Source organism: Silurus aristotelis (assembly GCF_946808225.1).
Source record: "Silurus aristotelis genome assembly, chromosome: 8".
Taxonomy (NCBI): Eukaryota; Metazoa; Chordata; class Actinopteri; order Siluriformes; family Siluridae; genus Silurus; species Silurus aristotelis.
In genome coordinates, this window is record NC_139581.1 from 4,601,090 (window position 1) to 4,745,268 (window position 144,179).

Consider the following 144,179-nt stretch of genomic DNA (forward strand, 5'->3'; position numbering starts at 1 on the left):
AGTCACTAGCTGCAACGACTGAAACTGCCAATAATCTCACTAATCATGTTCCTGCAGTGCTAATCTATAACTGCTGCAGAAAGCTGGATGCTGATTGGCTGACTGTGTTCTAAAAACTTGATAAAATAAGGTGGCTGCTGATTGGCTGATGGGTTGTAGCTACCTGGTAGAAGGACCACTCTTTCAGCCAGTGTCTCCACTGCAGAGCCACAGAAGGAGAATTCGGTGCAGATCGGGTTAGGAGAGATGTCCGCTCTCCATTATCTTCTTCTTCCTCCTCATTCTGATTACCTTTGGCCTTCGACTCCTGGGTGCCCAGGTGGAAGAGCAAAGAGAACAAGATTCCGATCGCCCACACGATCAGACTCAGGTTCTTTATTTAAAAAATAAATAAATAGAAAAAAAGAAAAAGATGAAAGATTTAAGATGAAGGAACGTGTTGCATTTTGCAATTCAAAAGCAGCTTAAAATATTAGAATATATTTAAGAGAAAATTTTTAAAAAAGTACATCATGATAGTAAATATTATAATACAACGTGTGTGTATATATATATATATATATAATTAAATAAAGAGACCATATTAACAAGCATTAAGATATATTTTTGTTTTGATAAAAAAAATAAAAATCCGTGGAAAAGCCTGAAGATTTTTTTTTAAGAATATACAAAAAAAAAAAAAAAAGAAAGAAAAAAAAAAAGAAAAAAAAAATCTAATAAATTGAAATTAAATTGTAATATAAATATTATTAATTATTTAATTTGGAAACACTTTACAATTATTAAAACATTCATATACAAATTTTTTTAATTTTTTTTATTAATTAATTTAATGTATTCCAGAAACTATTGTCTGGTGAGAGTTTATTACTGCAAATTCTGCATTATAAATGATTATTTTGATCTGTATCAGAAAAATAAAAGTAAGCTTAAAAATCCCACAAAGAAAAGCGAAGTAAAAATGTGAACAGAAAAAGAAAGATACGCCTCGACTCAACCCGAAACAAAGAACCGACTCTGGCAGGTCACGTTCTTGCAGGGTTTTGGTTTAACGGCGTGTGTGCGTTTTCTCACTCTGAAAACCGGGACGTCGACGGGCCCGAGGTTATCGATGCTGGATGGATCTTCGTTAGACTGGAAATGAAAAAGAATCCATGCCACGGCATACACTGTGATGTTGGCGATCACGGTAAAAGCATATCTGCGCAAGCACAGGGAAAAAGAGATATACAGAGAGAGCGAGACAAACAATAAGATATACAGAGAGAAACAGAGCAAGAGACAGCAGGAGAGATAGACAAATAGTCAAAAAGAGTGATGGACAGACAGACAAACAGAAAAACTGAGAATATATAAATAATGTTCAAGTTTGTAGCTGTGATTGCTTTTTCTCCCAGTTTAATTCTGGTGCATAACAGATCTCCACCACAGATCTCAGCACCTTCAACATCTTTAATTCCCTCTATCTTTAAATCCCTCAATCAGAATTCCTCATTTTATTTACTCAGCATTTCCGCTCAGGTTCATCAGCACATTGCACCGAGAGAAGGATAAATAGTCACCTAACACTTTGACTGGTTTCTCCTGACATACACTGATCAGGCATAACATTAACACATTATGAGCTGTAAAACGAAGAACACTGATTATCTCTTCATCATGGCACCTGTTAGTGGGTGGAAAATATTACGCAGCAAGTAACCATTTTGTCCTACAATTTTAAGCAGAAAAAATGGGCGAGCGTAAGGATTTGAGCGAGTTTGACTAATTGTGACGTCTAGACGCTGGGTCAGAACGTCTCCAAAACTGCAGCTCTTGTGGCTGTTCCTGGTCTGCAGTGTTCAGTATCTATTAAAAGTGGTCAAGACAATATTATGCAGCGGGTCATAATGTTATGCTTGATTGATTTACAGTTCAAACCAAAGAGAAACATCTGATGAGAGAGACAAAAACATGCAGGTAAAGACAGGCAAAGAAACAGACAGACTAACAAAGAAACTGAAACATGCAGAGAGAGAGAGAGAGAGAGAGAGAGAGAGAGAGAGAGAGAGAGAGAGAGAGAGAGAGAGAGAGAGAGAGAGAGAGAGAGAGAGAGAGAGAGAGAGAGACAGAGACAGACGAAAACATCACACAAAGACAAAGTGAGAAACACACATCCAGAGTAATAGATAGAAAGACATACAGATGAACAGAAAGACAGAGAAAAACAGACAGACTAAAAGAGAAACTGAAACATTCACACAAGACAGAGAGAGCCAGAAAAACAGAGCCAGACAGACTGGAAAAACAAACAAACATGTACACAAAGACAAACTGAGAAACAGACATACAGAGTAACAGAGAGACAGACAAACACACAAACAGTCAGATAGACAGAGAGACACTAAAAGAGAAACTGAATGCACACAGACAAACAAAGAGACAGACGAACAAAACAAAACAAAAATGCACACAGGCTGAGAAAGAGACATGCAGACAGCTAAAAAGACAAATAGTTAAAGATTGAGAAACACAGACACAAATATAATGAACTGCAGTAATATACTGCATTGCAGAGACAGACAGGAGGAGACAAAGACACACACACACATCACTATTGAATCATGTGTAGGTGTAAAAGCACCGAATACAGGAAGCAGATAACAAAAATACCCTAAGAGCACACAGAAGCCTAGAAACGAGCACAACATTTGCAGGGCGAAGAAAAAAAAAAAGAATTTCCTTCCTTCTTTCATTTCTGCATGAGCCACTAAATTCAGACCCGGTGTGTGAGCCAGGGTTTCACTTCACCAATCAGCTCGCTGCCAACGCTGCAAGGTATTAAAAGGTGTGTACTGTATACAAGGATGTAGACGCGAGCGATCTGGTATCACCAGTGTGAGCTCTTTAATATCTCGGCGTACCTGTAGGCTGTGAGCTCCACTTTGGCTGACTCGGAAGTGACCAGCTCGGGGATGAGGGACAGGTGGGAGATTTGGGTCGCAGCCCAGCCGAACTGGAAGATGATGATGAAGGGGATGAAGTAGATGAGCCTGGCCCATTGTGGAGTGTATTCGCTACAGCCTATACACTGATTAAAGATGAAGGGGAAAGATATCACCACACTGATCGTCCCTGGAGTACAGAAAGAAGAGGGGAAAAAATAAATAAAAAAAGAGAAATTAGACATTTAGGATTCTGATTGGCCGGAGGCATCATGGATTGTTTTCCAATCAGAAAGATGGAGAGGCTTTTCACGAATACATTACAGCACAGTGAATTTTTTTTTTCCTTTCCATATCGAAGAGATGTTAGGAATCTGGGGGTCAGCCATGATACAGTGCCCCTAAAGCACAAAGGGTTAAGGGCCTTTCTCAAGCGTCCAACAGAGGGATCTTGGTGAAACTGAGGCTTTACCCCCACCCCCAAATTTCTGATCAGTAACCCTGAGCTCTAACCACTGAGCAACTACAAGTAATTTTTCATATTTTATTAAACAATATACTGTATATAATGACATGATGTCTACACGTACTGAGAACAAGATCTGACACCAATGAGGACACCAAGGAGTCACCAATCATTCCTCAATATGAGCTCATGGGGGACTTATTTGTGAATCGAATGGGTCGGGTATTACTGGGTTTCTGAGCTGATCGAGCTCTTTTGTTGATGAGCTGAACCATTTGGATTTTTGCAAAAAAGTCTAATGTTAACAGCGAAATGAAATGGCTAAACAATTAGATACTCTTAACGGTGACAAGCTAAATGCATGTTAAAAAAAGGAGACTCTTGCTGAGAGTAAAAAAAAAAAAAAATTCTCATTGTTCAGTGAAGCTGATCGATTGGCAATCATGTTTTCAGTTGTTTTAGTTTTAGCTGATCAGTGGAATTGGCAAAATAAAAAAAAAGAGCTCATTTATTGATCTGCAAATGGGTTGACTCTTACTATTCAAGTAAACTGATCAATTGCCAAAAGAGTCGACATACTGATCGACGGAGCCGATTGTCGAAAGAGTCCACTCATTGATTAGTTGAGCTGATTGATCTGCAAAAGAGTTGACTAATTGATCAGCAAAATAGTAGACTCTTTTTTATCAGTTGAGTTGATCGATGGGCAAGAGTCAACTCTTATTGGTGACATTAGTCGAATGGGCGTTGGAAAAGTTAGCTCTTGGTCGAAAGAGTCGACTCGTTCGAGGAGTCTAAAAAGCCAACTCTTCTTGATAACATGAATCGAATGCGCATTGGAAAAATAAACTCTTGCTGAGGAGTCATACTGGGAAGCAAATTGTGTTCAAAGAGTCGACTCGTATCAGAAGTCGAAAGATGACAATACAATCGACTCACACTGGCGAGGTGAGTCGGTTCATCCGACTCGTAATCTCCATCCCCAGGAGACTCCTGCAGGAAAGAAACGTCACCCAGACATTTAATTCTCCTTCATGAAGATACTCACTTACCGACCATATGCCAGGTTTTCCTCTTGCCATAATTGCGGCATCCTGCGGTCCGGTCCGATTCGTATCCGATCAGAGGCGTGCACACTCCGTCCGCTATCTGCCCCACGAGCAATAATACACCTGCATAAGAGTTCTGAAAGCCCAGAACCGAGTGATAATACACCAGCAGGTAGGTGAACCACATGGAGGCGCACAGATCGTTTAAGAAATGTCCGACTGCATAACTGAACCGCTGGGGCAGCCGCAGAGAGTCCGCCATGACCGACACAGCAGTAGGGAAGGATTAACTCACGGGACAGGGATTTATTACACTCGCTATACTCCTTAACATCTTCTTCAGCCACCCTGTGACTTTATCTGCAGCAAATGAAATCCCGAGTCTTTCCGCCCGGCTTCTTATGAAGTCACATGAGTCACAAGTCAGCTGACTCGCACTGCAGTGACGAAACCACAACAGACTTAAAAAAACCTTTTTTCTATTAATAATTAATAATATATATTTCCATATTTAAAAAATCATTTCAGCGCTTTTATACGTTCACAATTTGTAATCTTGTGATTTATTTAATCTCCACTTCCGGGTTTCCTTGTTTATATATATGATTTCGGAGTTCGCGTCACAAATAGAGCATTTATCTAGTGCACTACACTCCACTTAAAAAAAACGGTTGTTTTGCGCCCTGCGTAGTGCACGATTCTAGGGAGCGGTGTGTAATTTGGGCGCGACGTAGGCAGACTGGAGCAGGGCTTTTCTGTTTTATTTATGTTTATTTACTGTCAGCGTGTAATGACGTATTAAATTATTATTAAAAATAAAATAATAAAACAAACAAACAAACAAAAAAAAAAAAATATATATATATATATATATATATATATATATATATATATATATATATATATAAAATATAAAAAAAAATGTGAACAAAATAACGTAATATTTTAATTTAAAAAAAAGTTTAAAAGACAGAATAAAACCAGACAGACAGACAGACAGACAGACAGACAGACAGACAGACAGACAGAAAGATAGATAGATAGATAGAAAGATAGATAGATAGAAGGATAGATAGATAGATAGATAGATAGATAGATTGATAGATAGATAGATAGATAGATAGATAGATAGATAGATAGATAGATAGATAGATAGATAGATAGATAGATAGATAGATAGATAGAACTTTATTAATCCCAAAAGAGAAATTGTGATGTTAAAGCAACCAGTTCACAGACATACAACAAAATATAAGCAACAACATATAGAAGAATATTCAGGCTCGGTTAAATTAAAAGATACAATGAGAAAGAAAGAAAATGATTATTTAAAATAAAAGAATAAACTATAATACATTGTTTACAGTAGTGCAGTCAGGCAGAAATCTGAGAACAGCACTTACAAGTGCATTAAAGAAGTAAAACCTGATATAAGATAATATACTGTTTCTATGTACATGATGTTTGTATATACAGGTGGGAATTTAAGGAAAGGTGCAGCAGCAAATTGTTATATTATTAAAAAAGATAGAATGAAAGTACATGATCAGATCAGTGGCATCAGGTGGACACCCTGAGAGACTGTAGATAAATAATGCATTGATGCGATCTTAGATTTAAATGCTAATAAATACAGAACATAACAGAATGTTTAATATGCTTCTATTTATAGTGATGTCAGAGAAGTAGATCCCGCTCCTGACACAGAGCAGATGTGTGGTGTTCGCCATGATGGTTAACAGTTTGTGTAGCATCTTTTCTTTTCACTTCCAACTCCAAGCACTCCAGTGAAGTCCCCAATATTAAGGTTGCCTTCTTGATGAGCTTGCTGATTTTTTTTATGTCACTGCTTCAGATACTCCTGCCCCCAGCAGATAGCAGTAAACAACATTACACTTGCAAAAGCAGACTGATAAAAGGTTTGCAACATTTTGCTGCAGACATCAGATGGCCTGAGTTTTATGCATAATTATTAGCGTTAGCATTATTTTATTTATATTATGAGAAGAATCTGACCACAAAACTTTGTTATACTGTGTACACAATACAGGCAAAAGTATGTGGACACACCGACCTGTTGTACATCTTGTTTCAAAACAATGGGGATTCATTTTGAAGTCTTTCCAACTGATTTTAAGGGGCGTGGCTAAGTGGCAAGGGTTTTCATTCATCCTTATCAAGAGTATTAATGAGACCAGACACTGATTTTTTGGGATATTGAGGAGTTCCTGTTCATTGGGGTTGAGAAGGTTTGAGGAGGGTTTTGTGCAGGACACACTCGAGCTCCACCATTCTAACCTTCACACACGCTTTGTACACAGGAACATGGTCATCCTGGAGTTCCAGTGCAGGGAAGTTGGTCATAACATTATGAGCAGTGAAGTTAATAACACTGTTTATCTCTTCATCATGGTACCTGTTAATAGGTGGGATATATTAGGCAGCAAGTGAACTTTTTGTTCTCAAAGTTGATGAAGCAGGAAAATCTAAGCTAGTGTGAGAGTTGTCTGAGAGCAGTGTGAGATCCACTCAACACCTTGTGATTGATCAATCATCAACAGCATTCAGAAGTGTCGCTCATGCATGACGGTGCAAAACTCCACTGTATGTGCAGTGAGGAGACATCTGGAATTCAGCGTTATATTCTAGCAAATATTTCATTACAGAGATGGACCTGCGAGTGTTGTGCATTACATGTAATACATTCAAATTTTGTATTCTCCAAATCCTCATTTACCAGTGTAATATTAAGTACTTTTATCCTAAATATTTCTAGATTGAAAATATGAACTGAATTAATACAGCTCATCTGTTACACTCAATAGAAATCGAACCTACTCTATGTGACCATTACACTCACACAAAGTTTTTCCCAAACAGTTTGCACAAAGTCGTAAGCAGAAGATTATTAGAACAGACACCGCACAGGCATAACATTATGACCACCTGCCTAATATTGTGTTGGTCCTCTTTTGCTGCAAAAACAGTCCTGACCCATCAAACATTAACAGCATGAACATCTTCACCAATTTAAGCTACAGGAGCTTATCTGTTGGATCGGACCACACGGACCAGCCTTCACTCCCCACGTGCATCAATGACCCTCGGCCACCCACAACCCTGTCGCCGGTTCACCACTTCCTTGCTTAAACCACTTTTGATAGATACTGACCCATGCAGACCAGGGACACCCCACAAGAGCTGCCATTTTGGAGATGCTCTGACCCAGTCATTTAGACATCACAATTGAGCCCTTTTTAAATTCGCTCAAATCATTACACTTCCCATTTTCATGCATTTCTGAGTGAAGAAGGAGAAACGCTGGTGTGAAACAGTTTTATGATTGGACCACAATATTTGGGCAAATTCACAACCTCATCACTATAGCGATTCCAACATGACCACAATACAACTCCATGATTTCAACTACCTAAAGCCACACAGCAAACAATCCATCCAATTAGTTCATCAATCTATCATCACATTTATCCATTAATCAATCCATTTATTTATCCACCTATCAATCAATTAATCCATACATTTTTTTTTATTTGTATAGCACTTTAACAATGGACATTGTCTCAAAACAGCTTTACACATATAATGCAGCAATAAAGAATGAATAAGATGTTCTATATAAGTGTAAGTTTTTCCCTAATGAGTGAGCCGGTGGCGACTGTGGCAAGGAAAAACTCACTGAGATGGCGTAAGGAAGAAACCTTGCCAAGACTCGCTCTGGCAGCATAACTTAAAAGGAAGAGCCAGAAGGTAACAAAGACATGAGGGATCTCTGGGATAAGAGACGACCCACCACACCACCGTCAACAAACCTGAGTGAATGCATGAGAGTAAGGGGACGACAGCATCCAAATATCCCAGCTTACCGAACACTCTATATCCAGGATCCCTCCAGATCTGCTCCTTTACCTAAGAAAAATCTACTGATAAAAGGCTTGACTAACTAAATATCTTTTCAGCCTCACCTTCAACACTGAGACTGTGTCTGAGTCCCGAACACTGATTGTAAGGCTGTTCCATCATTGTGGGACTTTATAAGAGAAAGATCTCCCCCCTGCTGTAGTTTTTAATATTTGAGGGACCAACAAATAGCCTGCACCTTTTGATCTTAATAGGCGTGGGAGTGAGACCTTTGAATGCTTTATACATAAGTAGTAGTATTTTACAATTAATGCAATATTTGATTGGGAGCCAGTGTAGACTGATTAAAACAGGGGTGATGTGCTCATATATTCTAGATCTAGTGAGAACATTTGCTGATGCATTCCGAACTAACTGATTATTTATGCACCTACTTGAACCCCACAGACAGTAAAGCATTACAGTAGTCTAATCTAGATGTAACAAAACCATAAACTAGTTTTTCTGCAGCCTGTAATGTCAACTTTTTCTAATTTAAGCAATATTTCTACGGTGAAAGAAGGCGATCCTGGTAATATTATTCACGTGAGCCTCAAAGAAGAGACTCGGGTCAATAATCACACCAAGGTCTTTGACTGCTGTACACACTGAGACAGAAACACCATCCAAAGATGCTGTATAATCCAAAAGTTTACTTCTAGCTGCATGTGGTCCTAGTAAAAGTACTTCCATCTTAACTTCCTTCTGCTTAACTCGGATATTAAACATTTACTGTCTAATGTCCTTTTACACACTTCTCAACACTGTTAAGCTGTTTCTCTCATCTGGCTTTGCTGAAACATACAACTGTGTATCATCAGCATAGCAATGGAAGCAAATACCATGTTAATGTATAATTTCCCCCAGAGGCAGCATATATAAAGAGAAAAGCAGTGGGCCTAGGACAGATCCTTGCGGAACACCAAAATTGACCTCAGAGAGTGTGGAGAACTCACTATTTACTTCAGCAAACTGATAACGATCAGTCAAATAAGACCTAAGCCAGGTGAGAGTTCCATTTATTCCAACAACATTCTGAAGTCTAGCAGGCGAGATATTATGATCAATGGTGTTAAAAGCTGCACAAAGGTCATGCAAAACAAGCAAGAAGACATAAACCCTGATCAGAGGCCAATAGCAGGTCATTTACCACTTTAACCAGTGCTGTCTCTGTGCTAAGATGAGGCCGAAATCCTGACTGATACATTTAAAAAATATGATGTAAATGTTCCCAAGTAGGTGTGAGCAGAACTGCTGTGCTACAACCTTTTCTAAAATGTTTGCGATAAACGGAAGATTTGATATTGGCCTGTAGTCGGACATCTGACAAGGTTCAAGGTCAGGTTTCTTAATTAGGGGGTTGATATCTGCCAGTTCAAAGAATTTAGGAACATAACCAGTGCTGATGGAAGAATATTATTTTTAGAACAGGTTCAATTACTTCTGGAATTATCTGTTTGAGGAAACTTGTAGGCAAGGGATCGAAAATACAAGTTGACTGTTTTGATGAGGAAATAAATAAAATTACTGTAAGTCATTCTCTTGAATAGAAGTAAAACTTTGTAATTGATTATCTGTTATAATTATAGTGCTATCTACAGGGTTATTTATAAAATACACTGGCGATCAAAATTAGAGAACAATTTATTAACAATTGAACAATTCTGAAATAATGTCATCTTCACTGCTCAACAGTTGAAGGAGTTTTTGTCCTGTCTATACCATGCTACCAGAACACCTTTTCCACAAAATAACTAAGGCATTTAAAAAACAAAAATCATTATTTTCCAGAAAACACACTGATCAAAATTAGAGAACACTTTCAGATACCTCCCAGCTATTGGTGTTAATCTGGGATTATCTGTCAACCCCTATTTAACTGGCAGCCTAACTTCCAGTTTCACTGACTCTGCAAGATGGTGGGCCGTTCTAAAGTGACTGAAAGCCTCCGGCAGCAGGTTGTCCAGATGAAGGCCAAAGGGATGACCCTATCAGCCATAGCAAGACAAGTTGGTCGTTCCAAATCTGTGATTTCAAGAATATTGAATCTTTACAACATTACATGTATCATTTAAGTCTGCCAAGAAGGCTGGTCGTCCATGGAAGACAAATACAAGAGGGGACAGGATACTGTGGAGGATCTCAATGGGCAATCGTTTCCACACTGCAGCTGGAATTGCTCACCAGTTCAGCGCTGAACCTCGTCATACTGTGTCTTGACGTTTAAGAGCATTTGGACTGAAAGCCCACTCTGCAGTGACCAAACCTCTCATTAGCAGAAAGAATCAAAAGGCTAGACTAAGCATGTTGTGTGGACAGAGGAGAACTGGTCCAAAGTTCACTTCAGTGATAAAAGCAAGTTAAATTTATTTGGTTCCGATCGGAAACATTATGTTCGGCGACAAACTGGAGAAAGACTGAACCCAAAGTGTGTAAAAAAGTCAGTGAAAAGTGGAGGAGGAAGTGTCATGGTTTGGGGCATGTTTTCCGCAGCAGGAGTTGGGCCTCTTATACAGCTACATGGCAGAGTGAATGCAAATGTTTATTAGAACCTTCTTCAACAACATATGGTTCCTTCCCTGCATTCATCACCCAATCAGCCAGCAGTGTTCATGCAGGACAACGCTCCATGTCACACAGCAAAGTTGGTAAAGCAGTTCCTTGAAACTGAAAACATTGAAATAATGACATGGCCTGCCCAGAGTCCTGATCTCAACCCAATAGAGAACCTCTGGAAAATCCTTGGTGACAAAGTAATGGCCGAGAAACCCACTACAGTCACCGAACTGTGGAGGAGACTGGAAGAAGAGTGGACCAAAATCACACCAGAGCAGTGTGAGAGACTAGTGCTGTCCTGTGGCTACAGATGTGCTGAAGTCATTCAGAGCAGAGGCCTGTACACTTACTACTCATTGCTGACTGTTGTAACCTTCAGAAAATTTTGTTGTAATATTTTTCCATGCTACAGTCATTGTTGTTCTCTAATTTTGATCAGTGTGTTTTCTGCAAAATAAAGTTTTTTTTTTTCTTCAAATGCCTTAGTTATTTTGTGGAAAAGGTGTTCTGGTAGCATGGTATAGACAGGACAAAAACTTCTTCAACTGTTGAGCAGTGAAGATGACATTATTTCAGAATTGTTCAATTGTTTATAAATTGTTCTCTAAATTTGATCGCCAGTGTAGTTTGGACTTATACAGTAATCCCCCGTTTATCGCGGTGGTTATGTTCCAAAAATGCTATTTTATGTATACAGTACTGTACTGCATTAACATTTTACTTTATTTTTAAAGCTTAAAACTTATTCATACAAGATAAATGCAGCCGACCGAAAGTAGAGAATACAGGAAATCCAAGGGATAATTCAAGATTATTTGAGTGAAGAGAGATAGAAAACTAAAATTTAGACACCAACACAAACAATCCATCCTTCCATCTGCACCCGTATCTATTGCTCATTCCATCCTACTAATCCACCCCAAACTCACATCCCCATCTCTGGCTGATTGATCCATTCATTCATGAAACAGAACTAGACAGAGGTCATTTGAAACAGCTTGTTAAACCCAGAAAATGCTATAAATTACAAATAAAACCTAAATGACAAATGATGAGAAGGCAGTAGACAAAATTTACAATCCTGATAAAAAACAGTACAAGATAAAAACTATATTATAAAAGTCTTTATTTATGAGGCATTTAGTATCACAGAATAAACCAAACAAATGCTTTTCATCTGAACCCCTCCATAACTAAAATATGACTATAAAACACATTACTCTTCTTCAAAGGATCTTGCTTCTGCTTCCACCAATCAGGAGCGATCGTGGTGATCATGTATATGCTGAGTACTATGCAGCTGGACAATGTGAGTTTTTAGGCTGTGTTAAGACTCAAAGTAAAAACAAACAAACAAACAACAACAAAAAACGATGTTTAGTGATGCTCGGGCAGTTTTCGAATAGAGCAGACAAATAAATAGGGAAAAAAAGAAAATACAGGTTACCGTGGCAACACTTAGACGCTTGGAGGGGGCAGGGCATATAAGGATTAATAATTAATTATTGTTATTATTAGGATTAACATTAGCCATATGGAATTCAAGCCAGACATTAAAATGCAGCAACACAAAGCAAAAATTATTAGATTGGGAAAAAAACTAAAAAGGTTCAGCCCTGTGATTTGAGCGAATATTGATCATTTGTTGGTTGTCAATATGAACCTGAGCAACGCGGAAATAAATATCCAATCCTGAATAAATATTGTTTAAGATGGAGAGAGAGAAAAAATACATAATGTAAACCATCATACATTCTCATTGTTCCACTTTAAAAACACCAAACCACCTGGAACGAGAGCGATTATTTGAGAGCTCCAAAATGTTTCCACACTTCACTTACAAAAGGCACAAACTATTTCCAAAATATCTTTCAATGAAAAAAATAAAAATAAACATCTGGCGTGACTTCACTCCGTCTTTTCCCTGCAAAACCGCGAGTCTGGTTGAGTCTGGTGTAGAAACAATCCTGTGTTCAGGTTTTATTTCTTATCATTTGTGGTGATTAATTACTTTCCCCCTTTAAAAGTGCAATTTACAAGAAGAGAAATCTCATAGCCTGCTTCAATACTGTTTCCAACACACTGCCTTGTCTTGCTGTATAGTGGAGATGTATAGTAAAAACAACACAGGAGCAATAAAATATCGAGCAAACGATCATTTAAAAAACTGAGACTTCAACCAATAATCAGTCTTCATTTGGCTATGCTAGCGAAAGTTCACGATAAAGCAGTAGCTATTTATCCTTCTGTAACTTCGTATGTGAAATGATTTGTATTTTCTCGAATATGATTGAGAACGGATATAATATGAAATATGATTAAAATCAGAATATCATCTAACTTCTGATGCTGGCACGCAAAAAAGGATTTAATTGTATGCAGTCTGTACGGAACAAAAACACAGCTTTCTCAAAAAATGTAAATAAATGCAAATGTATGCAATATGACACTATTAAATATATAAAATTCTGCATTTTACATTAACTGGGTATTATGCATTAGTAGTATTTTATTGCTGTCTTTATAACGTAAAAAAAAAAAGGGGGGGGGGGGAGATGAGATCCAATGAATGTGAAATACAATATTTTAGCTAATTAATGCTAGTTATGAGAACTTCCTTAGCTTCACCTCATTTTGCTGGCTAACAAGCCAACAAAATTTAATCAAATTACAACAGTTTTGTATCCAGCAGTAGACTAACACTATATGGACAAAAGTATTTGGACAGTTGACTCCCCCCCCCCCCCCCACGTGTTTCTTCCCAAAACAAAGTTCGAGGCCCACAGCCGTATAGTATATCCTTGGATGTGTTGAAATTAAATTCTTCCTTCACATGAAATAGGAGACCCAAACCTGTTACAGCATGACAACAAATTTCACAAAGCCAGGTCCTAAATAAACAGTTTACATGGGTGCGTGTGCAAGATCTCAATTCTGACTTCAACCCATGGCTCCTCACCTCGCCTGACTTTACTAAACACCCTCTTAGCCGAATGTGTCACACAAATCTCCACAAGCGCACACAAAGATCTAGTGCGGCATCTTCACAGAAGAATGGAGCTAATTATAACAGCGACTGGGAAATAATTGTGGAAATTAGATGTTTAAACAGCACATACAAAACTTATGGTCAAGTGTCCACAAACCTTTGTCTATAGAGTGTGTTACCCAGAGGTAGTGATTCTACAGAGTTCTGAGCAAATAAACTGTCATTTTAAAATATAATCTCCCACCTCACAATTCTGACGACAGCTTGTACAAAAATCCAACAAAAGTCTAAAAAAAAAAAAAATCCTAGTTTGCATTAAGAATGTATGCTAACTCACATGCTAACATTCATTTGATAGCTAGCTTTTTAGCTTTACCTAGCAAGAGCACGGGATCAGTGTTATTATTAGTGTATACGTATTAAATATACATCATATTGATTATACCAACTAATAAATGTTTCATTGCATTTGCACAAAGTATAAAGTTAGCTAGGTTGACACTATTTAGCTTTATGCCTATATTTAATTTTAGCTGGATAAAGTTAGTTAGCTGGATTACATTAGCCAGAAAGGGATCCTTTAAATTTGTGTATAAACTTGTTTGTAGTAGTAAGGTAATGAGAAACGGGCAGCTGGATTAAGTTATTTAGACAGTAAGATAGCTGGGTGAAGGCTGGATAATCCTATATCTAGATAAAGTTATGAGGATGACGTTATTTGGATGTAAATTGCTTAGAAATGCTTTAAGAGTACGCACCTATTCAAGTTGTATATGTAGGACAAACTAGTGAGATACTTACTGCTTCTAAGGAAGCTATAGATAATGCAAGGTCAACAAGCCTAGCTAGATAGTATTTGTTGGTAAATAAAGTGGAAAAGGTAAGCTGGATAAACTAAACATAGTAAGCCAGGTAAAGTTATTTGGATAAGACAGATAAGGTGAGCTGGATAAAGTAAGCAGAATAAGGAGAAGTTGGATAAAAGAAGCAAGATAAGGTTAGCCTCATGAATTAGGACAAGGTGAGCAGGATATAGCGAGCTGGATAAGTTGAGCAGGATAAGGTTAGTGGGATAAAAAAAAGCAGGATAAGTTTAGTGGGATAAGGTGAGCTGGATGAGGAGAACTGGATCAAGTAAGCTGGATAGGGTGAGCAAGATAAAGTAAGCAGTATCAAGTAGTGTGATCAGGAGAACTGGATCAAGAAACTGGATAAATTAAGCAGGATACAGTGAGCTGGATAAGGAGAACTGGATCAAGTAAGCTGGATAAATGAAGCAGGATAAAGAGTTTAGGGTGATCTGAAAAACATGAACGGGACAACTTTTGATGTCTCTCAAGTTACAGAACAGAAAAAACTCTCTCATTGGACTTTCGCTAGCACATCACGAAACAAACATGACCGTATAGGTGCGTGTTTATTTCAAACAAAACTGTACACCTTTTAAGGAAACTCATTCCAGCCATGTTGTACTTCATGTTGAGAAAACTGAGTTGTGATCCTGTTGAACAATTAAAGCAAGGTTTGACGGAAGTTAGTTGGGAAGTCTGTGCGTTTGTGTGTGTTACAAAACAGTATTGAGATGCAAGGCATTGCTTTCTCTCCGTCTTCCACTGTACCTGAGTCCAGCCACTGTGCTACATCCATGTTGACAGGAAAAATAAATATAGGACATAGAGAGCTTAAATAATAAAACGAAAAGAAAAAAAGTGTGTGTGTGTGTGTGTGTTTGTGTGTGGGAGAGAGCAAGAGAGCGAAAATCTGTATGAATAAAAGAGCTAAACTCAGGGATAGCAGAGATCAAAAACAATATTTTAAATTACATTAAAAAAAAAAGAAAAAAGAACAACAAACAATTTACAGAAGCAGAGCGATTCTGGTTTGCATTCTCGGAAGTTTCCAAAGATTTGGAGCATCACAGTCTGTAGTCTCCTCCCCACCCCCGCCCCCAGTTCTTACTTTGTTCCCATAAAATTAAACACTCATCGTTTAAACATTTGCTTTAAGTCCTCTGATAATGTGATCTAAAATACAGGATTAAACTGTCCATCTGTGTTCATGTTCATCTCACACACGCACACTCGCAGACTCTCTGCATCTCTTGGATGTTCATACAAACGTACATAACTCCTCCTCCAACACATGTAACTCCTCCTCGTCTATATGCAATTCCTTCTGAAACAGACATAACTCCTCCTCCATACACTTCTTTCCTTATAAAGTAGGTGGCAGTTCAAACTCTGCATCTGACGAGCTTCTCACACACACACACACACACACACACTGTCTCTCTCACACACACACACACACAAGATAGTGGAGCGCTCTACACTCCAGTCCTCTCTTCCTCTCCCTTCTCTATTTCTATCTCTCCACCATTCAGCTCTTCACTTGTGCCGCTGCAGGCCTTTCCTCTTCCTCCGTTTAAAAAAGCAACAGCACCTGAAGGGGAAATCAGAAGAGGTTGATTAATTTCCTATAACAGCAAATTAAATGCACTTGTTATAATAACAACAATAACAATAATATAATTTCTATAGCAACTGCTCATTAAGAGAGACTTGTGTGTGTGTGTGTGTGTGTGTGGGGGGGTGACGTGACGGGACCGGCAGGTTTGAGGAGCGGATGGGGTGACGTGACGGGACCGGCAGGTTTGAGGAGAGGATGGGGTGACGTGACGGGACCGGCAGGTTTGAGGAGAGGATGGGGTGACGTGACCGGCAGGTTTGAGGAGCGAATGCGGTGACGTGACGGGACCGACAGGTTTGGGGAGCGGATGGGGTGACGTGACGGGACCGACAGGTTTGGGGAGCGGATGGGGTGACGTGACGGGACCGGCAGGTTTGGGGAGCGGATGGGGTGACGTGACGGGACCGGCAGGTTTGGGGAGCGGATGGGGTGACGTGACGGGACCGGCAGGTTTGGGGAGCGGATGGGGTGACGTGACGGGACCGGCAGGTTTGAGGAGAGGATGGGGTGACGTGACGGGACCGGCAGGTTTGAGGAGCGGATGGGGTGACGTGACGGGACCGGCAGGTTTGAGGAGCGGATGGGGTGACGTGACGGGACCGGCAGGTTTGAGGAGCGGATGGGGTGACGTGACGGGAGTGGCAGGTTTGAGGAGCGGATGGGGTGACGTGACGGGAGTGGCAGGTTTGAGGAGCGGATGGGGTGACGTGACGGGAGTGGCAGGTTTGAGGAGCGGATGGGGTGACGTGACAGGAGTGAATAGGCTGATGGAGTAGATGAGATCACCTAGGAGCGGATGATAGATGGGGTTACGCAGTGGGGGTGTGTGTTTATTGCTTACTTTGTTTCGTCTGCGACCTCGACCTCAGCAGGAGCAGTGATTGGCGCGTTGGAGTGACCTGCTGTGGGATCGTCTGTGTTCACCTCGCCATTGGTAGAACTCATGACCTGAGCATTGGCAAGTAAAAAAAACAAAAAAAAACAAACAAAAAAAAACAAAACAGAAGTTTACACAGTAAGCCTGAATTTCCAGAAACTTGTACCAGACAAAACAATATAGAATAAATCCTTCCATTTATAGTTGCCTGCACTTTTTAAACCTGAGTTTTTGGCGCCACCTGCTGGTGTGAATTTGTCCTGTAGAACAAGGAATAACCTTAATCCTTCTGTTCGGCTTAGACGAAAAAATTATTCCATCTTAACCAATTTTTATCATTGTACTTTATCATTTGGGGAAACCTCAACCTCACTACATTTTAGTGTGTCAGACGTATTCGACACCTGACATTTCTAGCCAAATTTACATTTTATTTGTCACATTATTATATTTGGGTCTCTTTGCTGCTGGCGTGAGTAAAAGTGTATTTTACTTGCAAAGAATTGAAGGAGAGTAGAGAGGAAAAACAGCAGTCCAAAAGCAACAAAAAGAAAAAAAGAAAACACTACACAAATACACTAACACACACAAACACAGAAAAGGGGAAGCAGAAAGAGGAAGAGGGAAATGTGTTCGTTTGTGTGCTCAAGTATAAAGTACAGTTTCCATCCAAGCATGTGCCTTTTTTATATTTATACTCCAGTCTAGGTGTGGATTCTGCAATTAAAACAAACTCACTCTCAGAATGAGCATAAAACCTTGTGTCTGTGTGTGTAGCCAGAATCACACTAGAATTTCTGAATATGTTGCAATATACAGTCAGTGCAATATACAGTCAGCGACACCGCAAACCAAGCAGAAGTGGGTTTTTTTGTTTGTTGGAAAGAAAATGTGACAATCAGTGCATCCTTCATCTCATATTTACAAAAAAAGGTCACACTTTCCTAAAAAGGTCGATCTGTCACTCGTCGTTACACTTCATAAGTGCCTGACTTCATGAACAGCATCTCACATAAATCTCCAAAAGCACACTCCAAAATCTCACAAAAGCTCATTAAAACAGCAAATGGGTGTGGAAATATTCCTTATTCCCCATTTGCTGTTATAATGAGCTTCATAGCTCCATAATTTGCTGTAATAATGATTTTCGTAAGTTTTTCATCTGGAAAGGCTGAAAAGGTCTGCCGTCATTACAAGAGCGACCTCTAGGGGTGAATCACGGACACCACGTGCTATTTGTTTTTACACGCAAGACTTCGCTGCTGTACGGAGAGCGTGCAGAGAGATATTTAATATATATTGTTTATTATTTATAATTATTAATGTATTCATATTGTTATAAAATTCAGTAATATTTTACATGGAGTGACTTTCTTTGAAATACGATCCAACCTAGCAATTTTTTTTTACTATTCATCGATTCTTAGCTCGAGTAAGAGTGCAATTGTAATTTCTGTGCAAGGACAAGTGCATGAGCACAAATAGTTCTAATATATATTATAATACTTCGTTTTAGACAGAAACCGACTCTATAAGAGCCATTAAAGGGCATCAACATTTAGGGGGAAAAGTGAAAGAGATGCTAAGCAAAGCAGAGCTCACATACAGCGACAAAGACATAGACACACACACACACACACACACACACACACACACACACACACACACACACACACACACACACACACACACACACACACACACACACATACATACATACATACATACAGTACACACACCCTTCCCAGTACCTGCACAGAGCCCCCCAGCCTATCAGCGGTGAGATGCGAGCCCAGGATCTCCCTGTTGGTCACAGGAGTCGGCTGGGTTTCACTTCCTTTTGGTTCGGGAGACTTGGGGAGGAGGAATGGGGGAAGGTTTGGGTACATGTGGCCGGTGATGCAAGGGTGTTAAAAAAAATAAAAGTAAAACAAATAAAAAACCCAGAAAGAGGAACATTTCCCATGCAGAAGCAAAACGCTCTAGCGAACAGAGGATAGAGAAAGTAGGCAGAGGAGAGGAAAAGAAAAGAGTTCGACATGCGAAGAGGTGTGCGGTGACCTGATAAGACGCTCCGGAAAGTATGAGAACTTGTAGTGGGAAGATCAATATTTTTCCTCCCTCTTTCTCATCTGGGCTAGTTTAGTCAGGTGACCAATCAAAACAAAAAGAAAGTGCGTTGGGAGTCATGTTCTAATGCAAATCGGAAAAGAAACTTCATAGTTAAATTAAAGGGGAAAAAAATACTTTGGGTTGTATAACGAGAAACCTGAGATATGTGAGAGGCATATTTTCTCTCTCCTGTCAATCAAAGACACACCAGCCAATCACAGGTGTCTGTTTTGTAATAAAGAAAATATGCCTCTCACATCTTAGGTTTTACAGTATAAACTGCACTCTGTACCATTAAAATGTACTTATTTATAGCTATTTAAAACTTTGTACACCAGCACTTTTTGAATTATATTCTATATAAAATAAAGTTTAAAGTGCTAATACATTTTTAAATAAAAGCTCAGTTAACAATCACATGACGCTGACACCTGCTGGAGGTTTCATTCACAGACATGTTTTCAAATGTTCATCAAGCAACACTGAGGAAAAACATCTGGGGTGATGGCTAGCTAGCAGCTCCTTTATGCCCTTGCTATAGCGAGGAGTCACAAATCTGAATTTAAGTCACTTTTCTGGCCAGATCTAAACATATATACACTGTCCACACATACATAACATACACACCTGCATAATCGTGCAGCTATCTAATCAGCTAATCATGTAGCGGCAGCGCAATGCATAAGCCATGTAGATAGACAAACAGCTTCAGGAAATGTTCAGAAGATCTCTGACTTTAACCATGGCATGGCTGTTACTCAATCCAGAGAATCCGGTACTTTTTTCTTATTTATTTTTAAATTCCTCCCAACAGAGTTTTAGGCGGAAGGTATCCTAAGTTTCCAACCTAGTGAACTAGTTTAAATTTATTCATTGATTAATACTTTAAATCAGTTTTGCATGTAGCTCTGGATATGAACGTCTGCTAAATGGCCCAAGTGAAAAATTTACGTTTTTTGATCCAATACAGATAAGATTTACACAGGATGGTGTATAAAACAAAAAAAAAAAATTTGAGGTCGACAGATTCATCGGTTTTGCCGATGAATGGGCACCAATAGTCTGCAAAAATCCATACCGATAGTTTTTCCGGGTTGCTGGAGCATCTGAGATTTGCTGTTATTATATAGTACAAGGGTGCCCTCTAGAGGTAAATGACAGATGCCACATGCTGTTTGTTAAAGTGTCTCATTTATTTGGAATGTAACTTTTTATTTATTTTGTTACTTTTTGTTTCAGTTTGTGTGCATGTCTTGTTTTACTTAATATTTTTTAATACAATTAATATACTCATTTCATTTAGCACATTATCATGATTCAATATTTTTTTTGTTGTAAAAGTTTAGTACTATTTTACATTAAGTGTCAATTTTTAATTTTTTTAAATTCAGTATATGCTGATTCATCGGTTATCGCTAAGTACAATCCAACCTAGCTATCTTTATTAGGTAGCCTCTACATACACACAAAAAAAAAAAAAGAATCATACTGTGTGTTTAGGGTCTACAAGGTCCAAAATTCTCTAAAACAACCCAAAAAAGCAAAAGACCACATCAGGTTCTACTCTTGTTAGTTAAGAACAGGAATAAGTGGGTATCATGGGCAAAGATCCTAACCCTAACCCTAACCCCAAACTGGACATTAACTGAAGCTCTTGACATGCACCTGTGGTATTTCATACACTGTATGCATACATGAGCAGAAGTGCAGGTGTTCCTAATATTGTGGACAGTGATTACATAACTTAGTTTGAGCACAAAAGACACATCAAGAAGAGAACGTTTTCAGATTTGCACCGTCTTTTTTGGGTTTTCCCCAAAAATGTGTTTTTATTGCCATTTTATGTAAACGTTTCTTGGACATGGTCCAAAAAAATAAAATAAAATAAAAGGTAATTGTTAAGTATTATATGGTTTCGTAATGTTAGGCACTCATTAAGCAAGAATATTTTTGACTGGTCACCTCACTGATCCTACTGTGAACCTTTATGTTTGGAAAATTTTTTAAGAATTAATTAAGGACACATCTTAATTAAAATAATTAAAAGATAATTAAAAAACACCGCTTGCAAATAGTTGGCACTTTTGCTTAAAAAATAAACTAATAAATCAATATATATATAACGGTATAAGGGTGGATCTAAAATAAAATGTATATAATCTTTTTCAAAAATCTGCATAAGGATATGCAAAATTATATATTATATATAAATAAATGAATAATCAAACCGGCCAATAAGATGCGAGAATACAAAGAATTCTCTAATTTGTGATTTTTCAGTTTATGGTTAAGCATGAACTTTTAGAAAGAGAATTATGAATTTATATTTTGTATTTATGGTCTATTTATTTTAGAGGGTGTAAAAAATAAAAAATAGGACATATCAATAATAGGCACACTGCCCATAGAGACAATCTTGAGCAGTAGTTATTTGTGTGTGTGTGTGTGTGTGTGTGTGTGTGTGTGTGTGTGTGTGTGTGTGTGTGTGTGTGTGTGTGTGTGTTCTCACCTGATTTTTGGTCTGCTGCTGTGCTTTCTCTCTGCTGCTGGACTGATGTGGTGCATCAGTGGGAATGGGTCCTATTGGAGTCGGCTGAACGAACATGACAGGGAAAAAAAAAAGCGATATTTCAATATTAATTTTAAATACAATATACATCGCAAAGGCGTATATGCTTGGTACATAAACAGACTGCCTATCCAAGCACCTAGTCTTTCCTGTCTGATACACGTGCATATGACTTTTTATGGTTTCTATGCAACAAACTTGGTTAAATGCAAAAAATACACAAGAATTGAACAGTAAATGAGTGGAAGAGGGGTGTGACATTTTGTGTCTCTAACAGAAGAACTTGTGTAAGATGGAGAACAGGAGAGAAGATGTGATCAGACTGCCTCACCCCCACAATCAAACATGGAGGTGGAGGCTTAATGTTTTGGGGTTGTTTTAGAGCAGGGAATGTTGAAGACTTATTCCGGGTGAATGGAAAACTGAAACAACATTGCTCCCATTCCATACTTTAACACCATGCAGTTCCATCTGGACTGTGGCTCATAGGAACCGACTTCACCGTACAACAAAACGATGACAATTGGAACTCATCTGGAGTGTTGTCCATAATGGAATGGCCTGCCCAGTCACCGCACCTAAATCCTATTGAACTGCTCTGGGATGAACCGGATCGCTAGTGAAGAACATCTTAGCAAGTTTTACATGCGGCACAGCAAAGTTTATCAGCTGAATGTTTGGAGAAATTAACTGTCCAGATGCCATGTGTGTAAATCTGTTATTCATGGGAAAATCTTTTAATGAAAAATAAAGATCATTTGTACATTTGTTTGGTCAAAGTAAATCTTCATACAGTTATATTACCAAGCATTAAAACGAAAGGAAACAGGCATGTTCCTCACAAAAACTATAAAAGCCCAGGTGTTTACAGACTTTCCACAGGCTTTTTAGCCAACAGTGGGCGGAGTCAACGGACCTAAATGTAATTTCGTGTATCGTTTGTTCTGGAAATCAGTTCTGATTGGCTGCCTGTTGGTTCACTGAGACCCTTTCAACACACTACATTATGGGGTAATGTATTTAAATACCGTAATTTCCGGACTATTAGGCGCAAGATATTTATTTTGAACATAGATACGCCGCACCTGTCTATAAGCCGCAGGTGTCTACACTGAAACTAATGAACTTTACACAGGCTTTAACAAAAGACAGTGTCTGTTACACAGCTTGTATCTAAACAGTAGCCTACCAAGAAAGTCGAGAGAGTTTATCTTTCACCATCACCTCGCTGAATCTTTTCTCCCGATGCCGTGCAGCTCAGAACACAGGTGAAGTGTGTTTTTTCATGCCCGGTTGTTTTCAGCGTGACGAATGATTCGCATTTCCTGTAGACAGTCCGAGTGAGCGGCAGGTCAAACGTCAGAGGAACATCATCCATATTTATGATGTGGTGCGGCCCGATTCAGTGGGAGCGCATCTGATTTAATATAAAGAGTTTCATTGGTTCACCTAAACCCGTTTCTGCAATTTAATTTGTCTAATGTTATGGGGCTCAGTTTTTTGTCTTGAAGTTTGTGAAACCGGAAAAAACCCAGGAAAAATCCATAAATTAGCCGCTTCATTGTTTAAGCCGCGAGGTTGAAGTGTGGGGGAAAAAGTAGCGGCTTATAGTCCAGAAAATACGGTACACGCTTTCTCTATTAGTGGGTTTTTGGTGTTTACCAAAAAACACAATTGTACAGAATGTCCTTGGATGCAGTAGCATGAAATTTTCCCTCAACGATGTAAACACATTATTTAATAAGTTATGGGAAGTACATATATTTTTATATTTATTATTCATATTATAAACGTAATCTCGCCATACCAGAGTTTTCCCGACCCAGTCATACTCGTAGTCGAAGACGTATCCGTTTCTGTCGAAGAGGTCCGTGAAGAGTTTGCGTAAGTAGTCATAATCCGGTTTCTCGAAGAAGTCCAGTCTCCTGACGTAGCGCAGGTACGTGGCCATTTCTTCTGTAAGACACAGCATTATTAATGAATTGTAAAATGTACAAATGTATAATTTACACACAATAAATCAATAAATTGTACATGTACAAATGTGTTGTGAATGAAACTAAATACATTTCTGGATTTTTCAAAGCATCAATAATAACTGTATTGTTCTTAATGCATTCCCAGGGCTACAGCTCATTTGTAGGAACATGTAAGAACGCTACACATATACTCTACAGACAAAAAAAAAAGTGATTTTTCTTTTTTTTTTATGGCAGCTGTTTTTAGCTGCTGAAAATCATCTTTAGTAGTCATCTGATCTGTGGTTGACTGGACAAACCTGGGAAGCTCTCACAGAGCACTTCAATAGGAGTCGCTCTTTTGGTGTCTCCTATCTTCTGGTAGCGCTCTTTCAGCGTGTCAGCCTAAAAAAAAAAAAAAAGGCAAAGATGAACTGTATTTAAATTAAACAATGCATGATCAGTTCTGCATTAAAGCACCCATTACTGAACACCTCAACAATGATGGAACTGTAATGAATGGACATTCGGTGATGAGGATGAGGATGGGTTCCCTTCTGAGTTTGGTTCTTCTCAGGGTTTCTTAATCAGACCATCTCAGTGAGTTTTTCCCTTGTCAACGTCACCACTGGCTCATTCATTAGGGATAAACTTATAAGGAATGAACTTATCAGCATTAAACTTCATTTCAAATTTATAACTTAATTATCTCTTTAAAGTTGCTTTTGGGACAATGTCCATTTTTAAGAAACAATATTATTATTATTAAACAAATTATAAGGTCAGCAGACAAGCTTTTTGCACAAAACACAAAAAAGCATTTTTATTTAAATATATGAAAAATATATCAAGATTTTATTACAATCTTTTTCAGAGATTCCCAATAAAAAGTCCCAATATTTTTGTCTATATAATATATACCATAATGCCTAAAAACACAAAAATGTCCAGTCTATTCATTTACTTAGAGATATCACAGTACCTTTAGGCCTTGCCAGGGCAGACTGCCCCTGAGGAAATACATGAACATGTGCCCAAGTGCCTCCAAGTCGTCCCGTCTGCTCTGTTCTGCAAGAGAAAACATCGAGACACGTACAACGAAATAAGTCATTTAATAAAAACACGTGTGGACATCAGAGCTAAAATACCTGCGCTGATGACTGCCATTTAGCTGGCTCAGTACCTTTGCCCAGATGTGTGTTGATGCTCATGTAGCGCGCCGTGCCCGTCAGGCTCTTGTGTTCCCGATACGGGATGTGTTTTTTGGTCTCGGGGTCGATGTACTCTTTGGCCAGGCCGAAGTCGATGATGTGAATGGTGTGCTGCCGTTTGCTGCCCGGCCGGCCCACGAGGAAGTTCTCGGGCTTCACGTCCCTGTAGATCAGACTGCGGGTGTGAACGAACTCCATCCGTGTTATCTTGAAGAGAAACAGATGTTAGAAAACAAAAACAAAGCAAACTCTTTAATATGCGCATGACCTGATATAAGTGGCGTGTTGATGACCCTTTGGGCGCACTGCTCATGATGTCACTGATGATAGGTGTGTGTGTGTGTGTGTGTGTGTGTGTGTGTGTGTGTGTGTGTGTGGATGCATGGTGCACGCTCACCAGCTGAATGGCGATCATAAGCACAGTCTTGAGGGAGAAGGTTCTGTCGCACAGGTCGAACAGATCCTCTAGGCTCGGGCCCAGCAGCTCCAGCACCATGGCATTGTATTTCCCACATGGACCAAAATAGTACACCTGAGGTACACCCTCTGTAAACACACACACACACAAACAGCAACAGAGTGAAGACACAGCAGCCAAGTGAAAATAAGATGTATAGACAGGATATACTACAAATTAATTATACCAAGTTCTTACTTTACACTTACGTTGTAAAAAAATTTTTAATTAACTAATTTCGCATTAAACCCTAAAAACACAGACCCCAGGTTACGGCGTAAAAAAAACACAGACCCCGAGTTACGGCGTAGAAAACACAGACCCCGAGTTACGGCGTAGAAAACACAGACCCCGAGTTACGGCGTAGAAAACACAGACCCCGAGTTACGGCGTAGAAAACACAGACCCCGAGTTACGGCGTAGAAAACACAGACCCCGAGTTACGGCGTAGAAAACACAGACCCCGAGTTACGGCGTAGAAAACACAGACCCCGAGTTACGGCGTAGAAAACACAGACCCCGAGTTACGGCGTAGAAAACACAGACCCCGAGTTACGGCGTAGAAAACACAGACCCCGAGTTACGGCGTAGAAAACACAGACCCCGAGTTACGGCGTAGAAAACACAGACCCCGAGTTACGGCGTAGAAAACACAGACCCCGAGTTACGGCGTAGAAAACACAGACCCCGAGTTACGGCGTAGAAAACACAGACCCCGAGTTACGGCGTAGAAAACACAGACCCCGAGTTACGGCGTAGAAAACACAGACCCCGAGTTACGGCGTAGAAAACACAGACCCCGAGTTACGGCGTAGAAAACACAGACCCCGAGTTACGGCGTAGAAAACACAGACCCCGAGTTACGGCGTAGAAAACACAGACCCCGAGTTACGGCGTAGAAAACACAGACCCCGAGTTACGGCGTAGAAAACACAGACCCCGAGTTACGGCGTAGAAAACACAGACCCCGAGTTACGGCGTAGAAAACACAGACCCTTCGTTACGGCGTAGAAAACACAGACCCCTCGTTACGGCGTAGAAAACACAGACCCTTCGTTACGGCGTAGAAAACACAGACCCTTCGTTACGGCGTAGAAAACACAGACCCTTCGTTACCGCGTAGAAAACACAGACCCTTCGTTACGGCGTAGAAAACACAGACCCTTCGTTACGGCGTAGAAAACACAGACCCTTCGTTACGGCGTAGAAAACACAGACCCTGCGTTACGGCGTAGAAAACACAGACCCTGCGTTACGGCGTAAAAAACACAGACCCTTCGTTACGGCGTAGAAAACACAGACCCTGCGTTACGGCGTAGAAAACACAGACCCTGCGTTACGGCGTAGAAAACACAGACCCTGCGTTACGGCGTCAAAAACACAGACCCTTCGTTACGGCGTCAAAAACACAAAATAAAAATAAAAACACTGACTCTGCGTCATGGCATAGAATAAACACTTACAGTGTAAAAAAAACCCACTGCGAGTTATGGCGTCACCTTTTTGACTATCGATCGTAATTCATAACTGTAATCAGAACATCTGTGGAACATTATGATGATTATTTTGGCCTTGTTCTTACATGCCCGGTCTACAGAAAGATCGCTTTGTGTTTGTTTTGTTCCAATCTGATTAGAAACCCCACACATTTCCGTCCAGGCGCGAGCTGTAATCTGTCTCCGCGCTTATCACACCGAGCGTAGGATGAACACAGCAGGTACAACACACGAGAAGCGATCACTGATTAACACATCGTTCAGACAACGAGGAGGTGGAGAACAAGCCTATGGAACACAACAGCCCCGAATCTCTCTTCTACATCAACACAATAATTGAGAGAGAGAGAGAGAAAGAGAGAGAGAAAGATTCATTTTTTTTGTTCTATTACTGCAGTTGATGTGAATAAGCAGAACTCGAGAAAACGAGAAACTAGCAAAGGATCAGAGTAAATATAAATGAAGTAATAAAAAATTAACTAAATAAATGTTTGACAAAAATACCAGAAAAAAAAAATGTGAAAAAAAATGAAAGATAATTAATTCTGGAAAAGGACGTGTTAAGAGATGATGAGATGAAAAGAAATTAAATGAGGAGATAGAAGGAAGAGATGAAGAGAGATGTAAAGAGGAGTTGAGAGGAGGAGAGGAGAAGAGGGGAGAAAGAAAAAGGAGATAAGAACATGAGAGTATGATATGTAAGGAGGAGATGAGAGGAGAGGTGATGAAGAGAGGGTTGGAGGAGGTGAAGCGAGAATGAGGGGAAGAGATGATGTGAGGATGAGAGAAGAGGCAATGAAAAGAAAAGAGGACATGGGGAATTTAATCACATGAAGAGAGGTGATATAGGGAAGAAATGAGGAGACGAAAAGAGGAGATCAAGTGAGAAGATGGGGAGATGAGTTGAGGAGATGAAGTGATGGAGAGATGAAGAGTAATTCACCTGAGCTCCCAAGCTGTTTGTAGAAACGGTACTCCAGGTGGAGCTGAGGTGCTCGCGATTTGATCGGCTCCTGTTTAGGGGGAGGAAAAGAGCCTTTAAAATCCCGACGTCTTCACTGAACAATAAGTGGGCGGGGCTAAAGCACCACTGCACTGAGAGCTTTTCATGGCGTATTATTTAGCTAAAACCAAAACTGTTCGAACATGACAATGCTCCTGTGCACAAAGCCTGTTCCATAAGAATGTGCTTCACATGGGCTGGAGTGGAAGATCTCCTGCTATGGAGCTCTAACCTCAACTCTATTGAACTCCTTTGAGATGAATGTGAGCTCTAATTGCACCCCAGACCTCCTCACCTCACCTACATACAGATTTATACTAATACTTACTGCTAATTTTATAATCAATATTTATTATTTGTTTAAAATATAGTAGCTGGTTTCAGTATCGCTGAGTAGTGAAAAACGTCGTAGCGCAATATTAAAACATTTCTTACCAGTTTTATGGCTACGTATTCGTTGGTGTAAAGATTCTTCCCGAGCCGAAGTTCGCCGAAATTCCCACAGCCGATCTTCTTCCCGACGCGGAAGTTTGGTCCGACCATGAGCACGCCTGAATTGGGCGCCGAAGTGCGACCGGTGTGACCGGATCTGCTCCCTCCGGTCTTAGACATCTTCTTTCCTTCTTCCGTGTCCCCTTTCCCTCCACCTCCACCTCCACCTCCACCACCACCACCACCTCCACCTCCCCCTCCTCTCTTATCAAAATCCATAAGCTTGTGATACCTCGGCCTCTCCACGATTACTCCACTGCCATACAAACACCCAAAACGTCAATCACAACAAGGGCAAGGGGGGAGGGAGGAGGAGGAGGAGGATAGACTATGAAAAGAAAACTTTTTAAGCTTCAAGCGTATTATAAGCGTCTATATGTGTTCAGTCACCAAAATATCATCCAGTTAAAAAAAAAAAAAAAAAAGAAGAAAAAAAATAATAAAAAATTGGATATTCCAAGTTTCAAAGCAGCATCCTTGTTCCCCTCTGATCCAGGATTTGGTCCTAGCTACTGGATTTGAGACGCGACCTTGTCCAGGATTCCATCCTCGTCGCCCCCTCCTGGTGATTGGGTGAAACTGTGTCGCTCATTCCTCGGGAGACATTTACGAGCATCTGGAGTAGAAAATAAAACAGATTTCAACAGGTTTTTTTTTTGTTGTTGTTTACTTTTCTTTTAAAATCTACTGGCCAATCAGATTGAAGCTCTCAAAGAACCGCAAGACAAAAACAAACATCGGAGAAAAAAAACAAAGCAAAATATAAAAAAAAGAAATAAAAACATTGAAGGTGACCGCCTTTTACAATCGTCAGTGTTTCAAAAACGATCAAAACATTTTTAGAAACCTGATGGAAACCCTTTGATTGGTTTGTTCAACAAAAGTACAGGGACTTCACAAGTCATATGTGGTTCCTCCCCAAACTGTTACCACAAAGTTGAAGGCACACAATTCTACAGGATGTAAATTTTCCCTTCACTTGAACTAGGAGACCCAAACATGTGCCAGTATGACAATACTCCTGTGCACAAAGCCGGCTCCATTAAGATATGCTTTACATGGGTTGGAGTGAAAGATCTCCTTCTATAGATTATAGATTCTATTGAAACATTCATAAGAACCACAAGGCAACATTCGTTACCTCATAAAATACAATGAAACATCACAATGAAGTTTTAAGTCTGTATCACCCCGTCCCTGTATCAGACAATTCAGAGTTTATCCCTTTATTAGATTTGGGTAATATCATATTGTCCCTGATATACACTATATAGACAAAGGTATGGAGACTTGTCCAGCTATATATGTGGTTCTTTCTCAACAATCAACCATGCATCGAGCTGGGACCCCAAACTTAGTGCTTTTCCCCTTATACAACAATTTCCCAATAAATATCTTGAAATCCCTACAACCCCTACCTAGCATAAACATAAGCTTTTCTCTGCAGGAGCAAAGAATTTCATGTCAGGTAACATGCAATTATCATCAGTAGGTGTCTTAAATCCCATGTGTGTTGATGATTTTGTCAGTCAGGCCTTAAAGTGGATATATAAAGTGGACACGGCTTCAAATCCCCAAATATGAAAATATAAGCTGCTGCAGATCCGGAGATCTTCTATCACCTCGATTTATTCGATTACTTGTTAAATAAATCATATTAAAGCTTGGACGGATGGACGGACAGATGGATGGATGGATTCATGAACGGATGGATAGTAAGATAGCTGGATAGATGACTTGAAAAAAGGATTGTAGAAAGGATGGATGAATGGATAGTAAGATAGATGGATAAATGGATGGAAAGTAAGATGGATGGGTTGTAGGATGGATGGATAGACAGAGTGAAAGATGGATTGTACAAAGGATGGACAGACGGATGGATGGATGGATAGATAGTAAGATAGATGGATGGTAAGATTGATGGATTGTAGGATGGATGGATGGACAGATTGAAAGAATGATTGTAGAAAGGATGGTCAGATGGATGGATAGATAGTAAGATAGATGGATGGTAAGATGGATGGATTGTAGGATGGATGGATGGACAGATTGAAAGAATGATTGTAAAAAGGATGGTCAGATGGATGGATGGATGGTAAGATGGATGGATGGATAGTAAGACAGATGGATTGATGCACAAAAAAAAAAGTCAACATGTCCAGACATGTATGAAGGAGAAAAAGTTCCAAATGCTTGATAAATATCCCACAGATTTCTTGTTTAAGGTTAATTATGAGGATTTATTTGTTTATTTGGTGATATTCATTAATATTTTCATTTCAAAAAAAGAAAATTGAACGAGGTAACTTATATAACAGGTTTGACTAAAAGGCCGGTTAGCAACACACACACACACACACGCGCGCCAATAAATTTTGCCTCTATTTTATGTTATAGCAATCTAAACTGCTCATTTAAAAAAATAAAATAAATGTTAACACCAAAACACATCAAACTATTTAATAAATCCAACTCACTCCAAGCTGTCTCAGACTTACCAGCTAAGCACCTAGCATAACAATTCCAGCCTTCTGAAGTTAAATAAATAAAATATTAGCGACATTTCCAATTAAAGTACACATATCGATTAAAAAAAACTATAATTTTTTCCATAATTTGTTTTTTAAACATAAAACAGAGTGTTAACATTATCTGAACTCACTTTGCATTCATATGTGGCCCACGGATTTGATAAACTAGCAAAGTTCAGACTAGCATCATTTATTTACATGCCATCCGTTTTCAACAAAACCCGCCTCCTAGAACGGGATTGGTTAATACGTCGGGTATAAAAAAATACTACCCAATCAGAAAACAGAGCGTCGATAAGATATCCAATCGTATACTGGAAGGCGGAGTTTTCCTGAATACGGATAGGGAAAAGAGAAAGCTTTGCTAATCAATAAAGAGAAAGCAAAAAATGGCAACTAGGTATTTTTGGAAACCGAATAAAGATGTTACAAATAAAAATTAACTCCATCGTAGTATTGTAAATGATAGATCAACGTAATAGAGAGCTATAAGGTCTAATAGCCTTTAGTACCGGGCAACTCCTTAAATACATTATATGCACACAAAAAATAAAAAGATCACGATATAAAAATTCCGAATCGGTCAGCTGTACACATGACCAAACAGATTAGATCGTTTCTCACCTATAATCGCGCGTTATACGTTTATAACAAGTCCCATCCGCGTCGTTTTTAATGCCCAATGTCTTGAAGCCTTTTCCATTTTCTCCAGCATTGGCCACCCGTCACCGCTCGGCTGCAGGCGCCAGGTTTCTTACGCAGCCTCCGGCTCCTGTGCCGGGCCTTACGCTAAAGAAGCGACGCAGAGCGTCTCTGTGAATCGCAGATCCACTCCGGGGAAAAATCTACGTGAAAATCCCTATAGGGAACTTAAATTCGATCAGAAATTAAAATTGAAATATGAAATGAAACAAATCAAACAAATATATATAGTACCTCACATTTCAGCATCCATAGTGTATTTTATCAAGTAACAATACAATAGAAATGAAAGTTGGGTATATTTTAGAGTATCAATGTGCAGCTTATTTATTTAAAATAACTCAATATACAGCCATTATTGTCAAAATAACTGGCAACAAAAGTGAGTGGGGCCTCGAGAATTTACAATGTGATCTTTTGCCCCCTTTCTTCTCCAAACATAACTTTGTTTCAGTCAAAGAATGATTCAATTTTTCAACTGTACAGCCCACAGCAAAATGTCTTATCTGACTTACGTAGAGGTGGCAAGTAGGGTTTCCTTCTGGTGACTCTTCCATCTTGCATACTTCTGCAGTTTCTCTAATTATATTAATTATATTTTAGACAGTGACGATTAAACTCCTCCATTTCCTTCTTCTCTATCCTCCATTACTTTACCCCTCTCTCCTCCATCCTCTATTCCTTTATCTCTCTCTCTCGCCTCTATTCTCCAATCTACAAGGACTTGTCAAGATTAGCAGGAGGATAAATAGATTCAAGTACAAGGACATTTCGGTAAAGAAACTGATCAAATTGGTAAAACATCTTTCGTCTTTCTACAAATATAAAGAGACCCCAAGCACAACGCTAACACAGGGTGTAAGGTGGATGTTCTAGAGAGGTCTAATCAAAGCCTGGCCAAAATACGACAAAACATTTATGGAATTACTTTCAGTAGTACTACAATAATGAAACAAACATGGAGTCTCAAAGTATACTGTATACACACTACTGCATTTCTTTACATATACTGTACATAATAAAAGCTACTTCAGCTTTCATTCATCTCCCCCATCCATTTATCTCCAATCTCTCTCCTACATCCGTATCTCCTGTATCGCTCAATCCTGCAATTCCTCCATCTATCACTCTTCCATCCGCATCTTGTCCATCCTTTTTCCTTCATGTTCTATACTGTACATCTCCCCTTTATTCTATTTAGCTCAGCTCCATCCTCCATCCTCCACCCCGAATGTCTCCATCCTCCACTTAATTCTCATCCATCCTCATTTCCTTCATCTCTCTCTCATCCATCCTCTATTCCTTTACCCCTCTCTCCTCCATCCTCCATTCCCTTACCCAGTTCTTATCCATCCTCTATTCGTTCAAACCTCTCTCCTCCATCCTCCATTCCCTTACCCAGGTCTCATCCATCCTTCATTCATTCACCCCTCTCTCCTCCATCCTCCATTTCCTTACCCAGTTCTCATCCATCCTTCATTCATTCACCCCTCTCTCCTACTTCCTCGATTACCTCACCCCTTCCTCCTCCTTTCTCAATTCCTTCACCCCTCTCTCCTCCACCATCCATTCCTTCACCCCTTTCTCCTCCAATGATTCACCCCTCTCTCCTCCATCCTCAATTCCTTCTCCCTTCTTTTCTCCACCCCCCATTCCTTCACCCCTTTCTCCTCCATTCATTTACCCCTCTCTCCTCCATCCTCAATTCCTTCACCTCTCTCCTCCACCCTCCATTCCTTCACCTATTTCTCCTCTATTCATTCACCTCTCTCTCCTCCATCCTCAATTCCTTCACCTCTCTCCTCCATCCTCAATTCCTTTACCCCTTTTCTTCTCAATGCATTCACCCCTCTCTCCCCCATCCTCAATTACTTCACCCCTCTTTCCTCCACCCTCTATTCCTTTACCCCTTTTCTTCTCAATGCATTCACCCCTCTCTCCCCCATCCTCAATTCTTTCACCCCTCTTTCCTCCACCCTCCATTCATTCACCCCTTTCTCATTCATCCTCAATTCCTTCACCTCTCTCCTCTGCCTCCATTCCTTCACCTCTTTCTCCTTCATCCTCCATTCCTTCATGCCTCTGTTCTCCATCCTCAGCAAAATGAGCTCCTACCAATTATTGAGTACATATACAGTAAATGAACATACTTTTCAGAAGGCCAACAGTTCAAGTATACTTGAATATTCTAATTTGTTGAGATGTGAATTGGTGGCTTTTTGTTAAATGTGAGCCAAAATCATCACAATTAAAAGAACCAAAGACTTAAACTACTTCAGTCTGTGTGCATTGAATTAATGTAATACACAAGTTTCACAATTTGAGTTGAATTACTGAAATAAATAAACTTTTCCACGAAATTCCAATTTATTGAGATGCACCTGTAAATTATCATCACACAGTCTGGTGGGCTTATTTCCCAAAGTTGCTCTTTCTTATATATTGGATAAAACAATAAAGAAAAAGCACAAGTATGAAATGAGTTTAAGCAGGAAAATTACTTTTTTTCCCCCTTTATCTCTTTGTTAAATCAGCTGATAAACACACAAAGCCTCCACTGGTCACATCCTGTGTCTGTACTCTGTCAGTTCTATCAAAGCCTCTTCTTTGCTATTATATTAAAGTGTGAACAAATGTCAAAAAATCCAATCATGTGGATTTTTATGGTTGTTTTTCTAATCCCGTTTTCCTGCGATGCCAAAGGTGAGTCTCAATTGGATGAGTTTAATTTTTCTTTCTTTGCATTTGAGTAAAAAAAAAAAAAAAAAAAAAACAAGCTTGGTGGTAATTCCAGACTTTTATTCAGACATTGAAATCTAGATTTTTTAGTTTATGCTTTTACTGTAATTCACCAGTTCACATTTACAGCGAACTTAAATCCTAATTTATTATGGTGTGTTTTGAATTTAGATATACATACACATGTCTAATTTGGTCGTAGATCCTAAATGGACAGTTCGAGGGTGGGAATAGATCAATTACTCCATTATTTTAAAATGTATCTCCCAATTTAGACTTTATTTAAAACTGAGCATTAAATCATAATTTACTGCTTAAACTTTAGTCCTAATGCTGGTGTTTGGTTTCAACCTGAATCCTAAATTACAAGTTATCCTAACTTATAATTAATTTCTAATTTAGATTATAATTAACAAACCTGTTTAATTTTAGATACTTATTTACAGCATAAGCCTTAATTACAGGTTCAGTTAAAATGTATTATAAAAGTATAACAAAATTAGATGTTGTATTTACACCTAGATCAGAATATACAGAATATAAATTTAGTGTAAACTAAGCACCCACAGATTAAATGTAAATCTAGATCAGAGGAACCCAAACCTTTTTCTATGAAAAGCCAAAACTTAAACTTGTTCGAAAGCCATGGGCTGGAAATAAATGTTGCATTGTACTAAACATATTGCAATTAAAGTAGTAAAGAAAGGCTTCTCTCATTTATGATTAATTAACATTTATAAATAAATAAGTAAATAACAACTCTGTAATCTGCTTAATTAATACATTTTATTTTCAAAACAATTTTCCAGTTCAGTAAAACTTAAAATACAAACAGAAACAATCCAATTTATTGTACAATAAAGTTCAATGGCCGATACGGCTATTAAATGACTTCTAGTGAACGACATGAAGCTGGACTATCATTTTTCAATGGTTTTTCGAATGTCATTGTCTCATATATAACCCTAGTTTGGGCATCTCTTATCAAGACTTGAATTAATTAGTTAATTTATTGAATTAAACTAAAGCATTCCGATCTACCATAGTGTAATTATTACAAAACAGATTATTTATTTCCCATTTTCTTTGTTGACTCATGAAGGTGTTTACAGGGTGGAAATACTTCAAATATACATAATATGTGAGACGTGAAGTTCTAAAAGTTAACAATGACATGCTCTTTTATGGTCTTTAATGGTTTTTGAGCAACATGTGCATGTTTCTTTTATTTCTATGCAACAAACTAGGTCATTTAAGAGTATGAAGATGGTAATTGCATGGTGTTTATATATGAAATGGAAGCCATGTTGAGACGGTTTTCCTTCACCCGGATTAAGTCTCCAACCTTCCCTGATCCAAAACAACCCCAAACCATTAAGCTTCCACCTCCATGTTTGACTGTGGGTGTGAGGCGGTCTGCAAACACCTACTCTCTCGTGTCAAGTTTTTTGACAAAATTGTTGAATTTGGACTCATCTGTCCACAGAACCTTCTTCCAGTCATTCAGTTCAGTTGCAATTCAGTTTGTTGCATAGAAACACAAGGAACATACATGTGTCTCAGAAACCATAAGCGATTCGAAGTTTCCACACTTTTGACACGCACTATAATTGGTATTATATTTATTGATATAAAAGAATTTAATATTTTACATCTATTCATGACTATTATTATTTAAATTTTAATGTCTTTAATTTTCATCTCATTTAAATTGCATTAGTATAGATTTAACTCTCTGTTCTTTCCTTCTGGGATGTATAATGTGACTATCCCTCCATCTTTTATTATAATACAGAAATATATCACCACTGTAATGTTATGACTATGCTAAGTCATTTAATTCTCAACAACTCTGATGAATTATGTTATCAGAATGATGTCTGCTGATGCACAGGGTAGAAATGATTTCCTGTTATTGACTTCATAAATAATTACTCTTGTAAGGATAAAAAAATAAAATTTTGCCGCATGTTTTCAGTGCAATCCTCTTCAATATTCTTGTGTTTAATGCTGATCATTCCAGACGAGTGTCCACGCTCAGTCTCTATGTCCCAGAACGGGTTTGTGAACGTGATGTTTGGGCAGCGCTTCAACATAACCTGTAATTTCACCTGCCTCACTGCAAGTCACCGAGTCCAGCTGCTGAAAAACGAAGAGCTGCTGAGCGAGTTGAGTTTGTCCAGAGATTGTCCAGCATCCAAACACACCATCGTTCTGTTCCTGATCTTTCCTGCAGTCCAACACGACAACTCGGGACATTACAAGTGCCAGAGCATGCCTCTTGATGTCATTTCCTCTATACATATTAATGTTGGTGAGTAATTTTATTTCAGAGCACACTTATTATAATGTGACAAATAAAACTTGAGAAGTCTGAGAAAAAAAAACTCTGGTTCAAATTGTCCCCAGTTGCTGGTATAATAAACTTTACTCCAGGAAAATGAAACTGATTAAGACACAAGGGTGTTGGTAAAGTCAGGTACTGATGTAGGTGAGGTGAGGACACCTGGGGTGCAGTCAGTGTCCCAAAGGTGTTCCATAGGGTTAAGGGAAGTTGTCAGCTGTATCTTTCTTTTATAAATCTGATAAAACTAAAGACCCTTTTGGAGATATGATGCAATACTACAATAAAAATTTGGATTATTAGCAACAGATAAGTTACATGACTGGGCATACAAATGTATCATAGTTTCTCAGAAGATGGGCAGAGCTTCATCATTTGGCAGAAAACTGCATCTACAGTACAAATTGTGAAAGTTTCATCATAAATGTTCCTTAAAATCATACATTTTCTCAGTTTTACAGTCTCCATGATCTATTGTGAATTAATTGTGGGTTAATTAGATTCCCAAATGAATGCATCCTGTTTTGATTTTTACATTTTACACAGCAACTTTTTTTAAATTGAGGTTGTATGAATATGCAAATCAGAAACACTTCCTATTACCCTGCTATGCAAAATAAAGGCTGAATCACTAAAAGTGCTAAAAGTGTATGTGTTGTTCACATTTCTGTTTTTTTATTTTAGTCAAACCAGATGAGCAAACCGTGAAAGACAAGTATAATGTGACAGGTAAGCAACAGTCTGCATTTACCTACAATTTGCAGACAGTGTAACAAGATGATGCTGTTGGAGAAGAATAATGGTGTGATTAAGATGACTTCCTGTTTTCACCTTATTTCCTTATGAGAGCATAATCCAACATTCATTACTCAGGCACTCCTGCACTTGTGTTAACTTGTACTTATTATATTTATTTAAATCCACATTTAAGATATGGACAAAAGTATTGGGACACTTGACTTTTCCAGCCACATGTGGTTCTTCCCCAAATTACCACCACCAATTCAGAGGCAAACAGTTCTACAGGATATTTTTTGGTTGGAGTCATTTTTAAATATTCCCCTTGATATTAATAAAATATGCTTTTCATTGGAAGATATTTAGTGGCCTGCTATAGAGCTGAATAAACTTTCTTTCTTTAGGCTTCTCCCGTTAGGGGTCGCCGCAGCGGATCATCTGCATGTTTGATTTGGCACATGTTTTTACGCTGGATGCCCTTCCTAACGCAAACCTCCCCATTTATCCGGGCTTGGGACCGGCACTAAGAGTGGCTGGGGTTGGTTCCCTGACCGGGGATCAAACCCGGGCCGCAGCAGTGAGAGCTCCGCATCCTAACCATTAGACCACCAGGGACCCTTGCTATAGAGCTGAATGAATCTCAAATCTCTAAAAGCACAATCCATAATCTATTGGAACAGCTTCCCAAAAAGAGTGGAGGTTATTATATCAGCAAACAGGAACTAAATGTGGGATGGGATGTTCAAAAAGAAGCACATACCAGTCTTAGTCAGGTGTCCACAAACATTTGTCCATACAGTGTACAGTTCTACCGTATAACAGTGTTGAATTATTGTTCTCTTACCAACCTCAATTTATTCTCAAGACAAAACAATGTAGCTTATAAACTCCTCTGTTCTGAAGATGTAACAGCTTGACCTCTGAAAAAAGCGACTGTTAAACTGGAGACTCCTTCCATACACATTCAATAAAAATGATCAATTTGCTGTACATGTCCTTGTTAAATAACCTCTTGCTATACGATCAAAAACACTTCAGAATGAATTCATTGATCTAAACCTGTGATTTGCAGCCACACCTCTGACGGAGATGTCTTCCGAAGTAAAGTCCGCTTGCAAGGCACAGTTTTCATGTGAGAAGAGTTTCATCTCATTTCCTTCAACATTAGTGAAGCATAATATTAACCTTATTGAGACATAAAAATGATCATAAAACTAACAGCACTGCTTAAAACAACACCGTTGCAGGGGAAATATTGAAAGTGTACAATTAACCAAATAACTACATACACCTCAATGTAGTGATATAGTAGTATAGATATAAACACAAACACTTATTGATTAATAAAACAATATAAGAAATTGAAACAGGTATAATAAGTTTAGATTTGGTTTATTTTGATAAAAATTTAGGGAAAATATTAGATTATGATAGATACAATATACGGTGAAAAGTTTGTAGACACCTGACCATGAGATTCAAACAGGTTTTTTTGACCGTTCCACATTTAGTTCCCATTTGCTGGTATATTTAAATGTTATATGTATAATTGCACTTAACAATTAATATTGTCCCAAAGCAACTTTACGGAAGTAAATAGATTACAAATATAAAATTATGGAGTGTACAGTATAAATAGGTCCATGTGAGGTTATCCCTTTTAAGTTTTACGTTCATGAGTAAGGCAGTGGTGACCAGGAAAAACTACCTAAGGTGGTATAATAACGTCCACTCTTATGGAAAGATGTTCCACTAGATTTTAGTATGCGCTTGTGGAGATTGTGCTCAGCCATGAGGGTGTTAATAAAGTTAGGCACTGATGTAGGTGAGGTGAGGAGGCCTGGGGTAGGGTTCAGTACGGTTGAGGGGCTCTATAGTAGGAGATCTTCCACTCCAACCCATGTAAAGCATAACTTCATGGAGCTGGGTTTGTATGTAGGGGCATAACCATGCTGGACCAGGTTTGAGACTCCTAGTTCAAGTGAATGAAGCATTTTATTCTACAGCAAACAACTTTATGGTAACAGTTTGAGGGGGGAAGAACTAAATATGCCTGGAAAAGTCAGGTGTCATGTACTTTTGCCCATATAGTGTATTTCTGAAAAGAGATTATTTAAAATCACAGTATTTGTCTTTAAAATTATTTTTTTATTTGTTATTTTACATAAGTGGACTTTATCAAAGTATTTCCATTTAGGGAAACTTTTCCTTCACTACATTTGGATATGTAGAGTCTTAATTTTTATTCATCTACAGAACATTAAAAAGAAATTTTTTTTTTTTTTTGCAATAATAGTAAATGAGATGCCATGGTGAAGGAATTTGAAGTAACTCTAGTATGTTTTCATGTCTCCTATAGGGAACGCACCTCTGTGGTACTTATTGGGAAAGACTGCACTTTTCCTCATCTGCACCCTGAGCATGGTGTTGAAGAAAACCCGTTAGGTCTCGTGTGGGATTTATTTCCTTCTTTAGCACTGAGAGTTTTACCTACAACCTTTTAGATTAATTTTAGTTCTTGATAATCCCTTTAAATTTTTTTGTATTGTGTTTGGCCAATACAGAAATGTACAACAATTTACCATTATTTTATTTTTCAAGGGTTCACAGTATTAGGGTGCATTCTCATTTAAATGTGTAACATATTCGGTATACTGTATTTAGCAAAGAATTAAAAATATTTAAATTTTTTATATATTCTATTAACTTTTCTAGCAAAAATTTATAATACAATTTTTATAATCCTTTTTTATACTTTAAAATGCTCAACGTTAGTTATAATAAAATTAATAGCTGCATCTTCATATTTGATGCTCAACAGATTCACTTTTCAACTATGTTTCACTTTTATTATTAATGCAGTAAGAAAGTAATAAATTAACTATAAAAACTTTTTTATAATAATTGGAGGAATCAGATTTTGAATTGTTTGTGCCCTTTATTTGGATGTTTTACCCCCAAACAAATACAACAATCATTAAGTCCCTTGAATTAGTAGTAAATTAGTATCTTAAATAAATTGTTGTATCAAGATTTACACTGGAGCATAAAAAAATTAAAACAAGAGGGAAAAAAAGTCTCTCCAAGAATAATATTTAAAATGTTTTCCAATACCCCAGTGCAGGAACACAACGTAGGGTGATGCATAGACGGTGAGAATTCCGAATAAAAATGATGCAGGGATGTAAAACATCAACATCAGTGTTATTTCTGCATCTTCAACTGTTGGAAAGTTGTTTTTTCTTTAAGTAATCTGGAGGAGGAAGAGGGGAAAAACCAACAACAACAAAAAAACATACCAAACATACAGGCACTATGAGGTGAAAAAAAGTCAAAAATAAAAAAAAGTGCAAAATAGGTTAATAAATAAAAAAATTACTTATTTAAAAATGATTAAAAATAATAAAAAAGGGTTGGAACATTTATATAAATATATATAAAAAATGCTGGTCAAATCCCTGACTTGGCAATAAAGAAAACTGCAGTAGAACTGATTTTTATATAATCTTTTTCCTTTTCTTAGAACTAAGGTTGAAAAATTAAGGATGTAAAAAAAAAAAAAATTAAAATAGTGTTAAAAAAATGATTAAAAGTCAGCCTGCGGGACAATCAGATATTGTTCCGGGAATAACGTAAATTTTTGTTTAGATTAAACACTGCGCTTCACTGAATCTTCATTTCATCAGGAAACATTAATATTATAACTTAATGCTTCTGGGGCAGTTTGTGCTTCTGTACTTTCCCGTAGTGCTAAATTTTCTACAGAATCCCACAGCATTCAATCTTGTTTAAAATTTAGCAGATAGTTGAGGTACAACACTGTCTTGGTCATGAAGAGATGCTAGGTGCCACCTCTGACCGTGAGCAGAGGGCTGAGAAGGTGACTTCTGCTTTCCTTGCGCTGCTGAGCCAGACGTGATCTGTAGAGGCGAGACCGAGACAGTGAGCTTGGCGATGCAGATCGGAGAAGAGAGGAACAGACGCCGAACGAGGTCCTGTCCTTCTGAAATTCTTCCTCTGCCTCCTGCTGGATCACCTGTCGATTCACAGCTAACACCTGAGCGGTGAAAAAAGTAAGGTCCTGGACACTCGACTCGCTGAAAGAGGAAAGTAGGCAAAAGACACATTTGTTCTTTAATGTCACAAAAATATTAAGGTGTTTAGTATTAAGTATGTGATGTAATAAAACAGGGGTGATAGGATTCCTGCTTTTAAACAAACAGCCTCTGATGCAAGAGAACATCAAATGGACCAAGAATTAACCCTTGAGGTAGTCCTACAGTACAAAAGTCTCCTCTTTAACAGCTTTTATTAAATTAACATATATAACAAATTAATATATATGAACTCACCCTGAGTTAAGAGTAGGTGTTTCTTGGACATCCTGGGAAGAAAAAAACAAAAAAAAGAAAATGTACACACTAATTACACATGAAAAACAGATCTTGCATACATCTATAAAAAATGTAAATAAATGAATACATACATTGACCTGTCTATAGAGATTTTAAACTGCTAATTCACACAGAAGCATTAGCACAAGGCTAGCTAATGGGAAAACATCTACAGACAGACCTGCAGGCTGATTATATCTATCTACCAGGTTAACTCCCATTTTTAGTAAAAGCTAAGCCTTACAGCTAACTATGATGACTGACTTCGTTGTTTTACACAGGTCGCAATGGCTAGAAAGCGAGTCAGAGTGCTTTGAAATTAGCATGAAATTAGCACTTAACAAGGATACGGAGACCTTTCAGTCTAGCATTATCGTTTATGACAAAATACAAGAAACTTTGGGCAGTGAGCAACAAATCCAGCTCAACATCATATCATTAAACAAAAATGAAGATAGTGTCATGGTGAACGGTGAGTACCCGTACCCCTTGGACCCAGGGGTGCTGCAGGACCTGGTCAGCGCTGAGCCGCTGTTTAGCATTGCGCACTAATAGCTTGGAGACGAGGTCTTTGGCCTCGGCAGATACGTGAGCCCAGTCCTTCTCAGGAAACTCGTACTTTCCTTCCTGAATTCTCTCAAACAGCATGCTCTGGTGGTGGGGGAACAAAAAACAAACAAAATAAAAATAGTTGTGTGATTGTCTAGATTCTGATTGGTGAGATGTTGGTGCTAAATCAGTTTCTCAAACATTTATAGCAATTATCGAAACCTGATACATTTCAGGATGGTAACCGTAGCTACACTTCACACAGTCTCAGCACGTCAGACTTACATACATCACCGGTTATTAAATCTCAAGTATCTGTTTGATTTTACACACCTGGCAGACGTAGCATGGCTGCCCATGATCCCAGCCACACCCAGTCCCGCAGTGACCAGTGAACGGAGGAGATCCGCTCAGCAGGATGTAAAGGACGACGCCGAGACTCCACAGATCACAGCGTTTATCGTAAACACCCAGGTCCTCATTAAACACTTCCACCACCTCGGGGGCCATGTACTCCGCCGAGCCACACTGAAACACAGCACAGTATACGTTATAGCTGTACTTTAAAAATATAATAAACGTTTATATTTAAATGTTTATACAAGAGCAAATTTGTGCAATTTGTTTGTACATTTTAAGCTAAATTAGTCCGAAGAAGTACGTTGTGTGGTGTAGTGGGAAAAACTGTTTCTACTTAATTTAACTGTGTGTTGGACTGTTTCTAGATTCCCCTCACATTTGCTGTGAGGTTACGCAGAAACTTTTACTTATTTGCACAATAAAGAATGCGTGAATAAGCCAATCAGTGTGTACCGTTTTTCTACAAAAGCTTGAAGATAAATCAATTCTTGGGCTCGGGGCTCTGCTTGTAGCAGCTTGTCTGTTTATGTTCTTACCGATTGATTGCTGAGTTTTGCGGCTTGATTTAGAGATTTTATTTTTTAACCATCGAAACTTATCGGATAGTACTGTATTAATATGAATTGTAAATGCTGAAATGTTCTGTGTGTATATGGTGTTTACCGGAGTGAGGAGCTGTGGAGTGGAGATCAGGTCACTGTCATTGCTCAGCTTCATCCCACAGCCCAGATCAAAATCACAGATTTTTACTGGACACATCTGTAGAGAGAAGAAAGAACTAAAATTAGTCAGTCAGTCAGTTATTTAAGGGGAAAAAGCATCATGAACTGGCTAATTATTCCTTACACTCCACATCATGAAATTTAAAGTTAGATATAGAAATAATTTATAGCTAGGTGAGCTCTACACGACTTTGCTTCATCTCAGGCTTTTAGTAACCTCATCATGCAGTAGAGAAAAATAAAATGCCATGGATTATTAACTTATACCACTTGTATCTATTGTGTTTTTAGCATTTACAAGTTAAACCAGTCATTGATGTGCGCAGTGCAAAACTGACTAAATGATCATAACACTTACGTTTATTATTTCATAAACAGCTTGTTGGATCTAGAATTCTGCTGCTCTAATAACATGGAGATAAAGCGCTGCCATGTTTTTATAAATAAATAGTTGACAGAATGACTGCATGCCTCTGTGCCATGAATTTACTCAAAGCTGGTGGTGTTAACTCCTTATGCCCTTTTTCATTATACATCATGTTAAAGTTTTCATCTCCAGTTCGCCAAATTTATCACACTCACCCTGTCAGTGCGCTCACAGAGAATATTTTCTGGCTTCAGGTCTCTATGCGCCATTCCTACAACAAAAAACTAGAGTATTAGAGTATGTACAAATAAGGAAAATGAAAAAATAAAAAGAATAAAAAAATAACACAAATAACGCACGTTTAAAGCAGTGTGCTTTTTGACCATTTTTATTGAAAATATAATAAATATAAAAATCAAAACCTGCACGGCAACATTTATTTTTTTCTCAGATACAAACGAATAAATAAACGTCACCAAAACGTTAATTTTAATCACTAACCCTTTGTTTTACTGATGCACCAAGTCTCAAAACAAGCAGCAAAATCTGCCATGATGCACAAAACCGTCCGTGTGGAAACATAGCAAAAGTTCAGTTTGGTGTCCTGATCATTTACGTAATTTGAAACGCCATAATTATTTTACATTTACAAGAATATTGTCTTCATGCTCTATGTTGAGTTTGGTTTCACTAAAACTAATTTGCATAAAGCACCCATGTGTGTCCATGCCCATGCTGATTAGAGTATTAAAAACTTTAAAAGTTTAAATTTAAACATAAAAATGTGCGATTGATCACGAGTTAACTCACGACAATCATGCGATTAAATATTTTAATAAATTGAAAGCACTATGGATTCCAGATTCCACAATTTTTTTCCCCACTTGTCAACCTGGGAAGTTGTTTCCTGCATATAACTATTTATGTAACTATTAAAAATCTTGACTATTAAATCCATATCGCTAGCTATGTTAAAAGCTAATGCTAGCGCTATTGATTCTTCAGCGTTTTGCGCAAAACAAATCCTATTTCCAGTACGAGTAGCCACAGTGACACTGTGCTAACAAGAGTTTCTTTTGTATACCCCCGGCATTGTTGTGAATGTTTAAATGTAAAAATACTAAAAAGAAATGCAATTGAAAATAAAACTTGGTCTGCCACTTTATACGTTCTTTTAAAATGTTTTTGAAACAACTACGTATGTTCCGCATGTAAAAAGGATTGCATGTACTACAACATTTCGAAATCTATTTAATACACACACATATATACACGTACGTACGTACATATACACATACATACATATACACACACACACAGTGTGTGTAATATATACACACACACACAGACACACACAGACACACACAGACACACACAGACACACACAGACACACACAGACACACACAGACACACACAGACACACACAGACACACACAGACACATATGCATATACATATACACAGTGAGGAAAATAAGTATTTGAACACCCTGCTATTTTGCAAGTTCTCCCACTTCGAAATTATGAAGGGGTCTGAAATTGTCATCGTAGGTGCATGTCCACTGTGAGAGACATAATCTAAAAAATAAAAAAAATCCAGAAATCACAATATATGATTTTTAAACTATTTGTATGATGCAGCTGCAAATAAGTATTTGAACACCTGAGAAAGTCAATGTTAATATTTGGTACAGTAGCCTTTGTTTGCAATTACAGAGGTCAAACGTTTCCTGTAGTTTTTCACCAGGTTTGCACACACTGCAGGAGGGATTTTGGCCCACTCCTCCACACAGATCTTCTCTAGATCAGTCAGGTTTCTGGCCTGTCGCTGAGAAACACGGAGTTTGAGCTCCCTCCAAAGATTCTCTATTGGGTTTTGGTCTGGAGACTGGCTAGGCCACACCAGAACCTTGATATGCTTCTTAAAGAGCCACTCCTTGGTTATCCTGGCTGTGTGCTTCGGGTCATTGTCATGTTGGAAGACCCAGCCTCGACCCATCTTCAATGCTCTAACTGAGGGAAGGAGGTTGTTCCCCAAAATCTCGCAATACATGGCCCCGGTCATCCTCTCCTTACAGTGCAGTCGCCCTGTCCCATGTGCAGAAAAACACCCCCAAAGCATGATGCTACCACCCCCATGCTTCACAGTAGGGATGGTGTTCTTGGGAAGGTACTCATCATTCTTCTTCCTCCAAACACGTTTAGTGGAATTATGACCCAAAAGTTCTATTTTGGTCTCATCTGACCACATGACTTTCTCCCATGACTCCTCTGGATCATCCAAATAGTCATTGGCAAACTTAAGACGTGCCTGGACATGTGCTGGTTTAAGCAGGGCCATGCATGATTTTAAACCATGACGTCTTAGTGCATTACCAACAGTAACCTTGGAAACGGTGGTCCCAGCTCTTTTCAGGTCATTGACCAGCTCCTCCCGTGTAGTTCTGGGCTGATTTCTCACCTTCCTTAGGATCATTGAGACCCCACGAGGTGAGATCTTGCATGGAGCCCCAGTCCGAGGGAGATTGACAGTCATGTTTAGCTTCTTCCATTTTCTAATGATTGCTCCAACAGTGGACCTTTTTTCACCAAGCTGCTTGGCAATTTCCCCGTAGCCCTTTCCAGCCTTGTGGAGGTGTACAATTTTGTCTCTAGTGTCTTTGGACAGCTCTTTGGTCTTGGCCATGTTTGTAGTTGGATTCTTACTGATTGTATGGGGTGGACAGGTGTCTTTATGCAGCTAACGACCTCAAACAGGTGCATCTAATTTAGGATAATAAATGTAGTGGAGGGGGACATTTTAAAGGCAGACTAACAGGTCTTTGAGGGTCAGAATTCTATCTGATAGACAGGTGTTTAAATACTTATTTGCAGCTGTATCATACAAATAAATAGTTAAAAAATCATATATTGTGATTCGGGATTTTTTTTTTTAGATTATGTCTCTCACAGTGGACAATGCTGTGTGTGTGTGTGTGTGTATGTGTATATATATATACACACTACACACTACACACTACACACTACACACTACACACTACACACTACACACTACACACTACACACTACACACTACACACTTATAAAACGCAACTCTTGTTTTTGCCCCCATTTTTCATGAGCTGAACTCAAAGATCTAAGACTTTCTACGTACACAAAAGATGTATTTCTCTCAAACATTGTTCACAAATCTGTCTAAATGTGTTAGTGAGCACTCCTTTTTTGCTGAGAGAATCATCCACCTCACAGGTGTAGCAGATCAGGATGCTGATTAGACAGTGTGATTATTGCACAGGTGTGCTTTAACCTGGCCACAATAAAATGCCACGATAAAACATGCAGTTTCACTGTATTGGGGGTCCAAAAACCAGTCAGTATCTGATGTGACCATTTGCCTCACGTATTTTGCCCTGTACAGTGAAAACCGGGATTCATCTGTAAAGAGAGAACACCGCTCCAAAGTGCTAGACGCCATCGAATGTGAGCATTTACCCACTCAAGTCCGTTACAATGACGAACTGCAATCGGGTGGAGATGAGGATGAGGACGACAAGCATGCAGATGAGCTTCCCTGAGATGCTTTCTGACAGTTTCAGCAGAAATTCTTCGGTAATGCAAAGCGATTGTTTGGTTGACTGGGTGTCTGGTCTCAGACAATGTTGGAGGTGAAGATGCTGGATGTGAAGGTCCTGGGCTGGTGGGGTTACACATGCATGGTCTGCGGTTGTAAGGACGGTTGTATGTACTGCCAAATTCTCTGAGAAGCCTTTGGAAACGACTTATGGTAGAGGAATGAACATAAAATTCAGCTCTGGTGGACGTTCCTGCAGTCAGCATGCCGATCGCACGCTCCCTCAAAACATGCGACATCTGCAGCATCGTGCCGTGTGATAAAACTGCACATTTTAGAGTGGCCTTTTATTGTGTCCAATCTAAAACACACCTGTGCGATAATCATACCGTCTCATCAGCATCTTAATACGCCAGCAAAGGAGAAGTGCTCGCTAACACAGATTTAGACAGATTTAGACAGAATAGGCCTTTTGTGTACAAAGAAAAAGGTATTAGATCTTTGAGTTTCAAATGGAGCAAAAACAGTGTTGCGTTTATAATTTTGTTCAGTATGTGTCACACACACACACGTACATACATACACGTACATACATACACGTACATACATACACGTACATACATACACGTACATACATACACGTACATACATACACGTACATACATACACTCACTCTGTACACTCAGAAGTACGATTTGTTTTGGATTCAGGATTGAATGCTTGAGTGAATGAATAAAGGATGGAAGGAATGAAGACATTTGTTAAAGTATGCTGAAATAAAAACAGTTAAGTAGATCATATCTTTAGCAAATTAATTATTAAATGTAACACACATCTGTATTACCCAAATGGGGTTTTTACAAATGTAAACCAAGTTTTTCCATTTATTAAATATTATTTAATAAAAAATAAATTGGTGCCAATTTAATTGATTACTGAATTTAATCAATATTATAAAAAAAGTATTTTGCATTCATTTTGATTTACTCTATTTTTTATAAAATATTTTATAAATTTTTTAGCCAAGCACTTGTGTTCTGGTGACCCATCATATTGTAACTTAAAAATATCCTAAGTCGAGACACGGCCTGTCCTACCCAGGAGTCCTAAATACTGGTGATCAGTATGGGGGTAGTATACTGTAATTTGGTCATAATTTAACAAATTACAGTATATCATTTAGCAAAACGGAGCAATTTACAGTACTGTACTGTATAAAAGAGCACCAGTTCACAAGTTCAAAAGTCCAATTATCATAACTCAGGAACCATCTGTAATTGAAATTCTATGTACAGTATGTGTATTTAATTTATAGATAAATGTAAATATAATATAATTAAAAAAATTACATTAAAATTTATTTTGAAAAAAGGAACTACCGTAATTATAAAATTAATTTATTTCAGTATTTATATTTAATCCTTAATCAGGGTCATTGTGTAATAAATAAAATAACTAGATTACCTCGGTCAATTTAAAAAATAAATAATGATAAAAGGGTCGACTGTCAAACAATCCACAGCAATAATAAAAAAATGTTAAGGCTTTAAATGAAATATTTTCTTTCTACAGTTCAAACCTTTACATTTCTGCTGAACCTGTTTTTTTGTGTCAGAAATCAGTGATTCCTTTTGCGATATGTGATTTAGATATGGGACTGACCTTTACTGTGCAGGAAGTGTAAAGCGCTGGCTATGTCCTGCACCACAGCGCTGACTTCCTGTTCACTAAACCGCTGCCTTCTGTGTATGTGAGTTAATACTGAACCTAAAACCACAAACCAAGTCTGAAAACAAGCTCTGAAATGGCAATAGGTTTCAAAACAAGGGCAAAGCAGAGTGACGAACCTCCTCTGAGCTTCTCAAACACCAGGTAGAACCTGTTGTCTTCTTCAAAAAACTCCACCAGCTCCAGAATGTTTCTGCAGACAAGAAGGAGAAGTTCCATCAAATCACATTAAACCTACATCAATACCTTCTGACCAAGCAGCAGTCAAGCTATTTTGTGTGTGTGTGTGTGTGTGTGTGTGTGTGTGTGTGTGTGTGTGTGTGTGTGTGTGTGTGTGTGTGTGTGTGTGTGTGTGTGTAATATGACCTCTAAGCTTGCAGTACCTGTGGCCTTGGCACTGATGGAGAATCTCCACCTCTCTAAAAACACGTCCTCGTCTCAGTCCAGGCCTCTTCTTGATGATCTTAACCCATAGACAGAAAACACTCAAAGTATTATTTGTATATTATTCCTATTAGTATTGGCAAATACATGCACAGTTTGAGGATAGGTTCCCCTTTTAAGTCTGGTTCCTCTCAAGGTTTCTTTCTCATAAAATCTAAGGGAGTTTTTCCTTGTCACAGTCTGCTTATCAGGGATAAATACACATCGTTCACCTTCACTGTTGATTTCTGTAAAGCTGCTTTGAGACAATGTCTGTTGTGAAAAGCGCTATAGAAATAAACTTGACTTACTTATAATAGTCAGGCCTTTATTTTCACACTTATCATTGATAATTTTGAAAATTTTTCCAGACCTATCAATCCTGAAAAGCAGAGTGATCTCACCTTCACTGCGTACTCTCTTCTCGTGCTCAGACTGACGCACGTCTGCACGACCGCATACGCTCCTTCTCCCAAAACCTCATCCTGGAGTCTGTAAACATCTGAATACAACATGAGGAAAAGCATGAAAAGGATTCATATACACTGGAGTGGAACACAGATAATGAACTATTATAATTATGAAGAAAAATAAACACACTATAATGTATAGTAATATCTGAATTAATTAATATCCATTTAAACAACTCAAAATGCTTTATATAAATATATAATATATTTAAGAGACAAATTCTGGTTGCTCTGCTGCTCGGAAAATAAATTGCAATGAAAAGGTGGAGTTTTCGTTTAGATTCAAGAGTTCATTGTCCTATTTACAGGAAACAGTCTGTTACATCTTGCAATTAAATTTCCCAAGCAGTTTATGATATAAATTATTAGACCATAACTAAATTTTAAGGCCATAACAAAAATAATGACAAGCCAAATTATAAAGGTTAAAATAAATGATTACAGGCAGGTTAACCTCTCCCCTGTTCAGCATTTTCAACATGGCTACTGGTCATCTGCAATATAAAAACTAAAACCATCATCATGCCTTCAAATCTTCTGCTGAAGCCAGCTGAGGCTCTGCATCTCTTTTTCTTCTTGTTTCTCCTTAAAAAGTCCATGATTTCATGTGAATTATCTGAAATAAAATCACAACAATATAATCTAAAGAATACCACATGCAAACTTTTAAAATATTTGGTATCTGCCCCCCAAAAAACTAAGAGATAATCACTTAAGTAATTACAGAACATAGACAGGGACGTCTGATTAAGAGAATATACTATTTAATTGGTATTTGTCGCCGCCTACTGGATTGAGGTAATAGTGCAACGTGCACGATATTTGCGACAGGACGTGATACAAAAATGTAAAACGTCAGAATGTAAAAAAATCATTTTTTAAATATATTTGCAAAAGAAATGCACGCCAAGAATGTATAGTTTAGATGACGTGGTGGGTAAAGAAACGCCAGGTGAAACTAAGAAATGAAATGAATCTCAATTAAGAGTACTTTTGTTCAATATTGTTGCATTATGTTTGGGTTGCATACCAGCATACTGATAATTTACCTACAGCTGCACAAAACTGACAAATAAATTGGAAACCATCCCAATTAAGACAAATCTACTTATCTGTAACTCATGCACACCTGCAAACTGCACACCGACAACTATAATGTCCCAGTCTTAGCACCATCTCCTTTTTACCTGTTAAACTCCACTTTTAAATGTTTTTCCCCAGTTTAATCCCATTTAACTCTATTGCTTTTTCTCGCCAGGTGTGTCTCTGAATTTGTAACCTCACCTCCGGAAGTCCCGCCCATTCTCTGTTTTCTATCCAATTACAAAATGTGCTGGAAACTTGCTTTGGAAGCTGATTGGAGAACTTTAACAATAGGATTAAGGTTTCTGTCTTTATTTAACCATTCGACTTATTAAGGGGTAACACGCAAAATTGTGAAACTCTATTGTAATGATTTATTATTACATTTTATTTAAAATTTAATAATTTTAAATATTAAAATTAATAAAAAATTATTTTTTTACGCTGCCACCATTACTTCCCAGAGAAATTAAACTTTAAGGGATGGTTGTCTTACCGAAACCTGCCACATGGTGGTGCTACAGTGATCAAAACTTCATTTACAAACATCTAAAGTTTGAAGAGTTTGTCATAGGCTTTGTCAAGTCTCTTTGATCATTGGAGACGAAAACCAAAAATAATAAATATATCTGATTTTAAATTTGTCCCCCAATTTTTGCTATTTTAATTAAAAAGTCCTCCATGAACAGAGGTCCACAATTTCCTATGGAGAGTCAAAAATCGAACCTAATTGAGGGCTGTGGACTATAAGTAAATGTTGCATTATAGATTTGATTAAGAACTGCCCCAAAGTTCAGAATACTCTAAAATCCGACATATAGGCATATGTTCCTATTGCAGAACGTTCATGCCAGATTATGCTGTCCTCAAGGCTCCCTTGAGTGTAATAGCTCATAGGAAGTGTGTACACGCCCAGATCATGCTGACATGGGCACCAGAGGCTAAACAGCCTTTGATTTCCTGAAGAGAGCTCTCCAGAATACTCCAACCCTGGAAATCCCAAACCCAAATAGGCCTTTTGTTCAAACAGTAGATGAGATAGACTGGTGCATGACATCTGTTCTGTTGCAAGATCATGGAGGAAAACTTAGACTAGTTGCATATTTTTCTGCTGAAAAAGCAATAAATGCATTTAGAGATTTGGTGGGATTCAGTGATCTAACCCTAGTAGTGCCATGTGCAGTATCTCAAATAAATTGTGCACAGATTTATACTGTATAATTGCACTCCCCACAGATTCAGATGGAGAACCTCATGATTGTCTCAATGTTGGTAATCAAGGTTGCAGCACCAGACTACAGGAATGCAGAATCTGACAAGAACTTTGTGCGGTTTACAGTAGTGACACAAAATGAAACTCTAGAAGCACAACCTTTAAAATCACACCTTTCTGCACAGGCAGTAGAATTGGTTGCTCTTACTAAAGCCTGTAAATTAGCAGAAGTAAAAACAGTGAACATCCATACAGACAGTAGATGTGTTGGTGTAGCACTTCATTTTGGTACTTGAAAAACATAAAGGGTTTTTAACCTTATCAGAGAAACCCATCACACACCATGGCCTGATGGTATAACTCCTGATTTGGTATAACCCATCTGTAAGTCTCGCCTAACAAGAACATTTTTCTCCTATTGGGCTAAATTAACACTTGGTCTAGACCGTTCATCAAAAATGAGGGATGTATGACAGAATCTCGACATTGGTATAGGCTTCAATGATTATTCCCCAAAATTTTGTGAAAGTTGTGTAATTTGTGCCACAAACAACACAGGCAGAAGAGCGCTCATCCACCTGCAGACCACCTATTTCAACACCTGCAGATGGATTTCATTGAATTCAGCCCTAGTGAAGGTAAAAGTTACTGTCTGGTCATAGTAGATATGTTCTCAAAGTGGATTGAGGCTTTTCCAACATCCAAACTGGACCCTGGAGCAGCAGCTGAAGCGCAACTGAATGAAATAATTCTATGTTGGGGAATCCCCGACAAAATTGGCAGTGACAACAGAACCCAATTTAACAAAAAAAGTGGTGCAACAGGTGGGAGAATACCTAGGAATAGATCTAAGACAGCATTGTGCTTATCATCCAACTAGTGGTGGGGCAGTAGATCTTGAAGACGGCACACTCAAAAAAGAATGTTGTCTCCAAGACCTTCGACAGAAGTCACACATCACAATATAACACTATAAATCCATCAAACTATTAACCCCTTCTTGCCCCTTAAAGCTTATTCTTGAGCCATGTGTGTAACACCTTGTTATTGCAGATCACAAATCAAACACTGCAACATGTAGTTTTACACTAAAATTAGTTTTGAGGAGTCAAAGGGAAGGGCATTTATGCAAAAGATCTCTATACATTACCTTCCAGTTTTTTTTAAAGCCATGCATGCGTTTTCTATCTATGCAATATGTGGTCATAAAATAAAGATATGTATAACAGTTCAGAATTCAGAAAAAGGGATTTTTATATCAAATAATTCTTCTTGATGCATTCCTCCAAGCCTGAACTCAATGTCTCTTTAAAGCCACACCTGCTCTCTGTCACACTACACCACAAACAGAACTAAGCAGATCTTTTACAGGAAAACGAAACTGTTTAGCTTTGCATTCTGAGTGCGTGTGTGAGAACAGGAAAATGGCAGAAGACCGTATTTTAATCGATCAGGATACGTTCATCTGTCCTGTGTGTCTTGATCCTCTTAAGGATCCAGTAACTACTCCATGTGGCCACAATTTCTGTAAATTGTGTATTAATCGCTTCTGGGATGAAGAAAATCAGAGGAGGATCCACAGCTGCCCCCAGTGTAGAGAGACCTTCACTTTAAGGCCTGTTCTACGGAAGAACAACATGCTGGCTGAACTGGTAGAGAAACTGAAGAATGCCGAACTCCAAGCTGCTTCTTCTGCATCCTGTTCCGCCGGACCTGGAGATGTAAAGTGTGATTCCTGCATCGGGATAAAACGCAAAGCCGTTAATTCCTGTCTGATGTGTCAGGCCTCCTACTGTGAAGATCATCTTCAACCTCACTATCAGTCCCAGACTTTCAAGAAGCACAAGTTAGTTGAAGCCTGTGCAGAGCTTCAAGAGAAGATCTGCTCTAAACATAACAAACCGATCGAGATCTTCTGCCGTACCGACCAAAGCTTCATCTGTTACTTATGCACAATGGATAAACACAGACACCATGACGCAGTTTCAACTATAGCAGAAAGAACAGAAAAACAGGTGAGAACTCGACATCGTTACTCTTCTCAAATCAATTAATACAAATTGTATATATAACTTGTTTTTAGCAGAAAAGATCAGTCGTTCAGAACAGTTCAACATGTTAGAACAAGTGTTAAGTCAGAACACATAAACATGTCAGAACACTTTCAATAACCAACACCCAGCAATGTTCTTTATTTTACACACTGCACAACAGAAACCTTCGAACGAACAACAATTTTGCTAAGGTATAGATGTTTCAATAACCGTGTAACATAATTGCTACTAAGGATATTTAATATCTCATCTGTTGTTATATAATACAACGATCAGGCATAATAGTATGACCGCCTGCCTAGTATTGAATGCTCTGTGGATATGCAGCTCCATACGCAACAAACTGCGATGCACCGTGTATATCGAGACCTTTCTATCAGAACCAGCGTTAACTTCTTCAGCTCAGTTGTTGGATCGGACCCCACGTACCAGCTTTCGCTCCCGCGTGCATTAATGAGCCTCGGCCGCCCACGACCCTGTCACAGGTTCACCACTGTTCCTTCCTTGGAGCACTTTTGATTGATACTGACCACTGCAGACCAGGAACAGCCCACAAGAGCTGCAGTTTTGGAGATGCTCTGACCCAGTCGTTAACTTTTATTATAACACCAATGGCATATAATTTTACTTGGTAAAAAAAAAATCCAGACCCCGACTATGGGGACCCCATCACTCAATAGACTGACCCAGAAGATCTTAAACATATGTATGCTTGCTGTAAATTCTGAGCCAAATAATTGGAGTGTGTATGCAGTGGTTCAGATTTTGTGGCTGATGTAAATGGGCATACTGATACATTGACACACAGCTCCTGATTCAAACAGTGACATGCATTTTATTTGGTCGCAGAAAGAGTTACAGGTGGAGCAGATAAAATCTCAGCAAATATTTGAGGAGAAGCGGAAAAAGATGCAGGAGCTAAAACAGACTGTGGACAATATTAAGGTGAGGAGTGAACAGAGAGATTCTCCAAAAAAAAAACATAAACACACACACACACACACACACACACACGCAAAATGGACAATACTATGAAAAAAGGAAGAGTTCTTTAAAATCCACTGAGTCTTTGTGTGTTCTACAGAGGAGTTCACAGGCAGCAGTAGATGACAATGAGATATTCTTTACTGAGCTGATCAGCTACATGGAGAAAAAACGCTCGGGAATGACAGAGCTGATCAGAGCTCAGGAGAAAGCCGATCTGAGTCGAACTGAACAACTCCTGATGCAACTGGAGCAGGAGATCACTGATCTCGAAAGGAGAGTCGCTGAGCTGGAACAGCTTTCACATACACACGATCACATCCATTTCCTTCAGGTAAAACTCACTGTATAAAGTTAATTTTATAGTAATACTTGTGTCTTTAGTCTGAAATTTCTTCGTTCCTCACCTACCGTACCCTTATCTCCTTCGGTATTCTGTTTTTCCTCTCTGTAGAGATTCCCTTATTTCTGTGTATTCCCTGGATGTGAGGACTTACCCAGCATAACGGTCAATCAGCAAATTTCATTTGATGGAGTACAGAAATCTTTCTCAGATCTGAAAAAACAAGTTGAGGAATTCCATCAGGAGGAACTCAACAAAATCACTTCGCAAGGTAAATAACAAAATTGCAAAACGTCATTATCATTAAATTACATCACAATACACTGATCAGGCATAACATTATGACCACTGAGAGGTGAAGTGATTAACACCTTCTCTTCATGATGGCACCTGTTAGTGAGACAGGAGCTATGTTACACAAGCTCGTTTTTTGGATCGGACCACACGGGACAGCCTTCTCTCCACACGTGCATCACTAAGCCACAGGCATCCATTACCCTGTCGCTGGTTCACCACTGTTCCTTCCTTGGAGCACTTTTGATAGATGGTGACCACTGCAGACAGGAACATCACACATGAGCTGCAGCTTTGGAGATGCTCCGACCCAGTCGTCTAGACGTCACAATTTGTCCTTGTCAAACTCGCTCTAATCCTTAAGCCTGCCCATTTTTCCTGCTTCTAACACGTCAACTTTGAGGACAAAATGTTCACTTGCTGCATAATATGTCCCACCCAATATCAGATGCTATGATGACGAGATAACCAGTGATCTTTACTTCACCAGTTAAATTCTAATTCCTGTCTCCGTTTTATCTTCACAGCTGCAGCATTTCTAGTGTTACCTTCAGAGTCGAAAATCAGAGGGGATTTCTTGAAGTGTAAGTTTCAAACACACACACACACACACACACACACACACACACACACACACACACACACACACACACACACAAAGTGGACAAACTAATACTTTGTATTTAAATCTGATAGATTTTTACCTATGACTAAGATTTAATTATATCTGAATATTAAAATACTATATGGACGGAAACCCCAAAAAGTGTCTCACACACTTATTATAAATTCTGTTGTTTACTATTATCATCTAATTTATCCATAAATGTATGTTTATGAGAAAAAAAACAACAACCTACCAATAAGTGTCTTCTGATCTGTGGGCATTTTATTGTTTTAGATTTCTGTTATCTGACTCTGGATCCCAACACGGTGCAATGTCGACTCGTTCTGTCTGAAAATAAAAGATTGGTGAAATGCAGTAGCATCGAACAGCGATACTCCGAACATCCAGAGAGATTTGACCGCTGGCCTCAGGTCTTGTGCAAGGAGAGAATTCGTAAGTGCTGTTACTGGGAGGTGGAGTGGACTGGTAGTGTTTCTATATCAGTCTCACATAAGGAGATCAGAAGGAAAGGAGATGGTTTTGAGTGTTTGTTTGGATACAACAGTCAGTCCTGGAGTCTGCTCTGTTCTTCTTCCTCTGTCTGTTTCCGGCACAACCAAATTAAAACTAAGCTCCAAGTTCCAGCATCTTCTCGAATTGGAGTGTATGTGGACCACAGAGTAGGAACTCTGTCCTTCTACAACGTCTCTGACACAATGAGACTGCTTCACAGATTTCAGACCACATTCACTCAGCCGCTTTACGCTGGGTTCTGTGTAGGTAAAAACTCAAATGTGATAGTGTGTGATATTAAATGAAATGTTGGTAAAAAGATTTACACAATTGAGCGGTTTAATTTTCTTCCTCTTCTTCTTATTACTATATAACGTTGCATCTCTTATCTGTTAAATCTTTTATTGTAGATTGTCGAATGTTTATAGAAAACCATAAATGTTGTACAACAAACTACAGTATTTAGCTGTATGTACTTTTAAAAATTGTATTATATTGATATGAACAATGTATATTTTGGCTTTGACAAAGTTTGAAATAATAAAACTTACTCAAACTGCTGTTTCTTCGTGTGTCCATCCAACTCTGAGTAAAAAGCCATTTATATTTTATATCTTAAAACAGTTTAAAACCAGTTAAAAAGGTAACCCCGCCTTACTCATTCATATGCAAAAAGAATATTCAGGTAGAGAACTTTTTCAATAAAAATCAAACCCAACAAAAGAAAAAATAATTAAAGCCTTATTTCAGTACTGAGAAAGTGCTGATTAAAGTGAAGTAAATAAATAAAATAAAGTAAAAGTACCTACTACTGGCTGCTTTGACATTTCTAAACATTTTGTCATTTGTAAACCTCAAACAAGGGAAATAGTCAAAACCATGACAGACAACAGCAAACAAAAGACGAAAATGAACTGTAATGTGCACCTCTGCCAATGACGATAAATGTGTATCACAAACAAACATGTAACATGGTACGCTGAGGTGCAGTGGCTTGTGGGTAACACGGGCCTTGTCCATAATCCTGACACCACCAAGTGTAGTTTGTCTGACGTGTTCAAAATGCAAAATGTGAATGAACAAATAAACAAATTAATCAGTTGACAAGAGAGATGTAAAGAAAATGATGAAAGACAGGACCAGGATGGAGACTAAAACAGAATATAAATAGAAAAGCAACATAAAGAACCAAAGCCATGACTTATATAAGAACCAAAACACAGTGAAGATATTGACTGGCTATTGAGTGTCTGATTTTCAATAAAAAAACAAGTTTCATAAATCAGATTTAGACCTGATAACTTGTTTATCAGGTCTATTTATATTAAATGTATAAATTAAATAAAATTTAAATTAAATGTAAATTTAGCTTGTTTTAGTGATATTAGCTAAGCTTATTTTATGTTTTGATTCACTTTCTCTTTACAAAGTAATAAGATGAGGAAGCAGTCAGTTCATTGGAAATAAAACTAGAACTAGTTTTAACATTTTACCTGCAGGATTTTGCTTAAATAATGAAACTAACAAATTTTTGCGGGAGCGGGACTGAATAATCCGTGCAGGTCTCTAGATCAGACTTTAAATTGCTGTTTTTTTTGTCAATCACATTCACTGTAAAATAAAGATTCGGATTAGTTTAAATGCAGTTTTTTTTTTATATAATATTTTTGTTTCATGTCCACATAATCATAATAATAATCATAATAATTCGTGATAGATATACAGATAGATATACTTAACACTCTTACATCATGGATATAAACCTGGTTCTTCCTGCTAATCTGCTTTTTTTAGTTTCACTTCCTTAATTTTTGAATATGAATAAAAAATAAATGAAAAATTAAAAACAATAAAAAAAAAACTTTCTTTCGGCTTCTCCCATTAGGGGTCGCCACAGCGGATCCTCCGCACGTTTGATTTGGCACATGTTTTACGCTGGATGCCCTTCCTAACGCAACCCTCCCCAATTTATCCGGGCTTGGGACCGGCACTGAGAGTGGCTGGGGATGGTTCCCTGACCGGGGTTCGAACCCGGGTCGCAGCGGTGAGAGCGCTGCATCTTAACCACTAGACCACCAGGGGTGAAAAATTAACAACAATGTTTCGTTTTATTTTTGAGTTTGACTTTTTGATTGAATGATAAACAAGGACATGAACAAGGACCTTTTCAGAACATCAACTAAAATAAAAAATATATTATAAAAAAACAAAAAAAACAAACAAAAAAAACAGCCAAAGATTTTGTTGTGTTGTTTCTTTCTCTTTTTAATAATAATGTAATTATTTTGTCCCTTAGACATTGCGCCTCGGTGTGACTGTGCATGAAACAACACGTTTGCGAGCGCAGGTCTCTAAATAGATCTTCCTCTTTAAAGCCACTCCCTCTCTCTTTGTGCAGCTGTAATGTACACAGAACCAGGAAGTTTTTCCCTCACAAAAACGAATCTCATTACACTGCTACAGTTGGGCGAGTCACTGTTTTTATCAGTGTAGAAGTCCATAACAATGGCAGAGGCTGGGATTTTAATTAATCAGGATCAGTTTAATTGTCCAGTGTGCCTGGATCTCCTAAAGGATCCTGTTACTACTCCATGTGGCCACAATTTCTGTAAATTGTGTATTAATCGCTTCTGGGATGATGAAGATCAGAAGAGGGTCTTCAGCTGCCCTCAGTGTAGGGAAACTTTTACCCCAAGGCCTGTTCTACGTAAGAACAACACGCTGGCTGAGGTGGTGGAGAAACTGAAGAAGACTGAACTAAAAGATGGGTCTTCTGTTCACTTTTACGCCGAACCTGGAGATGTGGAGTGTGATTGCTGCATCAAGAGGAAACGCAAAGCTGTTAATTCCTGTTTGGATAATCCGAAAAAAAAGGCCTCCAACTGTAAAGATCATCTTCAGCCTCACTATCAGTCTCAGGCTTTTAAGAAGCACAAGTTAGATGAAGCCAGTGCAGAGTTACAAAAGAAGAATGATGAACAATCAGGCCTAACTGGTAAGAACTTGGTTTTATTGTTCTATTTATTTCTATTTATTTGTCTACCACCAAATAGGGCTGATATGACACAACCAGGCATATTCCAACACAATAGGCATGATGACCCAGTCGTCTAGCCATCACAATTTGGACCTTGTCAAACTCGTGAAAATCCTTAGCTTGCCCATTTTTCCTGTTTCTAACACATCAAATTTGAGGGCATAATGTTCACTTGCTGCATAAAACATCCCACCCACTAATCAGTGTTATTCATTTCGCCTATCAGTGGTCATAATGTTATGCCTGATCAGTGTACACTGTATAGAAATTCAATACAATAGTGTGGTTTAAACTTTGGGGCAACAGTTTAAGAAAGAACCACATTTGGGTATGATGATCTGATCCAAGTGCTTTGAGTCTCTGATCATAAATATAATATAGGGAGGTGGTAGCTCAGTGGTTAAGGCATTGGACATTGGCTAGGAAGATCACAAGTTTAAACCCCACCACCACAATGCTGCCACTGCTAGTTTATGAGCAAGGCCTTAACCCTCCCATGTTGTAAGTCCCTCTGGATAAGTGCGTCTGCCAAATGCCACAGATGTAAATGTAAATGATCATCCTTGAGATTTTTCTACAGCTGTCTATATGAGGTCCCACAGTAAACACTGCATGTCAGAGCACAAACCGAGCCACGAATTCCAAGGAATTGTCTGTAGACCTCAGAGACAGTATTGTATCGTGGCACAGTTCTGGGGAAGGATACAGAAAAATTTCTGCAGCATTAAAGGTCCCAATGAGCACAGTGGTTGGAACTTTGGAGCCTTTTACAGGGAGGTAACTAAAAACCCAATGGTCACTCTCAAAGACACTTGACTCCAATCAAGTTGTAGAAACATCTCAGGGATGATCAGTGGAAACAGGAGGCACCTGAGCTTAATTTTGAGTTTAATGGCAAAGGCTGTGAATACTTACAGTATGTGCAAGTGATATTTTTATTTATTTATTTATTTTTTGAATAAAATTGCTTTTAAAAAGATTTTTTTTTTTTTCCTAAGGCGTATTGTTTGTAAAGATTTTGAGGAAAATAATAAATTGAATGAATTTTAGAATAAGGCTGTAACATAAAATTAAAAATGAATTACTGTGAATACTTTCTGGATGCACTGTGTTTTTTCTCTGTTTCTCCACAGCTGTAGGAGTTCCCATGATTTTCTCCTCAGACCTGATGAGCAGAGAATATTTTCTGAAGTGTAGGTGTAAAACACATTTTTCCACAGATTTTTTTACTCCTGATGTTGGCTAATATTTAAAATATTTTAATTAAAGCAGCATTAAGAGGACTGGAACATAAATGGGTGTCTGACACACCATACAAATCCTGTGATTAACATCTAACATCTAACCTTTGCCTCTTTTGTTGTTTTTAGATTTCTGTTATCTGACTCTGGATCCCAACACAGCACATGGTCAACTCATTCTGTCTAAGAACAACAGATCAGTGACACACACTAGTACAGAACAGAGATACTCCGAACATCCAGAGAGGTTTGACTCCAGGCCTCAGGTGTTGTGTAAAGAGAGCGTGATTGGAAGCTGTTACTGGGAAGTGGAGTGGAGCGGTAGTGTGTCTATATCAGTATCGTATAAAGAGATCAGCAGGAAAGGAGGAGGTAATAAGTGTGGGTTTGGATACAACAGACAGTCCTGGAGTCTGCAGTGTTCTTCTTCGTCTGTCTCGTTCTGGCATAATGACATTAAGACCGAGCTCCATGGCCCAACATCTTCGAGAATAGGTGTGTTAGTAGATCACAGTGCAGGAACTGTGTCCTTCTACAGCCTCTCTGACATGATGAGGCTTCTCCACAGAGTCCACGCTACATTCACTCACCCTCTGTATGCTGGGTTTAGGATCTGGTTTAAGTCAACTGTGAGGTTAATTGATCCAAAATGAAATGATAGTAAAAGTGTTTAGAATGATTAAATCTGAGGTGTCACATCTCATTTTTCACTGAGCTACAATGGCATTTATGTGTGAATATATAACATAATGCAATTATTATTATTAATATTATTATTATTATTATTATTATTATTATTATTATTATTATTATTATTATTATTCCCGTGGGCTCACCACCTGCAGGAGGGACCGTAAGGGACCGGTGCTGAGAGGATTGGGCAGCAGTCGAAGGCGGGGGCCTTGACAGCCCGATCCCTGGACACGGAGAAGTGTCTAGGAAATCTGCTTAGACTGCTGCCCCCGCGACCCGAATTACGGATAAGCGGGAGAAGATGAAATGAAATGAAATTATTATTATTATTTATATTATTATTATTATCTAACCGCATCTTTAAGACCTTTAAAAACTACATAATGTACAAAAAATTATATTGTAAAGCAGATTGTATTTAGTTTATAAGAGATACATGCATCAGGTATGCTCTGCAATTATTCTTTTATGAAAAATGTATAATCTTAAGGAAAAATCACACAAATCTCTTTCTGGCATATATATATATATATATATATATATATATATATATATATATATATATATATATATATATATATATATATATATATCGTAGGTGCATGTCCACTGTGAGAGACATAATCTAAAAAAAAAATCCAGAAATCACAATGTATGATTTTTAAACTATTTATTTGTATGATACAGCTGCAAATAAGTATTTGAACACCTGTCTATCAGCTAGAATTCTGACCCTCAAAGACCTGTTAGTCTGCCTTTAAAATGTCCACCTCCACTACATTTATTATCCTAAATTAGATGCACCTGTTTGAGGTCGTTAGCTGCATAAAGACACCTGTCCACCCCATACAATCAGTAAGAATCCAACTACTAACATGGCCAAGACCAAAGAGCTGTCCAAAGACACTAGAGACAAAATTGTACACCTTCACAAGGCTGGAAAGGGCTACGAGGAAATTGCCAAGCAGCTTGGTGAAAAAAGGTCCACTGTTGGAGCAATCATTAAAAAATGGAAGAAGCTAAACATGACTGTCAATCTCCCTCGGACTGGGGCTCCATACAAGATCTTACCTCGTGGGGTCTCAATGATCCTAAGGGAGGTGAGAAATCAGCCCAGAACTACACAGGAGGAGCTGGTCAATGACCTGAAAAGAGCTGGGACCACCGTTTCCAGGGTTACTGTTGGTAATACACTAAGACATCATTGTTTGAAATCATGCATGGCAAGGAAGGTTCCCCTGCTTAAACCAGCACATGTCCAGGCATGTCTTAAGTTTGCCAGTGACCATTTGGATGATCCAGAGGAGTCATGGGAGAAAGTCATGTGGTCAGATGAGACCAAAATAGAACTTTTGGGTCATAATTCCACTAAACGTGTTTGGAGGAAGAAGAATGATGAGTACCATCCCAAGAACACCATCCCTACTGTGAAGCATGGGGGTGGTAGCATCATGCTTTGGGGGTGTTTTTCTGTACATGGGACAAGGCAACTGCACTGTTTTAAGGAGAGGATGACCGGGGCCATGTATTGCGAGATTTTGTGAAACAAAATCAGTTAGAGCATTGAAGATGGGTCGAGGCTGGGTCTTCCAACATGACAATGACCCGAAGCACACAGCCAGGATAACCAAGGAGTGGCTCTGTAAGAAGCATATCAAGGTTCTGGCATGGCCTAGCCAGTCTCCAGACCTAAACCCAATAGAGAATCTTTGGAGGGAGCTCAAACTCCGTGTTTCTCAGTGACAGACCAGAAACCTGACTGATCTAGAGAAGATCTGTGTGGAGGAGTGGGCCAAAATCCCTCCTGCAGTGTGTGGAACCTGGTGAAAAACTACAGGAAACTTTCTCAGTTGTTCAAATACTTATTTGCAGATGTATCATACAAATAAACAGTTTAAAAATCATACATTGTGATTTCTGGATTTTTTTTTTTTTAGATTATGTCTCTCACAGTGGACATGCACCTACGATGACAATTTCAGACCCCTCCATGATTTCTAAGTGGGAGAACTTGCAAAATAGCAGGGTGTTAAAAAATAAATATATATATATATATATATATATATATATATATATATATATATATATATATATATATATATATATATATATATACACAATGTGGCATAATGTGACACTGTGCTGTGAAAGTCCTGAGTTAAAGTGAGAGTCCAGAGTTAAGGTGTCATTACTTTTTAAATAAAGTAACTCTGTTACCGTTACCGTTACCGTATGGTGCGTTACCCGTTACTTTTTTAAATGAATGAATTTGGGCTGAAGCGTAGACTACAGTCTAACCTGCTTACAGCAGCGTCGCATTGTAGGATTGGTGGATGAACCACTGTAAACACGAAGAAGACGCACTGTGGGCGTGTCTCCGTTTATTCAGGTCTGTGCGGCAGTAATGGCGAGTCGAGGCGAGAGCAAGACGAGTTTCTCAAAGTGGAAATATGCTCATTATTTCACTTTAGTTGATCATAAAGACAAAAACTTTTTTAGTCAAATGTAAGCTGTGTCTTTCTGGTTCGAAGCTCGTATCTACTGCGATAAACAGAAACTCCAATCTGTTGAAGCTCCTCCAGGAACTCCATGCTAGAAGCTAGAAGCTAGAAGCTAACCCGGTGTTCTGTTCTACATTGTTGATAGTTTTCATACTTCAGCTGTGAAAGGAACATTTTTAAGAGCTCAACACAACAGCAGAAGCCACTTTAGTTTTTGATTCTGAATATATTATTCAGCTTGTTTTGTTATTTATTTCAGAAATCCTTGTGATATATTCAGTTTGTGTTGGTCTGACTTAAATAAAATAGTGTTTAGAAATTACTTTGTGTTTAAGTCAGTTTTGTGTTTGTAGACCATAACGCATAAAACGGCATTAATAGGAACATTAAAGAATGTTATTTAAAAAAGTAACTAAAAAGTTACTTTTAACAGTAACGCATTACTTTTTGGTGTAAATAATCAACAAAGTAATTGAGTTACTTTTTGAATGAAGTAACGAGTAACTGTAACTAGTTACTATTTTTTAGTAACGAGCACAACACTGCATATATATATATATATATATATATATATATATATATATATATATATATATATATATATATATATATATATATGAATTGCCAGAAAAAAAATTTCTATCAACCTTATTCTCATACTTTTTTAGTTATACTCTACTTAATTCTTATACTTTATACTTATTTTATGTATTTACTTTATTTTTATCCTTGAAATAGAATATAAGGATGTGGCCATTAAAAATTTATTAAATTGGTAAATTAAACCATAAGGTTTTTTTTGCAGAATTTCTTTGGGGAATATTTGAGAAACACATAAAGGTAAAAATAATTTTGGGGGGTATTTGGATTTTCTATAACTTGAAGATCGTTATGCTAAAATTGGACAAGCTTCAGATAAGCCACTGCACCTTACTGGATCTTATTACAGTTTAACACCTGTATCATCACACCTTCTATCTCACTATATTCAAAACATTAATAAAAGTAGCCCCTACAGTTTTTGTGTTTCATCAGTGAAAAATATGTAGTTATAAATATATGCTGTATTTGATCAATAAACAAATATATTTACAGCAAACCATTATTTAATTAGTCGAACGCTTTAAATCACAGAAAAGTTAATTTATATAAAGCATTCTCTAGTCTTTTCCTTTAAATCCTAAACTCCCTGGCATTTTAAAACCACGCCTTATAACACACAGAACCAGGAAACAATTTTCTAAGAAAACAACCCCAAGGCTTTCTTTCTCTTTGTTCAGTGTATAAGGGCAGGAAGATGGCAGAGGCCAGTATTTCAGTAGATCGGGATCAATTCAGCTGTCCAGTGTGTCTGAATCTTCTACAGGATCCTGTTACTACTCTATGTGGCCACAATTTCTGTAAATTGTGTATTAATAATTTCTGGGATGAAGAAGCTCAGAAAAAGTTCTTCAGCTGCCCTCAGTGTAGTGAGACGTTCACTCCAAGGCCTGTTCTACGGAAGAACAACATGCTGGCTGAAATGGTGGAGAAACTACAGAAGACTAAACTCCAAGCTGCTTCTTCTGCTCACAGTGACGTCCGACCTGGAGATGTGGAGTGTGATTCCTGCGTTGGGAGAAAACGCAAAGCTGTCAATTCCTGTCTGGTGTGTCTCGCTTCCTACTGTGAAGATCATCTTCAACCTCACTATGAGTCTGAGGCTTTTAAGAAGCACAAGTTAGTTGAAGCCTGTGCAGATTTCCAAACGAAGATCTGCTCTAAACATGACAAAGCAGTCGAGATCTTCTGCCGTACCGACCAAAGTTTCATCTGTTACTTATGCGCAATGGATAAACACAGACACCATGATACAGTTTTAATTCAAGCAGAACGAACCGAAAAACAGGTAAAACATGGATATTTTTATTTTCCTTTCAAATCATTCAATGCAAAGTTTATGTGTGATCTAGTTTGGATGTACAGAAGTGGATTTAAATGGTTATATGACTCATTTTTCAGTAATATTTCCTATAAAAATCATGATATTGTTCCTAAATATGTCAGCTTATGCATGGTACTTTAAAAAGCCAACACTCAACACCTATCAAAACATAGAGCTAGCAAAACTCAATTTAATATAAACATCAAAACTATAAAACTGGTATTAAGCTTTTCTACAGTTATGTTAAATGCTATAAGAATAGTGGTAGGTAGTGGTAGTGGAAGAGGATTCAGTAGTACATCTCAACAATGATGAATCAGGACAGAACCTATTTCCCCCTCTGGACATAGATGGAGCCCCTACATGCATATTTGCACTCCATCTCAAGATCTAGTAGAAGGAGGCAACGACTCCAATACCTGGTGGATTAGGAGGAATATGGACCAGAAGAACAATACCCAACCCCATATATTAGGGTTGCACAAGCCTTAGTGCCGGTCCCAAGCCCTGATAAATGGGGAGGGTTGCGTTAGGAAGGGCATCCAGCGTAAAAACATGTGCCAAATCAAACATGAGGATGGTCCACTGTGGCGACCCCTAATGGGAGAAGCCGAATGAAAGTTTTATGGACCACAATGCTGGGTCAACATAGAGGATATCTTGGACCCTTCTCTCACAGAAGAATTTCACAGAAACCGTCCCAATCAATCAGCAACCTAGGCCTGAGGCATTCCCACACAGAAGAACCCTTGGGAGGTGTTCCTAAGAGGAGGGATTCTGTCACAGCTTCCATGGAAGATACCTCTTCACCACACCAGAAAAGCCACCTAGGGTCAAGGGGCAATTCTGAGTTTGCCGGCTCCTAAGATGGGATAATGCTAACGGATGGCAAATGTACCCGCCTGGTAGACTAAAATAATGAAATACATTTTCATTTGGTTTCAGAATGAGCTAATGAGGGAGCAGATGAAATCCCAGCAGAGGTCTGAGGAGAAGAAGAAGAAGGTGCAGGAGCTAAAACAGACAGTGGACAATATTAAGGTGAGAAGTGAACCGAGCTACATTTCTAGAAATTTCTACACCACACCCCATTCTCTCACCACACAAAAATACATACACACAATGAGCACAGTAAAAAAGAGATGATCTTTAAACCGAGCTCTGTGTGTGTGTGTGTGTGTGTGTGTGTGTGTGTGTGTGTGTGTGTGTTTGTGTGTGTGTGTGTGTGTGTGTGTTCTACAGATGAATTCACAGGCAGCAGTAGATGACAGTGAAAAGATCTTTACTGAGTTGATCAGTTACTTGAAGAAAAAGCGCTCAAAAATGACAGTGATTATCAGAGCTCAGGAGAAAGCTCAACTGAGTGGAGTTGAAGAACTCATTAAGCAACTGGAGCAGGAGATTGCTGATCTCAATAGGAGAGTCATTGAGCTGGAGCAACTTTTAAACACAGACGATCACGTCCACTTTCTCCAGGTAAACGCACTGTCTTATCGACAGAGGGCGCTGTTGCTCACTAAGTTTCCTCTTAAAAATTACAGCAACAATGAATGTTCCTGCCTGAGATCACGTGTGTCTTAGGTCTGATTTGATTTGAAATTCATTCATTCCTCTCCTACACATTTCTTATACTTGATTATGTGTTTCCTCGTTTTAGAGTTTCCCATCTCTCTGTGTTTCCCCTGGACATGACGACTCACCCAGCATCACTGTCAATCAACATCTCTCATATGATGAAGTGAGGAAATCTCTCTTAGATTTAAAAAAACGAGTCAAGAAGAGCTGTGTGAAGGACTTCAACAAATTTAAGCAAAAAGGTAAAAAAAAAAAGTAATAAAATGTACGATGAAGTTTACATACATAGAAAAATACATACAAATATGGGTTAATAAATTCACAAATATTAATTTACAAATAATGTTTTTAGGGAAAACCATAGTTTCACCATTGGCCCATGGGAATTTTTTTTTTTTCAATTTCTGCCATTTGCAGAAATTACAGTAACCGAAGAAGGTTGTGACAGCTAGCTAGCTATGTGTATAAACAACAAATAATTTGCAATAACACAAATAATCAGATAGAACATTGCTTACTGTGCTTACAATTTATGCAGTATTAACTAATTACACAGGTAAAATAATATTAGTGAATAAAAGTATGTTGAATTAGGCTAGTAACCACAACTGCAAGTCCAAGTGTCATGTTTTTATTTGATGTGACAGCTGAGTTTTTTTTACTATTTCTTTGTTCGGCATTGGATGTACAAGGTTCTGCCACTTTGAAATATTCTTCATAAACCATAGGCTCAAAAAGAAAATGTTAAAAGCCATTTGTCTGATGATAATGAATCTATTACATCACAGCTGTACTTGAATCTGACATAAAAACCATCAAGCAAGAGCTTCTCTGCTGACTTAAACCCTATTAATATCACTGACTGAAATTTCAATATATTTTTGTCCATGAAAATGTAATAAATTATTACCAGTAGTCTGTTCTCTTCATTTCATAGCGTTTCTCTCAGGTGTCACAGAGTGTACGTTTCAGTTAGAGTTTCTATCCAATCAGATTTCAGCCGTCACATATTGCCATAATCCCTGCAGAAATGAACAGTGCAGACTCTTGGTACAGTAGATTAAAATCCATGTTGCTTGAAAGCTTTGCTTTCATCAATCATACTGTCATTTGGTCACTCCAAGGTCCCCTAGCAGGGATAAAAACATGTCAACATTTTCATATCCGTTAATTGGATAGTCTGAGCACAGACTACTGCAACCAGCATCTGTCGCAAAGTGCACAAGCTTAAATATATTCATGTGGAATTAATCGCTGTTTTATCATCCCACAATGACTGAGAAAGGAGAAAAAATCGATTTGGTCACACTTACAATAGGGCGAAGATGCAACGAAGATCCAGAGATGATGTATGAAGGTGGTGCAGCTGTGGCTGCAGTGAAAGGAGACTTTTTAAATTGTGTTTGTTTTTTGTTTTAGTATTGGCCTTTATTCTCCCATTCTACTTTTTAAGTCAAATAAATATAATTAAATTCAATAAATAGATTAGAATAAATATATCAAACCGAAACTGTATTTTGTTAATTTTACATAAAATTTCAAGTTGAATTTCCTTTAAAAAAAAAATGGTGCATGTGTATTTTAAGTAAATCCAAATCCAAATGCATGGCCTGCCACTAAAAACCATAAATGCCACTGGGTCTATCAGAGTAATTGTGGTAGATTAAGAAATGGTGCAGTGCTACAGTGTGACATTTAATCATTTTAATTGCTAAAATATTTTCACCCTGTATCATGTCTCATTTTATTACATGGGAGGCCTAGTCTTAAAGCAATCACCAATGTGTGTCTTGTATCCTCCTACTATTAGCCATGTCTATTGCTTTGGTTTGTTCACTGCCCCCACCCTGTCTTGTGTATAATGTTGATCCCTATTATTCTATGAGCTGTAGTGTTTAGGTCCTGATCATTTGCCTATTTATAGTCTTGTGTTTCATTGCTTCACTTCAAAGTCTTGTTTATTTATATGTGCATTTTTAATCTGTGTTAATAGATTTTTCCCAGTTTACTGTTACTAAGATGGGGAGGTTGTTGACTTGTTTGTCTGAAACCAGCAAGGAATCAAATTGTTCATAGCCATGCTTTAAACAGATATATCATTAATTTTTACTATGTATATTGTCTGTGTTTCCATAGCTGCAGAAGTTTCACCGTCAGAACCAAAGAGCAGAGAAGATTTTCTAAAACGTAGGTGTAAAACACACAAACGTACACACACACACACACACACACTCCAATTATCTCTTCATCATGGCACCTGTTAGTGAGTGGGATATATTACACAGTAACTAAACATTTTGTCCTCAAAGTTGACGTGTTAGAAGCAGGAAAAATGGGCGAGCGTAAGGATTTGAGCAAGTTTGACAAATTGTGACGTCTAGATGTCTGGGTCAGAGCATCTCCAAAACTGCAGCTCTTGTGGGAGATTCCTGGTCTGCAGTGGTCAGTATCTATCAAAAGTGCTCCAAGGAAGGAACAGTGGTGAACCAGTGACAGGGTCACGGGGACCGAGGCTCATTGATGCACGTGAGGAGCAAAGGCTGGGGCATGTTGTCCGATCCAACAGACGATCTCCAGTAGCTCAAACTACTGAAGAAGTTCATGTTAATGCTCGACGGGTCAGAACTGTTTCGCCAGCAAAAGGGGACCAACACAATATTAGGCAGTTGGTCATAATGTTATGCTGATCATTTATTTGATTGGTTCTAGAGATATTTGTTTGAAAAAATCTTTTTTTTTTTTTTTTTTGCTGCAAATAAATGCATTCCAATTGGGATGGATATTATTCTGACCTTAGATCTACTCCAATTATTTATAAATCCCACATTATTTTTCAAGTGCCACCAGAACATCCAGCAGTTCCGCAACTACACTGGCGATCAAAATTAGAGAACAATTTATAAACAATTGAACAATTCTGAAATAATGTCATCTTCACTGCTCAACAGTTGAGGGAGTTTTTTGTCCTGTCTATACCATGCTACCAGAACACCTTTTCCACAAAATAACTAAGGCATTTCCAAAAAAAACATTTTTGCAGAAAACACACTGATCAAAATTAGAGAACAACAATGACTGTAGCATGGAAAAATATTACAACTAAATTTTCTGAAGGTTACAACAGTCAGCAATTAGTAGGAAGTGTACAGGCCTCTGCTCTGAATGACTTCAGCACATCTGTGGCCACAGGACAGCACTAGTCTCTCACACTGCTCTGGTGTGATTTTGGTCCACTCTTCTTCCAGTCTCCTCCACAGTTTGGTGACTGTAGTGGGTTTCTTGGCCATAACTTTGTCACCAAGTATTTTCCAGAGGTTCTCTATTGGGTTGAGATCAGGACTCTGGGCAGGCCATGTCATTATTCCAATGTTTTCAGTTTCAAGGAACTGCTTTACTCGTTTTGCTATGTGACATGGAGCGTTGTCCTGCATGAACACTGCGGGCTTATAGGGTGATGAATACAGGAAAGGAACCATATGTTGTTGAAGAAGGTTCTGTTGTTGACTTCTTTACACACTTTGAGTTCAGTCTTTCTTCAGTTTGTCACCGAACATAATGTTTCTCATCAGACCCAAATAAATGAAACTTGCTTTTATCACTGAAGTGAACTTTGGACCAGTTCTCCTCTGTCCACACAACATGCTCCTCAGCAAAGCTTAGTCTAGCCTTTTGATTCTTTCTGCTAATAAGAGGTTTGGTCACTGCAGAGTGGGCTTTCAGTCCAAATGCTCTTAAACGTTGAAACACTGTATGACGAGACAGATCCTTACCCTGTTCAGCACTGAACTGGTGAGCAATTCCAGCTGCAGTGAGGAAATGATTGCCCATTGAGATCCACCGCAGTATCCTGTCCTCTCTTGTATTTGTCTTCTGTGGACGACCAGCCTTTTTGGCGGACTTGAATGAGTTTGTGATGTTGTAAAGATTCAATATTCTTGAAATCACAGATTTGGAACGACCAACTTGTCTTGCTATGGCTGATAGGGTCATCCTTTTGGCCTTCATCTGGACAACCTGCTGCCGTAGGCTTTCAGTCACTTTAGAACAGACCACCATCTTGCAGAGTCAGTGAAACTGGAAGTTAGGCTGCCAGTTAAATAGGGGTTGACAGATAATTAAGGAAATAAGCACCAGGTACCAGATTAACACCAATAACTGGGAGTATCTGAAAGTGTTCTCTAATTTTGATTAGTGTGTTTTCTGGAAAATAATTTTTTTTTTTAAATGCCTTAGGTAATTTGTGGAAAAAGTGTTCTGGTAGCATGGTATAGACAGGACAAAAACTCCCTCAACTGTTGAGCAGTGAAGATGACATTATTTCAGAATTGTTCAATTGTTTATAAATTGTTCTCTAATTTTGCTCGCCAGTGTATAACCTGTACGCCAAGTCATCAAGCTTAATTTGGATGGGGCCAGAGCATACTACTTCATCAAACATTGTCTTTGCTAATTTACACCTCGCACTGAAAATGGCATGTACAGTATTGCTATCTCCAGTGCCAAAGCTAATGCTGCCTAAATTCCTAAGATTACCTGCTATTTCTGGTGCCCTGGTTCCAGATATACACCTAAATCGTGCTGCTGGAGCCTCTCAAGAACGAGCTAATTTGGCATAACATTGATTGTCCTATAACTAGAACTCTTTCAGGTTTCTCAGTCAGTGCCTTACTGAAGATCATACCTGTTACATACAGCATGAAGAAGTGGTGCTCCTGCGGCCGAGAGTTAGTGTTACCTTTGGCTTTGGAAATATGCCACCAAGTTGTTACCCTTCACCCCAGTGCAAGGGCTCTAATGCCAGAGTTAATTAGGGGGATTTCTAACTCCAGCTTGGACATCTGGACTGTCAAGGTCATCTGGATAACATAAACTTATTCATAAAAAAGAAAATAGCATGTAGTTTGAATGCTGACACAGACAAGAAGCTCCTAGGAAGTAATTTAAAAAACAGTTAGTACATCACTACTGCTTTAGTATGTGTATTTTATATTTAAACCATTTTCATTTAATGATTAATAAACAAAATATAAGCATATAAAGCAACATTAAGATGACAAAAACTCACCTGTGGACATTTGATTGTTTTAGATTCTCGTTATCTGAACCTGGATCCGAACACAGCATATTGTAAACTCCTTCTGTCTGAGAGAAACCGAACGGTGACATGCAGTGGAATAGATCAGCGATACGCTGATCATCCGGAGAGATTTGACTACTGGTTTCAGGTGCTGTCTAAGGAAAGAGTGTTTGGACGCTGTTACTGGGAGGTGGAGAGGAGTGGTAACGATGTGTACATAGCAGTCACGTATAAAGAGATCAGCAGGAAAGGAGGAAATATTGAGTGTGTGTTTGGACGCAACAGTCAGTCCTGGAGTCTGCAATGTTCTTCTTCTTCTTTTTCTTTCTGGCACAACAACATTGAGACTGAGCTCCAAGGACCAGTATCCTCCAGAATAGGAGTGTATGTGGATTACAATGCAGGAACTCTGTCCTTCTACAGCGTCTCTGACACGATGAGGCTCCTCCACAGAGTCCACACCACATTCACTCAGCCTCTGTATGCTGGATTTTACACATTTTATAACTCAACTGTAAAATTGTGCGATACAAAATAACACGTTAGTAAAAGGGATTCTTTTAATTTAAACACGTGTCAGGTTTCTTCTTTCTTTCTTTTATTGAAATTATCTCAAATTTTTGTTTATACATGACCAAATATAGAAAGAGTCTCAACGCATAATGTTTCTAGATAAAGCAGAAATGGTGTGAGACTATTTGTCCTCACGCATGAGATATATCATACTGATGTGAAACTTTATATACTGTATTTTGCCTTTCTTTCTTCAGAATAATTTCGTTTTTTCCTCAAACAGCTTTGACTCTTTGTGCTGCTTCTGAAGGAAAAACATCCTACTGTGTGAAAACTGTGTTTTTGTTTGTGTTCTTTTCTATAGTGTGGTTAGCATTTAATAAACTCTTGTATTCAGACTCCTTTCTCATTAAAATGCAAAGAACATTTCACAGTGTAAATTTCACAAGTTAAAAATAAATGTAATAAATTTTACCTTTGACACTTAAAACTGAGCTCATGTTTGTTTCCGTTGCCTATCTTTGAGTTGTTTCTTCAACTGGATTAGTGTTCTCCTGCAGTAAGTTCAGCTGATTGGACAAGGATTATACATCTTTGCCTGTAAACAAAAAAAAGGCCAACAACTAGTTAGTTAGTAGACGGAGTAAGAACGGGAGCTTTGAGGATGGATTTGGACTGTAGTTAATGTCAACAGTCTGCTACACTGACTCAGGACTACAGTTTGCTAATCAGTATCACTTTACATCATGACACCGTTTATCTGTAATAAATCTGGGTTCCCTCTTGAGTCAAGTCAAGTTTATTTCTATAGAACTTTTCACAACAGACATTGTCTCAAAGCAGCTTACAGAAATCAACAGTTAAGGTGAACGGTGTGCATTTATCCCTGATGAGCAGCCATGGCGATTGTGGCAAGGAAAAACTCCCTTAGATATTATGAGGAAGAAACCTTGAGAGGAACCAGACTCAAAAGGGGAACCCATCCTCATTTGGGTGACATCAAGAGTTTGATCATAAATCTTTCAACAATACAGAACACTGGAGAGTGAGAACTAAAATGAGCACTGGAGTGTGTGATTATAAGTAATGATCTTTCTACAGTCTTATACAGTCTTTATGGTTATAAAACTAGGAGCTACTGAGCAACTCATAAAATAGCTCAACATTTGTGATCATTACAGATCCAACACCAGATTATACAGCTTTGCCTGTAAAAAAAAAATGGCCAACAACTACGGAGTAGACGAAGTAAGAACGAGAGTTTGAGGATGGATTTGGACTGTAGTTAATGTCAACAGTTTGCTACACTGACTACAGTTTGCTTCTGATGACCATTACTTTACATCACGACACCGTTTATCTGTACCAAATCTAGGTTCCGTCTTTAGTCTTGTTCATCCCAAGGTTTTTTTTCTTATGCCATCTCAGAGAGTTTTTCCTTGCCACAGTCGCTCAGCTCGCTCATCAGGGACAAACTTACATTTCTAAAAAAAACATTTAATACATTTTTATCACCACATTATCTGTGTAAAGCTGCTTTGAGACAATGTTCATTGTTAAAAGTGCTATACAAATAAAAATGAATTAAATTGAATGTAAACTAATGGTCAAAGCCAAGGGAAAAAAAGAGAAATAGTTACTGTTTATAGATGATTACATTTTTTATTGTGATTGTGCTGAGGTAGAGACTTGAAGTAGGGAACTGAGGAATTTCAGAAGGTCCCAAAGAACAAAGTCACTTCACTACGATGAAGGTTGATGGTGGTAGAATCATGCTGTTGGAATGTTTTTATCAGTACCAGAAAAAAGGAGGATCATTTTGACTTGAGGTAATGATGCACAGATCAAAGTACAGAAATATTTTATTTAAGTATTGAGTATTTGAGAACTGATAGTTTACTTGCTAACAAATATATACCCAGATATTTACAGTGGTTTTAATACTCTGGACATATGGCAATGTAGTGGATATACTCTAAATGAGTCCATGACCATCTGTGGGTCAGTTTTATTCACCAGTTTTCCACTGATTTCAAGTAAAACGCAAATTTTCAATGAAAGCATTTGAAACAAAACGATCTTCAATTATTCTGATTCTATAAATCACAATTAAACACTTTGACACCAAAAACATTCTGTTCTGTAGCTACAGTTCTCCCAAGTTCCACTTCGAAGACTCAATTCTCTCTCTTATCTTACTGTAGCCAGGCACACCCTTTATTACACTATAACATACAGTAAGTTTATTTTAGGGGAGAAGAAAATTTAGAAAACTCCCCCCCCCCCCCCCCCTCTCTCTCTCTCTCTCTCTCTCTCTCTCTCTCTCTCTTTATGAATGCAGAGAAATGTCAGACACCTGTATTTTAGAAGATCAGAATAAGTTTATTTGTCCATTTTTTCTGGATCTCCTAATAGGTCCTGTAAATGTTTTATGTGGCCACATGGAATATTCTGTTCTGTTATATTTTCCTAGATTCCACTTTAAAGGCCCAACCCAATCTCTTTGTCAAGCCACACCCCCTCTCTTTCACAACACAACACAACACACAGTTTTGACTTCAGGAAAATCGAAACTCAGAACACTGTCTATCTCTCTCTCTCTGCCTGTTTGTGAAAGCAAGGAAATGGCAGAGGCCAATATTTCAATAGATCAGGATAAGTTTTTTTGTCCAGTGTGTCTGGATATCCTGAAGGATCCTGTAACTGTTCCATGTGGTCACAGTTATTGTAAGGTTTGTATTAATGATTTCTGGGATGGGGAAGATCTGAAACGTGTCTACAGCTGCCCCCAGTGCAGAGAGACTTTCACCCCAAGGCCTGTTCTACGCAAGAACAACATGCTGGCTGAAGTGGTGGAAAAACTAAAAAAGACCGAACTCCAAGATACTTTTCCTGCCCACTGTTATGCCGGACCTGGAGATGTGGAGTGCGATTCCTGCAGTGGAAGAAAACAAAAAGCTGTCAAGTCCTGTCTCGTGTGTCAGGCTTCCTACTGCGAAGATCATCTTAAACCTCACTATCAGTCTCAGGCTTTTAAGAAGCATAAGTTAATCGAAGCCTGGGCAGGGCTCCAAGAGAAGATTTGCTCTCAGCATAACAAACTGATTGAGATCCACTGTCGTACAGACCAAAGCTTCATCTGTTATTTGTGTACGATGGGTGAACACAAAGGCCACGACATGGTAATAGCTGAAGCTGAAAGAAAAGAAAAACAAGTAAGAACTTCACAAAATAATTCCTTTCCAATTCGATTTAGAAAAACGTTATTTCAATATTAAATATAGCTGAATTTCTATTATTATGAGTTGGTAAAGTCAAAATATTGTTGCTAAGGAAGCGTTAAACATCAGCAGATCATTCTGTGAACTTTAACCTTCAATTTAGAATGTGTTTGTGTGTGAGTACATGTGTATGTATGTGTGTGTCCGTCCAGTTTGACTACATTTTTGTAGAGAAATCATAGACATTGGACAAAACATATGATGTTCCAATTGTCATTCAGTGTCAGAAAATCAAGCTAAAGCTAAGTTCTTGACTGGCAGAACTTGGAAACAATGAGATACTGGAGGTTGATGTAGTTACTTGTAGTAGTAAGGCCTTGCTTTGTAAGGAATACTTTTAGAGTCTGTGAGCATTACGACAGCAATGAAGTAAATATCATTTATTACTGTGCTTAAGTCGTTTTTTCTCGTAGCTGTACTTTACTGAAGTTTTCCAGTTGGGAAGACTTGTACTTTAACTTCATTATAATTTAAAGTCAAATATCTTCCTTTTTACTCAACTTAATTTTTTCCAAATCAGTAATTACTTTTTATTTGTGAGTGAATAAATACAGACCACAGCAAACCACCAATCAGGGTCGAGCAATCGTTCTGTTTTGAACTTGTTTTGATCCACTTATCACCTTCAAACAGTTCAGTGTCAGTTCAACAGCAAGCAAAACATTTAGGGTGTTTTCACACCTTGTTCGTTTAAGCCCTCCAAACGCTCTCAGATGGGTTCAGTGTGTATTTGTGAACAAACCAAGTGATCTCAGACCCCTTAAAAGGACCCAGAAGCAAACCGTACTCAGACCACCTCCGGAGGTTCGTTTGTGGGTCCGTTTGTGGTTCGATTTGTTTGTGACATGTGAAAGCAATGAGGTCCCGGTCTGCTTTCCGTCTGTTTTGCCAAATGTCCCTGGAGGCTTGCCAAACCTGCAGCCATGTTCCGTCACTGCTGAAACACAAAACTTTTCGACATGGCAGGTCGTGTGGTCTTATAAGGAAAGCTTTGCACTTATTGTTATTTGGAAAGAGGATGGCAGCCAACTATTCTCAACACATAAAAACATAAAAGTATTTCTTCTGTTTTCTCAAAAACTGAAGGAAAGGGGCTACAACAGAACAGCACTACAATGACGCGTAAAAGTGAAAAAGCTACGACAGAAGAACATGAGCACACGTGATAAAATTTCACAGAATTCTGGGTTCTGAGTTCTTATGACGTTGAGGTGTGAACTGAGATCATTTCAATACAGAAGAGGACCAAAAAAAAAACCTGGGTTCTCTTTTGAGTCTTTGATATTGTGAACACGAAAGGGACTGAGGTCACATTTGCTTAGATCACTTTCTGGTTCACTTTAAGTGAACTGGGTTTGGTTCTTTTAAAACGAACTATATGTGAAAACACCCTTAGAGAGGAACAAACTTCTGATTTGAACACTACAATAGCCATAATAAATCATTGTACTTTGGATTCTTAAGTGAATTTCAAGGCAAAAACTTTTGTAGTTTTACTCAAGTCAAAGTTAAAAAAAAGAACCCTTTTCTAAAGTCAATTTTTACAAAGTGGATCTCCAATTTATCTCAAGTACATGATTTGTAAGTGGGAGATATGATGATAGATATTGGTTATAGGCTGTGCACTTGATTAATAGGCCATGCAGGACTTTAGGTCAATGTTGCATTCTCCCAAAGTCTCTATATGTCTTGGTCTGGATTAGATTATCAGAACTCGTAGCAGAAAAGTTTACTCATTCATACAATTTCTTAAAGAAGATAGAAAGTGATGCTATGAAATATGTTCCTGAGGTGAATGACAGCCAAAGGAACTACGTAAAGTGAACATTGAGATCTGAACGTGTTTACTTTGGAGTGGCACAAGTTCACAAAGCAAAGTGGACCTTTCCTATTTACTGTTAAAGATCAATCATCAATGTGGAAAAAAATATAATCACATGGGTGAACATTTCCATCCACAAATGGACAGTGTGGATGCAGGTATCTGTTCAAGCAGGAGCCAAATCTGAATGCACCAGATTATGTTCAAAGGCAATAAGTATGATGACAGTATGGCTCACATACATTAAAGGCTTGTTTTTTATTTGGTTTTAGATTGAACTATTGAAGGAGCAGATAAAATCTGAGCAAATGATCCAGGAGAAGCAAAAGAAGATACAGGAACTGAAACAGACTGTGGACAATATTAAGGTGACACACACACACACACACACATACACACACATACACATACACACACACAAGATATACTGTATATATATATATATATATATATATATATATATATATATATATATATATATATATATATATATATATATATATATATATATACAGTGAGGAAAATAAGTATTTGAACACCCTGCTATTTTGCAAGTTCTCCCACTTAGAAATCATGGAGGGGTCTGAAATTGTCATCGTAGGTGCATGTCCACTGTGAGAGACATAATCTAAAAAGAAAAAAAACAGAAATCACAATGTATGATTTTTTAACTATTTATTTGTATGATACAGCTGCAAATAAGTATTTGAACACCTGAGAAAGTCAGTTAATATTTGGTACAGTAGCCTTTGTTTGCAATTACAGAGGTCAAATGTTTCCTGTAGTTTTTCACCAGGTTTGCACACACTGCAGGAGGGATTTTGGCCCACTCCTCCACACAGATCTTCTCTAGATCAGTCAGGTTTCTGGCCTGTCACTGAGAAACACGGAGTTTGAGCTCCCTCCAAAGATTCTCTATTGGGTTTAAGTCTGGAGACTGGCTAGGCCACGCCAGAACCTTGATATGCTTCTTAAAGAGCCACTCCTTGGTTATCCTGGCTGTGTGCTTCGGGTCATTGTCATGTTGGAAGACCCAGCCTCAACCCATCTTCAATGCTCTAACTGAGGGAGGGAGGTTGTTCCCCAAAATCTCGCAATACATGGCCCCGTGTGCAGAAAAACACCCCCAAAGCATGATGCTACCACCCCCATGCTTCACAGTAGGGATGGTGTTCTTGGGATGGTACTCATCAATCTTCTTCCTCCAAACACGTTTAGTGGAATTATGACCCAAAAGTTCTATTTTGGTCTCATCTGACCACATGACTTTCTCCCATGACTCCTCTGGATCATCCAAATGGTCATTGGCAAACTTAAGACGTGCCTGGACATGTGCTGGTTTAAACAGGGGAACCTTCAGTGCCATGCATGATTTCAAACCATGACGTCTTAGTGTATTACCAACAGTAACCTTGGAAACGGTGGTCCCAGCTCTTTTCAGGTCATTGACCAGCTCCTCCCGTGTAGTTCTGGGCTGATTTCTCACCTTCCTTAGGATCATTGAGACCCCACGAGGTGAGATCTTGCATGGAGCCCCAGTCCGAGGGAGATTGACAGTCATGTTTAGCTTCTTCCATTTTCTAATGATTGCTCCAACAGTGGACCTTTTTTTCACCAAGCTGCTTGGCAATTTCCCCGTAGCCCTTTCCAGCCTTGTGGAGGTGTACAATTTTGTCTCTAGTGTCTTTGGACAGCTCTTTGGTCTTGGCCATGTTAGTAGTTGGATTCTTACTGATTGTATGGGGTGGACAGGTGTCTTTATGCAGCTAACGACCTCAAACAGGTGCATCTATTTTAGGATAATAAATGTAGTGGAGGTGGACATTTTAAAGGCAGACTAACAGGTCTTTGAGGGTCAGAATTCTAGCTGATAGACAGGTTTTCAAATATTTATTTGCAGCTGTATCATACAAATAAATAGTTTAAAAATCATATATTGTGATTTCTGGATTTTTTTTTTTTCAAAGTGGACATGCACCTACGATGACAATTTCAGACCCCTCCATGATTTCTAAGTGGGAGAACTTGCAAAATAGCAGGGTGTTCAAATACTTATTTTCCTCACTGTATATATATATATATATATATATATATATATATATATATATATATATATATATATATATATATATATAAATAAGATCATATATTGTATGTGTATCTTCTATCAGATTTGTTCCCAAAAAGCAGTAGATGACAGTGAGAGGACTTTCACCGAGCTGATCAGCTCCATAGAGAAAAGGCGCTCTGAGGTGAAGGAGATGATCAGAGCGCAGGAGAAAGCAGAACTTAGTCGGGCTGAACATCTCCTGAAGCAACTGGAGCAGGAGATTGCTGATCTTGAAAGGAAAATCACTGACATAGAGCAGCTTTCACACACACACGATCACATCCACTTTCTCCAGGTAAAACTCACAGTCTGATCTAGAAAAGGTACTGTTTCCGACTAAGTTTCCTGCATTACACCAGCCATAAATGTTATTGTCCAAGATGACAAGTGTGATCACAGATTCTTTATTATGTGTATCCTCTCTGTAGACCTTCTTGTCTCTCTGTGTTTCTCCTGGAAGTGACCCCTCACACATCGCTTTCAATCAAAATATCTCATTTGAAGGAGTAATGAAATCTGTCTCAGAGCTGAAAAAACGAGTCGAGGAAATCTGTCAGGGTCAAATGTACAGAATTGCAGTACAAGAAGGTAAGAGAAGTCATTTTTCTGGAAATAGGTATTTTCTTTGAACATTGTTAAGAAGCGATAAGCGATAACCTAAACCGAAAAAACATATCCACAAACAAATGGTTCTGAACTTTTTGCAAATGTTTTAAATATTAAAAAACATCAAACTTATGTTACATTCACAAACCCGATTTCAAAAAATTTGGGACACTGTACAAATTGTGAATAAAACAGAAATGCAATAATTTACAAATCTCATAAATTCTCTTTTATTAACAATTCTTTTTTATTTAAGGCTACACATTCCAAAAAAGTTGGGACAGTAAGAGGTTGGGACAAAAGTTGGGACAATAAGAGGCCAGGAAAAGTTAAATGTACATATAAGGAACAGCTGGAGGATAAATTTGCAACTTATTAGGTCAATTAGCAACATAATTGGGTATGAAAAGAGACTCTTAGATTGGCAGTGTCTCTCAGAAATAAAAATGGGCAGAGAATCACCAATTCCCCCAATGCTGCGGCAAAACATAGTGGAGCAATATCAGAAGGGAGTTTCTCAGAGTTATCATCATCTACAGTGCATAATATCATCCAAAGATTCAGAGAATCTGGAACAATATCTGTGTGTAAGGGTCAAGGCCGGAAAACCATACTGGATGCCCGTGATCTTCGGGCCCTTAGACGGCGCTGCATCACATACAGGAATGCTACTGTAATGGAAATCACAACATGGGCTCATGAATATTTCCAGAAAACATTGTCGGTGAACACAATCCACCGTGTCATTCATTCCTTGCTGGCTAAAACTCTATAGGTCAAAAAATAAGCCATATCTAAACATGATCCAGAAGTGCAGGCGTTTTCTCTGGGCCAAGGCTCATTTAAAATGGACTGTGGCAAAGTGGAAAACTGTTCTGTGGTCAGACGAATCAAAATTTGAAGTTATTTTTGGAAAACTGGGACGCCATGTCATCTGGACTAAAGAGGATCAGGACAACCCAAGTTGTTATCAGCGCTCAGTTCAGAAGCCTGCATCTCTGATGGTATGAGGTTGAATGAGTGCGTGTGGCATGGGCAGCTTACACATCTGGAAAGGCACCATCAATGCTGAAAAGTATATCCAGGTTCTAGAACAACAAATGCTCCCATCCAGACTTCATCTCTTTCAGGGAAGACATGACAATGACAATGCCAGACCACATACTGCATCAATTACAGCATCATGGCTGCGTAGAAGAAGGATCCGGGTACTGAAATGGCCAGCCTGCAGTCCAGATCTTTCTTTTAGACAAGAATGGGACAACATTCCTATTCCTAAACTTGAGCAACTTGTCTCCTTAGTCCCCAGACGTTTGAAGACTGTTATAAAAAGAAGAGGGGACGCCACACAGTGGTAAACATGGCCTTGTCCCAACTTTTTTGAGATGTGTTGATGCCATGAAATTTAAAATCAACTTTTTTTTCCCTTAAAACTATACATTTTCTCAGTTTAAACATTTGATATGTCATCTATGTTGTATTCTGAATAAAATATTGAAATTTGAAACTTTCACATCTTTGCATTCTGTTTTTATTTACAACTTGTACAGTGTACCAACTTTTTTGGAATCGGGTTTATCTGTATAAATACACACAGTATATAGTCAAATTTGAATGCTACTTCATCTAAGGATATTCTATACAATTGTGTGCCACAAAATTTGTGGTAAAAGTTTGGGGAAGAACCACAAATTAGGTCCAAAATTGATCCTATAATTGATTAACATATAATCTGTTGACATTGTATTGTTTTAGATTTCTGTTATCTGACGCTGGATCCAAACACAGCACATCGTAAGCTTGTTCTGTCGGAGAACAACCGAGAAGGTACACACGTGAAGAAGAAGCAGAATTGCTTTGATCATCCAGAGAGATTTGACCACTGGGTTCAGGTATTGTGTAGGGAGAGTGTGAGTGGACGCTGTTACTGGGAGGTGGAGTGGAACGGAAATAACATGTACATTGCAGTAGCATATAAAGAGATCGGCAGAAAAGGAGGGAGTATTGAGTGTGCATTTGGACGCAACAGTCAATCCTGGAGTCTCCGATGCTGTTCTTCTTCTGTCTCTTTCCTCCATGACGACATAACGACTAAGCTCCAAGGTTCAGTGTCCTCCAGAATTGGAGTGCATGTGGACCACAGTGCAGGAACTCTGTCCTTCTACAGCATCTCTGACGTCATGAGGCTCCTCCACAGAGTCCACACCACATTCACTCAGCCTCTGTATGCTGGTTTCATGATATGGGAATACGATTCCACTGTGAAGTTGTGTCATCCAGTAGTGCATGTTGATGAAAGTGATGAGGAGTCAGATTAATTTAGGATAGGATTTGACTAAATATGATTCAGGTGAATGAGGATGGTCTTTCAATGAAGTAAAAGAACCGAGGAATCAACTGACTTTTAAACAAAATGTTTATAATTAGTGAATAATTATAGAATGCTTTTAGACCTGCTAGTGAAATGTGTTTGTATAATCTTGACTAATTTCAGTTATTTTGGTCATTCTGACAATACAGTAATATATAAATATTTAAAACATGCTTATTGAATCCATTCATAATGAACAAGGAAATAAATGTATAGTGTGAATACAGAAAATATTAAAAACTCCTCCAAACATAATTTGCTGTTATTTTTTTTATTTATTAAAGGCATAAATACGAGAGCTACATATACTTTAAAGCAATTAACTAAGCATCAACCCCAGTGCAAAGCGAAGGGCTAGAGTGCATCTTTAGATCATGCTTAGTCTTGACTACACAGCATAAACTCAAGTTTGAGCTATAAGCAAGTTGCACACAGCTCCTTAAATAGACCAACGCACAGGTGGTGCAAGTTTCTTTAAACCATTGAGAGGCAGGTCTGTATCTCACTCTGGTGGGGGCTCAGGGTCTTACAGGTGCACTATAATGCTGGAACAGTGTTGGTTGTGAGGATGGCTGTCATTTCAACCATATACAGTACAATGCACATTAAAATGTAAGAACATTACATACAGACCGTTATACACAGGCCTACATTAAGTGCATATGTAAAACATCATTTACACTTACGACATTTGGCAGATGCCCTTATCCAGAGCGACTTACAACTGCGCGGGGGGGGGATTCAGTGGGATTTGAACTTGTGAACTTTCTGATCCAAAGTCCACTGCCTTGACCACTGAGCCAATAACACAGTGACGGTGCATCACCAACTAGTACACAGAGATAAATTCAACTCAATTCAGTTTTATTTGTCTTTCACTTCTAATAACAGACATTGTCCAAACGCAGCTTTACAGAGATCAAGTGGTCATAAAAATGGATAAGTTCATCCCTATTAAGCAAACCAGTGGTGACAGTGGCAAAGAAAAACTAAGATGGTATAAAGAAGAAACCCTGAGAGGAACCAGACTTAAAAGGGAACCCATCCTCATCTGGGTGGCATTAAATGTCCATTTATTATAGTTCCAGTGTGCATAGAGGCGGAATTACGCAAACTGTGATCTAAACTATTGTAGCAGACTATTGACATTAATTACAGTCCAAAAGCCTCAAATTTCTTCAGTTGATCAGAAACTTTATGGATCTCACATACTGGTTTTATGGATCCATCCCCAGTTCCACAGAGGGTCAGGGATGGATCAGGTGGAACCGAAAAGAAGAAAAGAACCGGAACACTTGTCATACATATAAGGTGGTATAAAAACGGTTTCGAGACTCGCTCTGTTTACAAGAAAGTACTTCATGTATCTACGTTTACAAATTATCACCTACAAAATATATATAAAGTATACGTATATAAAATATACGTGTATGCATATATATCAGAATCAGAATCAGGTTTATTGGCCAAGTGTGTTGACACACACAAGGAATTTGGTTCCAGCTATTAGTGACTCTCAAAGTACAGACATAAATAAAAAATTTAAAAAATAAAAAAATTAAAAATTTATATATATATATATATATATATATATATATATATATATATATATATATATATATATATATATATATATATATATATATATATACACACACACACACACACACACACACACACACACACAGTGGGTACGGAAAGTATTCAGACCCCCTTAAATTTTTCACTCTTTGTTATATTGCAGCCATTTGCTAAAATCATTTAGGTTCATTCTTCTTCCTCATGAATGTACACATAGCTCCCCATATTGACAGAAAAACACAGAATTGTTGACATTGTTGCAGATTTATTAAAAAAGAAAAACTGAAATATCACATGGTCCTAAGTATTCAGACCCTTTGCTCAGTATTTAGTAGAAGCCCCCTTTTGATCTAATATAGCCAGGAGTCTTTTTGGGAAAGATGCAACAAGTCTTTCACACCTGGATTTGGGGATCCTCTGCCATTCCTCCTTGCAGATCCTCTCCAGTTCTGTCAGATTGGATGGTAAACGTTGGTGGACAGCCATTTTTAGGTCTCTCCAGAGATGCTCAATTGGGTTTAAGTCAGGGCTCTGGCTGGGCCATTCAAGAACAGTCACGGAGTTGTTGTGAAGCCACTCCTTCGTTATTTTAGCTGTGTGCTTAGGGTCATTGTCTTGTTGGAAGGTAAACCTTCGGCCCAGTCTGAGGTCCAGAGCACTCTGGAGAAGGTTTTTGTCCAGGATATCCCAGTACTTGGCCGCATTCATCTTTCTCTCGATTGCAACCAGTCGTCCTGTCCCTGCAGCTGAAAAACACCCCCACAGCATGATGCTGCCACCACCATGCTTCACTGTTGGGACTGTATTGGACAGGTGATGAGCAGTGCCTGGTTTTCTCCACACAAACCGCTTAGAATTAAGGCCAAAAAGTTCAATTTTGGTCTCATCAGACCAGAGAATCTTATTTCTCACCATCTTGGAGTCCTTCAGGTGTTTTTTAGCAAACTCCATGCGGGCTTTCATGTGTCTTACACTGAGGAGAGGCTTCCGTCGGGCCACTCTGTTATAAAGCCCCGACTGGTGGAGGGCTGCAGTGATGGTTGACTTTCTACAACTTTCTCCCATCTCCTGACTGCATCTCTGGAGCTCAGCCACAGTGATCTTTGGGTTCTTCTTTACCTCTCTCACCAAGGCTCTTCTCCCCCGATAGTTTAGTTTGGCCGGACGGCCAGCTCTAGGAAGGGTTCTGGTCGTCCCAAACGTCTTCCATTTGAGGATTATGGAGGCCACTGTGCTCTTAGGAACCTTAAGTGCAGCAGAAATCTTTTTGTAACCTTGGCCAGATCTGTGCCTTGCCACAATTCTGTCTCTGAGCTCTTCAGGCAGTTCCTTTGACCTCATGATTCTCATTTGCTCTGACATGCATTGTGATCTGGAAGGTCTTATATAGACAGATGTGTGGCTTTCCTAATCAAGTCCAATCAGTATAATCAAACACAACTGGACTCAAATGAAGGTGTAGAACCATCTCAAGGATGATCAGAAGAAATGGAAAGCACCTGAGTTAAATATATGAGTGTCACAGCAAAGGGTCTGAATACTTAGGACCATGTGATATTTCAGTTTTTCTTTTTTAATAAATCTGCAACAATGTCAACAATTCTGTGTTTTTCTGTCAGTATGGGGTGCTATGTGTTCATTCATGAGGAAGAAGAATGAACCTAAATGATTTTAGCAAATGGCTGCAATATAACTTTCTTTTTTCGGCTTCTCCAGTTAGGGGTCGCCACAGCGGATCCTCCGCACGTTTGATTTGGCACATGTTTTACGCTGAATGCCCTTCCTAACGCAACCCTCCCCAATTTATCCGGGCTTGGGACCGGCACTAAGAGTGGCTGGGGATGGTTCCCTGACCGGGAATCGAACCCGGGTCGCAGCGGTGGGAGCGCTCCATCTTAACCACTAGACCACCAGGCAGCAATATAACAAAGAGTGAAAAATTTAAGGGGGTCTGAATACTTTCCGTACCCACTGTATATATATATATATATATATATATATATATATATATATATATATATATGTATATATACATATACATATATATATATATATATATATATATATATATATATATATACATATATATACATATATATATATATATATATATATATATATATATATATATATATATATATAAATTTATTATTATTATTTTTTTTTTTTTTTTTATTTATGTCTGTACTTTGAGATTTATGTCTGTTGCTGTTACGTTGGTCAATACTGATTGGCTGCTACCAAGTGCCAGGTCCCGCCTACCCTCCGGTGGCCAGTAGTTGGCTTCCGGCTGTCAACGACATGTACTTCCTGCTGCCAACTTCCGATTTCTTTTCTAAACCCGTACTGAACTATGCTTACGAGCTTCTGGCCAGAACTTCCTGCTGACCGCTGCCGATTTTTTTTAACCACCTCCCGAACCACGTGCTGGATGGCTGTCACTTCCGGGTTTCTCTCTAGCCCCGCCCCTTTACTCTGCGTCCTGTGCGTCTCGCCATGGTAACGTCTGAGCGACACACAGTGAGGATTAGACGCTCAAAACAACAACTCATATGGAAGGTAAACACGTTTTACATGTCCAATGAAATGATTTCAGGTTGATTTGTGTTAAACGTGCATTATAATGTTGTAATAGTCAGGTTTCTGCAGGGTTATTTTATCAATTATCTTCACTGATGTATTTATTGATTTAATCGCCTGTAGAGGCCTGGTCTGGTGTTTCTGATGGGAATTGATGCTCTGAGTAATACAATACATCTGGAGAAAAACAGCCATAGTGAGAGCAATGCATAAGCAACGACTGATTGGAGAATAATTAGAGAATTAAGGCATTGCCACTAATTATAGTACGTGATTGGTGATTAATTTTAGTGTTATTTGTATGTATGTATATATATATATATATATATATATATATATATATATATATATATATATATATATATATATATATATATATATATATATACACACATATACATATATACAGTACAGACCAAAAGTTTGGACACACCTTCTCATTCAAAGAGTTTTCTTTATTTTTATGACTATGAAAATTGTAGATTCACACTGAAGGCATCAACACTATGAATTAACACGTGGATTTATATATGGAATTATATACATAACAAAAAAGTGTGAAACAACTGAAAAATTTCATATTGTAGGTTCTTCAAAGTAGCCACCTTTTGCTTTGATTACTGCTTTGCACAGTCTTGGCATTCTCTTGATGAGCTTCAAGAGGTAGTCACCTGAAATGGTCTTCCAACAGTCTTGAAGGAGTTCCCAGAGAGATGCTTGGCACTTGTTGGCCCTTTTGCCTTCACTCTGCGGTCCAGCTCACCCCTAAACCATCTCGATTGGGTTCAGGTCCGGTGACTGTGGAGGCCAGGTCATCTGGCCAAGCACCCCATCACTCTCCTTCTTGGTCAAATAGCCCTTGAGTCACAGTGTGACTCTACAATTTTCATAGTCATGAAAATAAAGAAAACTCTTTGAATGAGAAGGTGTGTCCAAACTTTTGGTCTGTACTGTACATATATATATATATATATTCTATCCAATCAGATTTTAGACTTTACATCACGTGTTGCTGGTATCTGTCAGCTTTAAACCATCACTGGGAACATTGCAGGCATCCTTTTGCTTACAATCCATGTAGCTTGAAGCTGTTACTTTCACCAATCAGATTGTGACCTGAATAGTCCGAAGCCCTCTAGAAGTAATTTGATTGGATGGTCAGATAGCGCACTAGTCAGACTCGCAACCCGCATCTGCTGCAAACTGCACAAGCGCAATTATATTTGTTTTGATTGAATAGCTTTTTTATTATTATTTTACAAGAGAAAGCTGAGAAAGGAGAAGAAATTGTTTTCATTTGGTTGCAGACACACTTACAAAGACATTTACAAGACGGACGTTTTAAGAAAAGCTGGACATCCTGATTAAAGGTCGGCCGAAACAGTTCAGCTTCATGAACCATTACAATTTTTTTGCACAAAAACATACAGTTTTCCTTCAGTTCAAATCCCCTGGAAAAACTGTGATGCGCGAAAGAAATGCACAAAAATGCAGGGAAAACCCGGGGTCATTATATAAGATTAATATCGATGCTTCGGCTGGAGATGATGTGTGTGGGTGGTGTGATCAAAACTAAATTTAGCTACTTTGGACAATCTAAAATATAAAACATATTATAAATTGTTTAATATTCATAGTTAGGATGTCTACAGTATTAATGTACAATGTTGAAAGTAATAAAAATAAAGAGAAAACACTGAAGGAGAAGGTGTGTCAGAACATTTTACTTGGTAATGTACATATACATTATTCCTCCACAATAGTGCATTCATTCATTGACATGTCTTCATTTCAGAAACGCTACCAGTTGCATCTTCAATCAAGCAATCGTAGATCAAGTTGCGATCGAGACATATTTTCAGGATGAATTTGGCGGATATTTGCGACAATACTAAAAAAGGAAGGGAATATGCATTGCTCGGGAACTACGACTCCTCTATGGTGTACTACCAGGGAGTTCTACAACAGATCCAGAAGCACTGTCAGTCTCTTAGAGATCCTGCACTGAAGGTCAAATGGCATCAGGTAAGACAAATCTTTAAAAAGATCACTGCCCCTTTGATTCATCATAGTTTACTTTTAATATATTATGCTTTTTTGGATGCTTTTTTAGATGTTTTGCTTATTATATATTACTATATATAATAAGCAAAACTTACTATATTAAACCCCAATTCAGGGTGTTAGTGTATAAAAGTTTACTTGGAAAAAATGCAAAAGCCACATTTTTAATTTAACTTTCTTTAATTAAGACATTTTAAAGCTTATAGTGGCTGCTTGATGAGGAGTGCATGGGGGATTTCTCCTTAACAAATTCACTCATGCTGGGTTTTATTCTTTCTGTAAAAACAAAATAGAAATTATGCAAGGTGAAGCAATTTGTGTAAATCAGAATTTGTATTGTATTTTGCGAATGTGAAAAGTTGACAACCAGGCTTAAAAACCAATATAAAATATAATAAAACATTGTTTTGACCATTTATGTTTAATAAATACACAGATCTTTTGTTCATTTGTGAAGGTATAAGCATCTAGAATTAATTAAATTTTGTCTAATTATTAAATGACATATGCATTAATTAAATATACAAACACTGTACGCATTGGTGTACAAATGCATAATCATTCGCTGAAAACCGCAACAGCGACTAAAAATGTTCTCGTTTACTGCTGCTGTTATTTGTTGATTTTAGATTTAGTGTTTCTTTTTACCGTTTTAATTGAATCCATCACTATGTCGCTCGCGAGCCGATTGCGCGACCTGATGCTCGCGAGTCCCAACAGAACAGTTGCAGTGTAAGTTTTCCGAAGTTACAAACAAAGTTTATACAGTAGCACTTTATTAAACTACACCATTTTCACATGACGAGGATTATTCCCTGATGTTTCACCTTCATCCGTGACACCAGTGTTTTTACTTTTCACATGATCGTGCATCACTGTGGTACTCCCATGCCACACAAGCTCCGCTTTACATAACTTCCGGGTACAGTTTTCTTTGTTGCGTTTTATAACAAATGCTCCCATGACTTGGATGACTCAGGACCACACTTTTCCTGCTGCTGTTTGACCCTGTACTCTCCACTATTTTCGCACGCAGCTGTGTTCTCTAACCGTCACGCTAACCAGCAACTTGAGCATCCCAACTAATCGATAACGGCATTCGTTGATGATTATCATAACCATGATTATTAGTTTTTGTATTACTTGTAGAACTGCTACTATAGTGCACCGACGCTGATGTGGAAGCCCACACCTTGCTTAAACACTCCGTATTGGTTTTACATTATCATGCCTACAGACATTATGGCAATCACCCAGCTGTTCATTGACCCCATGCGGTTCTTTTGCTGGATTCAGGTTAGACAGGAGCTGGTGGAGGAATATGAACAGGTAAGAAGCATCGTAAAAACTCTGGAAAGTTTTAAGATGGATAAACCAGTCGAAGCGCCTAATACTCAATCAGAGGACTACACGAGGGATCCTGCCGTGTGGCCACCCCCAACCCCTGCAGAACACAGGTACAGCTGAGGTTTATTATCCTGATATATAGTCTTGAGTGCAAACTGATCAGATTTTATTGATTGATATCACAGTCAGGTAAATCAAACTGGCTATAATAGGATTAAGATTTGATGCCTGGTATAAAAACCCTGTACAGTGCATCAGGAAATTATTCACAGCGCTTCACTTTTTCTACATATTGTTACGTTACAGCCTTATATCAAAATAGATTACATTCATTATTACATTTCCTCCAAATTTTACAAACAGTACTCCATAATTACAACGTCAAAGAAGTGTGTTTAAAATCTTAGCAAATTTATAAAAAAATAAATAAAAAAAAGTATTCACAGCCTTTGCTCAATACTTTGTTAAAGCAGCTTTGGCACCAATTACAGCCTCAAGTCTTTTTGAGTTTGATGCTACAAGTTTGGCACACATATTTTGGGGCAGTTTCCCCCATTTCTTCTTTGCAGAACCTCTTAAGCTTTATCAGGTTGGATGGGGAGGTTCAGTGCACAATTATTTTCAGATCTCTCCAAAGATGTTCAAACAGGGTTCACATCTGGGCTCTCAAGGACATTCACAGAGTCATCTCATATACACTTCTTTGTTATCTTGGCTGTGTGTTTAGGGTCGTTGTCCTTTTGTAAGTTTAACCGTCGCCCCAGTCTGAGGTCCAAAGCGCTCTGTAGCAGGTTTTCATCAAGGATGGCTCTGTACATTGATGAATTAATCTTTTCCTCGATTCTGACTTATCTCCCAGTTCCTGCCGCTGAAAAACATCCCCACAGCATTATGCTGCCACAAGCATGCTTTACTGTAGGGATGGTACTGGCCAGGTGATGATCGGTGCCTGGTTTCCTCCAGACATGACGCATGGCATTCAGGCCAAAGAGTTCAATCTTTGTATCTCATGATCTGAGAGTCCTTTAGGTGCCTTTTGGAAAACTCCAGGTGGGCTGTCATGTGCCTTTTACTGAGGAGTGGCTTCTGTCTGTCCACTCTAAAATGCAGGTCTGATTGCTGGAGTGCTGCAGAGATGGTTGTTCTTCTGTTCTTTAATTCCTTGGACTTCATGGCTTATTTTGTGCTCTGACATGCACTGTTAACTGTGGGACCTTATATAGTATACAGACAGGTGTGTGCATCTCCAAATCATGTCCAATTAACTGAATTTACCACAGGTGGATTCCAATTAAGTTGTGGAAACATCTTACAGATGATCAGTAGAAACAGGATGCACCTGAGCTTTTTGTTTATTTTTATTATATTTGCAAATATTTTAAACAAACGTGACGTTGTCTTTATGGGGTATTGTTTGTCAAATTCTGAGGAAAGTAATGAATTTATTGTGTTCAGTGCACAGGGTCAGCCATGATACAGCATCCCCTGAGCACATAGGGTTAAGGGCCTTACTCAAGGGCCCAAGAGTGCCAGGGCTTGAACCCTGACCTTTCAATCACTAACCCAGAGCCTTAACCACTGAGCTACCACTTTCCCCCAGATTGATAGATAGATGAGCACCTGACTCTGTGTTTCATTTATTATTTAAAAAAAAAGGTAAAATAACTTTTTGTTTACTTTCTCAGACTGCCTGCTCAGGTGAAAAGACCAAACAGTGGTCTGAAGGCTCAGCGTAAAGAAGGTCCTGGCATGCAGCAGCACCGTGGCCCTCCGTTAAAGGGCCAGGGAAATCCTAAATTGGACAGACCAGTTGGGCGTGACCCGCGCAAAGTTAAAGAAGAGAAAGTTGGTGAAAAAGTTAGTCTTTTTGTAGTAGTTATATCCGTTTCAGTCCAGAATGACTAGATACATGTTCACAAAAGGTTAATTAAGCAGAAATTCTGTTACATTTAATGGTAAAATGACAAAGAACTGTCCTAAACCCTGCCAAAATCACACTCAGTGAAATTGTACATGTTACATATATGAATGTAAAATATATCAAGACATGAAACTTCACTATAGTGCTCGCTTGAAGAGTATATTACTACTTCATTATATGGTTTTTGTCCTCCACAGGGTAAGAATGCCCAGGAAGGGGCAGTGGAAGGAGAATTAAAGAAGTTTGATGATGCAGGTTATGACAGCGACTTGGTTAATATTTTGGAGAGAGACATCATGTCAAGAAATCCAAACATACGCTGGTAAATACGACAGAATTTCTTTTGTCTAAGAAATAAACTTTTTGGAGATAATGTTGGTATGGTAATGTATTGGTAATGGTGCCAAAGTGATGCTGTTAATTTGATGTCATTTTTAAATATATCGTGTGTGTGTGTGTGTGTGTGTGTGTGTGTGTGTGTGTGTGTGTGTGTGTGTGTGTGTATACATACAAAGCTTTAATATGATATCATATAAAGATGTATGGAAAATGGACACTAATCAATAATAAGGGGTAGAAATTGTATCCAATAATTTGTTTGTTTGTTTTGCTTCCTGGTAATTTTCAGGATTCAGTCAGTGTGATGATGTAATATTGGGTTGTTAGTCATATCTAATATGTTCTACATCATAACTTGTTGCAGGACCGATATAGCAGACTTAGAGGAAGCTAAGAAATTGCTGAGGGAAGCTGTGGTGTTGCCAATGTGGATGCCAGATTTCTTCAAAGGCATTCGGCGCCCATGGAAGGTTCATATACAACATAAAATATATTAAAAAAAAAAACCATCATACACACCATTCTGACATAGCAGGTTTTAAAAAACAGAAATAACACCAACAACATACATGTCAGATTGTTACATGACTTTTATGTGATATTCCAACAAACAAAAATCCAGAAAAAAAAAGATATATTTAGTAATTGGGAACATTTAAAATGAAAAAAAATCTACAACGTCCTGATTGCATAAGTCTACACACCCCTTCCAAATATAAAGGTGGATGCACCTGTTGCCATAATTATGGCATCAAGTCTTCATAAATAAGTCTTTATTAACTTCACAAATCTAGACTTTGGAATTTTATCCCACTCATTTAGCAAAAAAAGTTAAAGTTCCTTCAAATTGCGAGAAAATCTCCTGAGTATCGATTTTTTAGGTTTTTAATGGGATTACTGGTGAAGCCATGTCTTTGTTTTTTTTTTTAATATATATATATATATATATATATATATATATATATATATATATATATATATATATATATATATATATAACATTTAAAAAAAATCTATGAATGTAAACCCATAATGTAATTATAAATCTACTATAATAAAATATTAATCTATAATGTAAAAACTATAAATCTATAATGTAAACTAAATTCTATAGTTTAGGAACATAAGTCTTTGCCCTCATCAAGATTTTAGCTGCTGAGTTTTATTTGTAATTGAGATTTGCACTCAGGTGGCCATCAAGGAAAAGTTGATAACATCCTCCAGATGAGAATGGGTTCCCATTTAAGTCTGGTTCCTCTCGAGGTTCCTGCCTCATACCACCTCAGGGAGTTTTTCCTTGCCACGGTCAACAAAGGCTTATATGATTTTAGGGACTAATTCATGATGTTAAAATGTATATTTGTAATCTATTTATTTCTCTAAAGCTGCTCTGAGGAAATGCACATTGTTAAAAGTGCTATACAAGTAAAACTACATTGAATTAAACCAGCAGAAGAAACAGAAATAAATCCTTTATTGTTGCCTCAGGAGTTACATCTCTATTGCATTAATGAACCTGCAGTTTCTGTGAATCACCTTACAACCAATATATATAAAATTAAATTTCTACATACGTTTTGCGAACCACCTACAGTATATAATTGCTATAATTTCACCTGGTCTCACTGTTCTTCTGTACTTTGTGTCAGGGTGTTTTGATGGTTGGACCTCCAGGTACAGGCAAAACAATGCTGGCTAAAGCTGTAGCTACTGAGTGTGGTACCACTTTCTTCAACATATCCTCCTCCACACTGACCTCCAAGTACCGGGGAGAGTCAGAGAAACTTGTTCGGCTGCTCTTTGAAATGGTAAAGAGTCTAATAACTATAAATCAACTTTATTTATTGTTTAAAATTTACACGGCAAATGAAACTTAATTGCACTGAATATAACATTTTATTCTTTAAATGTTAATAAACGTTTTGATCCACGTGCCCCAGAAATGACGATTAGCTACAAACATTGTTATATTTAACAGGCTCGGTTTTATGCCCCTACTACCATATTTATTGATGAGATCGACTCCATTTGCGGGAGACGTGGCACATCAGACGAACACGAAGCAAGTCGCAGAGTGAAGTCTGAGCTTTTGGTGCAGATGGACGGTAAGACAAAGAATGGCAGGTACCCATTCGGGGGTTTTATTTATATATTTATTTGTTTGTTTGTTTATACGTTTATTTTTGCGACACATTATTCAGGTGTAGGAGGTGCAACAGAAAATGAAGACCCTTCTAAAATGGTGATGGTTCTGGCTGCAACGAATTTTCCATGGGACATAGATGAAGCCCTGAGGAGGAGGCTGGAAAAGAGGATCTATATTCCTCTGCCAACTGGTAACACTGGATATACAGTGCAGTATTCACAGTGCTTCACCTTTTCCACATTTTGTTATGTTACAGCCTTATTCCAAAATTTATTAATTTCTATATTTTCCTCAAAATTCTAGAAACAATACCTCATAATGACAACATGTAAGAAGTTAAAAATTGAGCTCAGGTGCATCCTGTTTTCACTGATCATTCTAGAAATATTTCTTCAACTTGATTGGAGTCCACCTGTGGTAAAATCAGTTGATTAGACATGATGTGATTTTTTTTTTTCTTTCATTTTTTCGTTTTTTTTTTAAGAAATTTTCAGAATTTTTGAGGAAAATAATGAATTTAATACATTTGGAATAAGACTAACATAACACAATGTGGAAAAAGTGGAGCGCTGTGAATACTTTCCGGATGCAATGTATTTCTCGCACAAGTGTTTATATGCTTAGCTCACCAACTCGAACAATACGCCCCATTTAGCGAACATTGGGTTGGTATTCGTGAGGATGTTATCTATAATCGGGTGCATTGTTCGCTCGAATTTCTCATACTACCAGTATATCAAATACTGTATCTCATGAACATTACCTGTAATTGTTCTCTTTCCAGTAAAAGGTCGAGCGGATCTGCTCAAGATTAGCCTGAGAGAGGTGGACGTGTCTCCTGATGTTGACTTGGACATCATTGCTGAGAAGATGGAGGATTACTCTGGTGCTGACATCACCAATATTTGCAGGTACAAAAGCTACTATTAATAAAACAGTTGGTAAAACAATATACTGTCCAATGTACTAGTTAGTGATTTACTTACTAATTAGGATTCATTTAAAGTATTGCAAAATACAGTTTGAAGTCCTTTGTAGGTTCTTTAAACACATACCAAAAAATGTGTATAGTCTTGTATTTTATAGCACAAACTTAAAAAAAAAAGTGCCATTTCACATTTTGAACTTTGATCCTTTCGTAAACTCTAGGGTTTATGAATTACATCATTGTTTATTCTCATTATCTCTTTTGTTTTCTAAGACACAACCTGGTCCAAGATTAGCCTCTCTGCATATCATTCTTAAACTTTTTTTTTTTTTTTTTTTAATTCTATCAGGATTTTCAAAGAAAACTAAAACCATCATTTAAAATCTACTGTTTTTCTAGTCATGTCACACCATTTTAGGCCATGTATATCTTTTGTTATGCCCTTTTTGTTACTGTAAAAGTACAGTGGAACCTCAATACTTCGCAACCTTGACACTAGCGACCTCGATAGTTCGCGACTTTTGATTTGGAACCGGACTAAAAGTAACTCGCGAAAAATCTGATAGTTCGCGATAAGCCGCGAGTGGCTCGAAAGTTCGGATTAACGTTTCATTATTCATCAATCAACATTCAATTCAACAATTCAACTTCAATATTCATTTAGTAATTCACAAGTAATTCACAATTTTTGTTGAGTTTACACTACACTAAAGAGGATCCATCAAAAGGAAGAGTCAAAACCTCAAGATTTCTTTGTTTTTTGCGTGGGGTCATAGAACGTACCCCCCCGCGAGTATCGAGGTTGCACTGTACTTGTAAAAGAGCGCCCCCTATCTGAACATCGGTGTCAGTGGTACTGTATCCTGAAAATGATCCACTACTTTATGGTTGGAAAAGATTTGCGCATTCTGTAGAGTTTTGACCTCCTTTAACCTGAGTGAACAGCTAAACTGCAACTGGAGCCTCTCGAGGCTGTTCTCATTAATTCTCTTGCAGCTAAATGAACACAAAAAAAACTTTCCCAAAAGAGTGGAGTCTATTAATAACAATGAAGAAGTATAAATCTGGAATGAGATCTCTAACCAGCATATGGTCAGATGTCCACAAACCTTTTTTTTTTGCCATATAGTGCGCATAACTATATAGACAAAATTATTAGACACCTGCCTTCGCAGCCATATGCGGTTCTTTCCCAAACTGTTACCACAAAACTAAAGGCACACAGTTGTATAGGATGTCTTTGGATGCAGTAGCATGAAATTGAACTAGGAGACCCAAACCTGTTCCAGCATGACATGTCCCCCTGTGTACAAAGCAAACTCCATGAAGATATGCTTTGCATGGGTTGGAGTGGAAGATCTCCTGCTATAGAGCTCTGACGTCACCCCTATTGAACACTTTTGGGATGAATGTGAACTCTAGCTGCACCGCAGGCCTCCTCACCTCACCAACATCAGTACCTGCCTTTACTAACACCCTCGTGCCTGAATGAGCACAAATGTCCACAAACGCACTCCAAAATCTAGTGGAACATCTTCCTATTAGAGTGGAGGGAATTTTAAGAATAAGTTGGGACTAAATGTGGGTATATGCTCAAAAAGCACATAATTATGACCAGGTGTCTGCAAACTTTTGACAATATAGTGTATTTCTGAGATAAAATGTAAAGTGAATGTTGATGCATCTAACCTGAATTTCTTATAATCATATATATATATATATATATATATATATATATATATATATATATATATATATATATATATATATATATATATATATAAATAAAAATAATAATATATATATTTTTTTAAAGAGATGCGTCCATGATGGCAATGCGTCGCAGGATTCAAGGTTTAAGCCCGGAGGAGATTCGAGCCTTATCGAAAGACGAGCTGCAGATGCCTGTCACTATGGAGGATTTTGAAATTGCTTTGAAAAAGATCTCCAAGTCAGTTTCTGCTGCTGATCTGAAGAAATATGAGGACTGGATGAAAGAATTTGGCTCTGTGTAATCAGAACGAGGCAGAAAGGACTCAGAAAAGATTCGCTTCTTGTGTGTGACATTGACCAGTTTTACACACTTTTACACTTATCTGTGTAGACTCTATGTAGATCCTATACACTGCACCAGGATGTTGATTTTTTGGCATCTTGTGTTCTTACAAATGTGCTTTGTAAAATTATTGAGCCTGTTTTTATGTTTAATGTATGAAGTTTTTAATCTGTTGTAACTGAGCCATTGTGTGTGTGTTTTCTTTGTCATTCCTTACATAGCTTAGATTTGTAGAACATTACAGCATATTTTTAGACCCGATATTATGCTGCTTGAGTTTTCTTAGTTTTTATGACTTTAAACACTTGGCAGCTTTAAAAACTCATGTTTGCTTGAATGTGTCCCCCCAATACGTTTTTGTATACGTAGCTACAGATAATAAATGTGATGATCGCCATTTGACATACTCTGTAGACACAATGTCTAGTGGTGAATCCAAAGTCTAACATTAGGCTTGAGGTAAAGACACACCCAAGATAAAAGTCCAGTTCATTGCAGGGCAGAAGATAAAATAAAATCTGATCTGCTACACTGTGTGAAGTCCTTCCTCAGATTGCATGTGATTTATACAATGAATTAAATAAACTGTTCCAATATTTTTCTTGCCTAAAGATTTGGTGGTTTGATACAAAATGTGCTGTGTTCTACTTTAATTCAGTTTTATTCCCATAGCGCTTTTCACAATGGACTTTGTCTCAAAGAAGCTTTACAGAATGTATAAAATATAGATTACTTATATTTAAATGTATGTTAATATATACCTGATGAGGAACCCAGTTGCAACTGTGGCAAGGAAAAACTCCCTCAGATGGATATATTAGATGCAGGAATATATTATTAAATACAAGAGATAAACGTTGGAAAAAAAATCTAAATCCTAAATCCTGGTCTCATTTTAAACGTTAGTTCTCGAACCCAAATGTTTCCAGTCTAATGCAAAGACACATGAATTGATCCCAAAAGTTTCAGAAAGCTGCATATGAGCACAAAGATAAGAGAAGGAAGTTGATGATTCAGTTGCTGTTGTGTGCTAGCAGCTAGCAATTCCATGTTTAGCCACAATGCAATTTTTCTGGGTTGGTGGAGATGATATATACAGTACAGACCAAAAGTTTGGACACACCTTCTCATTCAAAAAGTTTTCTTTATTTTCATGAAATTATGGATTTATATATGGAATTATATACATAACAAAAAAGTGTGAAACAACTGAAAATATGTCATATTGTAGGTTCTTCAAAGTAGCCACCTTTTGCTTAGATTACTGCTTTGCACACTCTTGGCATTCTCTTGATGCCTATTTTAAAGAACCTACAATATGACATATTTTCAGTTCACTTTTTTGTTATGTATATAATTCCATATATAATTCCACATGTGTTAATTCATAGTTTTGATGCCTTCAGTGTGAATCTACAATTTTCATAGTGATGAAAATAAAGAAAACTCTTTGAATGAGCAGGTGTGTCCAAACTTTTGGTCTGTACTGTATATATAATATATAATATAATATATATACAGTACAGACCAAAAGTTTGGACACACAAGACACTAAGACATTAGTTTTTAAATGGTTTATTTTGTCTCATCATTGATGATTACTTTGTATGTTTAAATTATATATATATATATATATATATATATATATATATATATATATATATATATATATATATATATATATATATATATATATATGAGGAGAAATAAAAGAAAAGTCAGGACTAGTATGAAGAATGCTACTTGTCTTGGAGCCAAAATGAATCCAGAGAAGCCAATAATAAAATACAGATATACATTTTAGTATCATTAATTAGTCCCTATAGCAGTGGTGGTCAAAGTACACAAAGCTGTACTTAAGTAGGTAAAATATGACTCCAGTAAAAGTAAAAGTGTCCCTTTAAACTTTCACTTGAGTAAAAGTTCGAAAGTATTTTCCTATAAATGTACGTAAGAAAGAATCCAAGTACTATGATTTATTATGGCTATAATGTCCTTATTAAGATTTTATCACAAGACCCTCTGCTCAATTTTTTGTAAAAAAAAAGACTCTAATGTGACTCTTAGCACACTGATCTATTAATGAAATTATATTAATGAGTCAAACAATATTTGATGTCTAATAAATCAGTGGTCAAAACCCACCAGTCTGTGGGTCAATTGGGACAGGCCGCACAGAAAGAATACGTAACTTACATTATTTCCGTTTTATTTATTATCTGATTCTGAACGATTTGTTTTGGAAAATGACCGGATTCTCTCCAGCACATCTGTCTATGACTCACTCTTGATGCATGTCATGATGCCACGGTCACATGTCTTACCTCCATCCGCTACCTTGTTAAAGGGGCTTCGGCTGCCAACACATAATGCAAGGCCGGTCCGTGAAAATATTGTCTGACAAAAATGGTTGTGGACCGCTGTAATAAATAATCATGAGCCCAAAACCTTAATTTCAACTACTTAAAAAATAATAATAAAGCCACAAGGCCACTTTAAAAAGCTCCTATCTCCATCAGCTACTGTCACTGGTTGAGTAAGACATATTCTCAGAGCAGTCCACAAATTAAAATGCATTTGCGTTGTCTTTGATTTGTGTTTTTTGGATGTTTGGATTCTTAAGTAAACTTGCTCTCGCACCTTCTTGACAAGATTAATTTATTTTGGTCTTTCTAACACTGTAACATGTGTTTGTCGATTGCCTCCAGTAATGGTACTGCCTCCAGTACCTCCAAGCTAAATGTGTTGTGTTGTGTTATTTATGTCTGTACTTTTGAGAGTCACTAACGGCTGGAACCAAATTCCTTCTGTGTGTCAACACACTTGGCCAAAAAAACGGATTCTGATTCTGATTCTGATAACGTCCCATTAATAACGCTCTTACAAACCTTTAAATGCTGATGTAATAACAGCCCCAATATATGCTCCTAAAATAAAAACCCAAGGCAAAAAAATTAGATTTACACTTTACATTCATTTCTGTATGTTTATGGTGAGGTTGATTCTTTTTGTCTCTTGCAATGTTTTTGAAGCCACTCCCATGCTCTGTGTTGGACTATATAATACCCAGTAACTGTAAGAAAACACAAGCCTGAGATTTCTGAACTGGAATTAAACACAAAGCCTATCAATTACCGTCAGGTGTGTCTGGCCTCCGAAGGTAAAGATCATCATAAACATCACTATCAGTCTCAGGCTTTGAGGAAGCACAAGCAAATTGAAGCCTTTGCAGAGCTCCGAAAGAAGATCTGCTCTCAGCACAACAAACTCATTGAGATCCACTATATAATGAGCAAAAGCTTCATCTGATGTTTGTGTATGACGGATGAACTCCAAGACCACAATATGGTTTCAAATAAAGCAGAAATAACTGAGAAACAGGTAAGAACCAGACCTCTTTATTTTTTTATATATAATTTAGTTAAGAATGAATTGATTTTTAATCCAATTTTGTCATTTTATTTCTAAGGGTTGTTGATAAAGAAACAGGTCAATCCAGTCAGTGCAGCGTTAGACAATGTACAGCAAACTTTTTTACAGAATTTTACAGTTGAAGTGAACACCGGCATGCTGAAGCTCAGGTTTTACACTGCTAGCTTTTTCTGAACTGTACGAGTTGTTTTTTTATACATTATTAAATGTCAAGCATGCTGTATAAAGAAAAATACATGCGCTTTTGAGGGCAAATGAATCCATATTCCAGTAAAAAAGATAATGTTGTGAAACTTTTTATAGAGCTCTTGGGGATACAAAAGGCGCTGAATCGTGGGAAGGGCCTTGAGCTTTGAAAGACGTTGTCTCGTGGGCGTGTTGCGCGTGATGTTACTTCATTGGCATGCATTTGCACATAAGGCTTAGTGTTCACCTTTTGATAACTTGATTGAGATGGAGATTAAGGTTTAAAAGAAAACAACCCTTTTTCTCAGCAACGCCTGGGTTGTGAAGAATTCTTTGACATGCAAATATCAATACTGGTAGAAGGAAATTCGCTTCTCAAACACTGTCATTGGCTAAGCAGTGAAGTGGAACGGTATTACTGTTTATTTAGTGCTGCAATGAGTAAACAGTGCTGTGTGATTTCATCACATACCGAAACAGGTCTTGATGAATGGGAAATGTCTCATTTAATTAGGTGATTTTCATGCAGAAAATGTTTCCTAAGAAATGTTTACATCCGCCAAAACCCTGTCAATCACAGGAGAGTTTATTCGCGGGAACAGTCCACAGATTCCTTTCAGTCTTGGTGTACTGGATCTGCTATTGCTAGCCGCTGTTGCTGCTAAGAGTGTATAAAGACACCTTTTTAATAAACATGCTCAAGCATATAAATGCCAAGAACCACTCCTACATAGTAGATCTGCTGTATACTGAATAAAGGTGGTGCTGGGGAGGGTGAGGGTGGAGCAAAAATACGTTAAGTATACGTTTGAGATAATGCCCAGCTAGTTTATTTGAACAGGCTGTGGATTTGGGGTCCAGAGAACCAATCAGCAAAAAGAGAGTGTTTAATGGCTGAACCAGACATCTGTATGAATGTAAGTGGTACCATTGTGTATTTCAAACTAAAAAATACAGCAGAGTAAATGTGACTATTTTGTAGCATATAACTAATAACAATTTGTATAATAGTCCATGCATTTTTATATTTTTTTCTTTCTTGCTTTCTCGTGATCAAGACTTAATTTTCTCGTGATCTTGACATAAAGGTTTCTTAATGATCAGTGCTTAATTTTTCTGTATATTCAGCATAAGAGCATGTTTTAGAGACGATCTCATGGATAATAACCGTAAACATTTGTGTCAGGGGTAGCGTAGTTAAGGTTGTTATCCATCATGCTGCCTCTGGAATGTACTGATCACAAAGTAAACAACTTTTGTTTTGTTGAAATCGTGAGAAAATTAGGGCGTGATAATGGCAAAACAACTCGTTATGTTGAGGTCACGAGAAAACAAAAAAAAGAAAAATATAATATAATACATGGCCCCTCTGGATTTTCATATGATACAGAAACATATTTAAAGTGTTTTATTTTTTATTTTTATTTGGTCTCAGAATGAGTTAAAGGAGGAGCAAATCAAATTTCAGCATAGGATCCTGGAGAAGCAGAAGAAGGTACAGGAGCTGAAACAGACTATGGAAAATATTACGGTGAGAAGTGAACAAAGCAATTCACCTAAACACACAAACACACACTCTTCTTATTATTCTGCTAGTCCATCATATGTGATGAGGACATTCATTCCTGTTAACAGTGTGGCCATTGTTGGCTAAGAAAGTTCAATTCATGATTCATAAACTTTATTGCATTTTTGATATGAAGGTAGGGCAGGCATTTCTTTATGTCTCCTTAGCTTTTATTTTGTTTGTTTGTTTGTTTTTTGTGCTTCTTGATTTTTCCTCTCCAGTTCTTTCTGCAATACTTTGGCAGATCTGCCGCCAGGTGGTCAGGGTAAGGAGCATTCTCTACTAGCCATGATAGGTTCATTTGATGTTTCCTCACTAACGTTTGTATCTGGTATTTGAGGATTGAACATCAGTTATCAGTCTTAGTGTTTACTTGGAGCCTTTCCATCTAAAGCGATCCTATAAGGTAGCTTTGTATACAAGAAAAAACTTTATTTATCTTTTTTTACACACCTTTAAAATAGTCCCCTAGTACAGTAATACAGCCATTTTTTCTTTTCAAAGCGTGTCAAGCACCTCATGCGATTCATGCTGGATCTCCTCAATGGTGTCAAAACGTTGACGTTCATGAGCTGGATCATGTTTTAATTTACGTGTGAGGAGATCTCAGTGATAGATTGTGCACGTGGTCAGAATAGTTGCACCAGTTGCACACAGATGTACACAGGACGATGTCTTTTTTGACTTATGAAGGTCGGTGCTCCCTGCGACTGTGCGTGTTACTAAACGTTTTGATACCACCATGTATTGCTTTTTAGCTTGCCATAGAAAAGTCTTTGTGACACATAGGAGAAGGACTTTGAAGAGCATAGGTGCCAAGGAACTCTTAACCAGGGCCTTAAAGTTACTGTCTTCTTATGGTCATTTCATAATGGAACTGTGACAGGACATTTACACATTTTTCTAGGCTGCCAGTTTTATGTCCCAGGGTAGCTTTCTATTACCAATATCAAAGGCTCTGGAAAGATTCACTGGCTTACAGTGAAAACTATGTCCATGGTAGACCAGTAATTCCTTTGGCAACAGATGCCTGCCTGCATGACTTGCTAGGTCCTTACCTGCTGCAACTAACAGTGATAAGTCATGACTGTTCCCACAAACTGATTTGTTACCACTGTTGTTGTACAGGGTGGGAACATTTTTTTGGCATCCATTCATTGTTCAGTGATTCTCTGGCTTCCAGATCTGCAGGGTGTCTTGGTGGTGCATCTTGGTTCACATGTTGACACCTTGTTTGAGAAGCTCTACTGGCATGCAATAAATTAATTCCCCTGGCAATAATAAGGGAGATTGACTTATTACACCTTTGCCATAAAATGTTAATGTTTAGTCAAGGACTTAATCCAGTAGGCAGCTCCTCCAGGACAGAGTGATCATTTGGTGAATGCTGGAAAGGGAAGGCTTCAAAATGTTGATCTTTTAAGACTGTATTTCCATCTGCCATGTTAAGGGGTTGTAATGAAACAAGACCTAGGGTCCTTACTAACTTTCTTTCGGCTTCTCTCATTAGGGGTCACCACAGCGATTGTAGTTCAAAATTTGCTTTCTAGTCCTATTAATTAGAAAAGAGACAGAGAGTCGACATGAGAATAAAGATAGACAATTTTATTTACCTCTGCAGAAGTAAATAGACGCTCCTCAGTCAGACAATGCTGCACTGAGCCCAAGGGCCCGATCAAAACCCTTCTACATGTTTTTATGCTGTTATTCAACCTTCGAGATCACACCACCATTACGACATTGCATTATAATCAATTGTTTTCAATTACGACATTGCATTATAATCAATTGTTTTCAATCGCTGTTTAAGACAATATTATTAATTCACTTATTATGACCTTGCAATATTATACTGATTGGTTTGTTCCATAATAATACTAATCATTTGTTTCCTGTGCTGTTCCAGTTCACTTCTCCCTAGTGAAGCATTTTGCACACAGATGTTTTCCCATTCTGTACAAAGATAATCTTTTATCTTTCTCTGTTTTGCTTAGCTGAGAATACAGTGCCTGGTCGAGAGAATGTGCTTCAGACATGCTGTTTCGATCACATTCTCAGTTTCAGCTTTGGAAAAACCTCATACATACATTGATTATAACAAAATACAAATACATTAAAATTATAATATTAATGTAAAATTTTCATATTACACGGACCATCCGCATGTTTTGATTTGGCACATGTTTTTACACTTGATGCCCTAGCTAACACAACCCTCCCCATTTATCTGGGCTTGGGACCGACACTTAGGCTTGTGCAACCCTAATGGCTGGGGTTGGTTTCCTGACCGGGGATCGAACCCGGGCTGCAGCGGTGAGAGCGCCACATCCTAACCACTAGACCACCAGGGAACCTACCTAGGGTCCTTACTGTCAGCTTTTATTTGATTTAATGAGGTTCATCCACCATGTGTTTTGTAAAATGCATGCTGTTTCGATTCATTTAATTTCATTCATTACAAATTTAATTTTATGCTGCTGTACATTTCTTTTCACTTAATATATTACATGTATATTTATATAAATGTTCTTTTTTTTTTTATTTTCTTTTTTTTTTTTTTATTTACTTAACTGCAGCCCAACAATTTTCCTATGGGATCAATAAAATATTCTGATTCTGTTTGCCTCTGCTGCTGAAGAATTTCAGATTCTCAGAATAGCCCTGTGTGCTCTGTGCATGGTTTCCAGCAGTGGCATGATGTTATTAACGTTTTCGTCAAACCAGTCCTGATGTTTTCTGGCTTTATAACCTTAGGAATTGACTGCAGCTTTGTACAACCTTGATCCATGGTGTTGTCAGAACACAAAATGTATTCAAATTCAACAAATTGTGACTTCTGTTGGCCCACAAAATCACAAAATGTGTTCCTTATTGGGACTGATTTTAGCTTAACACAGTTTGGCTGCTTTCTAGTGGATTTACTAAGATGCTACATGGGATGCACATTGATCCAGAGCTTGGTACTATTCAGACTAAATAGTGGTCTATTAAAAGAAGTTGCTTTTCAACCACAACAGCTAGCAACCATATACTTTTCACTGTTTATGAACAGGGTTCTAACTAAAAGTTTTAAAAGCCATCCTCGTGTTTGGGGAAAGGAATGCTGTCTTTGTAAGTAAGAGTCCAGATGAAATGTTAGATCAAGGGAGAATCATACTGTATTGTTACTTGGATTTTGTTTGGAAGTTGCTCAAGAAGCCCAGGTAGGCCATTTCTTATAGCTTCAGGAGCTCCAGTATATTGAAAGCCTGTCTGATGTAGGTCCTAGATCTGAGGTCCCCCATTAAAGTTAACCTGGAGCTTACTGTGTGTTTAGCACAGGGAGACCTAGCAGGAGTTTTGGTAAGAGTACTGGCAAAGATGCTTTTGGTAACACAAAAGGCTGTTTCTAAGGACAACAAAATAGCTAGCCAGTGGTATTAGGCTACAAGCAAGAGGATAATACGTTGGCAAGATTCCTTTTAACAATCATTTCAGCACACCAGTCTGTGGGAAAGATCTCACTCTTGGTCACTCACATATATGCACACACACAATAATAATATTACTTTCACTGTATTAAAAAGATATAATCTTTAAATAGATCTTGCATGTGTCCCGTTACAGAGGCATTTCCAGGCAGCAGTAGATGACAGTGAGATGATATTTGAGGAGCTGATCAGCTCCATAATGAAAAAACGTTTAGAAATGACAGGAGTGATCAAAGCTCAGGAGAAAGCAGAAATGAGTCGAGCTGAACAACTCCTCAAGCAACTGGAGCAGGAGCTTGCTGATCTCAATAGGAGAGTAGCTGAGCTGGAGCAGCTTTCACAGAAAAACGATCACATCCACTTCCTCCAGGTAACACTCATAGTCTAATCATTGCCTGCTGTTTCTTACAAAGCTCATTGCAGCTTTTCCTTTTTTAGGTCTAATTTGGTTTGAGATTCATTTTTTCTTTGTGTACACATTTTTCCTTCTTTATTATGTCTTCTCTATGTAGAGTGTTTCTCCTGAATCTGAAGTCTCGACCAACATCGCTTCCCAGCTCTCATTTGACGTAGTGAGGAAACCTCTCTTGGATCTGAAAAAGCAAGCAGATCAAATCTGTGAGTGGGGATTTTTTCTCTCCAAAAAATCCAATTCCAATGTAAACAAACATACATTTGTTCTGCATCACTTTAAAGAGAGACATTACATTTATATAACAGAAAGAGGAAGCAAGCAGGAACCTTCAGGAAATCAAATACAAAATATAAGGATTTATTTAGCAGACAATTATATTTCAGGAAGCTGTAGCCCAATGAAAAAGATGTTGGACTTCTGATTGTAAAGGTCTTGCGCCAAATTCCATAAGCGTAAATGTAAAATATGAACATAAATCATAAAAATCATATCAATTAAAATCATGACAGAAAATATCCAGCTATGCCATTTGAATTTAAAGGTGAGCAAACCTCGACGATGATGTTCACTCTCTACAAAACCTGCAAAAAATTGCCTTATATTTATGCATTTAGCTGTTTTGTCATCATTATCTGATTTTATTTCATCTGTGTCTTTACAGCTGCAGCAGTTTCAATGATTTTACCTTTGGAACTGCGGAGCAGGGAAGAATTCATGCAGTGTAGGTGTAAAACACACACCCACACACACACACACACCCACACACACACTTTTATTGCAAATCCTGTACTAAATGGGGGGTGATAACGTAGTTGTTAGTTGAAGTTCGGATTTAAAACTTGTGAGTTTACATCCCAGTCACACCAAGTTGCCTCTCCTGGGCCATTGAGGAAGGCCCTCAACCCCTAAACAGTATGAATGAGATAAAAAAATAAAAAATATTAAGTCGCTCTGGAAAAGGGGATGTGACAAACGCCATATATCTAACCTGTTTACATTTTCTTTTTTAGATTTTGGTTATTTGACTCCTGATCCCAACACAGCACACTGCCAACTCCTTCTGTCTGAGAAGAACCGAGCGGTGATTTGCAGTGAGACCAAACAGCAATACTCTGATCATCCAGAGAGATTTAAAATCTGGGAGCAGGTGTTGTGTAAAGAGAGTGTGTGTGGACGGTGTTACTGGGAGGTGGAGTGGAGCAGTAAGGACTCTGTGTGCATATCAGTCTCGTATAAAGAGATCAGCAGAAAAGGACAGGGTTATGAGTGCGGGTTTGGACGTAACAATCAGTCCTGGAGTCTGCAATGTTCTCCTTCTTCTCTTTCTTTCTGGCACAATGATTTAAAGACTGTAATCCAGGGTCCGATCTCCTCCAGAATAGGAGTGTATGTGGATCACAGGGCAGGAACTCTGTGCTTCTACAGCGTCTCTGACACGATGACGCTCCTCCACCGAGTCCACACTACATTCACTCAGCCTCTATATGCTGGGTTTTACATATGGAGGTTTGACTCGACTGTCAGGATATGTCACCGGGAATGAAATGTTATTGAAAGCTTGGAGTTGAATTATAACCGAGGTGTCAGATTTATTCCTGAAATAGTAAGGCATGAAATTTCATGTGCACAAACTGTAAATAATATATATTTTTTAATTCATTTATTCTATGTCTCTACTAATAAAATTAATAAACAGTTACACACACACACACACACACACACACACACACACACACACACACACACACACACACACACACACAGACACGAAGCGTCTGTTTGTATGAAAATGTACATAGGTTGTCTCTCTCTCACACGCACAGACACGCTTCCACTCGCATCACACCCTGCACTTGGACCAAGTTTATGAACCTCTTATCACGCATACAACTGTAGTTCTTTGTTCTGCGTACTCAATGAAAAGTTGTCTTCAGACGTTCTGCAAGTTCGCATTTACAAGAAAAGAAATCGTTCTCATTTCGCTATAAACAGAAACTCAACTCATAGGTACAAAGACACAATCCTCTAACAAGGCTAAGTTATAAATGATGCACACCGATAAATAAATATTTTTTATCACACTACATAATTAATTGTTTGTCATGTTGATCAAAATGTATTAAACTTGTTCTCACCTGAATAGTCTTAACCCCAACATCGGCATCAGTTCGTCCATCAGTCACTGAAGGAAAAAAATGGTTAAACCAGTTGTCATAATGTGTGAAGCTAAAATTTCTATTTAACCTTTTTTTGTAAATGTTTCTTGAATTGATATATTGTGCAGATGAATCTTGAATGTCACTAATGAAGGCGAGTGTATGGCATCAGATCAACCAAAAATCTGCTGGGGAGGTGGGAGTTCAGTGGTCAAGGCATTGTACTTTGGATTGTAAGGTTACAAGTTCAAATCCCACCACCACCAAGCTGCTACTGCTGGGCCCTTAAGCAACCCTTAACCCTCCCCTGCTCAGTTGTAAGTCACTCTGGATAAGGGCGTCTTCCAAATGCCCTAAATGTAAATGTAGTTCTTTAAAACAGGACAAAGGTGGATTTTGTGACCTTTCAATTAGCAAATGTATACAAACAGAGCAAAACACAGAATTTAAATGTCTAAAAATGAATTAACAATCAGGAATTGAACAAACATTTGTAAGTACAGTAAAGGTGTAAATCCTGTCTGGTCACAAAAGTGAGTATACCCCTTACTTTTTAGGGACAATACTAGAAATACAAGAAATGAAACTTGCATATATTTTAGAGTATCAATGTGCAGCTTGTATACAGTACAGATTTATTGTCCTCTGAAAATAAATCAACACACAGCCATCATTGTCTAAATAACTGGCAACAAAAGTGAGTACACCCTAAGTAAACATGTCAAAACTTTGTCCAAAGTGTCAATATTTTGTGGGAGCAACATTGTTATGTAGCACTGCCTTAATCCTCCTGGGCTTGAAATTCACCAGAGCTGCACAGGTTGTTGCTGGGATCCTCTTCCAGCAACAACATTATGACATCATGGAGATGCTGGATGTTAGATACTTGGCACTTCTCCACCTTCCACTTGAGGATGCCCCACAAGTGCTCTATAAGGTTCAGGTCAAGTGTTTGGAGGATTTCTTGTGAGCCAGCTTCATTAAAGGCTTCCTTCTGGGATGATAGCCATGCAAACTGACTTGTTGTTTATATACATATAAAACACGGCTTGTGGTTGGTGCCAGTGTGGTGTGTTTGGTGCTGTTGGTGTGGTTGGTGCCAGTATGGTGTGTTTGGTGCTGTTGGTGTGGTTAGTGCCAGTGTGGTGTGTTTCGTACTGTTGGTGTGGTTGGTGCCAATATGGTGTGTTTAGTGCTGTTGGTGTGGTTGGTGGCAGTGTGGTGCATTTGGTGCTGTTAGTGTGGTTGTAGTTGGTGCCAGTATGGTGTGTTTGGAGCTGTTGCTGTGGTCGGTGCCAGTGTGGTGTCTTTTAGTGTGGCTGGTGGCAGTGGTTTTATGTGATAAGTTAAATGTTAGTAAAAGTCCAAGGTCACCACCAAGGCTCGCTCATTAGAGATGAATGTATAAGGAAATAAACCCATATTTATGCAAATCGAACTGAATTGAAAAAGGATTGGGGTAAATTAAAAACGAAACATGTAATTAATTACACAAAAAATTAAAATTTTTGCTCTGTTTTTTGTTTCATTAGAAATAATAATAATAAAAAAAAGACCAAAATGTCTGCATCTTTTTTGACCTTTTTTGACAATATGCAAATGCTATTTTCCCCCAAAGGCTGGACCCTGCATGATAATTCTTTGGATAAATGCAGAGAAGAAAACAGTAATAAAATATTTTACTCAGATAAAAATACTGTTACTTCAATGAAATTTTACTTAAGTACAAGTAAAGTTACCAGTCTCAAAATCTACTCAAGTAAAAGAAGCTCAATTTTAATGTACACTTCTTTAAATCTAAGTGCAATACCAAAATAAATAAATATAAAAACAACCCACTACAGTCCATGACTTGAGACAATGAGAGAAATCGCAAATACATAAACAGAATTCAGACACTGAGCGCACGCATTGAACGACTCCGGCATTCCGCAGTGACGAATCCAAACGATTTGATTGGACACTGCATCCTCAACAAAAGTGTGTGATTGGTTATGCAGTAGTGATACAATCTAATGTACCATCAGCAGATCTACTCTAAAATATACTTTTCATTAATTTCATACTAAAATACTTAACTTAATAACTGACCTTATCATGCTTGTGCAGGTTTAATGACGGGTTTTTTACAAGTTCATGCACTTTAGGAAAACGCAGCTACGTAATTAGTTAATTTCCACCTCTGGACAAATGTCTCTGCCTGTATAATTATTAACTACAGGGTACCTCACTAAAGGGTGGTTAAGATGTTGAACTTCTAATCGGAAGGTCATGAGATCAAATCCCACCACTACTAAGCTGCCACTGCTGGGCCCTCAACTGCTCAATTGTAAGAATGAAATAAATAAAGTCGGTCTGGATAAGGACGTTTTCCAAATGCTGCAAATGTAATATTTCATCGAGTGAAAACTGTTTGTACCTACACAGCAATTTAAACCTGTGCGACTGAGGGTTTTATTGCATAATAATCTGACATATTCATTAATTTCATTATTTTTATTTTTACTTTAACTGCATCAACTTCCCGTGGGCTCACCACCTGCAGGAGGGACCGTAAGGGACGGTGCTGTGAGGATTGGGCAGCAGTCGAAGGCGGGGGCCTGCTTAGACTGCTGCCCCCGTGACCCGAATTACGGATAAGCGGGAGAAAATGAATGGATGAATGAACTGCATCAAGGATCAGCTTTGAGCCCTTTCCTGTTTGCAGTGGTGATGGACAGGTTGACGGATGAGGTCAGACAGGAGTCTCCCTGGAATATGATATTTGTGGATGATATTGTGATTTGTGGTGAGAGTAGGGAGCAGGTTGAGAAAAGCCTGGAGAGGTGGAGGTACACGCTGGAGAGAAGGGGAATGAAAGTCAGTAGGAGTAAGACAGAGTACATGTGTGTGAATGAGAGGGAGGGCAGTGGAGTGGTGCGGTTGCAGGGAGAAGAGGTGGAGAAGGTGGAGGAGTTCAGTTTCCTGGGGTCAACAGTGCAAAGTAATGGAGAGTGTGTTAGGGAGGTGAAGAAAAGAGTGCAGGCAGGGTGGAGTGGGTGGAGAAGAGTGATAGCAGGAGTGATTTGTGATAGAAGAGTATCTGTGAGAGTGAAAGGGAAAGTTTATAGGACTGTGGTGAGACCTGAGATGTTGTATGGATTAGAGACAGTGGCATTGAGTAAAGGACAGGAGGTGGAGCTGGAGGTAGCAGAGCTGAAGATGTTGAGGTGTTCATTGAGAGTGAAGACGATGGACAGGATTAGAAATGAGTTTATTAGAGGGACAGCGCATGTTGGACGTTTTGGTGACAAGGTGAGGGAGACGAGATTGAGTTGGTTTGGACATGTGCAGAGGAGGGACATGGGGTATATCAGTAGAAGAATGCTAAGAGATGGAGCCACCAGGAAGGAGGAAAAGAGGAAGGCAAAGGACGAGGTTTATAGATGTGGTGAGGGAAGACATGCAGGCAGTTGGTGTGAAAGAGGCAGATGTAGAGGACAGGGTGGTATGGAGACGGATGATCCACTGTGGCGCCCCCTAACGGGAGCAGCCGAAAGAAGAAGAAGAAAATACTTAATTCGTTTCATTTCTCATGGCAATTTCTTTAGATATGTATAAACACAAAGTATTTTTGTATAAGGGCTATTCACAAAAATAAGTCTAAGAAGTCTAAGATATTACTCTATTAACATTTTGCACATATTTAAAAAAAAAAAAATCCCCAAACAAAGTTGGTAAAAAATTTCACCATCTAATCCAAATTATTAGACAATATTATAATCATCACACAATATATTTATGATAATAACCTCAAAATTACACACTAAAATACAGCCAAATATTTGGGAAGGCAGGAGACAATGGGAGAGTCTCATTTGCATATTTATTCATATTCATATTTACAGCTCTTTGGTATTATTTAAATGATAAAAATACAACAATGTTCTCAGGCTGTGTTTCTGAGGATTGGGTTTGGAATAGAAACAAAGTGCATGTGTGTGTATTTTGGTGTATTAAAGTAATTCAGCACTGAATTGCACTTGTACGAAGAGGTAATGTGATAAATTCAGATCTGAGAGTGTTAAATGTGAAATTGCTGTGTGTGTAGTGTGGAGGTGTTGATCATCCTCTCCAGGACAGGAAGTAGATTTGCCCCAGTGCGTCTCCACATACGATCTGATTCGGGTCATTCGGGTTCAACTGCAGCACCTCGACCGGAGCCTTACACACAAACAGACCCAGCTGAGAGAGAAAAAGAAAGAGAAAGAGAAAGAGAAAGAGAAAGAGAGAGAGAGAGAGAGAGAGAGAGAGAGAGAGAGAGAGAGAGAGAGAGAGAGGGATAAACCACACTTCTGCAACACATTACAATACAACACATTATAACACTAAAACACAAATACCTGTTTCTTAGTGTTTCTGTCCCACAGTTTGACGGTTTTGTCGTATGAGGCTGAGATGATGATGCTCTCTGTGAGACGCAGCACACTGATCCTGTCACTGTGTACCTGCACAGTTTACATCACGTTAACACATTTTAGATACAGTAACTAATCTGTCTGTCTGTCTGTCTGTCTGTCTGTCTGTCTGTCTGTCTGTCTGTCTGTCTGTCTGTCTGTCTGACACCCCTCACATTTCAGTAACCATTATAGTGTATCTTCTTAGGGAACAATACTATAAAAATGAAACTTTAGTATATTTTAGAGTATCAATGTGCAGCTTGTATAGCAGTAGAGATTTACTGTCCTCTGAAAATAATTCAACATACAGACATTATTGTCTTAATAACAGCCAACAAAATGAGTACACCCTAAGTGATAACAGCCACACATCCTATTCATCATGTTCATGTTTTTGTCTGACAGAACCATACTAATTTGTGTATCTTGTATTAAAGAAGTTAAAATTTGGTGCTTCAAGAACAATTCTCTCATACTGACTACTGGATGTTCAACATGGAACCTCATGGCAATGAACTCTGGTGAGGAGTACTAAAATTTTTTTTATTTTGCCTACAGTCACACATGGTGGTGGTAGCATCATGGTCTGGGGCTGCATGAGTGCTGTTGGTACTGGGGAGCTGCGGTTCATTAAGCCCAAAGCCATTCCAGCCTTGTGCAAGGGTTACAATCTCGTCCCTGACACCCTTTGACAGCCCTTTGGTCTTTCCCATGGTGGTGGAGATGTTTGAATGGAAGAGGTTGATTCTATGATGGGTGTCTTTTAATAAATTGATGTTACTGAATATATATATATATATATATATATATATATATATATATATATATATATATATATATATATATATATATATCGCAGCTACTAATATTTTACCTGTATTATAGCGCAGATACGATTTCGATTTGATTCAATGCAATGCGATTCAATGAAAAAAATTTATGTTGTGCAATTCGTTATGCTACACATTGTTTCTCTTGTATTTCTTTGGTTCAGACAGACAGTAAATCATTAATTTATTGAAGTGCCATCTGACTTCTAACACATGGTCCTTTCATAACACATGGTTTATGGGTCCTTTCCCTTTATAGTGCAAAAAAAAGAAAAAAGATTAAATAAAACTTTTCTGATTTTTCTGTTCTGTCTGCAGGAAGTTACAGCTCTACCTCTGCCATGTTAATCTGTATTTTATGTGACTCTAAGGACGTGCCTCGGTCTCCATAGAGTTGTGATACGTCATATTCACATAGCAGCAGTGGCATCAAATATTGGTCACAAATTATTGCTATTACTGTTATAAGTAATTATTAATTACTTTCTAAATAATAAAATACAGCACATCTACTCAAAATTATATATAATTAAATTGTTTTTTACTGATGCAAATATTTTAAAAACGATGCATCGCAATTAAAATGCCAACTTGTATACCTTTTATACCGACGCAAATCTGTGAATCTTTTCATCCCTAATCTATACGCACGATATAATGTGAAATTTTGGACTTTGTAAATTAATAAAACACACCCTGTAGTGTTATAACATCACAATCGGACACATAGAAGACAGCTAATTAAATCAAGGCACTTCTTAAAGACACAGTAAAAAAAAAATTCAAGTCTGCTAAATGATAAAATGGTGTTTACAAACATGAACAAAGCCATGAAAAAAAAATGAAACGAGAATCAGACTCACGGGTGTCTTCGGAGTCCATTTGCGCAGAGTCGGCGTCTGATTAAACCACATGTGGCCCTTTGAATCTCCACATACAACCAGTGCTGTGGATAAAACAATAAACCTCAGAGAGAGAAAGATTAGGTGTGTGTGTGTGTGTGTGTGTGTGTGTGTGTGTGTGTGTGTGTGTGTGTGTGTGTGTGTCAATTCCTTCAGTAATAACTGTATTTAATGTACTTCTGCATTGTGTCTGGGTTTCTAGCATGTGTCTGCATCTTCCTCAGGAACAGAAGTGCATTTTTATTTAGTGTTTAAGTGTGAAATGAATTGAAATTAAAAAGAATAGAAAAGTAAATAGAAAGAAATTCGACAGGAATGTGGTGAATTACTACTAACGGAAAAGAATGGGGAAACATGACACACTTTTGGGAAACTTATTGAAAGTTGTATATAATTAAAAATTATAAAAAAAAAAATAAAATAAAAAAACCTTAAGGGACCCCATTTTTTTTGGAAACTTAGAACACTTATTTATGCAATAAACATTCTGAAGACTAATTTTTAAGTGCTCAGATCTATCCAAATTATTGCTAATTGGCTTTCAGTTTAAAATATTCAGCACCTCATCATATGAGTCAGGTGACTCCTTAATAATTAGTATCCAGGAACAGCAAATGTAGGATTCTACACAAAATCTTTACATACACAATATGACCACAAGTGTTTTTTTTATTTCATTTTATAAATATTATTAATAATTTTATTTATTGATCTATTTTTTCCCTCTTTCCACTAAACATATCTGTGTATATATTTGTATTTTCATGCACCTGTTCCGTGTATTGTAATGTAAATTGTACTTGTTATTGGCACGTTGTTTGTACATGGCTAATTGTTCATTTGTTTTCGGATTGGTTAATTTGTTTTCTGTTTTTTCTGTTTTTTTGTTTTCTGTTTTTTTTTTTTTTTTTTTTTTTTTTAGTGATTCTGAAGGAAGAGTACAGTAAGAGTGTAGTGGAGGTGAAGAGAGTTTCTGATAGGGTGATGATCGTGAAGGTGGAAGTTGAAGGGATGATGATAAATGTCATCAGTGCCTATGCTCCACAAGTTGGCTGTGAGATGGAGGAGAAAGAAAGATTCTGGAGTGAATTAGATGAAGTGGTAGATGGTGTACCTAGGAAAGAACGATTGGTGATTGGGGCAGACTTTAATGGGCATGTAGGTAAAGGGAACAGAGGTGATGAGGAGGTGATGGGTAGGTATGGTTTTAAGGAGAGGAATGTGGAAGGGCAGATGGTGGTAGATTTTGCTAAAAGGATGGAAATGGCAGTGGTGAACACGTATTTTAAGAAGAAGGAGGATCATAGGGTGACGTATAAGAGTGGAGGAAGGTGCACACAGGTGGATTATCTTCTGTGTAGGAGATGCAACCTGAAGGAGATTGGAGACTGTAAGGTGTTGGCGGGGGACAGTGTAGCTAGACAGCATCGGATGGTGGTCTGTAGGATGGTTTTGGAGGTGAAGAAGAAGAGGAGGAAAGTAAGGTTTGAAAGAAGAATAAGATGGTGGAAACTGAAGGAGGAAGAGTGAGGTTCAGGGAAGAGGTCAGACAGGGGCTTGGTGGTGGTGAAGAGGTGCCGGATGATTGGGCAACTACTGCAGGAGTGATGAGGGAGGCAGCTAGAAAAGTACTTGGTGTGACATCTGGAAATAGAAAGCAAGACAAGGAGACGTGGTGGTGGAATGAGGAAGTGCAGGAGAGCATTAGGGGAAAGAGGTTGGCAAAACAGAAGTGGGATCGACAGAGTGATGAGAAAAGTAGGCAGGAGTACAAGGAGATGCGGCAGCAGGTTAAAAGGGATGTGGCGAAAGCCAAGGAAAAGGCATATGAGGAACTGTATAAGAGGTTGGACACTAAGGAAGGAGAAAAGGATTTATACCGATTGGCCAAGCAGAGGGACCGAGCTGGGAAGGATGTACTGCAAGTTAGAGCAATAAAGGATGGAGAGGGAAATGTGTTGACTAGTGAGGAGAGTGTGTTGAGAAGATGGAGGGAGTATTTTGAGCAGCTGATGAATGAGGAAAATCAGAGAGAGAGAAGGTTGGAGGATGTGGAGTTGGTGAAGCAGGATGTAGATAGGATTAGTAAGGAGGAAGTGAGAGCAGCGATTAAGAGGATGAAGAATGGAAAGTCGGTTGGACCAGATGACATACCGGTAGAAGCGTGGAGATGTTTAGGAGAGATGGCAGTGGAGTTTTTAACCAGATTGTTTAACAGGATTCTGGAAGGGGAGAGGATGCCTGAGGAATGGAGGAGGAGTGTGCTGGTACCGATCTTTAAGCATAAGGGAGATGTGCAGACCTGCAGTAACTACAGGGGAATTAAGTTGATCAGTCACACCATGAAGTTATGGGAAAGAGTAGTGGAAGCCAGGCTGAGAGAAGAGGTGACCATCTGTGAGCAACAGTATGGTTTTATGCCGAGGAAGAGCACCACAGATGCCTTATTTGCTTTGAGGATGTTGATGGAGAAGTATAGAGAAGGACAGAAGGAGCTGCATTGTGTATTTGTGGATTTAGAGAAAGCGTACGACAGAGTGCCGAGAGAGGAGTTGTGGTATTGTATGAGGAAGTCAGGTGTGTCAGAGAAGTATGTGAGGGTGGTGCAGGACATGTATGAGGACAGTGTAACGGCAGTAAAGTGTGCAGTAGGTACGACAGACTGGTTCAGGGTGAAGGTTGGACTGCATCAAGGATCGGCCCTGAGCCCTTTCCTGTTTGCAGTGGTGATGGACAGGTTGACGGACGAGGTCAGACAGGAGTCTCCCTGGACTATGATGTTTGCAGATGATATTGTGATTTGTGGTGAGATTAGAGAGCAGGTTGAGAAGAGCCTGGAGAGGTGGAGATATGCGCTGGAGAGAAGGGGAATGAAAGTCAGTAGGAGTAAGACAGAGTACATGTGTGTGAATGAGAGGGAGGGCAGTGGAGTGATGCGGTTGCAGGGAGAAGAGGTGGAGAAGGTGGAGGAGTTCAGGTACCTGGGGTCAACAGTGCAAAGTAATGGAGAGTGTGTTAGGGAAGTAAAGAAAAGAGTGCAGGCAGGGTGGAGTGGGTGGAGAAGAGTGACAGGAGTGATTTGTGATAGAAGAGTATCTGCAAGAATGAAAGGGAAAGTTTATAGGACTGTGGTGAGACCTGCGATGTTGTATGGATTAGAGACAGTGGCATTGAGTAAAAGACAGGAGGTGGAGCTGGAGGTAGCAGAGCTGAAGATGTTGAGGTTTTCGTTGGGAGTGACGAGGATGGACAAGATTAGAAATGAGTTTATTAGAGGGACAGCGCATGTAGGATGTTTTGGTGACATGCAGGTAGTTGGTGTAAAAGAGGCAGATATAGAGGACAGGGTGGTATGGAGACGGATGATCCGCTGTGGCGACCCCTAATGGGAGCAGCCGAAAGAAGAAGAAGAAGAAGTTTTCTGTTTTTTTAGTGTTTTGTGCACTTCTCGGCCACCGTAACAAACACTTGCGGTTGCTCTTCACTGTGAGAAAACGAAAAACACACCTTTGTGCATCGCAGCAGCCGTGATGCTGTAGGTCGTGCTCTCATATTCCTCGTCTGATTCTTCGTCTTCATCAGAAAGATAGTCTTTCTCCTTCTTCCCTCGCGTTGTCTGATCAAAGGCTGAATTCAGGTTAACATCATCATTTAATGACAGTCGTCTTTCTGGTCCTTCTTTTCCTTTCCTTCTTCTTTTTCCTCCTTCTCTTTTACCTTCTCCTCCATCGAAACGAATGCGCTACAAGTAAAGAGATAAAACACTGAATCCTGATTGAGACACAGTTACAATTTTAAACTTTTGTGAATGGTGATGAAGAACTCAAATCAATTCCACAGGTTTTCCTTTATAATTAGAGTGTATGTTACTATAGTCATTGTGAAGGAATAAATGCAGTGACAGCTGCATGCTCTTACAGTGAAACAATGTGTGTGTGTGTGTGTGTGTGTGTGTGTGTGTGTGTGTGTGTGTTCACTAACCAGGTAAGTCAGTTTAATAAAGTCCATGTGGATTCCCAACAGCCACATGCCGTGTTGTCCGTTTCCAAAAACTCCCAACATTGTCATGTCGTATAGATAACTGAGACGACAAGAAGTCAAAGCAAGGTAATTATTATTCTTAAAACTAAGTGCAATATGGCGACTTACGAGGTGTTTTTAGACCGTTATTGACCCGAAACTTACATAAAAGGACATAATAATTATACACAGAGGCTAAAAGGCGCCATAATCACTGGAAAGATATGAATCACTCGTCCTCTTTACATCTACAGATGAATGGACCTTGATGTAAAGTCGGGAGTTGGATATGATTCAGGCCTCATGTACAGGATTGCATTCTACTATAAGTTTAATGACTTCTGCATTACTGAGTTCTATATATATACACACATACATGTACACCGTAATTTCCGGACTATAAAGCGCACCCATATATAAGCCACACCCACTGAATTTTACAAATATTTTTATTTTTAACATAAATAAGCCGCACCTGTCTATAAGCCTACTCTGTCTACACTAATGTACTTTACACAGGCTTTAACGAAATACACGTTGCACACGGTGTAACGGGTGAAATATGTTGCGCTTTCTTTAGGAGCATAGCGGTATTTTGGGAAAAGCCTGCCACTGCATTTTTTCAGTATTACTGCATGTGTCCAAGACGAGGAATATGTCCCTATTATTTTCTGATGCTCATTTCTAAGTTTCTTTGACTAACCCGTAAAGCTGTTGCCAAGAAAAATAAAAAAGCACGAGTTTTGGAAACCTGTCTGTGCTTATATCATTTCTGTTGTAACTGGAGTTAGCGAGCTCTCCCTTCACCCAGACTCAACGCGTTACAACGGCTTGTATCTAAACAGTAACCGACCAAGAAAGTCATTGTTCACTGTCTTCCTCCTTCCTTTCACAACTATTTCTCTCGGGAGTTTATCTTTTGGCATCGTCGTGCGTTTAAAATAAAAAAAATTTCTCCCGATGCCGTGCAGCTCAGAACACAGGTGAGGTGCGTTTTTTTCGTTTCCGTTCGGAACTGTCATTGGTCTAATGTTATGGGGTTCAGTTTTTCATAAATTAGCCGTTTCGTTGTTTAAGCCGCGGGGTTCAAAACGTGGGAAAAAAGTAGCGGCTTATTGTCCGAAAAATACGGTACATTACATACATATCCAAACATTGCTTTTTAAAAAATAAAAATAAACATAAATTACAAAGAAACATTCTGCCGAGTTTAATCTACAGAAGTAGACACGAGTGCAACAGTCTCCAGAGAAATTGTGGCAAAATGCTCAGAAAACTTTCTCAGCCTAATTCTTTATAAAACCACACAAAGCACTGATGCATATTTTGAAAAGCAAAGCATCATCATCATCATCACACTGAATATTTAAAATAATAATTCATTCCTGTTTATTCAAAGCCTTCATTTATTTCTGAAGGCTTTGAAGCTTTCCTTGGCTTGTGCCTGGGTACCGTACAAATACAGTGTCATATACTGAAACGTGTGATTGATGCAGATGCAGGCTTTTGGGGCAATTTGAAATGAAATAAAATTCAATTGAAAAGAGTTTATTTTAAAGTTAATCCAGCCAATAAAGTAAGGTCAAAATCAAGCCCAAACCAATCAAAGGTCAGGTGTTTAAAACAGACTACATTGGAACTGGCACAAAATGAAAAGTGGTCAATAGGCTTGCTATAGACACAGATTAGACATTTACGCTATTGGTTACACGTCCTTATCCAGACCAACTTACAACTTTCTAATTTACACCACTGAGCAGTTGAGGGCCGTGTTCAAAAGCTCAGCAATGGAGCTTGGTGGTAGTGGGATTTAAACTCAAACTTTCAGTCCAACAACTTAACCACTGGGCTCCTTATCTACCTATCTCCCACCTACCACACTGAATATCCCACAGCCTAAAGCAGAAGGTCCTGCTGGGATTAGAACTCATGACCTTCTGAGCAAAAGTCCGATGTCTTAATTACTGAGCTACAAGTTCCAGACAAAATAAATAATTCCAAATGAAAACGAATGCTTTGGTTTTAATGGTGCAAGACGTGTGTGTGTATGTGTGTGTGTGTGTGTGTTCTTGCTTACTTGTTTTCAATTTTTTCGTGTTTGCCTTCTACAGTAAGGAAAATGTCGACAATGGAGGAGTCCGAACACACTCCCACCAGCGTGGTGCAGTAGTGCAGGAACATCACGCTGCTCTTCAGAGTGTACGAGGAAACTTTAGAAAGACTAAAAAGAACAAAAATAAATAGTCAATATACACACGCAATCATAAAAAACGTCGTTTTAAACATGCTTAAAAATATTTGGAATCTATTATTTTTTGAACTGCCTCACTTATCCATACCCTGGTTAATGTCTTTATTTATTACCTTTATATTTTCCTAGCTTTGATCTTTTTTATCATGTATATCAAATTCATTGTACAGGCAACCCAGCAATAAAGCTGATGCTTGATACATCAATAAATTAAAAGCACAATATTTTTTTTTTTTGGTGTTTATCGCTTCATCATTATACTTTATTAAATTTACCTTTCAATTTTTTTAATGAGGTTATTTTGGAATTCTTCTGAACGTATCATAATTTTATATTTGTTATAAGAAATGTGTATGAGTTCTAACTGCTTTTCACTCTTTCATACTACATGCATACAGTTTGAGCTCTTTAAACTACAGTTTTATCCTTGTGCTCATATGATTTTTATTTTTTATTACTTTTTATAAATATTATTTGTCAGCTACCACATGCATGAAAATACATTATTAATAACCATGTATATTATTATTTGTTAGGATTGTTTCTGAGCTAGCTCCGACTCAGAGAGTCTCATCTCACTCGTTCGTGTTCAGATTTCTCAGATACGTATCCGGAAATATCAGTCACACTGATATGATGCTGGATCTATGATGATCACAAATTGTTCTGTATTGTTGAAAGATTTATGACCAAACTCTTGATGTCACCCATATGAGGATGGGTTCCCCTTTGAGTCTGGTTCCTCTCAAGGTTTCTTCCTCATATCACCTAAGGGAGTTTTTCCTTGCCACTGTCGCCACGGCTTGCTCATCAGGGACAAACGCACACCATTCACCTTCACTGTTGTCTTCTGTAAAGCTGCTTTGAGACAATGTCTGTTGTGAAAAGCGCTATACAAATAAACTTGACTTGACTTGACTTTTAGACACCAAGACGTTTATGAAATCTGTATTGGAGAAAACTGAGATAGCTCAGAGACAATCCTAACATTATTATTATTATTTTTTTTGTGTGTGTGTGTGTGTGTGTGTGTGTGTGTGTGTGTGTGTGTGTGTGTGTGTGTGTGTGTGTGTGTGAATACCCTGTAATACACTGCTGTGAGTCTCTCTCCAGCTTCCACACACTCACTGTAGAGTCACTGCAGCCTACTGCTAACTGCTCCTCCGGCAAACTGCTTACTGCAGTGATACAGCGATCACTCAGCTACACACACACACACACACACACACACACACACACACACACACACACACACACACACACACACACACAAACACACACACACACACATTGCGTTACACATATACACATACTATAAAAAAGATAATATTAACAAAAGAAAGATGGAGTCTCATATCAGACAGTCAAGCAAGAATACAGAAGGAAAGAAAAACAGAGATATAATAAAAGAAAGACAGGAAGAAAAAGAGGAAAATAACAAGTGTCCACAGATGATCATTCATCTATGTGCTTTATTTCTGTTTTTCAATCTTTCTGTCTGCTTCTTCAGTTCTTCTTTCAATTCCATGAAGCATAAAGAATCACACGGTGAAGGTTTGTGTTTAATGGAAGTGGACTCCAAACAAACATGTGTGTAACCCGATTCTGAAAACTAAGAAAGTGTGTTTTAAAAAAACGTAAAATCGTTAAATTCACCTTGCTGGAGTGAAGGAGTTTGTGCTTCTGCCACATCTCCATTCTGCCTGAACTGAAAGCACACACTAGAACATCCTGCATCTCCAGGAAACACATTGCACTCACACTCTCCATCTGTCTGGGAGGAATTTCTATACACACAGAAACACAAAGACTTAATGATATATACGTTTTCAGTGAGGAAATGTGTGTCAGCACTTTTAATGTTTCAGCCTAAAAGTGTTTTAATGCTTGAAAGTGATAAAAATCGAGAGTAAAATCACACAATACATTTACAATAATGATTTAAAAGAGAACTGACCCCAAATAAAAATGAAACTGAGAGGCTTTTTCTATAATTTAGTTCTCAATAAGCAAAACCTCCACCTGTATTAATGCTCCAGGATCGAAGACTGCGATCCTCAGACACGGTGAGGAAGCGTGGACCAGAGCCGCTCGCCAAAGCGTGAACACCACCACTGTGACCAACCAGAGTGCTGCGGTGCTCAACCTTCAGAGACAGAGAGACCATCATTGACGCATTACTGTATATGACAGCTGCAAATCTCATAAGTAGGCATGGCAAGATGGTGTAATGTCTCACACCGAGCCGTGGATTATCACCTTCTACCAGGGTCACTTCTCGCCAAATCACACCCAGAGATAAAGTAGTGCCATTAGATTACATTTATTTCAGTGGGTTTTTATAAATAGTGATTAAAGAGATAAAGCGAGACCCTGACTCTAAGTCTATTGAGAGGTTTGAGGGGAATTACTTTCGTCTCTAATAATAATAATGAAGCTGGTTGTGTTACTCCTGCTGCCTCGACCCATTTATCCAAATGAATTTACAATATAAGTGAAACCACATCCTCCATGCAGCTCAGTAAGGTAATAATGAAGTGTTTACAATTGCTGTGGCTTTCCATATGGAACTGGAACTGTATGTAGAGTTGTTTCTAAACTCCACACTCACACCTGAACTTCCAGCCCAAATCACCACAGTATTTAGACACACCCTGGTATAAGTACAGAAACAAACCACTGTGTGTGATGCAGTGAGAGTAAAATACTGATTGACAGAGTGGCTGTGAAGAACTAGAGTTGATTCCACCACACGACTCTCTGATTTGGTTTCATGATCAGGTTTTGTTGTTGTATGTAAGTTGTACAGAAAGCTGGTTTCTACCTGCAGGGGTTGCCAAAGTTTCACAGATCCATCATCAGATGCTGTAGCGATCAGGAGATCCTCCGGATTCTTCACCAGTGCTGGAAATATAAACATTAAAACTAATAAGTAATCACCTTGTGGGAATTTTGTTATTTATCTTTGATGATGCAGGAATATTAATGAGGATGTGTCACAGAGAATAATTTGGGTAATGAATGAGTTTACAACACCTGAGAGTAACTAAAGAGAAGGGCATATATACACTGATCAGGCATAACATTATGACATTATAATATTATGAGCAGTGAAGTGAATAACACTGATTATCTTTTCATCATGGCATTGGAGACAAGGTGAGGGAGGTGAGATTGAGATGGTTTGGACATGTGCAGAGGAGGGACATAGGGTATATCAGTAGGAGAATGCTGAGGATGGAGCGACCAAGAAGGAGGAAAAGAGGAAGACCAAAGAGGAGGTTTATGTATGTGGTGAGGAAAGACATGCAGGTAATTGGTTTAAAAGAGGCAGATGTAGAGGACAGGGGGGTATGGAGACGGATGGGTTAGGGTTAGGGTTGTGCTCCAAGGAAGGAACATTGGTGAACCAGCGACAGGGTCGTGAGACGGCTGAGACTCAGTGATACACGTGAAAAGTAAAGGCTGTTCTGTGTGGTCCAATTCCAACAGACGAGCTCCTGTAGCCCAAACTGCTAAAGAAGTTAATGCTGTTAATGTTAAATGGGTCAGAACTGTTTTGACAGCAAAAGGGGACCAACATAATATTTACCAGGTGGTAATAATGTTATGCTGATCAGTGTATCATGTGTGTCTGGTAGTAAAGTGACAGCATTCTGCTGAGTCTGAGTCTTCTAATGGGATTTCTGTTTTGCAAAGGGTGTAACTACAGTACGTCTGTGTGTGTGTTTACCTGGTTTGGAGATAATGATGGCATGGTGGATGCGGGAAAGATGAGCCTTGATCTCAGTAATCACTCCTAAATCAGATTTCCACACTGTCAGCTGTCCATCAGAAGATCCCAACATCACATAATCCTCCTGCAGGACACACACACACACACACACACACACACACACACAGTCAACCAACAAACCAGACACTGATCCCAGATATAATTATTATTGCTCTGTAATATTATTGGAAAAAATTTTTTTTACATATAGTATTTTATTTTATTTTCAATTATAAAAAGGCACTCTATAGGGCAGAGATTATAAAAAAATATATAAAATTGACTGAGTTTGTTAGACTACATGACAGAGAGATTCACATTAATTAGACAGACAGACAGACAGACAGACAGACAGACAGACAGACAGACAGACAGACAGACAGACAGGCAGACAGACAGGCAGACAGACAGGCAGACAGACAGACAGACAGACAGACAGAAATACTGCGGAAAAAACACAGACAGAGAGAAAGACAGATTATTTAAAAGAGTTTGTTAGACTACATGACAAAGAGATTAACATGAATTAGACAGACAGACAGACAGACAGTCCTTCGTTCAAGCACTTCTGTTAAAGACATGGCCGTGGACTCACCCAGCAGCACAGCGTACCCACAGCAGATGCAGTAGAGATTTCTCTGATGCAACTTCCTGTCTGGACGTCCCACAGTCGCAGTCTGCAGTCGTTAGAGCAGCTCAGCTACAGACACAATAAATTTAATTAACAGGATTAACTTGATTAAGATAAATTACACTTAAACACACACACACACACACACACACACACACACACACACACACACACACACACACACACACACACACACACACACCAAACAAATCAATTAAATAAAAAAATACATTTGTTTGCTGTATTTACACATATTTCATAAAGGTGTTATAACAGGTAATAATGTGTACTCTGTACACACTACAATTTATATTAGGTGAATCATTACTTTAAACTTTTGGAAATGAAATTTTAGTTACATGTTGAACTTCCAATGAATGAGCTGTAAAGTTTCTCACACTCACCAAGGCAGACGGCGTCCAGGCGCATCCGGTGATCCAGTCTCCATGACAGTGTGTGAGAGAGCGTGTGAGAGACGGAGGAAAAACGTTTATCTTCCACACCATCAGAGCCTGTCACAAACACATCCTTATTACACACATGTAATTTGCCCTTCCCTGATTGTCCCCACCTGTGTTTCATTTTCTGTCTATTTATGCATGTTGTTAGAGACTCGGTCTCTCAAGCAGCCAACGAGCCCTGACCCTGACAGTAACTATAGATACACATTGGTGGTCTTTTCTTAGGAAGAAATGTCCACTCTGGAGCCACTTGTGCAACTGATAAATAATATGATACAAACTACATCAACATATGCAGAGATCACAAACAATCTAGTAGAACATGGTTCAGGGCAGAGCAGGGTTTGGGGGAAGGTGGAGCAGGAATATTCAAGATTCTTATGATCTTTAAAATCTATGAAGTCTTTATGCATGAAATGGAGAACATCTGTGGGACTCTATTTCTCGTCACTCTCGTTGATTTTGAAGCACATAGTGGTCCATATGAACTTCTCGGAGTGAAGCCAGAATGTTTGATGAATCCACTGATGGTTTATGCTCTGATGGTTAATCAGTTATTTTACATCCAGGTTGTTTAAGAGTCCCATAAACCCAAATAAGTCTCAAAATACAAGGTCATGAAACTGTAAATAAGGCCCATTTTGAATATTTCACATTTTGAGATAGAAATATGTTTTTAAATAATTAATTTATCATTTGTTTTTGACAAGAACGTGGAGCACAGATCAAAGTATGAAATCATTTGTTCATAAATGAAAAATGGTCATTGTTGGGAAACTGCCTGGTGTAAGAGCAAGAAAACATTTTGGGAACTGCTGTTATGCTGTAATAGGAAAATAATCAACATCTGTGTTTTAACACATTAAAATGGAACAGAGCCTAATGTAAGTGTGTGTGTGTGTGTGTGTGTGTGTGTGTGTGTGTGTGTGTGTGTGTGTGTGTGTGTGTGTGTGTGTGTGTGTGCGCGCGCGTGTGTGTGTGTGCGCGTGTGTGTGTGTGCGCGTGTGTGTGTGTATGGTTTCAGTACCTTGTCTTTTCCTCCTGACAGAAGCTGTTTACCATCCGGACTGAAAGCCAAACACGTGACTCCTCCATTGTGACCCCTCAAAACACTTGCCGCTTTCGGTTCATCCCAGGGGTCAGAGGTCAAATCGCTCTTTAGCCACAAGGCGATGGTGAAGTCATCTGAGTGATCAAGCACAGGATTCAAATCGGCAAAGATTGAAACCAAAATGTCTTCCTTACAGGGGAATTAAAGGAATGTTACCGAGTTATAATGTAAAGAACAAAACAAAATGTCGACAGAGCGACCGATCGCCCGGAATTTTCCTCCAACAAAACTTCCCCAAGTGTTTTATTCCTCTTATACTATTAATACTATTAAAAGGAAAAACTACAGTATTTAGGTTTATTTTCAAAAGATCACTAAGATAATAGAGAGGCAGAGTCTCTCAGATGTAAAGATGGGCAGAGGTTCTGCACCTACAAATTGTGGAAACGTTTCAGAAACTTGTTCTTCAACATCAAATAGAAAAATGTGAATATCTGATCATCTACAGTATATAATAATAATTATCTCTGTAAGGGACGAGGGGAAAAAAATAATCGATATTAAATGCTTGTGATCTTCAGGCCCTCAGGAGTCACTGCATTAAAAACAGGCCTGATTCTGTAATGGAAACCACTGCATGGGCTCATTAACTACTCCGGAATTCATTGTCTGTGAACACAGTTTGCAGGTTAAAGCTTCATCATGAACTTCCTGCATCAGACATCAGACATAACTAGGAAAACAGTCCTCTTCCAAAACTTCCCAGTCTCCTCAGTTCCCAGATATATACGGACTTTAAACACTGTTCTGTTGCAGCCATAAAATGATTTATACATTTCAGATGTTTTCTTTGTTCTACTGTGAATAAAATATGGGTTTTTGAGATTTGCACATCAATACATTGTGTTTTTATTTACATTTTTCTCCACTTTTTTGGGGCTGTTCCAGAATTATCCAGTATTATTCCAGAATTTGTATCCATTTACAGTTACACTGTATGTGGTGGAACATTTTTCTCCACTTACATTACAGCAGCTCTAAACATATTCATACTCGTAGTTTTTTCTGGCACTGACATTGGAGACTCCTTCTATAATTGTTAAATAAACATTTCTATACAGACCGATTATTACAAAGACTTTGTTTGGAAATGATTTTGTATCAGGACATAAAGCATGAAATACTGTCAGAGACGCTGTTAAAGAAAATAAATCAGCTTCTGGCCAATCAGAATACAGACTTCAGGAGTGTGATGGTGTTTTATATCAGGATTTGATTTATTATTATTATTAATATTATATAAGTGCAGAGTTTACAGAGTTGGGATACGTAGTGTGGAACTCACCTGACGCAGAGGCCACGTAGGTGGAGTTTTGTTTCAGAGCGAGAATAGCGCCTTCCTGGACACCGAAGACTCCGACCAGTGTCAGGGTTTCCTCCTGTTTATTCCGCTTCCTCCACAGACGCAAACGTTGATCTAAACCCCCAGAGATCAGGAGATCGTCTGCTGCAGCCTGCAGCCAGAGCATACACAGCATGGACACACGCAGGTCCTCAGTGGACCACACACAGCCACCTACAAAACACACACACACACGCACACACGCACACGCGCACACACGCGCACACACGCACACACGTACAGGCAAATAAAGATAAACTTAATAAACTTAATCGTTAATGAATTCATTTCTGGTTAAAATTTTATTATACCTGAATGTATGTTGTAGAGTTTAAGTCCGTTTCCATGGTAACCAACAGCTGCGTATTGACCGTGAACAGCCACACAGAGCGCGGCATCGTCAGACACTACGGCCTGTTTGGACCTCGAGGATTTCAGCAGCTTCTGTAATGGAGTCCGTCACTATCATTATCATCATCATCATCATCATCATCATCCCTGTCATAATCGTCTTTATCTTTATCATCTTTAGTAAAATGACCAACATCAGCACCGTCATTTGAATCAACACCATCATCACTATCATAATCAACTTTATCATCATCACGAGTAACATCCTCATCATCAGTAATATCCTCACTATTCTCATGACCACCATCATGATGAGCACCATCATCATCATCACCATCAGTAACAACGTAAATATCTTCACGACCACCATCAGCACCATATTCATCATTACTATTACCATCATCACCATTACCATCACTGTCCTCACCACCATCACCATCATCACTATTACCATCACTGTCCTCACCATCAGCACCATATTCATCATTACTATTACCATCATCACCATTACCATCACTGTCCTCACCACCATCACCATCATCACCATTACCATCACTGTCCTCACCACCATCACCATCATCACCATTACCATCACTGTCCTCACCACCATCACCATTACCATCACTGTCCTCACCACCATCACCATCATCACCATTACCATCACTGTCCTCACCACCATCACCATTACCATCACTGTCCTCACCACCATCACCATCATCACCATTACCATCACCGTCCTCACCACCATCACCATCATCACCATTACCATCACTGTCCTCACCACCATCACCATTACCATCACTGTCCTCACCACCATCACCATTACCATCACTGTCCTCACCACCATCACCATCATCACCATTACCATCACTGTCCTCACCACCATCACCATCATCACCATTACCATCACTGTCCTCACCACCATCACCATCATCACCATTACCATCACTATCATCACCATTAACATCACTGTCCTCACCACCATTACCATTACCATCACTGTCCTCACCATCAGCACCATATTCATCATTACTATTACCATCATCACCATTACCATCACTGTCCTCACCACCATCACCATCATCACCATTACCATCACTGTCCTCACCACCATCACCATTACCATCACTGTCCTCACCACCATCACCATCATCACCATTACCATCACTGTCCTCACCACCATCACCATCATCACCATTACCATCACTGTCCTCACCACCATCACCATTACCATCACTGTCCTCACCACCATCACCATCATCACCATTACCATCACTGTCCTCACCACCATCACCATCATCACCATTACCATCACTATCATCACCATTAACATCACTGTCCTCACCACCATCACCATTACCATCACTGTCCTCACCATCAGCACCATATTCATCATTACTATTACCATAATCACCATTACCATCACTGTCCTCACCACCATCACCATCATCACCATTACCATCACTGTCCTCACCACCATCACCATTACCATCACTGTCCTCACCACCATCATCACCATTACCATCACTGTCCTCACCACCATCAACCCCAAAATGATTATCATAAGAACCACGATTATTATAATCCACTGACAGTCAGGTTTAGAAAAACAGACTGCATAGTTAAAATAGGGCAAAAACTAATCTATAAGACAAATAACTCAAACTGAAAAAAAGGAAATGAGCCAAAAGAGATAAATGCAGATTAAACCAGACAAAGGCACACAGATAAACAGATAGACAGCAGCAGGCAGAAATAGAGAAAGATAAAGAGAATAAGCACACAGACAAAGACAGAAAAAGATAGAAAAACAGACAGTGACAGACAGAATGACAGACAGACAGACAAACAAAAATAGCTAAACAGACAAAGAGAGAGAGAGAGAGAGAGAGAGAGAGAGAGAGAGAGAGAGAGAAAGAGAGAGAGAGAGAGAAAGAGAGAGAGAGAGAGAAAGAGACAGAGTCAGATAGATAGATAGATAGATAGATAGATAGATAGATAGATAGATAGATAGATAGATAGATAGATAGATAGATAGATAGATAGATAGATAGATAGATAGATAGATAGATAGATAGATAGATAGATAGATAGAAAAACAGACAGAGACAGAAACAAGCAGACAGGAAGAGAAAGACAGACAGACATAAACACAGACAGACACTGAGTTTCCCCCTGTTAGTAGACACTGAGTATTTTCTCTCCTCTGCATGTGAAGTACCTTTTTCTCTCCCAACACAGAGACTGATCGCCCGAGTCCTCCAGACCACAGCTGGACCTAAAACACACACACATTTAATGTACAGCAGTAACACACACACTCACTCTGTATGTGTGTGTGTGTGTTCTCACCATGCCGTCACGTCCAGCACTGAGAAGCGACTTTCCATCACACAGGAAGTGAAGTACCTCAGTAGGGCCACGGTGAGCGTGAGAGCGCCACACACAGGACGATCCGGGAACTGACCACAATCTTATCTCGCCATCCAACGCCCCCGAACAGAGGAGAGAGAGAGAGGAGGATGGAGAGAAAGACACACTGTGTACCGAACACTGATGACCTGACAGAGTCTGGAGTAAAGTAGGAAAAGAGAGAAAGATGGAGAAAGATATACAGAGTGAAAACGACAAAAGGTACAGATCATAGAGGAAGAAATGAAAAAAAGGGAAAGACGTGACAGAGAATGAAGAATAGATAAAGATAAACAAAAGGAATGACAAGGCAGAAAAGGAAGAAAATATTAAAAGAATGACAGTGATAGTAGACGGAAAAAAAGAACAGGTACAAAAAAAGGAGTGATAAAATAAAGAGAAATAGGAAGAAATTAAAAAAGTGAAAGACGAGAAAGAAACAGATATGAGGGAGAGATTGAGAGAAAGGGACGAAATAGAGCAAAAAAATAGACTTCCATTAGCATGACTCATAATCAGGACTCCAATACCCATAATTCTCTGTTTACTTCCTGTTTTCTCCTCACCATGCAGTTCTCCTGTTTAATCCAGTCCCACATCCGTATTGCCCCGTCCCAGCAACCCACCGCCAACAGACTCCCCTCAGGGTCAAAGGTCACACAGTTCAGAGGGGACGGGTTTACCAGTGATGCCTCCTGCTTGCCCTTCTTAGAGGACCATACCTACACACACACACAAACACGTACACACGTGAGGTAAATATAATATTTATGCTGTACGACAAACTTGTTATATATAAATGTGATATTATGACCTTCAGCGTGAAGTCTAAGGAAACAGTAGCAAAGTGCTTCCTGTCTGGGCTGACATCACATCCTGTTATACTGTTGGAGTGGGCGGTGAGGTGGGCAGTCCTACAGAAAACGCCACAAAAACCTTCACTGATACGTTATTTTCAGGACGGAAAGACATTTGAAGAGACAGATTAAATATATAGAAACATATGTATTAAAATAAGACAAACCCATGACCAAACGTACTGTACATTGCAAAAAAAAAATAGACTGTCAAACGATCAGACTGCTATATAGATGTCCAAATTTTCAGAGAGACATTCAAACAGACCAAGTGCCATTAAGATAGACAGACAAATGGCCAAACATACATCCAGACAGACAGATGTATACATGTCCAAACGTTCAGAAAGACACCCAGCCAGAGTGGCATTAAGACACACAGACGGATGACCAAAAATATATCCTGAAAGAGAGACAGACAAACATTCAGACAGATGTATACATTTCCAGATGTTCAGAGACATCTAAAACAGATGTGTCATTAAGACACACAGAGAGATGACCCAGACAAGCAGATGTTTAGACAGACAGACAGACAGACAAACATATATACATATATACAGATGTTTAGAGAGAAATCCAGACAGAGTGGCATTAAAACACACAGACAGATGACCAAATATACATCCAGATAGAGAGACAAATATTAAGACAGATGTATACATGTCCAGATGTTCAGACAGATAAATCCATGTTCAGATTTTCAGACAGACAGTTGTATACTTGTCCAGATGTGTAAAGAGATCCAAACAGACAAAGTGGCATTAAGACACACAGAGACATAACTAAACATAGCTCTAGGTAGAGAGACACTGAAACAGATAGATGTTCAGACAGACAGACAGATGTTTATATTTCCAGATGTTCAGAAAGACCACCAGACAGGGTGGCATTAAGACAAACAGACAGATGACCAAACTCCAAAAATCCAGTTAGAGAAACACCCAGACAAACAGATTTATATATTTCCAGATGTTCAGAAAGAGAGATATATGTCATGACAGAGAGTCAGACATGTATTCAGACAGGCGAATATATGTACAGATGTTAAGAAAGACATCCAGACAGTGTCATTAAAACACAGATAAATGACCAAACAAACATCCAGATAGAGATCCAGACAGACAGATGTTCAGACAGAAGAACATTCACAGAGACAGTGACAATCTGATATTTTTTTCTCTTCTATTTCCTAACACACTGACCTGCAGCCGCTGTTAACGTCCCACGCCTCCACCTGGCCGTCGTACGAAGTCGTCCACAAAACACAGTCATCCAGAAACACACAGCCCGAGATCCCATCACAGCTACTGATCAGTGACTTCACTTCCTGTTCCAGAAAACAAAAAGTCTGTCATGCTGTGAAAAGATAAAATAGGGATGAGGAGGAAAGGAGGGAGAGAGCTGAAGGATTAAGAGATTTGGCTGTGACCTGATTGGTGTGTGTGTGGTAGAGGTGAAGAGAACCCTGTTCTGTCCCCACTGCCATCAGAACTCCAGCTGGACTGAGAGACACACAGGACGGAGTCCACTGAAACGTGGAAACCAGCTCACTGCAGAAACAAAAACAATGAATGACACACATGCTCGTATCAGCCGACACAGAAACCATTACAACATGAAATTACACTCAATTTAATATACACTCACTGTCCACTTTATTAGAAACAACCTACACCTTACACCTACACGTGTGCAGTTGGACAGTGGACAGAAAAATGGATAGTAGGAGATCAGTGGGTAAGCTTCTGGGTTCCTGAACCATTGAAGTACATTGTTGATATTGATTACAGTCCAAATCAATCCTCAAAGTTCTTGAGTTGCTCATGGATCTTTAAGCTGTAGATGTGGAACCATCCCTTCTTTAACAGTTCTAAATCTGTTAATAGTGAAAACTGACTCTGTGACTTTAACCATGGCATTGTTGTGGGTAACAGATGGTCTGGTTTGTGTTTTTCAGAAACTGCTGCATCATCCTGGTAATTTTCACCCAAACAATGATTTGTAGAGTTTACCCAGAATGGTGCAGAAAACAAAAAACATCTTATGAGACCACACCTTGGTGATGAAAGAGAAGAATGATCAGAGTGATCTGAGCTGACGAAGTCTATAGTCATTCAAATAATATAACAAATCGAAAATCCGCAACACATCAAACCTCGATCTTCATTCTCTATACATTATCTAAAGCCCTTGTATCTGCCTGATGTTACACATTGTGCTGCTGCCACATGATTGGCTGATAAATGAGCAGGTGTACAGGTGTTCTTATTAAACTGGCCCCCTGTAGCACATTTTTTAAAACAAAGAGCTTTATTTGTTAATAAAACGATGTAGATCCGAGAGATTCCTACCCAGCCTCCTCACTGGTGTTGTTCATACATCTTACAATGGGGACGTTTTCCTCCTTCGCTGCGGTTTTAGCCCAGACGTGAGCAGCCGAGGCGTCTGGTTCGTTCAGGGCTTGCTGCACAAACAGAGCCGGCCAATGAGAGAGCAGAGGGGCGTGGCGCTTCAGGAACGAATGGCAAGCCACGAGCTCATCTGAGGAGTCTGTGAAGATGTTTGATAAAATATAATGATTACCTGATATAATACATCACATATGAACATCAGGGTGAATAAGAAGGATGAAGCTAAATGCTTGAACTGATCAGCTGAGATAAAAATAGATGAACGTACCAGATGCTTCAGGACAGCATGATTTGTCCACTTCATAAATCTTTTCTATTATGAAATGGAAAAAAAAAAGAGATGAAAGGGTGAAGCCATGTGTTTAATGTATGATAAACAGAGCAGGATCACAAACACGTATTCAAATATCAGTTTTATATCTGTGAATGAGAACATGACCATGGCTTAATATTAAAGGTGTGTATTGATATAAGACTTCAGAAGAACTGATTGAAAATCCTACCATATAAATGGTAATTCTCCATGAGGCTGGGCAGGAGCCCATGACGCACATTAGCATACAGGAAGTAGTAACTGCAAAGCAGGAAGTGCATCGGCTCCCGATGACCACATTTCATCTGTAGACGAAAACAAGAACAGGGTGAGATTTTCTGTAATAAAGGGAAAGGTGAATTTTGTAAGCGAGCAGAAAGTAACACTGACCAGATGAGCAGGAAGCTGTGTGAGTGAGTCCGGGTCACAGTGCAGGAACGTGTCGTGTCCGTGAGGATCTGACCGCACCCACAGGTAAGCTGGAAAAATCATATACACACATTATTATTATGATCATTTTTATTAGGTTGTGAAAACTTTAATATAAAAAGCTCTCGTACCTGCGAGAATCATGTGCGCTCTGCTTCTGTCGTCCGGATCAGAGAGGTAAAGTCGCTCAAACGCCAATTTCACATCTGGATTAGTGAGAACCGAGGACGGATCCGGATCCACAAACAGAGACGACCCGATCAGACTGCGGCGAAACAGTACAGACCTTCAAGAACCTTAAGACTCTTCAAAAATAGGTTTTTATACGGTTTACTGATTAACTAAGAAAGACAAATGACAAAGCTAGATAGAATAAATTCTAGATAGAAACACATCCGAACAGACAGACAGACAGACAGACAGACAGACAGACAGATGTATACATGTTCAGAGAGACATCTAGGCATAGTGGCATTACGATAGACAGATAGATGCTTAAACAAACATCTAGATAGAAAGATTAGGGTAAAAATGGTATTTTTAAGGCTTTTTAGATTAACTAAGTGCTCTTTGCATATTAAATAAATATTTAAATTAAAATAGCGTATTTCATAAATCTATTTTCAGGGTTCTACATAGAACCATCAAAGGTGAAGAGCCTGTAGTCTTATGATAAAAATGCTAATAGGAACATTATAGTAAATATATAACATTATAATAAATTATAGTACTTTGTATTTAATACTGAACATTCGAAGGCTAAAACATTTGTACTTTTACTCAAGTGAAAGTTTAAAGAGACACTTTGATTAATTCTGAAGCCATACTTTACTTCGCATATCTCGATAATTACGGCTTCTCATCATCCTTCAAAGCTTCTACTGCGAATTGTTTCTGAATTCACTCTGAAACACTCAGGGTTTTATGTAGAACCTTCATGGGTTCCATCAAAGGAACAACCAAAGAACCGTACACGGTTCTAGATCTCCTAAGAGTGCAGAGAAACGGTTCTTATGATAACTATAATAAAGATAATTGTGATTCTGGGTTTTGATTCATCAGAACAGTGTTGTACAGGGTTCTGTCAGAGCGCTACTACAAGATCATACCCTGTTTTATTTGATTTCTTACTCAGAACCTTATCACGACATGTTACCTCTGTAGACCTCGAGCCAACTGGGAGAACGTGGCCATGGGCACTCTGGTTTTAGGGTTCCTGGCAAGTTTCATCACTTCCTGCCAGTTCAGTGGGGTGTGTGTGGAGCTCAGATCAGTGCACAGGTTCAACAGGAAGTGTAGATCGCTGTCTTTCAGACCTGTTTTTAGGGACAAGTGACAAACAGCATGTTTTTACCACTGAAATATTGTATAATGGGAGAAAAAGCAATAATGCAGGTTTAATTACCAAACAAACCCATAAAGTCCTAAAGTAAAATATAAACTCTTTAGAGGCTGATACCAAACAATTTAGTGCCTCTTTCTGGTTTAAAAGACAGAACAATCAGAATAACATCCATAAGTGCTTCTTAATCCATTGTTTATTAGGTATTAGTGATGAATCTGGTGATGATGATGATGATGATGATGGTGATGATGGTTCACCTTACCAGTAGAGCTGACCGCCAGAGCAGCCAGGGTCCAGTTAAGTCCTGTTCCTCGGTACTGAGACTGCAGCCTGATCAGACCATGCTGAATGAGCTCATCCAGAGACTCCGGGAGACACTTCAGGTTCTCAGTCATCTGGATCGTGATTTGAAATTGGAAAAAGAAACATCAAGATTATTCTGGAAAGTGATGTTTCCTATTACAAACCAATTACAAGCATGTTCATACAATTCATTATAGCAATGATGACATCATCTTTTCAAGGTTTCTTCCTCATGCCACCTCAGGGAGTTTTTCCTTGATAAAAAAATGCTAAATGGATACACACTTTTATACAACTTTATCTCTGTAAATCTTTGAGACATCATTATTAAACATGTGCTAAAACTGATTTGAATTGATGATGATGATGATGATGATGATTATGATGATGATGATGACATCACAATAATAACCAATATCAATAGAAAGGATCACTATTGCTTCCTGCATCCTTTCATGCTCTATACCAGGGGTGGCCAACCAGTCAGAGACCGAGAGCCACATTTTTTACTGTGTTCCCGCAAAGAGCCACATCATACACATGGGCACACATGAACATTACCCATCCCTTCCTCTTACACACACACACACACACACACACACACACACACACACACACACACACACACACACACACACACACACACACACACACACACACACAATGACAGAAATTGACTCCTACAGTTTTAAGACCACAGGACAGTCATTTTCAACAATGAACATTGTGTGCACTGTCTCACACACACAAACTCTCAGTTTAACCAAGTCCACAAACAAAAATATAATAATTTACAATAGCGTTTTTCTTTTACTATGCATGTTACTTAGTGGGACTTTTGGCATTCCTTGCCTTGAACAATCCCCTTCAAATCTGCCTCGTATTCCGTTTTTGCCACTCGAAGCAATTCTTTCACCTGGGTGTCAGTCAGAACAGATCGATGCTTTGATGTCACGTGTTTCAGGGGAGAAAACACAGACTTTGTTTGTGTTTTTTTTTTTATGTGCGTGTTCACTTCGCTTGAGTTCAATACGGTATTTTCGTCAAATGCGCATGTGCGTGAGATGAATATATCGCAGGGGGATGGGCAATTATTTTTTACAAGGGGCCACATGAGAAACCTGAACTGTGTCAGAGGGCCACACCAACGATAATATTTTAGGGATGCACCGAAATGAAAATTCAATTCAAAAGGCAATGAAATCCATAATTTTTTGTGTTATGCCTTTTGCCTTGGCACCATCACTGGAAAACTTTCCTGCCTTTTCGAAAACGTCCTCTACAGACGGAGTGCGCATGCTCGGATTGACTTTACTTTTCTGCGCCGCGTTCTTCTCATTTTTAGAAGGCAATCGGGATGTTTGGATTTCAGGTGATAAATTAAACCCGACTTGTAGAAACTCTTTGCAGATACACCCCCTCTTGAAATATTAGCATTGCATGTTTTGCAAATCGCTCTCCTCACACCGCACACATGTTGCTCTTATCCAGATAACTGTGTGCTGCTGCGCTTTTTTAGTGCGTCATTACAATTGTGTTTTGTCTGATATACCGCAAAGTTTCCCAGTAGGGGCAAGCTCATTTAAGTTTTAAAATACCGCATTGAACTCAGGTGAAGCGAACACACACATTAAAAAAAACAACAAAACACAGACTTCGATATGAACGTAAGAGCCGCATGAAACCAGCCAAAGAGCCGCGGGTTGGCCACCCCTGCTCTATACGTTGGTCATTTTACATTTATATTGACAGCAATGAATGACTTTCTAGTGTTATAAATATTTATTATATTAATAGATTTTCACTGCCTCACCTCCATGTTACACGCCACTGCATAGCGCATACAACTGTACATATGCGCTATATATAAATTTTTACAGTATATTTATGGCAGTTTGGCAGACCCCCTTATCCAGAATGTCTTAAAACTGAACAGTTGAGAGATAAAGGGTCTTAGTGGCAGCTTGGTGATGCTGGGATATGAACTGTTGACCTTCTGATCCGGTTAACCACTGAGCTACGCGTACAACTCAGCGTTTTTTTTCTGCCATCTATCTTCAATAGCTTTTACATTATAGATTTATATCGAAAATTTTTTCCATATAAGTATATAGTATATATATATGATTTCTGTAAGTTCATTGTTTTTGTAAAAATTTGATTTTACATCACCAGTTGTAAACAGTTGTAAAAAATAAAATAAAAATAAATTCTTTACACTTTGTAATGTAATATTTACATTTATGCCATTTGGCAGACAGACTTCTCCAGAGCGACTTCCTTTTATCTGATTTGTACAATTGTAAAGCTATGGGGTTAAAGGTTTTACTCAGAGTCCCAGGAGTAGCTGCGAGTGACCTTCTAATCCAAAATCCAATGCGTTAACCACTATGCTAAATTGATCACTTTCTCTGGCTCCTGTTACAGGAAACAGATCACTAATTAAACGTTATTGGTTCACAGGAGATTTCTGTTAAGATGGAAATCCACTATCTGTCCCCTAATAAAAGCCTGGCTGGAGGATGTGATGTTTTTCATGAAGGGCTCAGTGAAACCAATTTTGTCATAGTTTCATATATAACCTGTAGGAACTACAAAGCAGTTCCTTATGATGTGTTTTTTTTTCCCTCCTCAGTTCAGTGTTTCTTCTTATTGTTTATGATGTAATATCTGTACCACAGTGTGGATGTGTTGTTATATTCCTTTATCTCCACTGTTGTTCTGATATGTATGGGCTCATTTCTTGAGGAAGTGTGACGACATGAATGTTACACTGGTTTTCTTACAGCGCTTATTGTACTTGTGTACTATAAAACATAAAGGAGTTTTTTTTTTTACCTCATGGTTCTTCAGGGGTTTTTGTGCTTATGTATGAGTATAGTGGAAAAGTGCTCAATGAACAGAAACAAGCATGTCACCTTTTCAAACGATGCATAGTTCCTGAGTTCCTCACAAGCCAAGCGGAGATACAGTGGACTCACAGCTCCCTTCTTCATCAGCAGAGTCTGGAGCTGTAGATACACAAGTGTCAGTATACACAAACACACACACACACACATCATGACACCACATACCTTAATGTACTTGTATTTATATAGAAAGTCATATCAGACCTGGTTATTAAACGCAGAGTCGCTCAGTTTCTTCCCGTACACGCTCAGCTCCTTCTGGACGATCTCTCTCCGGTCCGGCAGCATTAACGGCCCCAGCGGAAACAACATGCAGCTTTTGTTTTTGCTTATAATGCTGCGGAGCGGCGAGTCTAAAGACATGCTCAGGACCAGGCATACACCCTGAGAAATGATGAGATATATTTTAGTGTGTAATATTGCGTTAAATACATATTTTTAATGTACAAATATCTGATGAATTCATATTTAACATTCAGGGAAGGAGTCTCCAGTGTCAGTGCTTTGTAGCAGTCAGAGGTAAAGCTGCCTTCAGGACAGAGGAGTTACATTGTGGTTTCTTGGTTATATGACCTCCTATGAACTTTAAATAAAAGGTCACTGTCCACAAATTGCTGTGGTTCCCCTTTAATTGGAGACCACTGTGTATTAACAGCCTAAAGATCCACAAAGCTACTGAGCAAATCCTAAACTCTGAGGATGGATTTGGACTTTAATTAATATCGTAATAAAATCAGGTAAATCAACAATGATGAACGTGTAATGAATAGAGAGTCGGTGCTGAGGATGAAGTTCCCCGTTTGACTCTGGTTCCTCTAAAGGTTTCTTCCTCATGATATCTCAAGGGGTTTTTTCCTTGCCACAGTCACCACTGGCTCACTCATTAGGGATAAACCTACAATTATAAGTAATAAACCTATAAGCATTAAACTAAAAATTTAATTTGAATGAATTGAATTGAGTGTAAAATTTATCTAAATGTTGGCATGCTATAGGAAAGTACAAATCCAGCTGTTCATTGTTTTATTATATCCGCATAAAATCCTTAAATAATATTTTCCCTTACCTTAGGAATGCGTTGTGGGATCCATTCAGAAACTCTTTGCCCGCGGGCATCGTGCACCAGGTCCGCTCCATCGATGAGTAACGCCAGGGATCGGCCTTTCTTCACCTCCTTCAGGTGTGTGAGTAACTCGGACAGCAGATCCCTGTTCATACACACCACATAATGTAAATAGTGTGTAGTTATTTTTCATCCCACTTCCAGATTCTACAAAATGGAAAATACTGACAAAGGCAAACCGCACATCCTCCTCATGTGTAAGTAAATGTCACTTCACCTGTAAGGTGTGTTAGAAGGAAGCTCCTCCTCCTGCTGCTTCCTCTTTTTCAGCCACTGGACCAAGCAGCGTAGGAGGGGCTCAACCCCAGAAGCTGATTGGCTTGCGGCTGTGGAATAGGATATGACATCACACATGGGCACTTTCTTTATCTTGTCTGGAGTTTGTAGTTTGTGAGCCAACGCAGCCTAAACGAGAGAGAGAGAGAGAAAGAGACCTGACTGTGTCTGTGTTTCTATCAGTCACCGTACGCAATAAATAAAACGTAATCTGTTACCATTAAAGTCGTTTTGCCGACCCCGGCTCCGCCCTCTACCAGCAGAACGCCGCCTTTCCTCTGACATTCCTCGATTTTGTCTTTTGCTTTTGAAAGTAGCTTCGCTCTGCCGCAAAACTGCCGGCGCTGGGCGTCCTGGTGGACTTCCTGTTCTGTAATCTCCGCCGTCAGATCCGCCTCGTCTGATTCCTGAGCATCAGAGAAAAGAAAAAACATGAACACTGAAGATGGTAAAATAGTGGCCGCCGTCTGATCATACAGCTGCTCATTTTGAGTGAAAGGAGACCTGGCCTCTGTGTCCACTAATTTTAATTAAGGAGGTGTGGCCTGTGTGTCTTAATTTTAGTGAATGAGGCATAGCTTCTGTGTCTAATTTCAGTCTAGGAGGCGTGGCTTGTGTGTGTCTTAATTTAAGGGAAGGAGGTTTGGCCCCTGGGTTTGTTCATTTTAGTGAAGGAGGTGTGGCCCCTGGGTTTGTTCATTTTAGTGAAGGAGGTGTGGCCCCTGCGTTTGTTCATTTTATTTAGGGCCCGTGTCCTGTAACTGTCACACTGATAAAGAGGTGTGGACTCTGTGTCTGTTAATTTTAATTAAGAAAGTATTATAGCTAAACTATTTATATGAAACATATTTCCATCTTTTATCAATCACTTGTATTGCTGTGAATTAATTAAAAAGTTAAATGTTTTTTATTTATTTTGATGCCTGACCTCCACAAAAAGCTTCTGTATGGCAGACCACAGATCCTCAGTCACAGCCTTCGCAAAATCTTCCAGAGCCTTCACGTACGCTTTTCCGTCTACGACTCCGCCCCACTCACATGGGTAACTGCACATACAGAGGAAAGAAGCTCATTTACATAAAACATCATTCCCAACATAGAACTTTTAATCAGTCTCTAATAATAACTAATAATAACTCCTAAAGCAGGAATATTCCTGTCTGACTTTTGCCCTTATTTAATATGAATACATTTATCTTCTACACTTACTTATAATAATGGTGTCTTTGAGACTGAAATTTAAATGAGAATACATTTATATTTTATTAATGCACTAATCAGAATATATCGTACACTACTCACTTTCGCGACACTCTGAAATCTTTGTTTCTGATCCATTCCTTCAGTTTATCCATTTTTGCTGCAGTTTCGTCGGATTCAGCTGCAAAGTCGCCTCTCCAAACTTCAGGCACTGAGCTAAACAAACATTTATGAACAAAGAAGAGCTTTTTAATCTAACAACAATAAAAACA

The 144,179-nt window shown here is 38.5% G+C and overlaps 9 protein-coding genes across 19 annotated transcripts in view; 5 read left to right on the plus strand and 4 right to left on the minus strand.

The window, feature by feature from the left end:
* Nucleotides 1-4,883, minus strand: part of mfsd12a (major facilitator superfamily domain containing 12a) — an 11,863-nt gene extending 6,980 nt beyond the window's left edge. The window contains exons 1-4 of one of the 2 annotated variants that reach the window (XM_083548552.1): nt 4,443-4,883; nt 2,904-3,114; nt 1,075-1,201; nt 164-373 (exon numbers count right to left, since the gene is read on the minus strand). In XM_083548552.1, coding sequence (XP_083404678.1) covers nt 164-373; nt 1,075-1,201; nt 2,904-3,114; nt 4,443-4,701 — 807 coding nt within the window. In that variant the 5' untranslated portion in view covers nt 4,702-4,883. The remainder of the gene's footprint in view (nt 1-163; nt 374-1,074; nt 1,202-2,903; nt 3,115-4,442) is intronic. The other variant, XM_083548551.1, reaches the window with a different exon arrangement.
* Nucleotides 4,884-12,022: 7,139 nt separating this feature from the next.
* On the minus strand, nt 12,023-31,862 carry csnk1g2a (casein kinase 1, gamma 2a). Of its 7 annotated transcripts, none has more exons than XM_083548022.1 (13): nt 31,209-31,269; nt 31,045-31,074; nt 28,490-29,162; nt 27,995-28,064; nt 25,496-25,644; nt 25,071-25,305; nt 24,870-24,955; nt 24,208-24,292; nt 23,737-23,885; nt 21,870-21,953; nt 19,000-19,101; nt 17,213-17,319; nt 12,023-16,344 (listed from the first exon to the last, which is right to left on the minus strand). In XM_083548022.1, exons 3-13 carry the CDS (start codon nt 28,763-28,765, stop codon nt 16,290-16,292), a joined length of 1,398 nt encoding a protein of 465 aa, XP_083404148.1. In that variant the 5' UTR covers nt 28,766-29,162; nt 31,045-31,074; nt 31,209-31,269; the 3' UTR covers nt 12,023-16,289. The 7 variants fall into 7 exon arrangements, with proteins under 7 accessions (XP_083404148.1, XP_083404147.1, XP_083404150.1 ...); XM_083548021.1 differs by having other exon boundaries at nt 31,045-31,077; nt 31,209-31,264; XM_083548024.1 differs by lacking the exons at nt 31,045-31,074; nt 31,209-31,269 and adding an exon at nt 31,702-31,862 and having other exon boundaries at nt 23,737-23,882.
* A 2,483-nt stretch (nt 31,863-34,345) lies between these two features.
* On the plus strand, nt 34,346-40,181 carry LOC310729711 (uncharacterized protein). Its single transcript, XM_083548189.1, has 5 exons — nt 34,346-34,482; nt 36,542-36,832; nt 37,547-37,591; nt 38,673-38,732; nt 39,960-40,181. The coding sequence occupies exons 1-5, from the start codon at nt 34,413-34,415 to the stop codon at nt 40,043-40,045; spliced, it is 552 nt and encodes a 183-aa protein (XP_083404315.1). The 5' UTR covers nt 34,346-34,412; the 3' UTR covers nt 40,046-40,181.
* A 1,260-nt stretch (nt 40,182-41,441) lies between these two features.
* Nucleotides 41,442-51,451, minus strand: LOC310730526 (MAP kinase-interacting serine/threonine-protein kinase 2-like; the record flags this gene model as incomplete). The annotated part of the gene is made up of 12 exons (XM_083549547.1): nt 51,371-51,451; nt 50,710-50,799; nt 50,118-50,215; nt 49,674-49,753; nt 49,410-49,483; nt 49,225-49,329; nt 44,208-44,263; nt 43,567-43,662; nt 42,877-43,071; nt 42,481-42,645; nt 41,953-41,984; nt 41,442-41,697 (listed from the first exon to the last, which is right to left on the minus strand). Exons 2-12 carry the CDS (start codon nt 50,780-50,782, stop codon nt 41,442-41,444), a joined length of 1,230 nt encoding a protein of 409 aa, XP_083405673.1. The 5' UTR covers nt 50,783-50,799; nt 51,371-51,451.
* Nucleotides 51,452-53,804: 2,353 nt separating this feature from the next.
* Nucleotides 53,805-74,325, plus strand: LOC310730527 (uncharacterized protein). Its single transcript, XM_083549548.1, has 15 exons — nt 53,805-54,494; nt 55,383-55,478; nt 55,618-55,851; nt 55,972-56,131; nt 56,682-56,738; nt 57,056-57,573; nt 59,768-60,269; nt 61,445-61,504; nt 61,682-62,200; nt 65,970-66,634; nt 67,616-67,711; nt 67,913-68,146; nt 68,328-68,487; nt 70,382-70,432; nt 73,334-74,325. The coding sequence occupies exons 1-15, from the start codon at nt 53,904-53,906 to the stop codon at nt 73,858-73,860; spliced, it is 4,470 nt and encodes a 1,489-aa protein (XP_083405674.1). The 5' UTR covers nt 53,805-53,903; the 3' UTR covers nt 73,861-74,325.
* A 1,933-nt stretch (nt 74,326-76,258) lies between these two features.
* LOC310729580 (tripartite motif-containing protein 16-like) lies at nt 76,259-84,280 on the plus strand. The gene is made up of 5 exons (XM_083547957.1): nt 76,259-77,050; nt 79,211-79,306; nt 81,110-81,343; nt 81,477-81,636; nt 83,410-84,280. The coding sequence occupies exons 1-5, from the start codon at nt 76,277-76,279 to the stop codon at nt 83,970-83,972; spliced, it is 1,827 nt and encodes a 608-aa protein (XP_083404083.1). The 5' UTR covers nt 76,259-76,276; the 3' UTR covers nt 83,973-84,280.
* Nucleotides 84,281-87,906: 3,626 nt separating this feature from the next.
* Nucleotides 87,907-99,598, plus strand: katnal1 (katanin p60 subunit A-like 1). Of its 2 annotated transcripts, XM_083548015.1 has the most exons (12): nt 87,907-88,165; nt 89,494-89,556; nt 89,982-90,211; nt 91,547-91,707; nt 93,283-93,454; nt 93,716-93,840; nt 94,222-94,327; nt 95,507-95,665; nt 95,836-95,962; nt 96,059-96,193; nt 96,788-96,914; nt 98,748-99,598. In XM_083548015.1, the coding sequence occupies exons 3-12, from the start codon at nt 90,050-90,052 to the stop codon at nt 98,944-98,946; spliced, it is 1,473 nt and encodes a 490-aa protein (XP_083404141.1). In that variant the 5' UTR covers nt 87,907-88,165; nt 89,494-89,556; nt 89,982-90,049; the 3' UTR covers nt 98,947-99,598. The 2 variants fall into 2 exon arrangements, with proteins under 2 accessions (XP_083404141.1, XP_083404142.1); XM_083548016.1 differs by lacking the exon at nt 89,494-89,556 and having other exon boundaries at nt 87,979-88,165.
* A 2,486-nt stretch (nt 99,599-102,084) lies between these two features.
* On the plus strand, nt 102,085-109,733 carry LOC310729646 (tripartite motif-containing protein 16-like). 3 transcript variants are annotated; one of them, XM_083548085.1, is made up of 6 exons: nt 102,085-102,368; nt 104,041-104,136; nt 107,779-108,012; nt 108,155-108,260; nt 108,719-108,778; nt 109,068-109,733. In XM_083548085.1, exons 1-6 carry the CDS (start codon nt 102,306-102,308, stop codon nt 109,598-109,600), a joined length of 1,092 nt encoding a protein of 363 aa, XP_083404211.1. In that variant the 5' UTR covers nt 102,085-102,305; the 3' UTR covers nt 109,601-109,733. The 3 variants fall into 3 exon arrangements, with proteins under 3 accessions (XP_083404211.1, XP_083404210.1, XP_083404212.1); XM_083548084.1 differs by having other exon boundaries at nt 102,085-102,367; nt 104,034-104,136; XM_083548086.1 differs by lacking the exon at nt 102,085-102,368 and adding an exon at nt 102,897-103,522.
* A 4,303-nt stretch (nt 109,734-114,036) lies between these two features.
* LOC310729516 (telomerase protein component 1-like) overlaps nt 114,037-144,179 on the minus strand; it is a 56,240-nt gene continuing 26,097 nt past the window's right edge. The window contains exons 21-56 of the mRNA XM_083547722.1: nt 144,010-144,123; nt 143,636-143,753; nt 142,926-143,114; nt 142,649-142,836; nt 142,375-142,516; nt 141,513-141,692; nt 141,318-141,410; nt 138,359-138,491; nt 137,908-138,067; nt 136,883-137,016; nt 136,713-136,801; nt 136,513-136,627; nt 136,278-136,322; nt 135,950-136,148; nt 135,028-135,148; nt 134,801-134,925; nt 133,553-133,652; nt 133,305-133,460; nt 132,679-132,897; nt 132,548-132,604; nt 130,287-130,419; nt 129,919-130,149; nt 128,550-128,707; nt 127,466-127,573; nt 127,026-127,130; nt 126,389-126,515; nt 125,480-125,559; nt 124,678-124,801; nt 124,312-124,442; nt 123,737-123,858; nt 122,482-122,625; nt 120,366-120,465; nt 119,892-120,126; nt 116,346-116,428; nt 114,596-114,700; nt 114,037-114,437 (exon numbers count right to left, since the gene is read on the minus strand). Of these exons, the coding sequence (XP_083403848.1) occupies nt 114,318-114,437; nt 114,596-114,700; nt 116,346-116,428; nt 119,892-120,126; nt 120,366-120,465; nt 122,482-122,625; nt 123,737-123,858; nt 124,312-124,442; nt 124,678-124,801; nt 125,480-125,559; nt 126,389-126,515; nt 127,026-127,130; nt 127,466-127,573; nt 128,550-128,707; nt 129,919-130,149; nt 130,287-130,419; nt 132,548-132,604; nt 132,679-132,897; nt 133,305-133,460; nt 133,553-133,652; nt 134,801-134,925; nt 135,028-135,148; nt 135,950-136,148; nt 136,278-136,322; nt 136,513-136,627; nt 136,713-136,801; nt 136,883-137,016; nt 137,908-138,067; nt 138,359-138,491; nt 141,318-141,410; nt 141,513-141,692; nt 142,375-142,516; nt 142,649-142,836; nt 142,926-143,114; nt 143,636-143,753; nt 144,010-144,123 (4,783 nt within the window). The 3' untranslated portion in view covers nt 114,037-114,317. The remainder of the gene's footprint in view (nt 114,438-114,595; nt 114,701-116,345; nt 116,429-119,891; nt 120,127-120,365; nt 120,466-122,481; nt 122,626-123,736; nt 123,859-124,311; nt 124,443-124,677; nt 124,802-125,479; nt 125,560-126,388; nt 126,516-127,025; nt 127,131-127,465; nt 127,574-128,549; nt 128,708-129,918; nt 130,150-130,286; nt 130,420-132,547; nt 132,605-132,678; nt 132,898-133,304; nt 133,461-133,552; nt 133,653-134,800; nt 134,926-135,027; nt 135,149-135,949; nt 136,149-136,277; nt 136,323-136,512; nt 136,628-136,712; nt 136,802-136,882; nt 137,017-137,907; nt 138,068-138,358; nt 138,492-141,317; nt 141,411-141,512; nt 141,693-142,374; nt 142,517-142,648; nt 142,837-142,925; nt 143,115-143,635; nt 143,754-144,009; nt 144,124-144,179) is intronic.

Excerpts from the sequence above, each read along its gene's own strand:
- LOC310730527 (XM_083549548.1), top strand. The coding sequence starts at position 53,904 with ATGGCAGAAGACCGTATTTTAATCGATCAGGATACGTTCATCTGTCCT. Across the intron at positions 62,201-65,969 it reads TGTGAGGTTAATTGATCCAA|AACCAGGAAACAATTTTCTA; the intron begins AATGAAATGATA and ends TATAACACACAG. Across the intron at positions 70,433-73,333 it reads CAGAGAAGATTTTCTAAAAC|ATTCTCGTTATCTGAACCTG; the intron begins GTAGGTGTAAAA and ends TGATTGTTTTAG.
- LOC310729646 (XM_083548084.1), top strand. The coding sequence starts at position 102,306 with ATGACGGATGAACTCCAAGACCACAATATGGTTTCAAATAAAGCAGAA. Across the intron at positions 108,013-108,154 it reads ATCACATCCACTTCCTCCAG|AGTGTTTCTCCTGAATCTGA; the intron begins GTAACACTCATA and ends TTCTCTATGTAG. Across the intron at positions 108,779-109,067 it reads CAGGGAAGAATTCATGCAGT|ATTTTGGTTATTTGACTCCT; the intron begins GTAGGTGTAAAA and ends TTTCTTTTTTAG.
- LOC310729711 (XM_083548189.1), top strand. The coding sequence starts at position 34,413 with ATGTCAAAAAATCCAATCATGTGGATTTTTATGGTTGTTTTTCTAATC. Across the intron at positions 37,592-38,672 it reads AGACAAGTATAATGTGACAG|CCACACCTCTGACGGAGATG; the intron begins GTAAGCAACAGT and ends TGTGATTTGCAG. Across the intron at positions 38,733-39,959 it reads TTGCAAGGCACAGTTTTCAT|GGAACGCACCTCTGTGGTAC; the intron begins GTGAGAAGAGTT and ends TGTCTCCTATAG.
- katnal1 (XM_083548015.1), top strand. The coding sequence starts at position 90,050 with ATGAATTTGGCGGATATTTGCGACAATACTAAAAAAGGAAGGGAATAT. Across the intron at positions 93,455-93,715 it reads AAGAGAAAGTTGGTGAAAAA|GGTAAGAATGCCCAGGAAGG; the intron begins GTTAGTCTTTTT and ends TGTCCTCCACAG. Across the intron at positions 94,328-95,506 it reads GCATTCGGCGCCCATGGAAG|GGTGTTTTGATGGTTGGACC; the intron begins GTTCATATACAA and ends ACTTTGTGTCAG.
- csnk1g2a (XM_083548020.1), bottom strand. The coding sequence starts at position 28,765 with ATGGATTTTGATAAGAGAGGAGGGGGAGGTGGAGGTGGTGGTGGTGGT. Across the intron at positions 24,956-25,070 it reads CAACACACATCTGGGCAAAG|AACAGAGCAGACGGGACGAC; the intron begins GTACTGAGCCAG and ends TTTCTCTTGCAG. Across the intron at positions 23,886-24,207 it reads GCTCTGTGAGAGCTTCCCAG|AAGAAATGGCCACGTACCTG; the intron begins GTTTGTCCAGTC and ends TGTGTCTTACAG.
- LOC310729580 (XM_083547957.1), top strand. The coding sequence starts at position 76,277 with ATGGAATATTCTGTTCTGTTATATTTTCCTAGATTCCACTTTAAAGGC. Across the intron at positions 79,307-81,109 it reads AGACTGTGGACAATATTAAG|ATTTGTTCCCAAAAAGCAGT; the intron begins GTGACACACACA and ends ATCTTCTATCAG. Across the intron at positions 81,344-81,476 it reads ATCACATCCACTTTCTCCAG|ACCTTCTTGTCTCTCTGTGT; the intron begins GTAAAACTCACA and ends TCCTCTCTGTAG.